This window comes from Coturnix japonica, chromosome 9 (assembly GCF_001577835.2).
Source record: "Coturnix japonica isolate 7356 chromosome 9, Coturnix japonica 2.1, whole genome shotgun sequence".
NCBI lineage: Eukaryota > Metazoa > Chordata > Aves > Galliformes > Phasianidae > Coturnix > Coturnix japonica.
In genome coordinates this window covers 20,716,590-20,827,345 of record NC_029524.1, presented here as the reverse complement: position 1 = coordinate 20,827,345, position 110,756 = coordinate 20,716,590, and the positions used below count along the sequence as shown (strand labels likewise).

The following is a 110,756-nucleotide window of genomic DNA, read 5'->3' as shown; positions in this document are numbered from 1 at the left end:
GTTTTAAGGCAGGTTTCTGGTTTCAGCATCTATCTGTGCATCTGCTTTGATGGTGCTGCTCTCTGGGTGTGCGCCTTGTCTTTCTGTCATTGGATCCTTCATATCTTTGATCTCCTTTTGGGACAGAAGTGTTTGTGTGCTCTGGTAGTTTCCGCAGCACATTCTGCAGGTGCTCCTGACCTACAAGGAGCAGAGTTGGCTCGGTCAAACAGTGAAGGACATGAGTTGTTGTGCAGCACAGCACCATTCTGTCATCCCACAGCCCTCCCACTGCCATCCCTCTGCTGTGCACTGCTCTCCTGCTCCTCAGCCCTTCTCACTGACCCCAGGCGTGTCCTCCCCCACTTGCTGCTTTCAGTTGCAGTGAAAGCGGTTGATCCTCACCTTCCTTTTTTCTGCTTCTCCTTTCTTTCTTCTTCTTTCCCCATTGCCTCCCCAGCACTGTGCCCCATGAGCCCCTGCCTGCTGGGGCCCTGGGCTCTGCCTGTCCCCAGTGCAGAGTGCTGCCTTCACTAAGAAAATAAAGCAAAACAAACAAACACCAACAACCAAACCCCGAAGTAACCAGCAATAATTTACCCAAAGGCAGGTTCCTATAACACTCTTCCGTGCTCAGCACTTACAGAAGCTACTACTCTTTGTAGCATAACTTTAAATATGGAGTGGGAAGTTCCAGCTTACGTTGAAGGAGTCAGATAATCATTAACCCGGGGCCGTGGAGTCATCGCCCCGTGCCTCGTTGTGTCCCGAGCTTGTGAGTGTGAGCTTTGCTGGCTGAGTTCTGCTCCTTATACTCAGGGTGGGGACGTGCTGCCTGCTGCAGCCTGCACTGAGGTGTTCTTGGCAGCACCCCCCCAGCAGCACCAGTACAGGGATATGGGACCAGTGGAACTCAGGCATGCTTCTGGGGGTGCTGGGCTGCCCTCCAACCCAGCAAGGGAGAGTGCAGAAGTGAAAACCACCCACTGGCCACATTTTTCCTTTCCCTGTGATAAATGGTGTCATTGGTCAAATGCACGTATAAGACAAAGACCTTTTACAGACCTCACCCTGCACTGTTCTTCCCTCATGCATTTCCCCTTAAAAGCACCAAACCCAGAGCATCACTTCTGTTGGCATGTTTCTGGCTGTGCTCTGATACCAGAGCTACCCAGACTGTAGCAATTTGATGTAGCATGGATTGCAATTTGCTCTTTAAACAAGTGCAGACAGAAAAGGAGCACAGTGCCCCGCGTGAGGCTGCGCTCAACCACACTGTGCCCCTGGGTGGCTCAGTGCAGCTGAGCTCCTGTCCCTCTGTGCTGCTTTGGGAACCCCCACAGCCCTGCTGAGTGCAGGCAGAGGCAGCCAGGCTGGCTGTTTGCTACCAGGTTTGATAAATGCAGCTCCAGTGGCAGTCAGAGGCTTTGGATGGCACTGGGAGCCCATGGTGTGCATGAGGAGCTCTCTGTGTATGCACACAGTGTGTGTGTGCACGTGCTGCTGTTTGTGCAGGTGCTGTGTGCACACACTGTGTGTGCAGGTGCTGTGCAGCCCCGGCTTCTTTGCCTGCAGCTATTCTGAGTCTGTCCAACAGAAATCCATCACAATCACCAAAGTGCTCCCGTTCCAGCCAGGCCAGAGCAGAAGGCCATAAAAGGAGAGGAATATCATTTCCTTGTTGGCTCGCAGTGCTGAAATGCTAAAACAGGAGCAAACCAACATTTGTTTTCACCAGAGCTGACAGAAGGGTGTGAAACAAACCGCCGGCACAGAGCGGTGTGCGGGGCAGCGTGCAGCCAGACCAGCTGTAAGAAGGGAGAAAGCAGGACTCTGCCTGTCTGCCCGAGGTCCTGCGGGGCACCAGTTCCTGTATGTTACTTTCATTATAAGTGATGATTTCGGTACAGCTGGCTGCTGTGACTCCATGGCCCCCATCTGCTTGTAGTTGGACCCTGCAGGGCTGTTCCTCTCCCCATGGCAGGACAGGCACTGTGCCCCACCTCACGCTGCTGCTGGCCATGTCAGCGCTGCAGCACAGCTTCGTGCTGTCACTGTGAGTTCTCCCACAGCCCTTCTGCTGCTGGTGGTGCTGCACTGACCCGAAGCTTTCAACAGGTATTTGCATTTCAGCAGCAAAGCCAGACAGTGCCGCTCTGACGGGCTCCTGTAAATCCTGTAAATCAGCTGCTGTGTCTGCGGAAGGTCTGGGGAAAAAGGATGGCTGTGCTCTGGCTTGACAGCTGGGATCCCTTAAAACCTCCCATTCCTGAAACCGCTGCGTCCTTTGAGGAGGAGCAGTGGCCATGTACTTCCACTTGAGCAACTTGACAGTTTTGCAACAAAATACTTTTAAAATGTGATCCTTTGGATCACAGCTCTATCAGATGCTCTTGGGAAGCAAATACTCTGACCGAGTGCCAAAATGCCAGAGCTTGCAAACAGGCCGGCGCTCACAGCTTCTGTCAGCACAGCAGCTCACGCTTTGAGCTCAGTATTAAACAACCACTCAGCAATTGGCTGCAGCATCTGCCCGGGCAGCACCTGGCGGCTGGTGGAGGGGATGCACCCTTTGCTCGGAGCTCTGGGCCCAGAACCGTGCCCGCCAATTTCCTGCCCATAGCCCAACTATCGCCCACCCACCACCAATTTTGGGGTGATTTACCCCTGTATTGGAGCTGCTGTATTGGGGTTCTTCTGGACTCAGCCTCCGTTGTTTCAAATACACACGCTGCACTCTTACACTTGCCTTGTCCGAAAGGCAGATGGAAGAGATGAGAAACGAGCCCAGGGGATCATGCTCGGTTTGGTGCATGATGTGCATTTCAGCTATACAGCTCCTAATGGAAAACTGAAAACTGCCCTAAGCAATTAAAGAAGGGACAAGAGAGATTGCTGCTGTCCCAGTTTATTATTATAAACTACACTGGTACTTTCTAAAAACAGACCAGGGGTCCTGCTATCAGTTCCCATATCAGGAAAGAGAACGGTGTTCCCAAGTCTGGATCTGTTAGACAAGATGTATGGCAGGAAGGCAGGGCTGTTATCTGCAAGCACTGCAATTGAACGGACAGCGAGGAGACTTATCTCCCAGCTGGGGGAACACAGATTGTCCACATGTTTCCCATGTTTCCTCCGATTCAGATAACTGCTTCCACATTAATCAGTGTCCTTATTCCTTTCAAACAAAATGCTCCTGGCCCCTGCTGGAATTGCCGCTTTTCTGCACAGAGCTGAAGACCTCAGCAAAGCTCAGAAAGATAATGGAAATAAGAAATGTCAACTCCAATAGGAAGCCATTATGGCTACTGGTGGGTTGAGGATGCAGAACCTTCCACGCAGAAAGAGAAAATAATGCAGGAAAATACCCTTTTCCCCCAGTTCACAGAAGCATGTACACAAGTGAGATCAGTTGTGTTGGTGTTATTATTAACCCAAAAATGAAGTGATGTAGGGTTGTTTGCACACCAGGAGCAATTGAACGCCCCGCTTTCGCCATCAGTTACCTCTACAGCTGTTCCATGGGCACCTGCTGCAGGTCTGCTTCCACACAGTCAGGGCCTTGACCCAAAGCCTGCTGCTATCCCCGTGCATTCTCTGTACTCAACAGGAAAACTGAAGCTTGCCCATGACAGCTCTGTGTCCCTCAGCTCTGCTCCACTCTGCAAAGTGATGTCATCATGCGCTCCTCTAGTCCAGAGGTGCCTCAAATGGCTGCAGTGCCATCTCAGCTGCTTCTCACTGCTTCTTCAAATGAACTACAAACTGAACATCTTGATGCGTTTGCATTTTCAGGCTGGAAAAACCAAGTCACGGACAACTGCCAGCGCGTGGAGTGCAGAGGGCCAAGCATGTGGTGCAGAGCTTGCTGTGTGGTGCTGGCCGTGCAGTGCATGGCTGTGCTGAGCAGCGTGCTGCTGTGCTGTGCATGGCGGTGCTGTGTGTGCACAGGCATCTGTTTGCCACACAGCTGTGCTCATGGCTGCAGGCACAGCCCCCAGCACAACACGCTCAGAGAGAGGTTCACAGCTCTCTCTGAAGAGGGTTAGTAGTTGCTAATTACATTTGTGTAGGGAAAAAAAAACAAAACAACACCAACATTTTGTTCAGTTCATCTGCTGTTTTGCTGCCTGGAATAATATTTCTGTGTTGTGGTGCAGCCATCTCCATCTCCACAGCAACAACTCACAAACAGAGGACTATGACTTCAGCTGAGGAACATGCAGCGAGCATTGATGAGCTGCCAAGCAACGAAGATTTGGTTTCAGGGTGGATGCAGAAGCCAGATAGTGACATTTTTCCTGGGGTTTTGTCTGCCCTCCTTCCGGTGAATTCCCTCCAAAGACAATTTGGGCTCTGAGGGAAGAGAGCCCTTCCCCAGGAACTTGTTATTTCACTAAGGGCTGAGTAAGGCCCATGGAGGTCTTCAGGCTTCAGAGAACCCTTTGGAAGCAATAATAACAGCAAGGAAAAAAGCAGGGTGGAAAGCATGGCCCAAGGCCATCGACCTACCCAGGCAGTCTGCTGCTGGTGGCACTTCAGCTGGATGCAAAACCAGCAGGAAGAATAAGCAAACCACGATTCAAGTACAAGGTGCCAACAAGTTCATCTTTAATTAGCAGTTAATTAGTTGTTTTGCTCATTCATCAGATCACGAATGCTTCCCAGCTGTGTATTTACACAGCATCTCTCAGCATTTCAGCATGGTCTCCCTGTGGTCCCTCCATCACTGAACAGCCTCGCAGTTCCCTCTGTGCCCCCCATGGGTGCAGCCCTGCAGCAATGGGGGCTCTCAGTCGGGGTGATGCTCTGAGGGTGGCTCAGCTCCAGCCCTGCACTGTTCTCCCTGCCCAGGACTGCAGGGCTCTCCCAGTCCTCCAACAAAGGGAAGCAATGTTTTCTCTGAAGTGTCCTTAGGCAGCATACCTGCCTAGTGAAGGATGAATATTCCTAAATGGCTTTGCTGTCTTTTGAAAAACCAGTCATGAAATAATTGAGTCAAGCTTTTATGAAATAGATCTTAATTTTTTTTCTATGGGTGTCATAGATCTGAAATACTCAAATACCGATTAATGTCCACGTGAACACTTGGTTATATCGGAAGCTCACAGCGCTTGCAGTGCAGCCCTGCAGCAGTGTGGTGTTGGCATAAGAACAAATGGGAGGAGAGCATTAAGAGAATGTAAACTAAAGATAACTCTGAAGTAAACCCAAACAATAGCCAGCCAATTACCTTATCATTCCCACTTTGCAGCACTTATTATTGATCAGCAGCTGAATTTGGGCACGAGATTTGGAACATTTGCCACGTTCTGGATCTGCCTTTAATTCTGAGTGCCCCAGCTGGGAAGGTCTGCCTACACCTGAAGGGAGAGCAGAACTTCTTGCTGGAGAAGGTAACTATGTTTGTCCTGATTGAAGCGTGGCAGGAGCCCTGCAGGCTGCACGCTGCCTGCCCAGGCTGCAGCTGCCCCCATCAGCCAGGAGCACAGCCCTGGTGGGATGCAGGCTGGCACAGACAGCACAGCCTGCAGCTGCTCACCCATCACACACCAAAAGGGCCTCACACAGCGCAGTGGGAGCCGTACAACACTTCTTCCTCCCCATGAACTGCCTGGTGCCCAGCCCCGTGTTGGCAGACATCCCTCCTACAGTCTCCACCGCAGGCTGAGCACTGGGTGCTCAACCACAGCAGCCACAGTGCTGGTGGTCACCTCTAGGAGTGGTTCCAACGCCATGGTGGCTGCGGCAGGAGCAGCAGCCGCGTTCCCCTCCTGCAGAGCTGCAGCTGTGCGCCGTGCAGCCCTTATCTGTGTCATGCAGGCCTGGTGCAGGAAGGGAGCGTGGGGCCCGGGCACCACCCACAGCCCTCACCCCAGGCCTGGCCTTGTCACACCGGGTGCAGCTCCCGATTAGCAGCCAGGCCCAGCACTCGCCATTGGGGAGTTTGAAGCACGCGGCCGTGCCCAGCGGGCGGTGTCTGTGTCACCACGGATGAGGCTGCAATGCAAAGCACTTCCCCTAGCGTGGCTTTTTTTTTTTATTAGCTGTCAGTAATTTTGCTTCTGTAAGAAAATACATATGCAAACTGCAGCCTGTCACCGTGGTAACTACTCTGTACCACCTGGAATAGCTAATTCCACGTTCTCAGACCCATAGAGTTCAGAAGGCGCTATCGCTGCATTTGCCCCCAAGGTCAGGAACAGCCTACTGCTGATGGGCAGCATGCAGTGAGCAGCATGCAGTGTGAGCAATCGCACAGTGAGCAGCGGCACCAGTGAGCAGCATGGCAGTGGAGGCAAGCATGCAGTTATTGAGCAATGCGCACATGTGGCAGCATTGCAGTGAGGCAGCTAGGCAGTGAGCAGCGCACAGTTGAGCAGCGCACAGTTGAGCCAGCATTGCAGTGAGCGCCTCAGCGATGACAGGTGAGCAGCGCACAGTGAAGCAGGCAATGCATGTGAGCAGCAATGGGCAGTGAGCAGCATGGCAGTGAGCAGTGCACAGTGGTCGCATGGCTTAGTGTAGAGCAAATGCAGTGAGCAGCATCAGTGAGCAGTGCACAGTGAGCAGCGCACAGTGAGCAGCATGCAGTGAGCAGCATGGACTCAGCTGGAGCAGCCTGCAGTGAAAGCAGCACACAGTGAGCAGCATGGCAGTGAGAGCAGCATGCGTGAGCAGCGCAAGTAGCAGCACACAGTGAGCAGCGCACAGTGAGCAGCATGCAGTGAGCAGCATGCAGTGAGCAGCGCACAGTGAGCAGCATGCAGTGAGCAGCATGCAGTGAGCAGCATGCAGTGAGCAGCGCACAGTGAGCAGCACAGCCCTGTGGGCCAGCAGCAGCACTGAAGCTGTGCGCAGGCGGAAGCCAGGCGGGCATTCAGGCGGGCGGGAGCTGTGCGCTGTCTTGGCTGCACCCTCGCATGCTCACGGCAGGACGATGTGCGGTGCCCTGGGAGGTTAAGGTAAGCTGTTTGGAATGCTGCTTTGTTATACTGTGACTTATTGCATGTACTTTGTCAGATAAGTTGGGAAGACCTAGGGAACGTGGCAAAGAAAGTTGGAAGTTTTACTTGGTGAACTTTATGTAAAGCTCTCTGCTCTCACTGGGCACAGTGAAGGCAACAGCTGTCTCTTGGGGCCAGACCCCAAGTCACAGCCATGCAGACCTCTCCATGTGGGCTCTGTGGGATGTGGCACATGGCAGGGATGGAGGCAGCTCTCCTGGCCCTGCTGGGCAGACATGGTGCCCTCGGAGCCTCTCCAGCTTTTCCTGAGTTCTGTGGATCACTGTTCCGTCGGGCCAGGTCCTTGCTCTGCTAGGAAAGCTGAGGCCGTGTGTCCGCAGCTCCCTGAGCCCACAGGCAGCCGTTCCTCTCGCTGTGGGGGTTGCAGTGAGTGGAAATGGGCCCCCGCTGTTGGTTAAACAGCCGTTAAGTCGCTGTTAGGCAGAATGCACGCTGTATGTTGCAATAGTTCGATGTGAAACTCTCAGTGCCGATTCTGCTCATTTGTGCACCTGAAACTTGTAGAAGTTCTTCTAAAAGCTCCACTGTTTTTCATAAAAGTAGTATCACAACTGGCACAAGGCTTTGAGCTGGAAGCAGCGTGCGGCAGCAGGGCCAGATGTGAAGTGTGCCCGCTGCCTTTCCTGAGACACACGTGTCAGTGTATTGCCACAGCAAAGCCCCTTCTAACACAGCAACACAAATTGGGTGCCGCCATGTTGCTGCAGAGCAGAAGCAGAAGTTCCTCACTGAAGAACTTTTGCTGTGACAAAAGGGATGTGAGAATCACTTTCTTTACTGCCAAGGCTGAAACTTAATGTCAGACCACTTTAGAGAATGTGAGCCTTATCAGTGCTGAACAAAAAGAGCACAAGGAGCTGAAGAGCTTCCTGAGGGCCACAGTCGTGTTGGGTCTACAATTGAAGCTATGTGTGATCTGCCTTCTGTGAAGGCCAGCAAAAAGGTGGAAAAAGGGAGCAAGAAGTTTGTTTTATGACGGCATGAGAGGAGGCACCAGGTGTGCCTTGAGTGTGCAGCACAGCACAGCGGGTTCTGGTTTGCAGCAGGAGAGGTGAGGGCTTGGTGCTACAGCCATGCCCTGAGCACCAGGCCTCAGGTGCAGCAGTAGGCTGCTATGCCAGAGAATGAGCTTCCTGGGCTCATTTCTCATCCAGTAGCACTGCTGGTGTTGGGGAGCTGACGAGCTGATGGGTGAGTGTGTTGCACACACTTGCCCGACATCCTGGGACTTCTTCAGCTGGTTCTGAACTGAACTATGATCCTCACTGCCTTTGCTTCAGTCCCTTCACAAAGGGCTCCCGTTGGGTCCCTGTGCCGTGCCCAGTGCCCAGCCTGGACATCATGTTACTGCAGAGTTTGTACTTCACACCTCAGGCTGAGACCTGAGAGTTTGGTCTGCTGTGCCCTATAAAACCTGTAGTAAATAGCATGAATGCATGATAGAATACAGTGAGAGAACACACTGCCTAGGAATCAGGAATGAAACTAGAGATAAAGCAAACTAGAGTTGTACTTTATCAAGGAGAAGTGTGCTTCCAAGCTCAGTCTCCAGCACAGGGAGGTGATGATGGATTCTGGCAGTAGCAGGTTCCAGCAGTGGCAGGTCCCCATGGTGGCTGGGGCGGGCCAGCTCAGGTGGCCACAGATCCCAGGCAGCCTGGAGCTGAGCCAGCAGCCAAGTCATTGCATCTTCTATGGAAATGGGAAAATGACAGGAGCTGAAGTAAATCTGAAGTGTTAGTACAGCCAAGAGATGGCTTTGGGGCATGGCCCTTCAAATGAGCAGGGTGGAGGAGGCTGCATGGGCTTTGTGGTGGCCATGCCAGCTGCTGGCTGAGAGCACCCCGCTGGCCATGTAGGAATGCACATCTTACACACAGGTTGTTTGCTACGGCCAGCTCTGCGTGTGGAAAATATGTTTTTTACAGACACCCACCTACTGCAGTTAATGAAGAGAAATCTGGGCAACAAAGAGTTCATGCAGAAAACTCTGTGACCGGAACAAGGGCTTTGCAAATGCCCAACGTACTGATGTAAGCACATGGAGCGGAAACAGGCTCACGTACTCCTTTGTGATAGAACAGAAACAGGAAGAGGGACAAACGATCCATTACTGTGCTCATTCCCAGGCACTACCAAGGCATGTGCAATCAGCGCTGGAGTTATCTGCCTGCTGCATCTGTGCCCTCGCTTTATATGGTGACAGGCAGAGGGATGTAAGTCAGGGAAAGGTCCAAATAACACGGGATACCAATTGTCACTGAATTTGTGCTGATCTATACCAAGCTTCTTTGGAACACAAGTGCAAATTTCCTCAAAGGAAAATCATTGTTCCTTTATGTCCTTTCAGCATTCAGTTTTTATGAGAAAAGCTCCAGCAGACACAAAGAAATGCCAGGAGGCCCCGTCAGCCTCCGTCGGCCTCCACTTCCTCAGGTGCCATACGTGGGCAGCTTCCAGCCCGCACTGCTCAGCGCGGCCATCCTTCCCCAAGGGGCTGCAGCGCTGCACTCTGTTGCGTGCTGTGATTGGAGTGCACAAAGAGCAAAGTTAATTATATTAATGCCAGGCTGCACAATAGAACAAAACTAAAAATCTAAGGAAGAAAGCGGCTGGAGTTCGGATCTCTGAGGAGTTGCCATTTGTCCCCCGAAGTGAAGGAATTGTGCGTGAAAGCCACAAAGCACATTATCACCTTTCACAAACCCGACGTTGCTTGTTCAGCTCCAGTGCAGCTGAGAGAAAAGGCAAATTTACCTTCTTGTAGTCACCAAGCCCAACAAATGTCAAAGCAAATAGCAAAGTGGTTTGTATAATTCTGTTACCGATTAAAGGATGGAATTCTGAGCAATCACTTGAAGCTCCAGAACTCGACAGGAGCTCAGTACCTATAAAAGAATAAAACAAAATTCATTTGCACTACTCTTTTTTTTTTTTTTTTCCCATTCATAAAGTAAAAATAAACATCCCAGAACAACTGGGCATAGATAGCAAGTGATGTGCAAAATTACTGACACAAATTACACGACTTAGGGGGAAAAGATAAGCACAAGAGGGGGAGCACAGGCAGTGCTGTCAGACCCACAAACCTCGGTACGTTCAGCGGGAAGAAAAAGGCTGGAAGAAGGGATGTGCTGCTGCAGGGGCTGGGCAAAAGGAAGCCCCGCTCCTGGTGCCTGACAGAAACCAAGCGATGAGGGAGCCAGAGCCCTGCATGGCTTTGGGGTGCTGGTTTCTGCAGCGCATGGTACCCAGAGAGCAGCCAGCTCTGCTGCTGAGCATGGTGCTGTGCTGCTGTCCCCATGGGCCTCAGGCCGGTGTGTAATGGGGAGGGGACCTCAAAATACACCTTTCCATGGCCATCACCAGGCTTTTGGCAGTGTGAAATACGCCGTCACAGAACAGGACTCTTACAGTGAACATTCGCTCATCTGACAAACTAATTTTGCAAAGAGCAGCTCGGTGGAGGTGGGGCTGCGGCCGCCTGCTCTGCTCTCTGTTTCTAAAAGCAGTTGCAACTTCTGTGGAAACTTCCTGCCCAAACCCTGGTTCCTGCTGGGGCTGAGGCCAACCTGGCAGCTGGGTGAGCTGCGCCTGCGCCCAGCACTGAGCAGAATGGGGATGGGAGAGTGGCCCAGCACGGCCATGGCACAGCGTGGGCACAACGTGACATGGCCAGCAGCATGGCATGGCTGGCAGCACAGCACAGCACAGCATGGGGGGCACAGAGAGGGCTGGCTGCCCCACAACTGCGCTATGGGGGGCTGGGAGGTGCAGACACACAGCACCTGCCCTATGGGGACACTTGTCTGGGTGGCTCCCTCTGGGAGAAAACAAGTGTGAGGTTTGAGGGACAAACGCACAATGGAAAGTGGGGTACTGGAAGGTGTGTGTGTGTGTGTGTGTGTGTGTGTGTGTGTGTGTGTGTGTGTGTGTGTACCCAGTCAAGTGCACTCTGTATTATCAGCGTATCCATGTTCCATAGAACATAAAGCCTTAATGCAAACAGCTGGGATTGGTGCAGGTAGTTGTGAGGCTTTGGCATAAATTTGGCTCAGGTGTGATTTGCTGCTTGGAAACCAAAAGACAAAGGGAATTCTGTCACTCATTCAAACAGCAAAATATAAAGTAGGCAACCGAAAAAACACTATTTTCAAAGACGTGAATATTTGATGGGAAAGGACAAGAAATAGAATGGAAGCATCGGAGCTGCGCGGTGACGCTGGGCGCTGCAGGACGCTCGGTGCACGGGGACAGCTCCGAAGGCACAAACCCCGGTGGGGTCGGACCTGGCAGAGGGGCCGCTGCTCACGCTGTCATTGAACTTTGGGGGATCGCTGCTGCCCTTCCAGCCCCGGCTTTGCAAAGCCACCGGCTCCTCCATGGCCGTGCTGGCGGCACCGCGCCGTGTGCTGCGGGGCTCGGGCCGCTCCGTGCTCACGGGCAGCCCCCGTCCTCCAGTTCCCCAGGCTGAGTTTGGCAGGTTGTGGCTGTGGATTACTGGGGTGTGAAAATGAACGTGGTGCCAAGGGACACGGTCACGGTGTTCCTGAGCGATCCGCGGTCCCGCAGCTGGTTCTGGGCAATCTTAGAGCATCACAGAGTCGTTAAGGTTGGGAAGGAGATCACCGGGTCCATCACGGCCACCTGGGCTCAGCTCCGAGCACCGTGTGGGTTCTGTGCGGCCGGAGCCGTGTCCGTAGCAGCTCCGTTCTGCTCCCCGCGGGGCCGAGCACCGCTCCCGGGACGGTGGGCGCGGAGCGGGACAACGATCCTCCCGCGGTGCCGCCCCGCAAGGAGCCGCCGGCCGCTCCGTGCCGTGATGGCGGGACACAGCGCGGGGAGCGGGCGGGCGGCGCGGAGCCGGCCCCGGTTGGGAGCCCGGCGGGCAGCGCGGGGCCCGGCCCGGCTCGAGGCGGGCGCTGCGCGGAGCCGCTTCCACCGCCCCCCCCAACCCCCCGCCTCCTCCTTCCCCTCCCGAAGCCGGAGGCGGCCGCGCGGGGCCGCGCACGTGTGCTCGGCGGCTCCGGCACCGTGACTCATGAGGCACCGGGGCGCGCGGGCCCGACGGGGATGAGGCCGGGCCGCTCCGCAGCCAGCTGCACCGCCGCCTCCAGCCCGGAGAACCGGGACCGCCCCAGGCCTGAGGTGAGCGGGGCGGACGGGGAGCGGAGCGGGAACCGAGCGGGAACCGAGCGGGGAACCGCGGGGCCCGGGAACCCCCTGGGCCGCGCTTCCGGGCGGGCGGGGGCGGCGGCGGAAGCCGGGAGCTGGGGCCGGAGCCGCGCGGGGAGACCGGGGAGACCGGGCCGCCGCCGGCACCATGCAGCGGGCACTCGGCCCAGCCGGGCCGCCGCGGGGACGTGAGAGAGGTGAGCGCTGTGCGGCACCGCGAGGTACCAGGCCTCGCCCGCGGCCTAGTGCGGGGCGGGGGCCGGGAGCACCGCGAGCGGAGGGCGGCGGCGGAGCGCCAGGGCCGGGGAACCGCGCGCAGCCCGAGGCCGCCGGGCCCAGCGCTGCCGGGACACGGAGCCGCGGGACGGCGCGGGCACGGCGGGATCCGAACCGCATCGGGTCAATGCGCGGCTGTCGGGCACGTGGCGGGATCAGCGCGGGGCGCGGTGTCAGCCCGGCCGGAGCTTGGCGGCTGTTTGTTGTCCGTTCGGGGCTGGGGGGGACGTGCTGAGCCCGGAGCTCCGCTCTGTAGCTGGGCTCTGCCCGCGGGCCGCGAGCGGAACGGGACGGAAAGCAGGGATGGGTCTGCGGGGACAGCGCGGGGACACGCGGGGCCGCTGCAACCAGGGACGGTTTGTGATCTGCGGGACACAGGTGTAAATAGAGAAATAGACGAAATGGAACCGTGAGCGGGTTTAACGAGTGGCTGTGATGGGAGAGGGCAATGTAAAGAATAGTAATGCATGAAGTGGCTGCGCTGCTTATTGGTACAGAGGGAAATAAGGTCTCTGCCATCGCACTGCATCCCAGGGCACTGAGCAGGATGTACCCCGTGTAACACGGCACTGCTGGGCCGTTACCAGGGGCCAGGAGCACCCGGCACTGGGCGACCTGTGTCTGCACAAGGTCTGTGTGCCACCAGGTGATGCTGGGCTCCCTGTGTGCCAGGGCCGGGCTGCTGGGCCTCGGGGCTGCCTTGCTGGGCTTAATGCAGACCAAAAGCAGCGGCAGTTTGTAGCATTGTAGACAAGTCGTCTCTAGGCTTGAGAATATTTTGAAAACATACCACCATGTGCATTGTATGGATGGATTTGTGGTAATTGTGACATCTACCTGGCTTACGTGCCAGCTAAAATGCAGGGCTGTGCAACCACTGTTTCCTTGTTAAGGGGGGATGTGCAGGCAATGTGTTTTTTATGTCTGATATATCAGAGAGAGTCGTGGGGTTTATTTATTGTGTTAGTTGCTTAAAGACGTGGTTGGATTAATGGTATTTTGAGGGGCAGGGCGGGGTGTGAGCCCAGGGCTGCTGGCTTGGAGTGAGGCCCTGGGATGGATGGGCAGAGCAGGGCGGTGTGTGAGTGATTCACAGCTCACCTGAGCCACAGGGCAGCGTGGAAGCTGTCCTGTAAGAGCCGCCATCAGCTGCCATGGGTGGAGCTGTGCCCGTATGCCACCCCACAGCATCGTCACTTTGCTGCTGTGCAGCGGTGCTGTCATTTCCTCTGTTTTCCCAGCAGATCCCCCTTTGAGTTCGCTCCCTGCGGTGCTGTGAGGTGCAGCTGGGCCATGTGCTGCCCTGGAAGCCTCCTGCAGGCACAGTGGGGCCGGGCCATGTGCTGCCCTGCTCACACCTCCTGGCGGGCAGCCACGCTGCTCACCCACATGGCAGCAAAGGGCACGGCTGTGGGTGCTGTGAGCCAGCAGGGCCACGGGTAGGATCCCTCTTAGAGCACTAACAGATCACTTCAGGCAGTGGAAGCAGAGACTTGTAGTGTTCATTTTTCTGTTGTACGATTATCTAACTGCTGAAGGAGTCATAGCAGTTACTCAGATCAGGCTGCATGCAAAGGCTCTGTGGGTAAACGCGGCCAAAGGACGTTTCCTTCCTGCGTGGCAGCAGTTAGTGTGCAGTGCTGTGAGCGCCTGTTGGCTGGGCCATGAGACTCAGAGCTGAGCAGAAGGTGTGAGCGGGTGTGCAGTGGGACACGAGGCAGCCAGCATCCCCCTCTGGGCCTGGGATTGCATGGGAAAGGCTTGGGGTCTGCAGCTGATGTTTGTCAGCTGGGAATGCTGTTGGTTCCCTGTGCTTTGGGAGCACCAAACAAGATAGGTAGAAGTAAGTGGGTGTGAACTGAGCTGCTCCAGCTGAAGTTCAGAGTTTCATTTTCAGTTCTGGAGAAAGGTTAGCTCTGTTCTGTGCTGTCCCACCTCTCACATTCTGGCACTCTGACACCTCATTAAGGCTGAGATACTGTTCATCATTTGCTGGTGATGCTCAACAACAATTAAGGAGTTTATCTTCATTCCGCTTCCTATGGAGCGGCCAAGGGTTGAATTAGCTGACACCCTGGTGACAAATATCACACTCTGGCAGGCGTTTGAGGGCAGTGAGTGGTTTTGTTGCCTCCCTTTAAGCCCTGCCCTGTCTGGAGGGCTGTACCTGGGAGCACTGCAGATGTGCTGCCCTGTGCTTCTGAAGCACAGAAGATGATTCTGAGGTCAGTGATGCATTGCAATGCAACGCACTGCAGTCCATCTTGCAAGAGATTTGTAGAGGGCTGATAAACGTCTTGTTCTGTGCCCTCTGTACGGTGTCCAAGCTGCGCTGCTTTGCATCATGGCATCCTCTCTATTTTTGTTTCCCTCAAGGACTCACTTTATTCTGCTTGCTCAGGTTTAATGCAGAGGTAGCAACCGTGCAGGGATGCCTGTGAGAAGGATGATCCCTGGCACCTCCTGCTGCAGTGCTGCATGCACAGCATGTGGTGTTCCCACCGCACCTTGGGAAGCAGTGTCCTCAGATTTTTATTAATAATCTATTGTAAACTTAGTTTCCCAACTAATGCAGCAAAGCAAACAACATTTCCTTCCTACTGGCCCGTAATTATTTACCAAAAGAAAAACATCAGAGTGCTCTTTTATTACTACCCACTCTGCAGTGAGCTGCTGTAATTCCCATCGGTGTCAGTGAGAGCCTGGAGCACTTAGCAGGGCAGGAGAAGGGCACTTAGAAGCTCAGCTCAGCTGTGAGACCTGAGCAGCTCGTGAGATATTGCAGTGCATTGCTGGCACAGTTGGGCTCCCTGCAGCTCCAGCTGTGCTCCATGAGGTTCGGTGTGGGTTCGGTGTGGGCCCAGCCCCAGGGCAGAGCTGCCATCCCTTCAGGTGCTGTTGGTTCTTGCATGTCTGTGTGCTGTCAGCTGCTGTGTACTGAAACTGCGCATGGTTTGAGTTATGTGTGCACGTTGCATTGTTACAAAAGAGTATCTTCATCCAAAATATCTTTATTTATGTAGCATTGAAAACTCTTTTTAATGTACTGTAAAGGCAAAACGTCTGCTGTGGATCTCATCTGTTTCTTCTCACTAGGGCCTAAGCATCCGCTAATGCAGCTTGAATTGCTGCTTGATACCAATTAGAAGTGGGAGCAGCTTATAAGATAAAACCATCCTGATGGCACTGGGATGCTGAGCTCACTCAGAGTGAATTTGCATTGGAATCTGCAGATTGCACAGAAAACGGGCAGCTGGGATGGGGTGACCCTGAGCTTTGTCTGCTTTCCACAGGCACAGACAGCTTAAAATCAGAATTTGATGTCATTTGACATTTAGGAAGTGAGGTTTCACGTAGCACTGCGTCGCCAGCCCAGCTGCATGTGCCTCACCTGTCAGTTCTGTGCCTGCACTTACAGGTGGCAGCTGCAGTCTCAGTATGTGCAGGGTGTTTCTGCTGGAGGTACAACTCGCTGCCTGCCTGGCTGGGGGCTGCTGTTGGAAGGGGGATGTCGCACTTACATACTTGTCGTAATACAACCTTTTTTTCCACTTACACACTTGTTGTCAGTGTTACATTTAGGGTTGGTTCGTACAGAAGGCCTCGCTTGCAGTCACGTGGAAAACATGGGGGAGTGCTCCCTGCATTTCCCCTTATCTCCCTGTGCCACATTTTGTGTATCTCATGGTAAGATGTTTTGTTTCTACAGTTGCGGGCCAGTTGTGTTTCAGAAGATTAATAGACTCAGCCTCCCTGTTTGTTAAGCTCAGTGATGATAACACTGTCATGAGACAGTCGTGGAGCGTCAGGCAAAGCACAACGTGCCTTGGTCTGAATGTAGAGCAGGTACTTCTTGGAAGGAAAAGTGAAATGTAGCAAACGCAACTAACAGTCCCCAGCTCAGGTGGCTTTTTGGGAGTTCACGTTTGCCGGAGGAGCCCAGTGGTGCTCACGGAGCAGGCAGCCCCCGAGCAGCGTGTCTGCAGCTGGGCACAGGGTACAGCACCGCTGCCCACGTGCTGCACTGGGGGAGGGTGCGGGGCCGTGCCGGGTGAGTAAGGGCTCAGGAAGCCAGGCCATGTCTGGGCTCCAGGCCCAGCCAGCTTCCAGAGAACTTAGTGGGAATTCACCCTGCTAAAAAAGGCAGTGCAGGCACAGCGCGCCAGCATGGCCACAGTGCAGTACACGGCCACAGGGTCCTACATGGCCACAGGGTCCTGTGCTCCTGTCCTGGGGCTGGGTGGGCTCAGTGTGCCCAGTGGCACGGGGTCACTGTTGCTGCATGGCCATGCTGCGGAGGAGGGCTCCTCTCTCAGATCCTGGCTGCTGTAGAGGAAGCGAGCTCACTGCGTTGTGGGTCTGGGCATACCCCGGGCTGTGAGCTCCTACATCCCCTTCCCATGGAGGTTTCAGGCTTTGGGAGTTTGATGACCCAGGCAGATCTGTCAGGTTTTCCAAGCAGGCTGCGAGGCTGAAGTATTAGGCCTGGATTCACCACAGAAAAAGGAAGAGCCAACCCCCACCCCCAGTCAGTCCCTTATCTGCACACACTCCAAGGGCTGGTGCCCAGCTCTCGCCTGCTGAGCCCGGCAGCCCCAGCCCTGCGGCTGCAGCATGGAGTGCCAGCTGGTTTCCATGGCAGAGCTGCTGCCAGCCACGCAGGCTGATAAACACAGCACAGCTTCCTTCACACAAGTAAACCATAGTATTTTTTCTGTAACTCTCAGAAACTGGGAAAAAAAAAAAAAAAAAAGCTTCTTCCCATGTTTGGAAGCTTTATTAATGCCTAGACAGCATTCCTGTCTGCGGGTCATTGCCTTTGGTTTGAAGTGAAATCCTGTCTGTAGGGTTTTGTATGGGAGCCCTTCAGTGCCCAGTACGTAGGCAAAAGCTAAGCTGACTATGGGATTCCTTTCCCAGGCAGTGACAGGAGAAGGCAGCAGTGCAGCTGAGCGGGGCCGGGTGCTTCTTTGTGAGCAATGCTCTCCAGGTGTGGGGGCTCTGCTGCCTGCTCTGTGGGGGGGTCCCTGGGAAGCCTCTGTCGTCCCACCGGTGCTTCCTTATCTGCAGATGTGCTCCTTAAACGACTCTTTGCTGGTCTGCTCTTTGTGCAAGCACACACAGTTCTGTTCCTTCTTCCGGTGGTGGTGGTTCACATACAGCGACTTGAACTTCTTTCACTCTTTTTTTGCGTGAATGACAGAATCATTGCTGTGGGTATTTTGTGTTCTCGTTCTCCATGATTTGTAAGCGTTGTTTTTGTCGTGGTAAGTGTCAAAACTACTTAGTTCTCCTTCAAGCTGTGCAGAGCTGTTAGTGAGCTGGTGGTGTCAGTGGTGCCAGAGCAGGAATGTCATCCTTCAGGGTGAGCAAATGTAACAATAATTATGGCAAATTGATTTTAAAAAGGTCTTAAGGGTGTTTCACCTCTTTCCTGGAATAAAGCTTAGCCACACAGTTCTCATTCTTCTTAATGCTGTTGGCCAATAGAGCGTCTGCCTGTTATCCTAAGGCACAGCTATGAGCTGTGTGAGGCCATTCGCTGTTCAGAGGGAGCCACATGAGGGTGTGTGCCCTGAGCACTGTCCGTGGGCATCTCTGTGAAGCCAAGGGAGGCTCCTGTGCCCCTGGCACTGCTGTGTACCCGCACCACTCACTTGCATGGCTTGGGAGAGCTGCCACAGGCACCTCGGGGTGGGGGCAAGCTGTAGGGTTGGATTTTTGTCACAGAATTATTTGAGTTGGATGAGACCTTTATTTTTAGGTATGCAGTGCAAGTATGTCACTTTAGGTTCAGTGTGTTTTCTGACGGTAGAAGTTTTACTACACCAGAAGGATACGCTTGAGATAAATCAAATGTAAGGTCGAGATGTGTTAAAAAATAGAAACTACTCTATTTTGGACATGAGATCCTTTGGGAAAGAGCTGGTTGGCTTTCTGGGCCTGGCAGCGGACATGGGAGCAGCTCTCAGTGCTTTCTCGTGCTTTGGCAGAGGCTTGTGATGGCCGCAGTGTCACCGCTGCTCCCGGCAGCTCCGCACAAGTGGCCGGGCTGTCCAAGGGGGGTTGTGCTGGAAGCAGAAGTGCCCACAGTGTGTTCTTCACCACCTGCCCCGCAGCCCCCACGTCCCACGTGCCTCCTCCAGGCAGAACCATCACCGTTCCTCAGCCTCTCCCCATAAGACGTCTGTCACGTGGCCGTGTTGTTGTGAGCACCCAAACTGCAGCACGCTGGGTGTCCTCGCTGATGGCTGTGCCTGCAACCAGCAGCCGCCTCCAGTGGGTCAGATAACATGTCTGAATGTGCAGAGCCTGGTTGTAAGTGACTTCCTGCCTTCTGGAAGTGCACAGGGTTGCTGATCATTTTTGGTTTTGGAGCAGAGCTTCTGGTTATTACAGCTCCTGGTTACTTCAATCTGAGGTATAGCTCTCAGCATTCAAAGGCAGATCACTAGGTTATTTTTTTTTACTATAAAGCTTGTTTTTGACTTGCTTGGGAAATGCTGCTCGTACTGCATGGTTTAAATGCCCCCATAAATCCCAGGAAAATGCAGAACTTCCTATTTGTAACATACACTGTGTATAAGCTGTGCTGAAGGAATCATCATGTGGGCAGGGTTTTACTACCAGGAATAGTTTTTGCAATTTTAATGTTGGACATGTGAGTGCTTTGTAATACATCAATCGATAGCAATGGATTGGATGCACAGCCGCCCTTCCTGCTGGACAAGAGGCAGCCTGACCTTTCCCTGTTTTCATTTATGACTATGCATCTGTCTAATGCATTCAGATAATGTGAACTATTACCAGTTTTGTAATGGTTGATACATAACAACTGGGTACAAAATAAGAAGAAATGTTCAACAGTTATATTTCTCTTGATGTATTTTATCTAGAGTTGCTCCTTGAGGAAAAGGGAATTTATGGACTTTGCAGTACAGATCTTGGACTGGAAAATGGCATTACTCTAAAGTAAGACCAGACTGGGCTGTGAGCTTTGTATGTTGGTGCAGGAATGTCCCTGACTCGCAGTTTGATGAGGGACAAACATGTTGGAGAACTGACTTCAGAAAATACCTTATTTCTGCACGAGGCAGAAATGGATGCACTCCTGGGAGCACTTACTTTATGATGTTGCCTCTTGGTTATTTATCCAGGCTTCCTGAACCAAGCTGGATGCATTAAGTTCAGGTGCGATGCTGCTTTTAGGTGGTTGTGCTAACACTGTACTCGGGATAGAGGTGTCAGAGGAGGGGCTGCCTGGCAGCCCACTGAACTCTGGGGTCACGCTGCCTTCCCAACCTACTGCCAGAGCTGGACCCTCATGGAAGTAGCCTTTAAAACACCGCTTCCTGCAACCAACAAAATACGTATCTTATGCAAAACATCTGGTTGTCTCAGTGATGCTGGCAGGCAGCTCACAGTCCTGGTGTGGGGCTTGCTGTGCAGTTAGTGGTGGTGTGCCTGCAGCTGACAGGGCTGTAAGTCACTGCCGGGTGAGGGGCTCTGAGATGTATCTCAAGCAGTGGCTCGTGGCTGGTGGGTTCCATTGCTGCAGCTGTAATGGACGTACACAGAAGCACCATGGAGCAGCATCCCTTTTGCTGCCCTGTCTGTATAGAGAGTGGCTCTGTGGATCTGGAGTGCAGTACAGATGTCGCTTGTTCAGCAGCAAAGTTGACTAGAGAGTATTTCTCTTTAACCAGTCCTTTGCTTTTAGGTGGCCAAGACGTTAATTAGCTCATTGTTATGGCTTAATTTGATGATGGCGCTATAATTATATCCCTCAGTTGTGCCATGAAGTAATTGCTGCATCTTGTCCAACTTCTATGCTGAGATACGTTGTTGGTAAACTTTACATTTGGCAGAGGGGTTCTGGAAATGCTCTGAGGCAGTCGGTAATTTTTAGATTTCTTTATTTAAAAGACAGCTATTTGGCAATTTCGAGCTTTGAGATTGTACCGACAGTGTAAATAGGATATTGATTTTATTGCATTTCCTATCTCGTTAGAGTCATTGTCATGAGGATGGCTTTGTGTTGTGTAATTATCTGCTCTCACTGACAGTTCCCGTGTCACTGAGACTCCTTTTGCAGCTTCCACTTTCTGCAGGCATAAAAATAGCACTCGTCACTGCCGTGCTGTTATTGCTGCTCGTTTTGATCATCCAGCTCCGTACATCTTTCTTTAAGAGCCATGTGTGAATTGAGATAGAGAAGGCAGGAGCGTCCAGCCATCCCTTACAGGAAGAGTGCAAACAATGGCTCCTGCAGAGCCACTTCCAGTCCCTGCTGCTGTGTCAGGGACTGTAACGAGGAGGAAGAGCGTATCATTAACCTCAGTGCACAGTGCGTCCTTATGGGAGCCACGGGAAGTCATAAAAGTTGGACACGTTTAAGCAGAACTTGGGCACCGTAACCATGTGGTCCTTTTTCTGTTAGTTTCATTTTCTTGGGCATTTTCAGATCACAATTTCATTGATTTTTTTTGAAGCTGTTTCTTAATAATTTTCATTGACCCAGCCCAACTCAGTCATCTCCATTGCCCCCTTAAGGAATGACAGCTCAGTGTTACTCAGTCTACTTCTGCTTCTGCCTTTTCTGAGAGCCGCCTCTTCATTTGCTGTCTGTGTTTCAGACTTGGTTTGCACCACTTGTATTTATTAGTGTTTCCTTTCCGTTCTCAGCAGTCAGCGAATACAGAGTTACACCGTGACCAAAGCAATGTTGCAGCATGTTGCAGCGAGCAGCAAAACATCTGGGGGGGAAAAAAGAGGCAGCTTCCCCTGGCAGGTGTGGGTGAAGCATCGAGCAGTGAGGACAAAGCACAGGGTGTGCAGTGAGGACACACACCCTTGTGCCCCCTGCATCTGTTGGTGCTTCTTTCACAGCTGAGTGCAGACATCTCCACCGACACCTCGTGTGGCTGCTGCTTCCAGAGGTGACGATAACCTTCGGTGTTTGATGCTCGTGGGGCGACTCCTTTGTTGGCTCGGAACATCACAGGGGAATTTCAGAGCAGCTCGTACAAACCCAAAGCTGTAATTGCGCGTCCCGCAGTTGTTTGGTGTAGAGCTGAGCACACGGCTGTGGCCTGGGGCGGTGTTTGTTCCTGCAGAGGCTGCTCTAAATGCCGCCGTTTCTGTCACTTTGGGGTAGATAAATTCCAACACAGCGGCTTTTCTCCAAGAAGCTACAGACGTTTCTCCTCGTTCGGTTCGTTTCCCTCCGAGGCGGCGCAGCCCTTTGGAACCGCCCTGATGGCAGCGGGAGAGCGAAGGGTGAAACACCCCGTGTGTGCGGCACCACGAGCGGCACGGGGACAGCGGCGGCTCCGGCTCAAAGGGAACGTGCGGCACGGAGCTGCGGGCGGAGCGGCACCGGGGTCAGCGCTGCCGCACGGCGGGGATCGCGTGTCTCAGCTCCGTGATCTGTGCCCTGCCCGGGGTGACCGGCTGCTGCCGGCAGGATGGGAGCAGCGCCGTGTTGTGCCGCCCAGCTCCCGTTGGTTTTGGTGCGTGGAGGGAAGATGCGTTGGACACATTGCGGGTCGGGCAGCTGCGCCGTGCGGGGCTGTGTGTGTCCGTGGGTTGCCGTTCCCGTGTCGCCGTGTCCCGGCCGTTGTTCCCCGCGTTTTGCCGCTCCCGTCGGATCTCGCCGTGCTGAGTCGCTGTTTGTAGGTACCTGAACCCGCGGGTTGTTGCGGACGGGCGCCGTTTAAGCGCCGTTTAAGCGCCGTGTGCGGTGCGGGCGGGGTGACCCATATCCGGTACCGCGGTGCCGTGGTGTCGCTGCCCGGCTCCGTCTGGTCCCGCGCTGCTGTGCCCGGCGCGGCGGCGGCGAGCGTCTGACAGGCGCGACCTTTCATAAGACGGCCCACGCCATTGGCTCGCCGCCCGTAGCGCCGCTGCAACGCCGCGCGCGATTGGCCGTCTGTCCGTCGCGCGGCGGGTCACGTGTGTTAGGCGCACTCACGCTGTCCTCTCTGTCCCGCAGGTCGGCCCTGAGCTCGGTCCCGCCGCCCCGCCCCGCCCGTGACACCGACACCCGCCGCCCGGAACCGCGGGGCGCTGCCCGCCCGGCCGCGCGGCACGGACTAAGTTGGCGGGGCGCGCCGCAGCCCCCGGCCCGGCTCAGCTCAGCTCAGCACATCGCAGCACAGCACAGCACGGCACAGCGCAGCCCGCCGCCCCCGCCCGCTCCGCTCCTCCCGTGCCCCCAGCGGCCGCCCCGCCCGGCCCGGCCCCGCCATGCTGTGCTGAGCCCCCCCTCGTGCCCCGTCCCGTGCCCGCCCGGCCCCATGTGCCCGTAACGCAGCGGGAACCGCCTGCAGCCGCCCCGCCCGGCCCCGCCGCTGCGTTGGACGTTGATCCCGTAGGACCGAACGATGGCCGTCAGCGTCACCCCCATCCGCGACACCAAGTGGCTGACGCTGGAGGTGTGCAGGGAGTTCCAGAGAGGGACGTGCTCGCGGCCGGACACGGAATGTAAATTTGCACACCCGTCCAAGAGCTGCCAGGTGGAGAACGGACGGGTCATCGCCTGCTTCGATTCACTGAAGGTGAGGAGCTGGTACGGTGTTTCGGGGGACGCGGGGTGAAGGAGGAGCGGTCACGGGGGGGTGCAGAGCTGGGAGCCCCAGGCAGCGCCGCTGCCATCAGCACGGCCATCTGCTGCTGCTGCTGTGGTTCTATGGGCCCAGGGAAGGATGGATGGACCGGTGCAGAATGAGCCCTGCAGGGCTGGGGGCAGCCAGTGTGGCTGCAGCCAAGAGTCCTCCAGCCCCAGGTTGCTCTGTGTGTAGATGGAGCAGAGGGCATTTCGTTCAGAAACAGCTAAGTCACTGCAGGGACTCGCTGTTCTTAATAGCTCAGACACGTAAGCAATATGATGATTGGTTCCCACCATGGCTGCGGGCGGGCTGGTGCTGTCCCCAGCAGTGGGATGTGCATCTTAGAGCAGTGCTTTCCCTCCGTGTCCCATGGGTGCCCTGGATGCTGTGCTTATTGCTGCTGCTCGGGCACGCAGTTACCCTTTGTTTCCCACCAAGGCCCAGGTGTGGGGAGGGCTGATGCCCAGCAGCACGTGGTGCCCCTGGGTGCGGGGAGGTGACGATGTGCTGCTGGTGTTTGGGCTGGGCCTGAGCTGGGCTCTGTGCATCTTGGCTTCAGCACTAGGTGCCGAGCACGTGGACTTGCAGCTCCTTCCCTTGGTTTTTTACAACTTCAGTAATCTCAGCACTTAAAGTGCCATTTGCAGGATGGGTATTTTGATTCAGTGTAAACATAAAAGTTGGGAAGCAGGAAGGCTGGTCTCTCCCTGCATCACAATTTTCTTCCCTTCAGCCCCAGCCCCAGGAGCAGTGGGCAGCTGCAGCAGCAGGGCCTGTGCTGGGCTTGTACAGAGTGTCAGATCTGAGCTTCAAACCTGCTCTGGCTCAGGTGGGGAGATGTGGTGAACCTTCAGAATGTCCCCAGGTCTGAAATGCCCGGCCTCACCGCGCCAGCCTGCTCTGTGTGTGGGAACTGAAATGTGTTTGCATTGCTTCTTTAATTGTAAAACAACAGTAATTATGGCACACGCTGGCCTTGCATTATCACAGATGGCAGAAGCCCATGCGGTGTGTTGTGCTTGGTGTGGCCGGTGCACCCAGCTGGGTGCTCTGAGTGGTGCTGCTGCTGCTCTCCTCCCCTCCCGGCAAAGTTCCTCAGTGTCTGTGTCTTAATGAAGGAGATAATTACCATCTCTGTCAGGAGCTGTGAGCGCTGGATAATGGCTGTAGGTGATGTTACAGTGTTGTGTTGCTTCAGGGTGCTCTGTCTAGCAAGACTTCTCTGTTGCTCAGGTGAAGTCGATGTGGTTAATTGGGTTGTAAGCCAGGGAGGATTCCCAGCCAGGTATGTAAGAAATACACTGCTTTGCAGGTGTTCTTACTCATGCTCATGGTAAAGGCTTGTTGCTGGCTTGGGGCTGGGCTGCTGTGATGGCTCTGCATTGTTTGATTCTTTTTATGTAGTTAAGTAGCTTGTTTAATGTGGGAGAGTGTCTTTATCAAAGAGAAAACAGAACATATCTCAGCACTGAACTCCCTGCCCAGTCCCAGCAGTTGCTCCTTGTGGCTGTGTATCAGATTTGTGCAGATTTCTGTGCACGCTGAGCTAAACAAGCTCTGGTCACTGTGTTATGTTTGCTGCAGTATCACAAACATTAGATGTAATTCAAAAACAACTCAGGAAAGTGTTTTGCCAAGTTTGTCTGGCTCTGAAGCTCAGTGAGTAGGTCACAAAAAAGTGTTTTTTCATTTGGGCCATTGTAACTTGTACTGCCTTGGTCATTCAATGTGGATCATGGGCAGCCAACCTGTGGGCCTGCTCTGGACCGCACCAGGGGAAGGGAATGGTCTCCGGCCATATATGAAGTATATAATACAGATCATGGATGTGGGTAACAGAACTTCTTACGTTTACTTATGTTTCTTAATGGAACACAAAAAAAGAGGGCAACAAAAAGATAAAACCTGCACATGAGGTGGCAGCCCAGACAAGGGGTGTGTGTGGGGCCGGCCGGCCCGTGGGAGGCTTTGGGGCCACTTTAAGACAAAAAGGTTGAGGCCAAGCACTCGGGTTGGGCGCTGGAGTGGCTGACTCAGCTCCAGCTCTGGCTCTGCATTGTTCAAATTCCATCGGATTTTCTTCCTAAATTTGGATGCCTCAGAGCCTGTTGAACTGTCCACAACAAAAATATGCTCTTGAGCTCCCAAGTCAGGAAACTGGTTTGCAGCACAAATCTGATTTTAAGCATCATATTACAGCTTTTTTTTCCCCGTATTTTTTCCTGGAAAAATCTGCCTGAGTGGGATTCATTGCTGAAGTTCTGGTCACTGCCCCAGACACCCCAAGGGCTGCACTGGGGATGCTGTGCATAGGGATGGCTGTGTGCTGCAGGACCTGCCCACAGCCAGGTGCCACCTCCTGTGCTGCGTTTCCTGGCCATGCAGTTCTGAAATTGTAAAATCACAGAGGAAGGCAAAGGCAAAAGGAGTGACCTGGATTCGGAGCTTGGTCACAGGGCTGCTGTGCTCAGCACTGCTGTCAGCAGGTGCTTCTCCTCACCCGGTGGCCATTCTGTGCAGTATGAGCTGCTGCCACCCAAAACTCTTTGGTTCTCACTAACCTGAGCCCCACTGGTGTAAGGAATTGGAAAGCACTGCTGGGTTTGGTGTGATGCATCCACTGTTTTGGAGCTGGTGTGCACTGCAGGCACGGCCGCTGTCAGTTACCCTCTGTTCTCCGAAGGTTTTTGCCACTAGGGCTGCTGCTTCGTGTCCATTGGATGTCCCAGTGAAATGTGACAGCTCGGCCCTGCTGTGCCTTCAGCAGAGGACAAGTCTCAAGATTCACGTTCCTCTGCTGTTTTGAAGTTCTCAGCACAGTCCCAGGCTGTCCCGTCGTGGCAGCTCCCTTGCTGTGTCTGGCTGCTGCAGCTCCACGTGTGAGTGTTTGGTCAGGGAACGGCTCACAGCACAGAAGCCAAACTCCTGAACTCTCCAATAGTGACATTTCAATTTTTATAGAGGCCTTAAAAATACCTCACAATATTGTTATTCCAGGTGACACTGTGAGCACCCTATTGCTGCCACCTCAGCTTATTTCATCAGTGATGTGAGAATGGTGGACTGTTGGCTTCAAGAACTTCCAGCAGGCAGGAGTGGAACGGCCTTCTATGCAGTCTGATAGTGACAGGACGAGGGGAATGGCTTTACTCTACAAGAGAAGAAGTTAGGTTGGGTGTTGGGAAGAAATGTTTCACTCAGAGGGTGGTGAGGTGCTGGCACAGCTGCCCAGAGAGCTGTGGGTGCCCCATCCCTGCAGGCACTCAAGGCCAGGTTGGATGGGGCCCTGGGCACTGATCTGGTGTTGGCAGGGCTTGGAACTAGAGGATCTTTGAGGTCCCCTCCAGCCTGAGCCATCCTGTGGTCGGTAGCAGCTCGCCAGGCTTCTGTCCTTTGAGGCTGACCCAAGTCAGAGTTTCTTGGTCCTCCCGAATACAGAAGCCCCATTGCCAGGGCTCACTCCTAAGTTTGCTGGATACAACAAATAAATCACATCTAGGACCAAAGGATCACATCTGGTTTCTGACTTTGGAGCTGTGGTGGGGTATTTGCTGTGAGCCCAGCAGCATCCCATGTGCTTCTTAGAAATCTGGCTGGTGTGGGGCAGGGCTGTGCTGGCAGAACCCAGCACCCGAGCCTTCCTTTGCGATGGCACTGAACAGGAGGGGAGAAGGGCTTTGTAGAACAGGTGCACCTGAGTGCTTGGCTGTTTTGGAGTGGTTACAGGCACAGCTTAACGGAGCCTCCAGGCTCTGGAGTGAGCTCAGCTCTTCAGTGCATAGAAGGCAAGTGTATCTGCCCCGTCCTGCTGGCATTATCAAGGTAATATCAGTGCAGGCTTGGGTGGTAGCTTAAAACATTGCCCGAAGAAACATGTGCTGGCAGTCCCCGGGGGCGCCGTGCCCGCAGCCAGCCCCTGCCTGTCATTGCAGGTTTGGTGCAGCCCTGCTGCCTCCCGGGAAGGCCTTGCTGTGCCTGGCAGTGCCGCTGTCAAAGTAAACATTGGAGGAGTTGTGGCTGCAGGGCGCTGTTCTGGGAGATCTCGGGCTGCTTTGACTTCAGACAAATAAATCCTGCCGGCTGTGTGTGCCACTGGTTGTACCCAGTGAGCTTCATTCAGCAGCTCCAGCAGAACAGCTCCATCCTCACTGCTTTATTGTGTCAGAGCCCCATCGTGTCCCAAGGCCCTTCTGACTGCCTTTGTCTCCTTCCTGCCCATGCACTTCCCACGCTGTTTTGAGCCCCCAGTGCCCACGTTCCCTGCTGTGGGCTCAGTGTTTGCAGGCTGCACCGAGTGCTCTGTGCTGGGTCTGTCTGCACGCACAGCAGTTCCCTGCAGGTCCCTCTGCAGGAGCACTGTGCAGCCGCTGCTGTCCAGGGCTGCTCCTGTGCTTGGAAGCTGTGCTGTGCTGTACAAGTCCCCTGCTGCTCCAAGTAGCCCTGCTGTCCCTGCCTTTGTTCCCCACCTCCCTTCACATTTGCTTACTCACTTCCTTCTCTTAAAGGCTCCTGCCTCCCCTTTCCCTGGTGTTATCAACGTACTGAAGTTACTGGTTCTCTGCTTGCCACCAAAGTTCAAACTACACGGAGACATTCACTGCAGTAGCTTTTAAATCATAAAGTTTACGGTTAAGTCCTTTCACTTCTTGCTGTTGAACCATTTGCTCATTATGTCCTTTTCTTCCCTTGTTTGCCTAGGCCATAAAACACGATTAACTTATCTTGTCTTTGTTTTGGCTTGCTGGGGCTGCTTTCCCTCTCAGTCTATTATTATTTAAACTTGCCTTTCCTTCCTGCTGTGCATGCAGGGCCCTGCAGGCTATGCAGTCAAATACTGAACTGGTTTTTGGCATTACCTCTTTATGAGCATCTGATGCTGCTGTCCCTTCACTGGTGAGCATGCAATGCGGTAGCAGTGCTTTCAGTGCAGAAGATAATCACTGGAGCAATCTGATCCTTGTTTCAACTTTCACCCCGCTTCCGAGGCCTCTGCAAAATGCCATTACAGCATGAGAAGCACGTAGCTCTAGAACCTCCAGCACTGCTCCATATGGCAGCAGGACGCTCTGTGGGCCGGGTGCTGTCCTGTGGTTGTGTGGGATGTGAGGGCTCTGGGGCTGTGTGCAGGCTGCATGCCTTGCACTGCCAGGGCTGCTACAGTGCTGCTGCGGGGCTGCAGGGAGTGCTGGGGTGCTGCTGTGTGGGTGCACCTGCGGCACATACTGCTGAGCTGCTGAGCAGAACTGCTTCTGCCATGAGTGCCCAGGGTGCTGGTGGTTCTCTCTGGGTGTTCCCACACACCTGGCCCCTGTGTGTGAGCTTCAGGTGGCACTAAAGCTGATTTAGGTGGAAAAGCACTTACAGCAGTGATGTAGTTTAGAAGCAGCCCCTGAGCAACAGGTGACCACTGGAGGAACTGCACGAAGGCCTGGGTGCTGTGAGTGCACTCAGGGTGCTGCTCCTTGGGGCAGCTGTGTGCAGTGTGAGGGTGCTGCCACGCTGCTCTGCACTGCACTCAGGAGGGCAGTGAGCCGCCGTGAGCACGCATGTAAAAAAGGCAGCAGGAGCCTTAAAGGAGCATTGGAGGCAATGGTGTGTGACTGCCGGCCCTGCTTGGCTCTGCCTGCTGGGCTCACTGCGTCACCTGGGCTTGGTGACAGCATGGGGCATTCCCCCTGGTGCCGGGCCACGTGCGGTGCTTTGCTGTGTGCTGTGGTGTCTGAGGCATTCCGTGCTGCTGGAGGTCGGCCTGAGTTAGCTGATGTGACACTGATCCCAGGGCTCTGTAAGAGGCAGTGCTGGAACTGCTGGTCTGCAGAGCTGCAAAGGGGAGCGGGTGCTGCGGGGCCGTGACTGCTGCGTGGTGCTTGGAGGCTGTGCTCTGCAGGCAGGACCTCAGCTTGGCTTTCCTTCAGAGAACCTTCTTCTAAAAGTTAAGGGAAATGAAGCTGGTAGATAACAGCAGTGCCCAGCTGGCCAAGAGCAATACAGAGTGTGAAGCAATTCCTCGTATAAAATTGCAGGCCCTGGTGATCTGCAGCACGCAGGCCTGGCTGGGCATGGGCAGGAGCCCACGCTAAGGTCTTGTGGCGATGAGCGATGGCCATAAAGCAAAGCACCTTGCTGGGTGCTGCAGCAGCCAGCTGCCAGTCCGTGGGGTTACTTCAGGTTCTGAGTCAGTCCCTTTGCTCTACAGTGCACTGCAGTTCTGTGCCTTGAGAAATGAGCACGTTTCAGCAGTCATGGCGAGGCATAACGCATGGTAGCTCCAGGTACTGTTTTATTGCTTAGAATTCAATGGCTTTTGCACAGTTTCCTGCATTATTTCTGCATTTTAGAAATGCTTTTACGTGCTTAACTCCTGGAGCGCTCTGAGGTTTTGCATTTCGTAGCACAACTCGTAACTGCTGTTTTTCACTCCCTGCAAAGAGCACCTAAGCTGGGTGCAGCTCAGAGGGCAGCACGGGGCTGGGGCTGGGAAGGGACATCCCCAGGAGCATCGACGGGGCAACCAGCCCAGTCTAGTGGTTGGCAGCCCTGCCCACAGGAGAAGGTTGAAACCAGGTGATCCTTGAGGTCCTTTTTGACCCAGGACAATCTGTGGCCTGACCTGTGGAGATGTGGCATTCAGCGCTGTGCTGTGCTGACCCGGATCTGCCTTCCCAGATACATGGTGTGTATCCTCACTGCTGCTGCCCTGTGCATCAGCTGCATCTTCTGCTCAGGCAGAGCCAGCAGACAAGCCATGAGATCGAGCTGTAGGAGGCTGGGGCTGGGTGCCTGGGCTGCAGAGAGCAGTGCAGGCTGCTGGCAGCTGCTGCAGCAAGAGCACGGTCTGTGTTCTGAGCTGAACTGTGGGATAAAGTCAAACTGCATTGAATTGATTTGTTACCGGATAAAAATGTTTTAGTTTTCTTACTGAACGTAAGGCTTTCTTTTGCCTCGTCATTGCTCCTGCTTGGATTTGTTTCAAAGAGCAACGAGTAAAGGAAAAGAACTGTAATTTGGACGATCTGTTTTTCCAGAAGAGGATTCTCTTCTCCTTTCTAACTTCTTTCTTTTGTTACTGCATTATCTCCTCACTGGTGAAAGCTGAGGCCGCGCTGTCACCCTGCAGGCAGTGCGTGAAGTGCATCTGCACTGTGGGTGCACTGTGGGTGCAGGTGGCCCAGCTGTCCTGGCTCTGTGAGGTGGCTGTGGTGGCCCCAGTGCCACCCGGTGAGCCCCGTGCTGCAAGGTGGCCCCAGTGCTGCTCAGTGTGGGCCAGTTCAGGGTGAGCCTCCTCCAGCTCCACTGTGTGCTGCTGTCATGGGGGAAAATGCATCCTTGTACATGATGTGCGTGCTTAGCTTTACAGCCATTGCTGATTGCCCGGTTTCAAGCAGCAGCAGCATTTTATTAGGGTTGCTCTGCAGAAATGCGTGGTTTAGAAAGGTGAAGCAGGCAGCTGGTAGCAGAGCTGTGAGGTCGCACCAGGGGTCGGCCCCTGGAAGGAGCTGGGGCTGTGTTTGGCTGGGTTGGGCTGATGGGGCTCCCTAGGAGATGTGCCTCTGCCTGCCTAAGCTTCTCGCTTCCTCCTCTTCCTCAGGGGCGATGTTCAAGGGAGAACTGCAAGTACCTTCACCCGCCACCGCACTTAAAAACACAGCTGGAAATCAATGGCCGCAATAACCTGATCCAGCAGAAGAACATGGCCATGCTGGCCCAGCAGATGCAGCTTGCCAATGCCATGATGCCTGGAGCCCCGCTGCAGCCCGTGGTATGTGCTTGGGGCTGGGGCAATGCGTGCTGGAGGGGGATGGTGTGCAGCTCAGCCTGCGGCCTTGGGGCTGGCAGCAGGGGGACAGATGCAGAGAATGGCCCTCTTGCACTCCGTGTCCTGTTTGGTTTGTTTAATACAACTGCTGTTCTCCAACAGAGCTTTATGCCACCTGTTTCAAAAAGAAGTGTGAGTGTCTGGGAAAATCAGAAATGCTGTGGAGGGACCTTCACAGTAACGTGCCTTTGGTTGCAGTTACCACAGTGTAGGAAGACAGGGTGTTCTCTGTGCTCTTTTGAGCGTCCTTCAACACAACTGAACGCATCACCAAAGCGAGGGGTTGAGGTGAGGCAGTGCTGCTGTGCGAGCACCAGTGAGGCCACAGCGTGCTGCTGTGCGTGCATTAACTCCAGAGCTGCCTCCCCATAAGTTTTCAACTGCAAAGTTTTGTTTTTCTTTCCTGACGAGCGCAGTGATGCCGTACTGGTGCCAGCATGTTCTCACTGGGGGCTGTGAAGAAGCTGAGCAGGCAACATGCAGCAGTTGGTGCAAGCCATTGCTTAAAGTATTCTCCTCTGTCATCCTACTAATAGGTTCATTATTGGATAGACGGTAACACAGTAATGAAAAGTAGAGTTAATAGCATGTTTAATATTATTTTGTTTCTTGTAAAATGTACGTATTTCTGTCTCGTTCACATGGATGAAGAAGCAGGTACATTGGAGACAGCCCTCTTGTTTATGCACATACCAGGCTTTCTTTCTCCAATAACCTTTGCATATGTTTTTGTGCAGTGTTTCAGACAGACTTTCTTGTTGCTTGCAAACAATTGGGTCATTTCCTCAGGAACTCAAAGCCATGTGGTGCTCTGTGCTGGCTAGCCTACATAGATAGGAAACAGAGAAAAAGGTTGCATTAACTCCGTTGTTTTTCCTTCTAAAAATTTCTTCGGAAGAAAAATGGAAACGCCTTGAGCAACTGCTTTATTTGGACATGGAGACAAAGAGCTGGGCAGGGTCCGACGGGCCATGCCAGCACCGTGCCCTGCACTCAGTGGGGCGGCAGGTCCCGATCCTCGCTGCAGTGCTTGATCCTGCAGCTTGTCGCGTGCCACAGCCCTTGTGCCGGTTCCTTCCCAGCAGCACCAGACACCTGCACACGCTTTGGCTGTGCCCACGAGTGCCGGGTGGCAGCGTGGCAGGTGCCCATACTTACGCATGTGTCTCTGTTCTGCTTGCAGCCCATGTTCTCCGTCGCGCCCAGCCTAGCCACCAATGCCTCGGCTGCCTTCAACCCTTACCTGGGGCCCGTGTCCCCAGGGCTGGTGCCGGCGGAGATCCTGCCCAGTACGCCTATGCTGGTGGCGGGCAACCCTGGTGTCCCGGTGCCTGCTGCCGCTGCTGCTGCTGCACAGAAGCTGATGAGGACGGACAGGCTGGAGGTAGGAGCCCGATGGCAGCTGCTCCTGCAGTGCCAGTCACTGCGTGTGCTGGGGAGAATGTAGATCTCTGGCAAAAGCAAACTGCGAGCATCACTTCAGCTGGTGGTACCCTGCCTTGGCTGAGGGCAGGGAAAGCGCGCAGCCCCGTGCCGTGCTTGCAGCTCTGCTCCTGGCCCTGCCACCCAAAGGGTAGTGGAGCACAGAGAGTGTCCTAAGGCCGCATTAATGTGTGTGCAGCAGCTGCTAATGGGCACGGGTGCAGGGTCTGCTGCAGCTGCTGGCCAGGAGCCGCTTCCAGCTCTGCCATGTTCTTGCTCTGGGCACATGCTGCTGGCATTGCCCGGCGCCTCTGTGTGCTCCTTCGCTGCGGCCCTGGCAAACGCTGGTCCTCGCTGGCTCCCGCTCCCCCTCGTCCTGAATATCTCTGACTTGAAAGTCTTGGCCGTGTCCTCGGTACCATATTGGCCTTGTGCTCGGGGCCAGCACCATGCCATGCACTCGTGGTGCTGCGTGGTGCAGGGGGGTGACACTCCAGTAGGCGGTGTGACAGTGTGCTGCTGTGTGTGGTGCCCTTGGTGCCAGTGCAGATGTGAAGCAGCACCCAGAAGCTTGCAGGTACCCAGTGACTCCTGGCACCACACGTGTCCAAGGGTGCGGGGTGAGATGATGTTGTGAAGCTAGTCCCTGCGTGTGGTGGGAATCTGTTTTAGAATGCAGCCAGCTGTAATGGTAGTGTCTTTCTACCTGCCTAGGCATCTGCAGTGATAGGGCACATGTCTGCTGATGGGGACCATAAGTGCCTTTTGCTCGGTGGTGTCATGATGGCAAGCAGCAGGCTGTGAGCCTGTCCCAGTGCAGCCACTCTGCAGCTCTGTGCCTCTCCCACACATGCAGTGCCTGCTGTGGGCAGGGGTTGCTCCTCCTCCTTCTTTTTCCCCGCGGCAAATGTGGATTCAGTAGTTTAATATGTAGGGAATGTGGCAGTGCTGTTCTGTGTAGTGGATGTTTAATCTGAGCTATCTAGATTTAGGGTACAAATGACAAATCAGCCCATATCTATTATGAACAGTATATCATTGTTATGTATTTTATTGATTAGAAAACTGCAGAGCAGATTGGGAAGGCTTTACCTCCCAGCAGCTGGCACACTGCAAGCAGCGCGTGGCTTCTGCTCTCTGCACTGCCACCGTGCTGCCATTTGTTCTTCCTGACTGCAGAGCTTTATATGGTTGACTCTCTCTCTCTTGGAATGAGCTGTCCCATGAAAAAAATAACTGCGTGATGTTAGCATCTAATCTTGGAATATGATTTGTTCTGGTTAGAATTTTAAATACTTATTTTCAAGACTGATGTACTCAGTTGTTAATTCAGCTGGCACACGTGTTCCAGGCTACTGAATCACACTGTCCCACAGCGGAGAGCTCTTTGCACACATGCCCAGGGCTCAGAAAGGCGGCAGGGCTCAGTGGCATCCTGGGCAGCTGTGGGTGCTGGTGAGGCTGGGCTGGTGCCTCCTCCTGCAGCACGGCTCCTTCCAAAGCTTTTGGGGCGCACTGCTCGTGTTGATGTCACCATATGTGCAGGTGGTCATCAGCCACTCACTGAAGGCATTGGGCTCAAGATGGAAATTTCCTGGGTTCAGAATTTCCTTCAGCTCCTCTCACATTCCTGCCCAGCCATAGAGATCCTGAACAGAAGTTGTCTCTCCTGGTAAACAAGAGGAGAGGTGGGGAAGGAAGGAGCTGCTCGCTGCCCTGTTTGTTCACGAGCACTTTTCCCTCTAAGCACTATCATTTCTATTCAAGGTGTTTGAGAATCAGAACAGCCACAGTCAAGCTGCTGTTTCCTGTGTGCTTCACAGATGCCATTTTTTTCTGGATAAAAGCAGCTTACAACTTCTCAGAGACTTGCAGATACTCACGACGTGCTGGATGATGGTGCAGCCCCTCTGATGAGTTCAATGCAGGGGAGGAGGCGAAAGCACAGGCTGTTAGGGGTGGGCAGCACTGTGAGTCTGGGTGAGACGTGGTTCCCTTGGCTGGCAGCTGTGGCTCCCTGCCAGCATCTTAGGTTCTGTTTGTGCTTCTTAGCTTACCGAGTGGAAAATGATGATGCTAATTACAGAGTGGCTAATAAACAAACAGATAAACACTCTCCAGATCTGAAAGGCTAGACCACATCTCGTGCTTCCATGCTTCTCTCTGCTCCAGCAGACGAGTGATATATTACTGTTTGCCTATGGCAAGAAGTAACACCATTTTCATTGTTTGCTTGTAAGTAAACAAGGGTTGGAAACACTTGGCCAGCATCACAGTGGCTCAAAAGCCAATGCAGGTCATCCTGTTAGAAAGCGCAGTGGCTTCGTGGCTTGTGTCTGATGCTGTGAGCTGAGGTCAGAGCCAGACATTGTCCTGTTGGCTACCGTGCGATGGCTCTGTGAAAGCTGGCGCTACAAGCCAAGACCTGTGCCCAGCTATTCCAGGCTTCTGGTCTTTTTCCTTTGGTTTTCAACTGGGTTAAATTTCCTTACCTCCATGTGTGTTTTCTTTTTCTTTCTCTCTTTTTCTGTGTATTTTGTGTGTCTTCCTTGGGTTATTTAGTGAGCAGTTCCTGCTTACACGCAGAGATGTTCTGAGACCTTGGTTCTGTGGATTACCAGTGCAGAAGATGAGCAGAGGCAACCAGCTCTTGTTTGTTGCATCTTTTATATTCAGAGCAAAAGGCTTTCCTAGACTTCTAGACTTCTAGCAAATAATCAAATGGAATTATCCACTCCTGTCTACTTAGGAGGCCCGTGTTTGGGTAGAAGACCCTGATTTACAGCCCAGAAGGCATTCGCAGGCAATGGAAGGGAGCTGGGGCCTGGCCAGGAACCAATCGGTACAAAAGTCCTCCAGCAAGCAAGTGGTTGTTTTCTAGCTGAGGAATGTGCCTGGCCTGTTCTATGTGTGCTACAACAACAGCCCTGCGAGCATCGAGCCACAAGCAGTGGGGCGGTGGGGATGGAAGAGGAAGGGAGGTGCCCTGGCTGGCTTGCTTGGGTCAGTGTGTTTGCTGCCAAACATACATCCACAGCCTTTGTCACCGTATGGAAAAAAAGACTATAAATAGGGATGACCGTGAAGAAAGGGTGCTCCCTGCGAGCAGATCCATGTGTGGCGAGGTGCTTGTCCTTGGGGTGTTGTTCCTGAGCTGTGGATGATGGGCAGCTGGGCCTGAAGCAGCACAGCGGCTAGAAAGCAGCCAGTGTGCTGGCAGGGATGGAGAGGCAGTAATCAGCTGAGCCTGGTTTGTTGTGTGGATCGGAGCCAAGGGTCTCGAGGAAGTGCTGCTGACCCAGGCTTATGGCACCCACTTCTAAAAGGAAATCCCACCTACTAAAGTGGTTTTATTCTTTACAGACTTGCTTGCTTTTGTTTCTTTTTGTTTCTTATAACTTCTGAAACCCACGATGACATTTTTTGTTTGTGGTTTCTGAAGAGCTGCCCATGAATAGAACACATGCCGTTTTCTTAAGCAGAATGTTTCCAAGGTGTGTGAGGGGGCCGGCGCTGCTGGCCCTGGGATGCAGTCAGTGGTGGTGCCAGCTGGTACCACGTGCTGGTGGCAGTGTCATGGCTTTTCCCCTGGCGTGGTTCTGCTGCTCTGCTCATGGTGTGGCTGTGTCAGGCTGGTGGCAGCTCTGCTGCTCCCTTCCATGGGCTGAGCCCCTCAGCCCCGTGTGGCGGTGCCGCTCCAGGCTACACTCTGATGGCAGCCGTGGGGAGCCGGCGTTGCTGTGCATGCTTAGCACAGCACAGCGGCCTGCCCAGCACGGCCCTGCTGACTTGTGGATGGCCAGGTGGTGGCAGAGAACCGGCACTGCTGGGCACCGCCATGCTGAGGGGGATCTCTGGGAACAGGTCACAAGCAAACTTCTTCTGAAAGCAACTGCCAGCCCCGAGTGGGGCTCTGTGGGGCCAAAGTAAGGCCTGCTGCGTTTGCGGCTCTTGGCACCGCCGCTCCCAGTGTTCCCTGGCACCGCAGGCGCTGCTGTTGGTGAGCCCGGCGCTGTGCTGGCAGGGTGGGATGGCCGCCGGGCTGAGCTCTCCTCCCGGTGTTGCAGGTGTGTCGGGAGTACCAGCGCGGGAACTGCAACCGGGGCGAGAACGACTGCCGGTTCGCTCACCCTGCCGACAGCGCCATGATCGACACCAACGATAACACCGTTACGGTCTGCATGGATTACATCAAAGGGAGATGCTCACGGGAAAAGTGCAAATACTTCCACCCTCCAGCACATCTGCAAGCCAAGATCAAGGCTGCCCAGTACCAGGTTAACCAGGCTGCAGCTGCCCAGGCAGCAGCGACGGCGGCTGCCATGGTGAGTTTGGAAGCTGCATCCGACGGTATGAGTGTGCCGAGAGGGAGCGAGCAGTGTTAGCTACTGCTGCTGGGATGTGCGCGGGGTCCCGGCTGGTAGGGGGCACAGCGAGCTGCCCCAGCACGTGGTGCCAGACCGGCTCTTGCGGAGTTTCAGGCTGTTACAGTATGTCACTAATTCTGCCTGCTGGTGTATGGAGTACATGTACATATACATGTGCATATGTGTGTGTGTGTGCATACATGTATATAGAGTCTGTTGTGTGTTTGTGTGTGGGTAGGTGCATACCTATGTCGAGGCACAGACAGACCTATGGCGATGAGCTGCCGCCATGCTGTGTGCATGGCAGAGTAGCTGGAGGCCGCAGCCGCTGTGCTCCTGCAGCAGGCAGCATGGGCGGGCTGCTGGAGCCGGCACTCTGCCGGGCCCAGCACAGTGCAGGGCCTGGCTCTGGCAAGTGGACAGTGCGGTGTGGGGTCCCCAGCCACATGCAGACCCCAAGTGGCACTGAGGCCCTGGCCACATGCAGGCCCCAGCCACGGCCATACAGGCCCTGGCAGCATTGAGGCCCTGGCCACCCAGGCCCTGGCCACGCCATCCATACGTGTGAGTGCAGGGAGGGTGCAGGGAGCCGGGGCGTGGTGTGGGGCACGTGGGGGCTGGCTCTGAGAGCCCCCCGTCCCACCACCCCCCGCTGCCCCAGGCCCGATGTGCATGCCTAGTCTTGTTACTGTTGTACACGGCATCCGGTGATTTGTTTTTATTTGTTTTTTCTCACCTACCCAAATGCACTGCTGCCCCCATGATGCACCTCTGCTTGCTGTTTATGTTAATGCGCTTGACCCCACTGGCCATTGCCATCATGTGCTCGCTGCCTGCTAATTAAGACTCAGTCGGCTGTCAAATCACTGAAGCGACCTCTCGAAGCAACTGTAGACCTGGTACTTTGACCTTTCACCTTTTAGCTTTGCATGTAGCTGTATTGTAGAGTCGAGTTGGGGGTTAACGTGCAGAATCCAAAAGCTCCCGGATCCCTCCCTACCCGATGGGCGTGGGGGCGGTGGGACCAGGCCCCATGGCAACCTCAGCCTGTGCAGGCCCTGCCGCCCCCTCCCATCCCATCCCATCCCCATCCCATCCCCATCCCCATCCTCATCCCCATCCCCATCCCCATCCCCATTTCTATCCCATCCTGTCCCTTTCATCCCCTCCCCTCCCATCCCCATCCTATCCTTCCTCTTGCTGTCCCATCCCAGTCCCATTCCTGTCCCATTCCTGGGAGCCGCGAGGGCCGGGCCCGGTGCAGGGCGTGTTGGCATGGCTTGGCGGCGTGGAGGCGGCCGGGGGTGCCGGCATGCGGCGAGCTCTGCATGCCAGGCAGGCGCTGGGGCTGGGAGTGGGGTAGTGCCGGCCGCGCCGCGCTGATTAACATCGCTTCTACGTGTTGATCCTCATGGAGCTCTCAGCGCTGCTTCCCCCGCCCGATAGCCTTGCTCCTCGCCCCAGCCCTGAAGCTTTACCGTAGCCTAATAGTTACTCCAGTTCTTATAACGCGCGGCTCCGACACGTCTCCCTGTACCGCTGCCATGGTAGGCTGAAGTAGTGCTCCCTTGTGAAGCTTTGACCTCGCCTTTTATTTGGTAGTTAAGTCTGCTACGCTGCTTGCTTGCTCATGGATAAACATGGTGCTGCCTGGTTTTTTTTTACCTTCTACTGATTTTTCTTCTTTCTCTCTTCTCTTTTTGTCTCCCTCCCATCTTCCACATCCCACACCCCCACCCTTTTGTTTTGTTTTGTTTTGTTTTACTGGACTTTATTTTTATGCCCATCCACCATTCAGGGAATTCCTCAAGCTGTACTTCCCCCATTACCAAAGAGGCCTGCGCTTGAAAAAAACAATGGTGCCACCACAGTGTTCAATACTGGTATTTTCCAATACCAGCAAGCTCTCGCCAACATGCAGCTGCAGCAGCACACAGCCTTTCTCCCACCAGGTAAGTGCTGCCGCGTGCCTGGCGGGGCGGGAGGTGGGAGCTGTGTGCCAGCAGCAGCCGCCGTGCGGTGCCGCAGTGCGGTGTGGCCGTGCCGAGCGCAGGATGCTGGTGAGGAGGCTGCTTCCCTCCCGGTGCTTCTCGGAGGCTGGGTGGGTGTTTTCCTCTCTAACATAAAAATCAGCACTGTGCTCTGTCCTCCCAAATCAGAACTGGAAATCTTCTCTCTCGTTCCTCCTTCCCTCGATTATCTTTTCTTCATGATACATCTCTTCAGCTCCTGCGTTTGTTTCTGTTTGCTGTGTGACCCCTTAGCCTTCCTGTGCTTAGAGGCAGGTGTGAGTCAAAACTGGAGGGCCAGGATCTGCACCTCTGCTGCCAGAGCCCTGGGGCTGAGTTGAGCTAAGCAGCAGTGAGGTGCGCTTGGTTTTAGTCCCACACAACCACAGTTACTCTCGTCCTAGTGCAACTGTGCGAGCACTGATGCCTGTGCTGCACACATAAGCAGGGATCCCTTTGAAGTAAACAAGGCATAGAGCTTGAGTATAGCTGTGGTTCTGCAAACAGCACGTCATGCAGAAGCATATTATAGCCCACTCAGTGAGCTTCTTCCTGTTTTAATGCAGGCGAGTCAGTGTTTTTCACATGAACCACATGTTAGAGCAGCGCTGTCAGTCTAGGAGGTAAGTGATGGAAAGCTGAGGACAACCAACAGACGTACTCAAAGCTGAAAGGAGCCTGAGGACAGCCCGTTGTAACTCAGGCTAACTGAGGGAGGGGAGAAAAGAGAATGCAACTACTGAGTCTTTACCCAAACATTTTCAGCATGTGCATTCCTGGCAATTTGGTGCAGTGCCTTTTACTGTTCTTTCTTGGTAGAATTTTGGCATATAGTGATTTAAATGGTGCAGAAATTATTTGATGTAGTGGATGGTAGTAACTTACTTGGATTCCAAAAATTCATTGCAACCACTAGTGTGTATTAGGAGCCTCCTGGGGTCAGTGGAAAGGCTTTGACTGAGTGGACATTAGACCAGGTCTGTAGACCATGTTCTAAAGTACAGACCAAATGCGTGAGCAATCACAGCCCATCCTGCAGATGTAAGAAGTCACAAGTTTGTTCTGTATAGAGTGGCTGATGTAGTTGTCTGCAGAGGTTTCCCACTTCCATTAAATCAAGGGGAGTTGGCTGGTTTCTGGAAGTACTGAAACTGCTCTGAATTGTGCCCTTTAAACTTAGAAACTCAGGCTATAATTTATTCCAGACCTCATTGGCACAGCCTACCTTCTTAGCTAACCTGCGATGGAACCTGTAGGAGCTTGCAGAGCAGTTCTTGGTGCTTCATTTGAACTGCGTTGGCCACTCAGGTGTAATGGATGCCCAGGATTAAGGTCAGGGCAGTGAGGGACCGTCAGTGCCAGCACACCCCTGAGGGAGCCGCTGTCACAGGGCCTGCTCCCTGGGGGCTTGGTGTCACAGGGCCTGTTCTCTGGGCTGCTGAGCTCCCCAGCCTGTGGCTGGAGGCACTGCAGCACAGGGAGGAGCCCTGATGGCACTGGCTCTCTGAGGTGAGCTGAGTTGAGTTGGCTGTACAGCCCATCCTGGCTGTGCATGCTCACTGCACACAGGAGGGCTCTTAGAGCAGCAGGGAGGCACCTTTGTGTGGGCTGCTCCCAGGGGCTCAGCTGCTGCACTGCTGCTGCCCTATGGGTGCTGGACACTGCTCTGTGGGGCTCCTAGGGGCCATGGAGGTGCAGAGTTTTCCATGTGTGAGGGAGGAAAGTGCCGGGTGTCTGTAGTCACTTGTCTGGACAGGGGAGCTGGTGCTGTGAAGGAACACATCCCAGTGGGATTTTCTAGACTGGGCTGAATATAATAGGCTGAAAGAAACAACATGAAGGGGAGAAAAGAAGAAACTGCTTAAGCCACAGGTGAATGCCGAGTATTCATCAAGTTAGCTTGATTCCACTGCTGAACCGTCAGTTCCTGGCACCTCCTTGCATTAACACTCTGCCTTGTGCTGAGCAGCTTGGGAATGTCTGCGACTGGGAATCTATTATTCATGTGTTCTCATTAGTCAGAGCTTCTGAAGTCAAGATGGATATTAAGGTCACAGCAAAAATGGTTTTTATTGCTGGTAAGAGGGCCATACAGCACTGTGTCTTTGTATTTGCACATCATTGCACCCTAGTTAGGATTTTCGTCTCTGCCTCAAGTTCATCTGCTGCGATTCATCCAGAACTTGGTGCACTAGTTATAATGCTAATGATGATAACTCAGACTGCAGTTTTGAGCTGAAAAGCTTCACAGCGACGTTGCAGAGAGTCATTACAAAAATCTAACGTGTTTTTAGCATGTAGGCCTAATTATGCACAGAGTGATCTAATGTTCCAGATATAATAAAGCGTGCACTGCCTTATAAATAGGGCTCTTCTTTGGAGAGGCAGGACTCAGAAAGATCTTCTGTAAATCCCCATTAACACCCAGGTGTCAGAAACATAACTGAGGAAGCAGTTCTACTCATGTTTGTACTTCATGGCCAAATGTTGTCCCATTCTTTCATCTATTAAGCAGTCCCATTGACATCAGCAGTGATTCACGCAGGGGGAAGTCAGGAAAGATATCCTTCTATCAACCTTTCTTTGTGTTTTTCATTTTTTCCATTACACAGAAATAGATCCATAATGAGGAAACACAGAACTATTCCCTTTTCTTTGTAGCCCCACAGACACAGTGGTAATAGGGGATCACCTTGTCCCTGGCAGAAGTGCTCTTGACTGACTTTTTTCCTGCTTACTTAAACACTTCTGAAGCCATTTGTGCCCCAGTACAACATGGGGTCCTTTGCAGAGCAGTGCCCTGTGCCCACAGCTCTGCAGAACGCCAAAGCAGTACGGCACCACCGACAGCTCCATCTCCATTGCAGCTCCTGGATTTCAGGACTTACCTTAGTTTCTGCCGCATCAATTAATTGCTGTCACCTGGAGTTTCTGCACAGCCCAAGGAGAGCTGCAGGGCCCCAGGAGCGCTGCCCATCGCGTGCAGCTACTGCGGGCAGGTGCAATTGCAGTTGAGTCTTTGCTGTATCTGAGGAAATCCAGTTAGAGAGCGCTGCAGCACTTGTGTGGACAGGCAGATGTAGGACAGCAGTGAGGGACAAGCAGATGTAGGACAGCAGTGAGGTTCAGCTGCAGGCTGCCCTCGTAGCAGTGCTGGTGCTCCAGTCGCAGAGGTGAGCACAGCCCCACACCCAGCTCAGCCCCATTCCCCAGCTTAGCCCCAGCCCCCAGTTCAGCCCCACACCCGGCTCAGCCCGCTTCTCCCTTCTGAAGGCCAGTTCTGATGGATCACTGTGCTGTGTGTGGTTTGATTGTGCTGACGGTTACGTGCCACTGTTCCCATAATAACAATTTTTCTTCTTTGTTCAAATGAAATTTTCTAATGACACGTGTGATGGGTTGTTTTAATTCTTTTCCCTTTCCAAATCCACCTTCCTGTTGCAATGCATGATGCGCAGGGTCAGTTTTGTGCATGACACCCGCTACAAGTGTTGGTAGGTGCCAGCTTTGTTTCTTGATTATCTTAAACCTGTGGTGCAGCTCACGGACCCTCAAAATCCACTGCTAGATCGTAACTTGTAGCTCCTGTGCCAATCCATCCCCTCAGCCTCCTGCACTAACACCTGTCAATTAAATGCAATCGTTTTATTTAATTGACACAGACACGTAGATGTTGTTGGTCCTGTTTAGCACTTGTTTGAATTGCACATTGTTCCTTGGTGGATTTTGATTGGACTATGAGTTCCAGTGTTTAGAAACTATCTCGTTTTAAATAAAGACTGTATCTTGCTATAGTGACATAGAAGTATACTGTCCTTCAACAAGGTTAATTTCTGTTTTTAGTAAATATTTGGGCTGAAATTTTTAAAGACAAACACATGTAAGTGTAAGGGCATTTTAAAGTTCTTCTGTTGATTTTCGTACTGAAATGATGAAGCTTGTTTGTGTCGATTTCTCAATTTGATGGTAACAAGCATTTCCCCTTTTTTTCTCTTTCATTGCCCTCCCCTCTCTCTCCCCGGCATGTTGTCCTGCTTTGCACTGTGGTTGCATGTCACGCACTGCCAATGACGTCTCGGGCTTTTTGCTGTGATAAATACCATGCTCAATGATCCTACCACATGTCGCTCTGGTTCCCATACTGCTACACTCTTCTGTATGTTTGCTTATATGATTTTCCTTCCGAAAGTTCCCATGGTGCACGGTGCTACGCCAGCCACTGTGTCTGCAGCAACAACTCCTGCCACAAGTGTTCCCTTCGCTGCAACAGCCACAGCCAACCAGGTTTGCTAATTTACAGCTTTGTTCCTTACAGACATCTTGAAATCAGTGCTTTAATGAGCATGGGGGTTTTGATTATGCCTCTTGTTGGCCTACACATTCTCTGTAAGATCTGCAGCACAGCTTAATAAGCTTTTATCCATGCTCCAAAGGTGCTGCAGTTCCATTTCTGATGCTAAAAATAATCGATAATGGAGTTTCTGACTCAGTCTCAACATTTATGGGCCGTGCTGCTTATTTCTGCTCTCAGAGATGCAAAGAGAAAGGGATAATACAAGGAACCCATTACTTATCTCTATTTCTGTGAAGCCCACGGTTCCTCTTTGTGCAGAACTCCTCTCAGATCAGTACAACTTTTGTGCAGGGGGATGGCAGGATCAGGACTGTAGCTCTGAGCTTAGCAGTCTGGCCATGTTCTGATTCTCCTCAGCTCTTCCAAAAGCAAAACAAAGGCATTTGTGGCTGGGCCACGCAGAAGCAGGATTTAAGCTTTTGTTTCTACTTGTGATTCTGCTAGGCAAGGGCCAGTTACTTTCTGCACTTGTCAAACTTTTGTTAATAAAATGCCCAGTAAGATCTGACTTTATTTCCAGGTAGTGACCATAGTTGTTCCCATGTTTAGATGTGTTTGGAGGAAAAAAAAAAAAAAAAAGAACGGTGTTTTAGTGAATGAGCAAAAAAAGAACAGTGTTTTAGTGAATCCTGGTTGCCCCCAGAGAGGGCCCGTGGTGGGGATGAGCATTGCCCATAAGGTCTTGCAGGTGTGGTTCTGTATGGGAGTTGATCCTGGTGGTGGAGGTCAGTTTGTGAGGCAGGCTCCCCGATGCCCTGTAGTGCCCCTACCTGTGCCATGGTGCTGGGGCCACTTAGTGAGGGCTCAGAGGTGCCGTTCCGGAGGTGATACTATTGCAGGATGCACAGGGCTGGCAGCCCAGGCCTTACAAAGGCCTTAGTGTTGTACATCCCCAAACAGAGCTCCTGTGACTCTGCTTGGCAAGGGAAGATGTTTGTCAAGAGGCCATGTCCCAGGTGCAAACCAGTACGAGGACTGCTGGGTGTTGCTCAGGGCCAGCCTAGAGCTACAGCTGCCTCTGCTTATGTGTCACTGAAGCATCTCAGTGCCACAATGGACAGCACTGCACAGTTAATTTAAGGATGTGTCCTTAGGTTCTCCGCTAGAGCAAAGGGAACAAGTCAAACCACAGAGAGTCATCATCAGTTTTAAGATGGTCTTTGTCCAAATTGCCTCACGTTTTCCCAGACAGGTCACAGGGAAGCTTTCCGTTGTAGAAATGGATCATTTCATGCAAATCCTCCCTGGAGCCTCATAACACACTTAGTAAAGTACTGCAGCCAAACCTCCATATATACATATATAGTGGATATATGTATATACCATGTGAGCAATGCTAAATTTATTTACTGCCACACGATGCAATGTGCATGCATGCCAAAGTCTTCAGATCTGGCCCTTCATCTTCACTGACTGGTGTTGGAGGTCCCTGCCATGTCCCGCCAGCACCGCCCCGATGCTCTCCGCAGCTGGGTGCTCCAGCCTGCCTGCAGCAGTAGGAAAATGGTACGAGACAATTCCTTACCCTCCAGGCATTTCTGTGCAAGTTAGCAGTGCGGTGGGGCTGTGTGACGCTGGTAGGGGAGGAGAGGGAAGAGGGGTGGAGGAAACATCACCGAGACCTAGTGCTGGTTTGGTTAAGAGAAGTCCTCTTCATTGTCTTTCCTGCTTGCTTTAATAGACCAGTGTCTGTGCCCATTAGGAAGGAGTCTTTTCAAGTGCAGCAGCTGTCTGTGGCCGTGTGGAGCTGTTCTGTGTGCTGTTCCCAAGCACGTCTTCCTGCACGTGAACAAATCTATTTGCTCCATCCAGCAGGACCTCCTTTTCCTCTGCGTAACCACAGCTCCTCTGGTCCTGCGTGCATTAGTCCTCACTGAGGATGGAGCTGCATGGCTGTGGCCCAGCACTGGAGGCAGGGTGTGCATTCTCACACCCGTACCATTGTAGCCCTCTGGCAACTTCATGTTGTTTTGAAGGAGAGGAAAACGAGTTGATGGGACACTTAAGAAGCCACGTAATGAATTCTGTCTGCAAATAGAGATTTTGAGAAGCGTTCTGCTGCTTGGGGCAGTCCCAGCTCTGGAGCCAGGCCTGCGGCGCCCAGCGGCTGCCAGGGACTCCCAGCTGTGCTCCGTGCTGTGTTCTGCCCCAGCCCCAGCTGGCCCCGGGGACACAGAAGGCAGGAGCACTTCACAAAATCAGAGTGAAACAAGGCCAGGGTGGGATTTGTCATTTTAAATGATACACTGAAAGCACCAAATTTTGTGTAGGCCAACAAAAAGGGCTATTTCAATTACTGCACTGCATGACTTTTGTAGATTATAACTTCTGTTATTTCCTCAACGACCTATAATACTTGTTTGTATTTGTCAGTAGTACTTAACACAATGTTTTCCCATTTTTAGTTGCTATTGTAGCACTTCAGTTGACTTTAACTTGTAGTTACAATGTAAAATCCACCAACTCACAGCTGATGCTCACTTTTCCAGACTGTTATGTTCTATAGCAAAATACTGCGTCTCCGGGTTGGCTCGTGGCACCTGTTACTCATTGTTTACATTTTTTTACCTATAGATACCCATAATATCTGCCGAACATCTGACTAGCCACAAGTATGTTACACAGATGTAGACATTTTGTCATCAAACAGTAAGTTTCCAATGTGTTGTTGCTTGCAGTTTTTCTTACGCGTGCTTTGTCTTTTGCAGGGGGGACAATGTTTCTATTTCCTTTCAAAGAAAACTACTGAGATATGAGGGAGGAGGCTGAGCTCCCACTTCTGCTGTTCTGCGAAGGGAGAGCCCGTAGTTAGTGCCCTGCCAGCCCGTGCGCCGGCCTGGCATCGGGATAAGTGTGTGTGGGAGAGCACTGTGCATGTGGATATACTTTTGAATAGCAAAATCAGAGTCTTTGTGATTAGAGGTTTGCTTCCTGTGTGTAAAGGGTGATGACACCGGCTCTAGGTGAAGGAGTCATGTCAAGCTCTCATTAGAAAGAAGTAATTTTAAATCTCCACCTTTGGAAAGGCAGGGTTAGTCACCAAGTGCAGGGCTGGGTTAGTCACCAAGTGCAGGGTTAGTCTCTGAGCTGCAGCCCGGCTGCTGTCAGGCAGGGCTTGTCAGGCAGCAGGGCACTGTGCAGTGTTGCTCCGGCCAGGTGGTGCAGCAGGGCCGTTGTGCTGGGTGCCCAGTTGCTGCTCATGTTGCATTGCCGGAGCTGTGCCCATGCGCAGTGTGTGGCAGCAGCCTTTCCCCCTGCACAGCCTGAGGTCAGCATGCCTGAGATGGAGAGGTTCTCCCCTGCTGTGTGTTCCTCTGAGCAAATTGTAGTTTTCAAACTGTCAGTAATTTGCATGCTGTGAGTTCAGGCCATCAGCGGCGTGTCGCCTCTGGGCTCCCTGCTGTTTGTGTTATCCTGCTTCCTCCCGTGCTCTGTTTCTGCAGTGTTTGCCACTGAAGGGCCTGGTCCCAACAGGGCAGCTGCTGCCATGCTGTGCTTATGGCCACAAGTGCAGCAGGGGAGCCTGGTGGCAGGCAGAGCGCCCTGCTGTGCTGTGTGCTCGCTGGCTGCTCCCTCATCTGGCCGCGGGGATAACTGCGCTCTTCTCTCCTTTCCAGATCATCACTGAGGAGAAAAGGACAGTGTGTTTGGGTTGAGGAAGGACAAGTTCATTAGCCATAATGTATATACCGTCAAGCCACACTTGGAACCCCCTCAGCAGTAAGACATCCACACATTGCATGTTAAGGAGATGAACGAGAACTTGGAAGTCCACTGCACACTGTTGCCTATATACTTTGTACATTTAATTGATATTTGTGCTGAGGTGATCTTCTTGTCTAAGAACTACAACATCGTCTATCTTTTCTAGCACAGGAGTGTGCATGCGCGCTCAGGTTCGCGTATGCAGTCTGTTTCCTACATGACCATGCACGTCACCTTGAAAAGACAGACTATGATGTAACCATAAATCTATTATGTATTGGTACGTCTGTAGACCAAGATATAATTTTTTAAAGTAAGTTTATTTCTTTCAAGGTTTACAAATAACAAAGGTGCACCTTGTATTTAAAATTGCCATTATAGATGAGAGCGTGCATGCACAGTAATTTTTGTTTAAGAGTAATATTTTTAATGTAATAGATTGTAAGAAGCGGTAAGAGAGGTATCTGACAGAGATGAATGTGCCAAGCAAAACCACAACCGTGTCTGTTTTAAAGCGCGTCAATGGCTTTAAGTACCGCGTTGTTAAGGATTCTCATGAAGTGCCATAGACTGTACGTCAGACCAGAGTGTTATTTTGCAGTGTTATTTTCAGAACCACGTTTTCGCTTACCTTGCTCGTACCGATCAGTCAAAGGGCACCGTTCTGTTTCCAAACCAAAGCCGTCTCAGAAATGGCGCTCGCTGTGCTGCTGCGCGCTGGAAAGGGAAAAGCCATTTCTGAGACGTGGTGACAAATGTCTGAGGAACTTCTTCTGCTTCTCTGTATAGCCTCTGTCAGAAGTCAAAGGACTCTAAACGCTCTGCAGACAGGCTGCGCCTTCCCTTCGCACAGTCGCGCCTTCACTGGTGACTCTAAACGAAGGCGGCAGAAGCACTGGGTCAGATGCACGACAAACCAAAACGTGGCAACACGGAGATATTAATTAGTGTAGGAATCGGGTGGGTTCAATACTCGGGTGAGTTTTATATGTGATTTTTTTTTTGTTGTTCAGATTAACTGCTTATAGCCTTAGAAAGCCTTTACAAAATAATAATAAAAACAAAAAAAGATAGATGTGCATTCAAGTTTTAAGAACGGATTCATCCAAAGGAATTCCCCTTTGTGGTTTGGATGTTGCAGCTCGTAAAGGGTATTTTTGCTCTGTTCAGCAAAGTGCTGACGTGGGGGCCAGGGCACTGGCAGCACAGCGGGTGGAAGAAGCGCGGGTTCGGTTCTAGAACCTTCCATACTTCCGAGTTTACGGCGAGTTTTTATGCTTGAGAGAGATGCTTTATAGTATAAGAGTGACGTGTTGATTTTACTGATTGTACTGTACATCTATTAAAGCCTTAGATTATTACATTACGGGTTACAACCCATACCAATGTAATTTCAATCGTGTTAAGAAAGTATAGGTGACTTCACATGTTATCATAGTTACTCAACATTATAGAACATTACTTCTTTTTTTTCTCGTTAAAGGCGTAGCTCTTATTTCTTACATTTAGTGGGTCGTTTTCGTTTCCTCTTCCCAGCTGAGTCCCCTTTCAGTCCCGGGGTCGTGTTCTGTTGGAGCCGCGCGATGGCTTTTCTGGGGTAGGAGAGAGCCGTTGTCTTCATCACGTAACTCAGTCTTGGGTTTCCGTGTAGCGCCATCTGAGTGTCCGTATTCTTGTTGACAAAGTGATTTCTGTTTTGCCGATTTAATATGACAATGTAAGAATGTCAGTCATCGTTAGTTCTTGTCTAGTTCTCATTTAAAGAACAAAGATCTTTTATATGGATATCTTATAATTATATAATCATTGCTAAGTAAGGAGTTAAGTTGTTGCTATGGCAACGATCCTGGCAGACAATTGAGTAATATTTTGATGATTTATTTTGTTTGTAATTAGTTATTATGAGAAAATCTAGTTCCTAGATATTAGAGTAAAATTTATTTTCTACTGTATCCATTTCAAATGTTTAAAATATTGTTTAAATATTTTTTGAGATCCCTGAATATCAGGCCTTGTTATAAATAAGCTGCATAATCGAGAGATGGAGGGACTTTCTGTTGGTGATCCAAATACTCAAAGTTTACGTAGCGGGAATTAGAGCGTGCGTGTGCAAACTCGTGAGGGTTGATGATGCTGCAGTTGGGCACGTGGGAACGTTCCGGGAGAAGGTTGACTTTTTGCACTTCTGTATATAGTCAAAAAAAAAAAAAAAGAGAGAAACCTGTATAATAGTAAGATCTTATTTTGAATAAAAATGTCTATAATTACAAGGAGTTTTGTTAAGGCTAATAAAATGACAGGCTGAACAAAATTGCTTGCAAAAGTGGCACAGAGTTCGCACTCCATACCCCTTCGAAAAAGTTGCTTTGCTTTATGTGGACAGCTTGTAGTTTGCCAGGATTTTTTCAGCTGGAAAGAGATGCCATCCTTCCGAGATCTCATGACTGACAGAAGCTCCACTGGTTCAGATCTGCCTGAAATCCATGATGAAAAAAGGAAAGAAAAAGAAAAAAAAAAAAAAATAAAAAAAAAATAAAAAAAATTTTAAAAAGCAAAAAAAAAAACCAAAACCCCAAGCAGGTACTTCAGACCATTGAGGTGAACCCATGGATCCAGTACTGCGTACATTACTCAAAAACTACTGCATGTGTCAAGTATCAGAGCTCTATTAAAGGTATACACTGCTCGGACCAGTTCCGGACCACCTCAGTGGTTTCTTGTTCACAACCAAGGTTCTGCAAATCCGATATGACTTCCACAGAGAGTCGAATCATGAACAGGCAAACCGAACAGCGCTCCGTAGCTGTAGTTGTTACGTGATTCTTTTCTATTGCTGTAGCGGCCCTGTTCTTTTAGCAGGTGAAAAAACAAACAAACAAACAAAAAAAACAAACAGCACACAAAGATGCGAAATCTTACAGTTTTAATGGGAAGCACTCGATGAACCTCGGGGTCGTCAATGCCAAAGCTGGAAAGAAAAGGCGGCGGGGCCGTTCCTGACCTCCCTCTGGCGCTCAGGCGCAACGAGGGGAAGGCTGCACTTATTGCAACCCCGCCACTTTCATCTGCTGAAAGGACAGGCGAGCTTGGTTTTACTATTATGTAATCACAGACTTACTTTTGCTTGTAGTTGCTCCAAATTATGTACTCTGTCCTGGGCTGCAATTTGTTTTTATGCTTATTTTATTATTACTGCTATAGTTGACCTTGCTGTATGGAAAAATAAAGTGAAATTGCCCTAATAAAAGTTCTCTTTCTTAATTACGCTTTTTGATACCAGGTTCCACATTTGCACCGTTCTCTTCCACACACAGCTTTGTGTGTTTGTGTGTCTGAGGTGGGACGCATTTTACCTGCGGGGGAAGAAGCCTGAGGTGTCCCCGGGCTTCGCTTTCATTCCCCAGCAGGGAATGCGGAGCTGTGCCAGCCCCGGGCCCTGCAGGCTGCCTGCTCCTCCCGATACGCGCTGCCCGGTAGCCGTGCTTGCTGTGCTGCTGCTCGGTACGGAGCTCTCACACGCTGAACTCTCAGTGCTGGATAAAAACCGGCATCAGCCGCTGAGAGCCGCTGCGTCCCCGAGATCCGAGCTGCGCGCACTGCACCGCGCTGAGCGGGCGCTGCTGCTGCGCTCACTGCGGGGAGCGCCGGGGGAGGCTGCGCTGCAACGGGAGCGCTGTGTGTCTGCAGGGGGGGCTGCTGTGCCGCTCCATTGCCGCATCCCTGCCGCTCTCTGCCCCTGCTTGCAGCACATCCTGCAGCAGAGCGGCCGGGGCTGCGCCGTGCCTGCGCTCACCGTGCTATCCCCGCCTGCCCACCGTGCAGCCCCGGAGCCGAGAGCTGAGCTGGGCCGGGCACTGAGTGCAGCCAACCGCAGGAGCGTTGGCACATCACATACCGAGCAGCTCCGGCTCAGTAATGAAACGTGGGGAGGTTTTGTTTTTGGAGTCCATTCGGTCCATAAGTGCCACCTTTGTGTGCCCATCCCACGGGCTCCAGGCGGGAGATGCTGCTGTCCCACAGCCCCCAGCGCTCCATGCAGACCCCGCTGGGTGCCTGGATGGGGGCGGCCCCAGTCCTGTCTGTTTCTCAAGAAAGTTCTTGGACTTGGCTTTAAGGCTCTGGCTCACCCAGCTTGGAAGGAGGCCACAGTGCGGTGCTGCACTGCTTCGGCAGCGAGTCCGGGCACTGAGTCTGTGCCAACACTGACCGAAGAGACACTTCTTGTCTGTGCCATTTACCTGCCCACTGTGCTGTGCAGCTCCTGGGGCTCTGGGCACAGCTGTGTGGGAGGGGGTTTTAACTGCACCCCCAGCCCTGACTTGTGCTCAGAGATGGGCCCGGGCTTTCCAGGTCCCAGCTCTGCCATTTGCCTGCCCCTCTTGGCAGCAGCTCGCGCTCTCTTGGCCAACCCTTTGATTCTTTGCTCTTCACTTCTTTCCTCAGCTCCCACTTCTGTTCCAGTTTCCCACTCCTTTTCAGCCTCTCCATCTTTTTTTGACCCCTGTTTTTTTTTCCGCCCTCCACTTCTGGGCTATAAGATTTTTGTTCCCCACCCCCTCCCTGGCTCCCTGCTCCCCAGCCCCGGCCCCCCACGCCTCAGCGGCCTCATTTCCACGGAAGAAGCACAATGCACTCTGAGCTGTAAATAAAACCCTTTCACAGTTGCCCCGAAGTTATTTCCTTTGCTTCCATCCCTCCCCCTCTGCTCCCTCTCGTGGTGCTCTTCTGGCAGCTGACCTTTGCACCCAGCACCCAGGACCTGCTTGTTGTCCTTTGGAGGGGCTGCGGCAGAAGGAGCCGGGCGGTTGGCAAACAGGACATTGGCCTCCAGCACTTGGCGATAAACACAGCGGCACTGGTGGTGCCTTAGGGTGGGAGCTCGGCGTGGCAGTGGCACTGCTTTGTCCCGCTCCCGTTGCCCGTACCCACAGCTCTGCTCCCCCTGTGCCTGCCCAAAGCCGGGCACTGACGGGGCCACGTGTGTAGAGCGAGGTGTGGGCCTGGCTGCTGGTCATGGCAGCACTGTGCCTGGAGCAGCGCGTGCCGCTGGGAGCGAGCGTGCGGGTTTGAGCTCCGTGAGTCAGCGGTGGGTGCGTTGGGCAATCTTCTGTTTCCCAATCTGTTTCCCTTCGCAGGAATCCAGCCCTCGCTCTGCCTTCAGCACGGCCAAGCCCAGCCCCGCTGCCGCTCTGTGCACGCACACTTCTCCCTGCCTTCAGACACAGACCTGGCAGTGCCCGGGGCACAGAGGTGAAGGCACAGAACTGCCCGCAGCCCCCACCATCCTGGGGGCACAGCACAGCTCTGTCCTCTCCATCCCATCAGAGCTCTGCAGTGCTGCAGCTCAGGATCCCCTCCGGGTGAATGGCCGCTGTGCTGCGGTTTCTTTGTCAGTCCTCCCCCAGCAGCACGGACACGCACTGCTGTGTGCACCATGCTGAGGTCTCCTGCTTTCCGAGGGGCACCGACTCACAGCGCAGACGGGCAGGACTCAATGAAGAATTTGGCAGCTGTTTCAGGCGTGCTGTGACAGCCCCTCACCAATCAGAGTATTTACTAATTCCCATCCCCAACGTGTTGCCCTTCTGAGGCGAGCGCTCGCTCTGCAGAGAAATCTGTGAAATGAGGCACATGATTTTCCAGCAGCACCACTCGCAGTTTGGTTTGAAATGGGAACAGGAAGAAATGTGTCAACACTTTCATGTCTCTGCATGTTGGAGCAGCGTGCCTGGCCAGGGCTGTGTGCTGCGGGCACACGTGTCACGGGCAGCACCGGGGGCTGCATGTGGGGCCATACTTTGCTGTGCCCACAGCACTGCAGGGGCTCCTCAGCACCTCTGTGTGCAGGTGCTGCCATGTCCCAGCAGGGCAGGCCATGCTCTGACCCTCTGTGTGGGCTGTGTGAACACAACAGTGTGCCCCGAGGTCCCCACACACCACGGGGCTGTGATTAAAAACAGACTGTGTGCAGAGCATGTGGGGCTCTGTGGTAATTACGTGTTGCCTCTTAAGGTGCGTGCTGGGATAGAGAGGCTGCAGGAGTGGGGCTGATGGCAAAGTGAGCTGCTGACCCAATGAGCTGCTCAGCACTGGGGGCCAGGCTGGGGGGCCCTCTCTGGGGTGCCAGGTCCCCACAGCAGCCCCATGGCCAAAGCACAGACCCACCGCCCCACACCGAGCTGCCCTGCTGTGTTCCTCAGCCCCATCCCTGCAGCACCGCTGCTGCCAACAGGGGTCTTTTGTTGAGCCAGGACCATTCTGGAGATGAGGCACACGGTGTGGTACTCAGCTCTGGGTGCTGGGGCTGCCAGGTCCTGCTGGCTTTGCCCGCAGCCTCGGGTCACATCCACGATGGGATATCCATACTTCCTTCCATATGCACGGGAGCATTTTACAGAGAAATGCTGTCTGCATCCTGAGGAGCTGCCACGTTCCGGCATCTCAGTTTTAACACCACGCAGTGTGAAAACACGAACATTTTGACTCCAACTATGGAATGACAAATGTGAGCGCCAGACATCTGCCACTCATTGCAGAATGCCACCGTTCCCCACAGCACAGCAGAGCTGGCTCAGGGCTGCGTGGAGCCCCAGGGCTGTGCTGCTCCTTTGCTCCATCCCTGCCCACAGTGAGGGATCCCAGCAGGAACACGCCATTCATACTGCACAGTGTGTGCCTGGGTCAGGGGCTCAGCTCAGCCAGCAGGCACAGTGCTGTTTGCAGAGCTCTTCATGCACAACAGCTGCTTCTGCTGAGCGGCAAACTGTGTGGGAAAGAACATCGATAAATAAGAAGTTATTAAATGTAAACAAAGGCTGTGCAGGAACAGCTGAAGGTTCAGAAGTTGGGACCATCATGGACTCCTTCCATCATCCCTTGGGAGACAAATGGGACTTCTCAAGAGTGAGAACTGCTTTCCTTCCCTGCAGACCTGCCTGCACTCACTTCCCCCTGGCTGCAGCTGTGTGCAGACTGAGCCGTGCACACCTGGGAGCTGCACAGGGACACCAAGCTGCCTGGAAGCGCCTCCTGCTGCAGTGTTCCTCCATGTAGGGCAGGTGGAGGAGAGCAGCACTGAGTGGTGCAGCAGCACCCAGCACAGCATGCGCTGCTTTCTGCTCCACTCAGTGCTGTTGGTTCCCGCGGGCTGTAGGTAGGATGGGGCCCACCTCGCCCTGCAGTGCTGCAGGAAGGAGCTGGCAGCAGAGGCCCCAGCATGGTTTGCAGGGAGGAAACCAACGCATGTGGCTGCACAGCTCTCAGTGCAGCACGGGGCGACGTGCAGATGCAGCAGGCTAATAGCCATGGCCAGCAGCATGCACTTAGCGCATGGAGGGCTGTCACATTCCTTGCCCCACATCACACTCTGTGTTTGCTCTGCAGCGAAGTGTGGGTGAGAACGCTCAGCCACCCAGTGCAGGTTCATGCAGCACTATTGTATGCCACAGGGGATGCCTCGAGTGCTGCCCCAAGACGAGAGCCCCCAACGCAGCCCCGGTCCCACACAGCCCCCGTGCTCCCACTGCTCACCCCAAACCTGTGTGTGTTCCCCAGTTGGACCGCAGGGTGGAAGAGCCCATCTTTCCAGGCAGCGATGGGAGCAGGGGGGGTGCGGTGGATGCCTGTTGAAGAGCAGCCGGCCCCTCTGCCTCCACTGTGAGCAGCCCTGTGAGTGCAGCACTTTCTGTAGCTGCAGGAGATGGATGCAGTGAGCTTCACGTCCCACTGGCTGCTCGCTGCTTTTTGCAGCTGGCTCTGAGAATTGCCAGTAATTAGGAAAAATCTATAACAAGAAGTACAAACAAGTCACAGTCTGCCATTAGCCAGCAAGTCTGCCCTCCGCCTCAGCTACAGCTTGATTCAATCAGAATAATGAAGCAGAAGCTGTACAGAGGGAAACAGTGCTTGGGGAAGGTCTGAAAACACAGAGGCACAGCTCAGAGAGCAGGTCTTGCAGTGGAACCTGAAGTGACGGGGTGTTGTGGGCTGGTGCTGGGCCAGAACCTCTGTGAGCACACAGCAGCCCATGGTGTGTCCAGGGGGCACTGGGGAAAGGAACCGCACACAGAGTGCAGGGAGCAGAGCCCTTCCCCTGTCCCACTGCACAGCTGCTGTCCCACCCGCACCCCCAGGCCCATGGAAGTGAACGTGCTGCGTTCATGACGAACCAGACCCTGTTCAGTGCCTGCACAGCTCCCCTGGCTGTGCTCATGCAGCACGGGCTGCAAACATGGGGACACGGCGTGGGGATGCTGCAGAGGGCTCATGTGGGGACAGGCAAGGGGTGGCACCACGGCCAGCTGAGGCTCTGCACTCACAGCACAGCTGCACTACCACCAGCACCACCAGCACATCACAGCTGCTCTCCTAAAGCTGTGCATGGGGATGGGGTTGCATTGGGTTGGGGTTGCACTGGGATGGGGCTGCACTGGGATGGGGCTGCGCTGGGAGCGTGACATGAGAAGAAAGCAGTTTGTATTTACTGCTCTGCCACGTCCCAGTCGCTTCCTGTAAACCATGTGGCCACGGGGAACTGACCTCTTGCATTCCTCATGTTTAGCAGGCCTGGAGGCAGTGAAGATGGGTGGCATTGTGCGGTGACACAACTGCTGGGGGTTCCAGTATGGGGAGGGGGCTCTGGGGCTGGGGGAGCCCCTCTGAGCATCCAACATTAATGGATGGGGAGCCCCTGGCCGAGGCAGTGTGTCCCTCCTGCCAGCCGTTCTGTGCTGAGCCAGATCTGCCCCCATTAAGTGCAAGACATTAAAATCAATCATTAATAACTTTAAGAGGTTTGTGTAACAGCAAACGCACCCGCTCATGTTTGAACATTAACAGAGGTAATTTTCCTTCTTTAACTTCTCGCAGATAAAATCTAGAGATTACAAAAGGATTTGATAATTCCAATTGTGTTTTCCAGTGTATTTTCAGAGCAGTCTCTGCACGAGGCTGCTGGGGCTCCAGCCCTGGAAGCAAAGTTTGATCCCCAGGAGTCCCCCAGCCCAAGCAGCTCAGGCTCTGCCTGGCACAGCCCTCACCCCCCATCCCAGCTCTGTAGACCCCAGGCAGTGCCCACCCACATCACAGCAGGGCACTTTGGGTGTGCAAGGCAGCGGGTTCAAGGCTTGGCTCCCTCACTATGCAGTGCCTGCTCTTGTGCCTTCCTGGCTGTTGGGGAAACGTGAGCATCCTCTGAAAGCTGGCTGGGATTGTCCTCCTGTGCCAGTAGCCAAACCAAATGGTTTATCTATGGAGAATGGAAATTCCATTTAGAATGGCAGTATGGGCAGTGCCCTGGGATGAAATGAGAGCAGTTCTCTGGTACTCGCTGGTATCTTTAAACCATGAAATGTGGCTGCTCGGCTGGGACCACGAGGCCGCTTCCTCTGTGCAGCACGGCAGCGGTGTGGAGCGGGAGCCACTCGCGTGCTCTGGAATTCAGAAAGCACTCCAAGCTGCAGTTCAGTTACCCTTTGGTTTATAGTATGAGGAAGTTTTCATCAGAGAGGGAGAAGAAAAGACACAGTTTGTCTGTCTGGGAATGCGTGACAGTCACGCTGGGTACTGTGCAGTGTGGACTATGCACTCCAAGTTCTCATGTTACCCATTGCTGACCATAAAATTGTAATCTATAGATTACGGGGCTGTACTCTATACCCTAATTGCTGCTACCAGCCCCAGCCCACCAATGGCTCGCATTGCCAAGAGCCAAATGTCAGCTCAGGTACAACATGCACATGGCAGCACTGCTCCCACCAGATGGGACAGGGCAGAGCAGTGCACAGGGTGTGCCCTGGGCTGGGGGCACTGACCCCCCCAGGGATAGCCGTACACAGCAGCCAACCCTGGAGACACCACCGGGCTCTGCTCAGCTGCTGCAGTTGGGCAGGCAGCAGCCAAGCTGCTTCCCGGCAGCAGCGCAGACCCGATCTGCTACAGACACCCCACAGCCCTTATCAGCCCCACGCTGACGTCCCTGGCTTCCTGCACACAGGGGCATGTGGTGCAGGGGGGCCCTGATCAGCCCCAGCCCACAGGGTGCAGGCAGGAGGCATAACTCACTCATTGCTCATCCTCAGCTTGGAGCAGCTCTTTGCACACCTTGCACTCACATTTCCCAAAAGCATTGCTCCCAAGTCACGGCCAAGCACGGGTACTCTCAGCAAGAAAAATGATGCTGGCAGATAGTGATAACTGTGATGAGCAGCCATTGCTAACAGGCTGTTGTTAAGCCTTTTTAAACAGCCACGAATAAGCCTTGCACCTCTCGCATGGAGTTTACCCACATCCGTTACACCAGACTTTGCCGAGCCGGCACTTTTCTGCACACACACACACGCCTGTACCCAGAGATGTGCCCACACCTTCACCACCAGCAGCTGTTGTGATGCTCACGCCCAGATCCCAGGCACGAGCTCAGGCCCACTCGTCCCCCTGGCGCCCCAACGTACAGAGCTCTGCACCATTTCCCCCTCAGGCTGTGGCCCCGCAGCCATCCCGGGCCATCCCTGCACACCCACACACGGCTGCGGTGCGATGCTCATCGGCCCGGCTGGGAATTTCTGCGTGCTCTCCAGTGGGTTTTCATTTCTCATTAGGGATGTATCATCCCTTGGAGTTAAATCAGCTGTTAAAAGAACAAAACATTAGGTTTAATGGAAGCCGGCATCACAAAGCCCGGCGTGTGCAGGAGGGGAGCTGGGATGCAGAGCTGCAAAGGGTGGGAAACGGCTCCCAGCAGCATGTGCAGGAGCACGGAGGAAAGGTGCAAGTGGAACATGTTGGATGGTTGCGCTCCAAAATAAGAACAGATCAGTGGCACAAGCAGGAAGACGCTAATTTGCTGCCTGCAGATGAAGTCATGTAACAGCATGGCTGCTAAAAAATATGCCTCGTTCTTCCCTGGCGGAAGCGCCGGGCCTTTAACCGTTGCAGCGCTGCAGCCGGAACGTGCAAACTTTGAAGCGGAGCGTGGGACCACCGGAGGAAGGAGGACTTGAACTGAGTGAAAGGGGCTTAAACTCCGCGTGAAAGGGAACGTCCCGGTGCTCGCAGTGGCAGCTGCTCCGCGTTCCTCCCGGGGCAGCGGGTGAGGCGGGCACGGGGCACTCGAGGGCGCTGCGCCGGCGGCAGCATCGCGATGCCGCGTCCGCCCTACAAATAGCAATAGGGAGATGGAAGCACCGGGAGGCGCGGGGCGGAGACGGACGCCTGGAGAACTCCGCCCGGCACACGGCGGCGGGGTCCTCACGGCGGCACGCGGCCCTCGGGGCCGAAGGCCGATCGGTGCCGGGAACGGATTCGGTCCGGCCGCGCTCCCGCAGTTCTCTTATGTACATCTTCGCATCCGTCCCCGACTGCCCGCGTGGCCCCACCGCAGCGTCACACCGAGGGCCACCTCTCCGCGCTGCCGGGACAACGTGGGGAGCGGGCGGTGCCCGGAGCGCGGCTCGTTGGCCGGCAGCGCTGCTTCGCGTTTCAGTGTCCGTCCTTGCACGAGCCCCGTCTGTCTCCAGGATTGACCCCGGCTGCCCGCGGCTGGACGCGGCTCGCACCGCGCTGTGCCGGGCTCCCGGACCGAGGCTGCGGCCGAGGGCACCGCCCCGCCCCGCCCCGCGCCTCGTCTTTCTCTTCCTTTCATGTTAAAGTTCAGCAAAGCAGCAAACGTGCAGTTACAGAAAAATGGGTGTACGAGCAGGAAAGCGCCCGTTAGGACAGAATTCCAGACGTTGCTTCGAAGTGGCAGCGCCGGGCGGACGCCCCCCCAACCCCCCCCCCTCCCGCACAGCGCCGGGCGGGACCCGGTTCAGCTCGACGGAGCGTTCCTGTAATTGAGCCAGACTCCGAAGTTTGAGGGGTGAATCCATATGCATGAGGCACTAATAACGCTCAGTCTCAGACGCGGCTTTAAGCCCAGAGCCGCTCCGACCGGCTCGCGTCTCGCCCGGCGCGTCTGAATCCGAGGCGAACGAGGAGAGATGGCAACGAGCGGCGGAACGAGCATCGCCACGACGAGCAGCACCGACGCGCGGAGCCGGGCGCGTGGGGGGCTCAGGGGGGGCCGAACCCACCGTGGGGAGCAGCGGAGCTGGCGGGGCGGGCACGCGGCGGGGCCGGGGGCCGCGGGCGGGGCGGCGCGGGGCCGGGAGCGCCTCCCGACGGGGCGGTGCGGGGCGGTGCGGGGCGGCGCCCCCCTGGGCCGAGCGCTGCCCGGGGCCGCCCCCAGCGCCGCTCCCCGCCCGGCTCGGGCGCTGCCTCCCTCCCGCGGCGCGGGGCCGTGAGGCGGCGGATGGAGTCGCGGCCCCGCCATGGGCACGGCTGCGGGCGGGACGCCTCCTCGCGTCGCCGGGGAGCGGAGAGGAGAGCGCGGAGCGGAGCGCGGCGAGGGAGGCAGGTGGGGCGGCGCGGGGCCGGGGGGGGGAGAGAAGAGCTCGGCGCGGGCGGAGCTGCCACCCGCCGCCGGGTGCCCCGCACCGCTCCCACCCCGCGCTGCTCTCCGCGGAGGGCGGCGGGTCGTTGCGCGGTGTGCCGGGCTGCGCGGCTCCGCTCGCCTTCCCGCCCGACTCCCCTGCTTTATTCTCCCTTTCCAGATGCGTTGCTATTCCCGTAGAGCCTTCGCCGCTTCGCCCCAGGCCGATGTGAGCGCGCCGGGAGGATCATGACCGAAGCCCTCATCTCTGCTGCTCTGAACGGGACGCAGCCCGAGCTGCTGGCCGGCGGCTGGGCCGCGGGAAACGCCACCACCAAGTGCTCCCTGACCAAAACGGGCTTCCAGTTCTACTACCTGCCCACCGTCTACATCCTCGTCTTCATCACCGGGTTCTTGGGCAACAGCGTGGCCATCTGGATGTTCGTCTTCCACATGCGGCCGTGGAGCGGCATCTCGGTGTACATGTTCAACCTGGCGCTGGCCGACTTCCTGTATGTCCTCACGCTGCCCGCCCTCATCTTCTACTACTTCAACAAAACCGACTGGATCTTCGGGGATGTCATGTGCAAGCTGCAGAGGTTCATTTTCCACGTGAACCTCTATGGCAGCATTCTGTTCCTCACGTGCATAAGCGTGCACAGGTACACGGGCGTCGTGCACCCGCTGAAGTCGCTGGGGAGGCTGAAGAAGAAGACCGCCGTGTATGTCAGCTCGCTGGTGTGGGCCCTGGTGGTGGCCGTCATCGCGCCCATCCTCTTCTACTCAGGGACGGGGGTGAGGAGGAACAAAACCATCACGTGCTACGACACCACGGCCGACGAGTACCTGCGGAGCTACTTCGTGTACAGCATGTGCACCACGGTGTTCATGTTCTGCATCCCCTTCATCGTCATCCTCGGCTGCTACGGCATGATCGTGAAAGCTCTGATCTACAAGGACCTGGACAACTCTCCTCTGCGGAGGAAGTCCATCTACCTGGTCATCATCGTCTTGACGGTCTTCGCCGTCTCCTACCTCCCCTTCCACGTGATGAAGACCCTGAACCTGAGGGCCAGGCTGGATTTCCAGACCCCACAGATGTGTGCCTTCAACGACAAGGTGTACGCCACCTACCAGGTGACGCGGGGGCTGGCCAGCCTCAACAGCTGCGTCGACCCCATCCTCTACTTCCTGGCCGGGGACACCTTCCGCCGTCGGCTCTCCAGGGCCACCCGTAAGTCATCCCGGAGGAGCGAGCCCAACGTGCAGTCCAAGAGCGAGGAGATGACACTCAATATTTTGGCAGAGTACAAGCAGAACGGGGACACCAGTTTGTGAATGGATGCAAAAGGTGTGGGGACGGTTTGCAGTAGCCCTGCACCCTGGCAGAGCCGGACAGCACCGCACGCGTGTGTCGGGATGATCTGCCCGGCCCCTTTCATTTTAGATAAAGGCTCTTTTTCTAAGATTAGAAAAACCTTAACACAGTATGTGAAAGAATTTTAATCTTAGCAGAGAATAACATGTCAGAATTCAGCTTTGCTGCTCCTTACAGTGTTCTCATTTCTTTCTGACTTGTGTCAGATAAAGTAAAATGAAGCAAATCCCCTAAAGGAAGAAAGCAATCAAAGTGCTTCTGTTTTAATGGCTCAGGCTCCCACACTCCGAAAGGATCTTCGCCGGCCTCCCTTGCAAACAGGAAATGCAGACGAGGAGCTCAGCGCGGCCCCCGGAGCTGCCCGTTTGGTAGCAGCGCACGGCGTGCCGGCTCTGCAGGCTGAGCGCTGCTGCTCCTTCCCGGCCTCGGCGATCGCCCGGCGCTTTGGCAGCGCTGGCACCGAACTCCGGCGTCGCCGCGCCGTGCCGACCGCCGCGCACACAGGACGCTGCGGGGGGCGGCCGGGACAGCGGGCAGCGGGCACGGGTCGCTCTGCGGGCGGGGCGGCACCGCCTGGCACACGCGGGTGCAGCCGTCGGCGCCGTGCGGGGCCGGGCCGCGCTGCCGGGGGCTTCCTGCGGTTCTCACGGTGCAGCGCCGGGAGCGCGTGCTGGAAACGGCTCCTCCCAGACGAGCGGGGCTGCGTTACTTGAGCTGCCCGCGTCCTGCTGCTGCAGGAGCACCGCCGTGCCGCGGCCCTTCGGCAGCACGAGTGGCTTCCCAAGAAAATCGCCATCCAAATGAGAACAGAGACACGGCTGGTGTGCTACATCTGAGTATTGGGAGGGAACCGATCTCTTGTTTTGTGACAAATCGCTGCATTAGCGAGATGTTGTGAGACAGCACAGGCTAAACCCACTGCTCGGGGTGCACCTTCTCCCAACACAGAATAGGTCATCTAAAATTAGTTTAATGTTGCGTAACACGAGAGCGGTCGGAGCGCGGCTGAACTCCTCCATGGGTGGCCTGAACATTTCCTCATGTTTTTAAGAACCGTGTTTGAAAATATTGTGCTAAAACATTATGAAAGCATGCTTTACGTTATAGATTCAGTGTGCAGAATTGGGTTCTGTGTGGTGCTGGGGGTGACTGCAGCACATCCTCGTTCCTTTGCTCTTCATGGTAAGAGTGATGTGGCTCCACACTGCTCACAGACTCGAGCGGTGGGTAAGGAGCAGGAGCAGGATCAGGAGCAGCCCTGCTTACTGCCTGGCAGCCGCGCAGCAGCTTCTGCTCGGACACACAGCTCAGCCTGCAGAACCCCTATTTATTGAACTTATTTATTAGGAGACTAAGTGTCGAGTTTGTAAAGTGTGGTTCTGTGTTCATATCAGAATTGGGCGTTAGTGGGAAATTTGGCAGCATGTTCAAGTCACTGTAATACCGTGTCTTCTGACAGAGCATCTTTATAATAAACTCAATTCCACCCTGACTTCTCACTCTTATATGTAACCCAGACATAACTTCAGCTCATGGATTGCCCATTGATAAATTAAATGCTGCTCAGGAAGCAGAGCTTATTGAAGCGGCTTTACAAGCTCATTTAGCACCATAAGGTGAAGAACACAGAGAGGAAAAAGACCCCAACCAGGGGTCAATTGCTAATGAATCCCTACTGACAAACAGTGCTGAACAGCACAGCCTGCTCATACCAACAGAGAACAACTGTGGTTCATGAGGAGCAAGTGCTGCAGTGTGAGGCTGGGCAAGCACTGATGGCAGTGGGCAGCGCTGCCTCCACCCCTCATCTCACTGCAATGCCAGCTGAGAGCTCATCTCCCCTCACTGTGCTGCGCCCACCTTTGGCTACAAATGGGGTTCCATGCATCAGGATTCCAGGTCACACCTCTGTATGGGAACTGCTGAGTCCCAGCTTGAACCACTGATGGAGCACCTGGGGAAATGACCCTGGCAGCACTGGCAGCACAGGTGAAGGCAATTCAGTGGTGTGGCTGGAAGGGGTGGAGCCTGGCTGCAACTCTCTTAAACCCCATTGAGGGGCTGCCTGGCACTGGGGAAGGTTGTCTGGTTGGAGATCCCTCCTTGGTGGAGCTTTTCCTGTAAACTCAGGTCTGCAGAGATTGGTGAGTGCTTTCCTTTTTAATTTGTACTACCTTTCTAAAGTGCTTGTCCCTCTGTCATTACACCTCCTGTATTGTGTTGGCCCTTCTGATTGTTACACCCTTCTAGCCTCTTTCTCCTCTATTTGAGAATCTTTTAATGAATGCAGTCACTCCCAGAGGATGCCAATAGCAGCCAGAGGTAAGAAGCTCTTTGTAAGCCCAAGGCTGCCACTGCTGAGCGTGCAGGGATCCATGCAGGAAGGGGTCACTGTCAGTGGCCGCACTGCATTGCTGCTGCTCGTGGGCTGCTTTTCTTCTCATTTACACCCATTAACTCTCACTTGTGGTAATCTTTAATACAAAAGTCAGGATGAAACACACGCAGGCTCTGCTGTCAGCACGGGCACCTTCATAGCACAATGCTGAGGATCAGCAGGTCCCTTCCAGCTGAACCACCCTATTTTTCATTCTGAACCCACCCCATAGAACACAAAGGTGATGAGATGTTGGCCAAGAGCTGTGAGCGGAGCTCACTGAGCACCTCAGGCCCTGCACTGCAGCAATGGCTGGAGCCCCACCCTGTGCCATCAGAGCCCATTGCTGACCAGCACATCTGCCCAACCACATCACCACACCTCCCAATACTTTGCTGCCATACAACTTGCAGATTAAAGCTGCTGTTGTTTTGTGACTGGGAAATGCAGTGCACTTCAAGGGTATTTGTGAGAGTGTTTGTTTTTTCTGCTGCTCTGTGATTTAATGCTGTTGAGTTCCATTTTTGTGGGGCTACATTGAGATCTGGCTTTGCAGCACCCATGGAGACGTCATTACCTCTCAGTACTCGAGCTTTGAAGTTTCTCAGCTTACTCGACTGCTTTCATTAAACAGTAGTGAATAAATCCCGATTTGCATAATTGTAGTGACCAGGAGCTGTTCCTCCAGCCCAGCCCGGCCATGCTCCGCGCCAGGCACAGCTCTGCAGCCGGGACTATTTTTAGTGGCCCAGCACTGCAGCGCGCAGCTCTGCACCTAGCAACCTGCATGGGAAGGGCTCAGCAGCAGCGCTCCTCCTGCCTTTGTGCTCCTGCCATTAGCTCACCCTCCTGGGCAAATCCTCAGACAGCAATTCGTGCTTAAAAATAGATAATAAAAGGTTTGCAAAATATGTATGCAGTGAGATGCTCTGAGGAGACCGATGGACCTCTCCCAACTCCAGCACACAGCCCAGGCAGCTCCCGCACCAGCTCCCTTCCTGCACACTCACTGCTGCTCCCTCTTAGTGCTAATTGCTCTAATGAGGACCAGGTGAGTGCGGCCCTCCCCTTTCTCTCATATCGCTGGCCTTTTGCTATGGGAGACTCACTGAATGGCCTTGGCCTTATGAGATGTGGCTTTGCTCCTTCTAAGCCTCCTGACAGCCATCCTGGGAGCACTTGTGGTTGGTGCTGTGGTGGCCACAAACGCCTTGTGCAGGGCCACTCTGCTATCAGTGCTCCAACATGAGCATCCCAACCATGCTGTGCAGTGTGGGCTCTGAGAGCCCAGAGCTCATTCCTGCCCTACTGAAGAGAACCTAGAGCTCCTTTCTGCCCCACGGCTGTGTGCACCACATGGCACAGTGTGGCTTTGTGCAGGTAGGCAGTGCTGGTGGTGCAGCAGATAGCCATGGTTTGGGCCACTCACAACATAGAGAAATGCTTCTTGTGCTCTAAGAAGAGCCTCACTAGTGCCAGGGACCCCTTCTGGAACAGTATGGCTCTCAAAACTGTGAATTAATTCAAAGCGAAGCAATGCAGGTTTTGTCACAGCCCGGGAACAGCCCAGGACACCCAACAGCACCCCTGGCAGCAGGAAATGCTGTGGTTTTGTTCCTGCTCTGAGTTGGTGACCCTGCCTTTGTGCTGCCAAGGACCCGCAGTGTGCCACAGGAAGCCAGCACTGGCAGAGACTGAAACGTCCCAGCAGAAATAATCAACCACTTTGCTAGTAGGAGACTGCCCTAACGCGCTTCATCTGGCAGAGTTAAACAGGAATGTCAAATCCCCTTCAGACACCCTGTGTGTGAGCCCTGCAGGTGCTGGGATCACGGGGTGCTGGGGACAGTGGGAGCCCACTGCGAGGTCCTGGGATGCACCGGAAAGGAGCACAGCAGCACTGTGTGTGCATGCATGTAGATGCTCCCTTTCTGTTGCTTTCTGTTATACTAATTTCATTGCAGCAGTGCTTACCTCCATGGGGCTGCTCAGGATGGCAGCACGGTGCAGGGATGACTCCCATTTCCACCCTCACCTCATCCTCACTGCTGCTCCATGCAGGACGCAGCTCTGCCAGGCACAGGATTGGCTTCACCTCTCCCTGGCACACCCAGGACAAGCTCTGTTACCAGGGGATGAAGCTCTGCAGTTGTGCAAATACCTGAACAAAAGCCTGTGAGGATCCTGTGCCATCCCCTGTGAGCAGCAGCCACCAGGCAGACAGCAGCACAGCACGGCTCTGCCTGGCTCTGTCTGTGCTCCCTCCCAGCTGCAGCTCCCCTCCACCCCAGATGTGCTGGGGCACGTTGGGCACAGGGAGAAGCAAGTTGTCTGATATTCTGCATGTCCCAGGGCTGTGGTGTAGATGCTTCCTGCAGAAAATGCCCACGAGTGTGTGTGCTGTTACAGGACTCTGTGACACCAGCACTGGGCAGGGAAAGCAGCCCTGTTCCCCCTGCATGCAGCCGGCTGCCCATTAACATCCTGCTCACGCTCTCACACAAGGACTAATTTTGGCAGGGGCCACTCTTGCCCTACATTTCTGGAGGCTGCTTGCTTTAAACAAAATCACTTTGGGGAGGCGAGAGCCCAGGGAGCTGCCCCCAGGCCTGCACCAGGGCCCCTCCATGGCACAGTGGGAGCTGGGGGTGTCAGTTCCCATCAGAGCTCAGCGTGAGCTGGGACTCAGCAGTGGGAATGAGAGTGATCCAACGCTGCTGCTGACATTTACACACTAAAAATAAAGCTGCCGGTGTTAAACGCTTTCAGAAAACGATGCCAATATTCATATATTACTTAGGGGACTCAATTCAGAGCAGAAGCTCCTGTTCCGTGAGCCTGCTCCTGCTGCAGGCAGAGAAACACCAAAACGACCTTCTGAGTGCTCTTTTGCTGGGCAAAAAGCAACTGGCAGCAGCACTGAGTCCTGTGAGGAGCAGAGGAAGGGACCTGGGCTGCCCGGAGCAGCACGATGGGGATAAGCACAGAGTGGGGAGCAGCACAGCACAGCCCTCACTGCGAGCAGATGGGAGAGGCTGACGGAGCGCTTGGATGGCATTCAATGAACATGTTCTGCAGCCTCCCATTCTGCACAGGGAATGAATCTGCAAAGAAGAGCACTTCTCGGTGAGGTTGGGCCGGTATCGTCCCACTGATATCTGCATTGCTCGGCCAGCAGCATGTGCGTTCCTGAGTGAGCACCCAGGCAGGTTCCTCTGGCTGCTGCAGGCTCCTCAGCCACTGCCCAGGGCTGAAGGATGCAAAATGCCACTTGGCCACCACACCCAGGCGGTGCTGTGTCAGCAGCTGCATTAGTGCACACATGGGGAGGCACAAATGAAGGGCTGGTCAGCAGCACCCCAGCTGCAATGCCCCAACTGCAATTCTGGTCACACTGCCCCAGCCCACAGCCCTGCACCAGGGTCGGGCTGCCCAGAGCTTTGCTGCTTGGAGCAATTCTACAGCCCATGCTGGAGGGATGATTCAGCCCCAAGTATAGTGCCCTGCACCCAAAATAGAGTGTAGGGCAAGCACCAGCAGCAAGCTGAGGTGTGCAGGGGAAGGTGGTGAGAGCTGGTTCCAAACACCCACTGCTGGCCCAGGCTGCAGGAGTGTGCCTGCTGCAACAAGTCCTGCCACGTGCACCCTGCTGCAACGAGTCCTGCTGTGTGCGTCCTGCTGCAACGAGTCCTGCTGTGTGCGTCCTGCTGCAATGAGTCCTGCTGCTCTTCTGGACCAGTACAGCTCTTTGTGGAGCTACTGGGACTGAAGACTTCAGCTGTTATTTTTCTCAATCAGTTTGTGCTAACCAGAGAGCTTACGGGTGGGATCAGTTTGCATTGTACCTAAAAATATACCATGAGCTGCATGCACACGGACACGCATATATCCATGCGAATAAATCTGCGTGTGCATATATACAGAGCGCCAGGAGACAGTGATGATTTACATCCCCTTTCCACTTTCAGTGCCCCATTGGTCACTGCTCACTGTGACGCGGGGAGCGACACTGTGCACTTTTGGTCTCAGCTCCCATCGCAGCTGCTTAGAAATGGTCAAAGTGACAACACCAACACTGCAGTGTGGCCACGAGCACTGAACCCAGCACAGAGCCGCAGTGCTGTCCCAGGCAGCCCTCTGCTCTTGCACTGCCCTGCAGCCACTGCTGTGAGTGCTGTGGGTCTTCTCTGCTGGAGACTGCCGCCTTGCTGCAGCTCAGTGCGGGGGGAGCAGACAGCGAGGTGCCAAGCAGAGTGCAGGTGGGATCCTGCTGTGCTCCAGCTGCAGCACCAGGGCCAGGAGCCACATCCATCCCAGCATCACAGTGATCCAGCAGCCACACTTGCCCTCCAGTATGAATTGTTGAGGACGCCAGGTCATATTCTGCCCCTCACAGTAAGATAAAACAATTACATCTAACTACATCTGGACAGGGTCTGCAGCACCACGTCACAGCACCACGTCACAGCACCATGTCACAGCACCATGTCACAGCACCACGTCACAACACCACATTACCACACCATGTCACAACACCATATCACAGTGCCATACTGCAGCACTGTGCCCAGGGTTCCCACCCAGGGGCAGGCATGGAGCTGGTGCATCTTTGCCCGCCCCAACCTGTGAGCTTCCAGGGCCAGAAATATGCACATGAGACCACTCCAAGTGAGTCACCCGTCAGTGTCATCTAATTATTAGCTATATTACATGATATTTGCCAGCTCATGTTGTAAACAGAGCTGCTCTATGGAGCATATGGGGAAGGGTGTTGGGCTGCTAGGGGTTTTCACAGCCTCTGCGTTGGAAGTGGTTTGCATGTGACGCTGTGTTCATAGGCTCCAAACCTGGGAAGCTGTTACTGTGCCTCATCCCTCCACCAAGTGTGGCAAAGAAAATGGTGTGGAATGCCTTTGCTGGCACTGCTGGGATTTGAGGAAATGTCAGTTGCAGCAAAAGAAAAGCAAAATGGTTCCATGCACCGCTGTTCCCTGCTGCACAGCAACCGCACGTCAGGGCTGGCACCACTTCCTTCCCTCATATATACCTTCACTGTCAGATTGCAAGCTATCAGCTGATCTCTAGCCTGCTGCTTTCCTCACAGGCTGCAATTTGCCATTTGCAGATGTTAATGCAAAAAGAAGTAGACGCAGCCCTTTGATAAGCGGCTCTGGTGCAGGAAGGGCCAAGTCTGCAGCAGCAGGCGGGTGGCTGCAGGACAGGGCATGGCTGGGAGCCGCCTGCCTTGCACCACGTGCTCACACGCAGAGCAGAGGGGCACTCCCAGCAAAGCAAAGCTGCTGAGCTCTGGGAGAGGCCACCAGGCCTGGGTTGGCAATCAGCACAGCAGCAGGCTCAGTGCAGGGACGTGGCCCTGGGGTTGGCAATGCTTGCAGGGTTTATCCATGCCCCCAGAGCAAAAAGACGCCCTGTTCCAAGGGGAGCAGTGTGTGGGAAGCAGTCCTGTCCCTTTCACACCCATCTTGGCACTGGCTGTGGTTCTCTCCTCCCAGACCAGCCATGGGGTCAGTGCTGCTGCAGTGACATCAGTTGTGTGGTTGTGGCACTCAGCCTGGTGTCCCGCTGCTGGGGGCAGGAGGTGGAGCAAGCAGCAGACAGAGCTTCCAGCCTTACTGCCCCCACAGCCCCACTTGCAGCCATACAGGGAGCTGTGGGGTGGCCCATGGCCACAGAGAGCCCCAGCACGTGGCTGGACTCTCCATCTGAGTCCATCCACCTCAGCAGCATGCACAAACCAAGCACTGCACCCACAGTGTGTGGCACCCACAGCGTGCAGCACCCTCCAAGCGCACAGAGAACTCAGCACACGCAGTGAGCCGCAGCCGGTGACACCCCTGGGCAGCAATGGTGCAGATGGACCGACACCATCAGCCACACCTGGGTGGTAACTCACTGCTGAGAAGTGCCTGGAGCACTTCCAGCATTGAGCACGGCCCTGCTGCTCCCTCACACACAAACAAAGCATTCCCACCAGCCCCGGTGGCATCCCCAGGCAGTGTGTGCCCTGCGCCCTGCACTGCCCAAACAGTCGTGGCTTAGCAGTAATCAGAGCTAAAACTGAGGGTATTTCTTTAGCAAGGCCTTCCATGAAGGTGATGAAGTGCAGCCCACCACATTTCCAACAACTTAATTAGAAGCGGGACACGGTAGGAAATTATCATACCACATCATTTCAACAGAAAGCTATTCAACACAAAGATTAAACAACTCCACAGCACACAAAGGTAGGAGCAGGTTGTAATTACCACTGACCTCACCTCATCAGCAGCATTTAATTGATGTCAGGGTCTTTGTCTGCCTGTTCAAATTAATCAGCATCTTCGTCCCCTAAACACCACGTCGCACACCCCCTCGGGAAGCAGAAAGCTTTGTGTTATTTTCTCTCTCTCTCCACCAGTCCCACCCACATTGCTGCCGGTGTGGGCACACACTGCTGTGCTGTGAGCCCAGCACGGACAGAGCACTGGGCACCGCCTGCTGCTGGGCTCCGCGGCTGTTGGCTGCTTGCTGGAAATGCGATTTCACACCTGGAGGAGCAGGCCAGCCATTGTGGGCTTCAGTATACCCTGTTGGTCCCCACGCAGCCCACAGACCTGCACTGTGCTGAAGGCACCAGGGAGCTGATGGCGCCGGGACTGAACTGAGCAGGGTTTGAGGAAGCTGTGGAGCTGACCGTGCAGCTGGGCACAGTGTGAGTGGTACGGGCACCCGTGGGGCACAGGGCAGGAACGGGGCTCCCTGCATCACACCACGCCACACTGTGCCTGTCATTGTGCTAAGCTGATTAGTGCCATTAAAACTGAAAGAGGTTTAATTCTATACTGTAGCAAATCTTCTCTACCAAATGCATTCAGGAGTAAAATGCCTCTTCTCAGCAGCCTGGAATCATTAGGAGAGATTTGCTGCCGGGGTCCACTCTCTGCCCACTCCATACGGTCTCCCAGTGCGCTGGGCTTTGTTCAGACTCCATTTGTTAACTGCACAGGGAAATATGTCACGCCAGCACTGGGCTGAAGTTGGAGCATGTCACAGACAGACACACTGTGTGTCACCTCTGTGAGCACAGCACAGTGTCACTGGAGCTCCTGAGTCCATCTCTGAGCACTGCTCTGCACCACAGCACTCTGCTGGAGCTGGCCCCGCGTCCTGCAGCAGTGCCAGAGGGCAGCTGTGCCATCCCTGAGCCTGCAGAGCATGGTGAACAGTGCCCACGTGCAGCGTGCAGCCAGCACACCAGCAGCCCTGCGCCACAGCACAGGGAGCAAAGCCCTGCTCCAGAGCACCCTTCCTGTGTGCGCAATTGTGTGAGCTGTGCTTTCAGCCCAAAGCTGGAAACAATGAAAGGAACCACTGCAGGAGAGTGATTGCTGTCACTCAGGCTACGAGCAGCTCCCATTGCCCAGTGCTCCCACCCCAGCTGGCTCCTGCACACCACCCCAAGCCCCTGCTCTGCCACGGCCTGGCCAGTGCTTGGTGTGTTCACCGAGCACAGCGCCCACACTCTGGGCTCAGCCTGCACTTCAGATAACATTTAGTATTGCACAGCAGACAGGAACAGAAATGTTATACAAGGGATACCACGCACCCACGTTTGCTTTTTCCTGCAATAGCACAGCATTTTGGGCTCCGCCAGCCCACGCACTTCTGCAGCCTCAGCTCCGTCCCCCCACCAGTGCCTGCAGAAGGAACCAGGGAGGAACAAAATCTAAACTGCTGTTGTGGAGGGGAACAAACGTTAAACTGCTTCTGTAGGGAGAACAACACTGCAGCTGTGTGTGCTCTCTTTGGCTGCAAGGAGATGCAGCAGGGGCCTGGCTGCTCACACCGCACAGCACTGAGCACAGCACCCGGCCCACAGGCTGCAGGACAGACCCTCTGGCTCTGGCGGAGTGGGGGCAATGCTGGCAGCACCGGGCCCAATGTCAGTGCAGAGCAGCGATGCTCTGCTGCCTGTGCGTGATGCGGGCAGGGGGAGCGGTTCCATTTCATATGTTGTTTACAGCAGGCTGAGCAATTCAGAAGGCTTCTAAATGTAAATGAGGGGGAAAACTGCTGCTGATTTAGAAAGTCATTTTGTGCTTGGAACCAGCAAGCAGCTGTTTGCTGCCCATCACCCTTCCAGCAGAAGCCTGCCCTCTTTTTCAGCACCCCGTGCCTTGGAGGTGTTCCAAGGAGCCAGGTGCATCTCTGTGTGCCCAGGTCCTGCAGCAAGCAGCCCTGGCCCTGCCAGCACGGCACTGAGCACAGCGTGTGGTGCCACAGCAGCGAGGAAGGCAGGAAGGGGCCCAGAGCAGAGCCGCGGTGTTTTGGTGAATCACAAAGTGTTCCAGCAGCGTGCTCAGAAAACAGCGACCTGAGTATGGAGGGTGGAAACAAGGCAAAGGATGTCTGCTCACCCTGGCAGCTTACAGAGTGCTCCGGCACTGAGGACTGTTCAGATGGGTCAGTAACAGGAGGCTGCAATGAAATCAGGAAGGGTTCTGTTTCTGGAGAGGTGATATATTGCTTTGGAGCTCCATAGTGTCCCAACCCCACTAAAAGAAAGACGAGGTTCTAATGTGAGCTCCTAAATAATGTATCATGGGTCAATTTAGAAGTGTGCCAGACTGTTGAGAACTGAAGGTTCTCTATTCCCCTTAGGTATGGTAATGCACTTGTTGGATCCCAGCATATCAGTGTATCAGAGCCTCTTCCTATCACACACGCGCTGCTTGGCATGGGTCAGGGTTGGTGCTTTCTAATGGGCCTCTTTCCATATTGCAAAGCTTCAGGATCTGCCTTCAGATGGTGGCAGTGCAGGCAGGGGCACTGCCAGCCCCAGCAACACCCTCAGCTGGCTGGGGGGCTGCAGGGAGACGCACTGCCACACTCCATCCACACACAGCCATGTGCATGGCATGGCTCCCTCTGCAAAGTTCCCAGCTCCAGCACAGCCACATCCTGCAGGGATCCCACACCAGTTTGCTGCTGCACAGAAAGCATGAAGAGGAGGCAGAACACAGTGATGGCCTCCTCCCAGTGAGAGGAACCACAGCTGGGCACTGCAGATCGTACAGCAGAGGTGACAACGACAGTGGTCATCTCTGCTGGTGTGGATTTTGACAAGCGTGGCATACGGCTCTTACTCATCAACGGGTGAAAATGCACAGCTAATGGTGGTGACTGTGTTGAAAAATAGTGTTTTGTAGCTGAGAACGTGCTCTCTCAAATGTAGCCAGAGCTAAAACAACAGAATGGGGATGAGCTGGTGTATGGCACCACTGCAACTTGGAGCGCAGTGCACGGAGCGGAGGCGGAGGGCCGTCTGCTTCCCTTCGTTCCGCACACAGCGGGTCCTGCTGCTCTGCCCACAGCCCCGGGAGGGACAGAGCGCACGTCGGGCCGAGCGGCCCCGAGCAGCAGCGCGAGGGTCACGGTGCGCTTCGCACCGGCACCAGGACGGAGCTGCGGCATTGACGGGGCCCAGGGCAGCGGTCACGGCCGCACGCTGCCGGAGCTCGGGGAGCGCTGCGACACCGCGCGGATTCGCTTCGGGCGGTCCCTGTGGGTCCCTTCCAGCCCGGGACGCTCCGCGGTTCTGCGACCTGCGGCTTGAAGGAGTTAAAGGACCGCAGCCTTGCGGTAACTGCTGTAACTGAGGGGATCCATCGCCACCCGCCCGGTCAGGGCCGCCCCGCGCTGCGGAGCACCCGCAGGGTCCGAGAGCGGAGCTGTCCCGCTATAACCGTTCGCATCCCGCTGCGCTGCGTGTCCGATGCACCAGGGGGCGGACGTGGGGCTGCGGTACGGCCCGGAGGAGGGAAAAAGGAGGAGAAGGGAAAGGAAAAAGGAGACGGTAAGGGAAGGGGAAAGGGAAAGAAGTGCAGGCAGGTGGGTGCCCATGGCTGATCCGACGTCAGCACCCAGTGCTCCCTGCCTAGGGGAGACCCCAGCCCACCTGCAGGATGTCCCAGCTCCTTCCCATTCTCCAGACACGCTGCTTCTCCCCAGGCAGGGCAGGGCCCCTGCTGGCCAGGAACGCAATTTACTGTGTTTGGACAAAGCAGTTGTGCTTGGAGCCACCTGCAAGGTGGTCAGTGCTTAATCTCTCCTTGTAGCATTCAGAAGCTGTAACCAAATCACAGTAATTCTCTGTTGGACCAGAGAGCTCTTAGTGCTGAGCGCTGCTTGGAACTGAACCTTCAGTTTCAATCCATATCTGAGTGAGGGGCAGAGGCTGTTTTGGGGGGTTCTGTTGTCTTCATTCTTAAATCAGAGTGACCAAACTGCAGTGATTAGAAGACAGAAGGGTATAACAGCCCCAGGTGTGCTCGTGGTGCACCCTGTGGGCTCAGGACATGCTGCCTGCTGAGCATCGCAGGCTGTGCTGCGTTGCCTTGGAGACATTTGTCATGCAGCACGTGCAGGGCTCCAATCCTACAGCTCCTTGGCACAGTGCTGGGTTGGGGTGCTGGGGGCTGCCACAGGACAGGTGGTGGCTGCTGCTCCTTCTGTGCCCTGCAGAAAAAGTGCAGCTGCACACCTGGCCCTTGCAGGGGCACAACAGGAGGGAGGTGCTGCCCACGGGTGAGCACCAGCTGACCACGGGCTGCCTGGTGTGGCTGCTTTGTCTCCAGCTGAGGGCTGCTCAGTGCTCTCTGCTCTCATCCCAGCTCCCAGCCCTCTGTGTGCACACAAGCCCTGCAGCTCACACCCCGGGCCAGGATCATGCTGTGCAGTGGCTGTGGCTGTGGCTGACTGCCAGAGCTGCTGGAGAGACTCTGACCCTGGGGCAGCCACAGGTGTGAGCACCAGGAAGAGAGCTGAGCACTGAGCTTTGGGTCTGGGACTGCTGCCTACCTGGTGCTGCCTACCTCCTGCAAACCAGCACAAGACGTAGCAGCAAGGTGGCACCAGGCCACAGTCCTTATAAATTCCCCAGGACTCAGTTTATACACTGGGGCAGCTCAGTGGAAGCCAGTGGAAGTGCAGCAGCCTCCCCCCACTGCTCAATAGATCCATGAATTCTTTGTGCACTCTCATCGCTGGGCTGTTCCTGGCCTGGCCAAGCAGGTGGCTCCTGCTGACCCTTGTCTCCCACAGCACAGCCCAGGGCACTCACGGTGTGATGGAGCTGTGTGTCCTTCAGTGCAGCACACAGCCATCACTGTGCCTCTGTGGCTGCACAGTTCCATGTAGCTGCTCTAAATGCACAGCCTGCTTGAGCAAGTGGTTCTCATAGAATCATAGAATACTGAAGGTTAGCACAGAGCTCCAGAATCACCACCATGCTCCTGGATACTCACTGTCTGAACATCAAACATCTCCTTTGTGTGTGGCAACTCACACACCCACCAGAATTTTATTTGGTTGGGCACATTCTGCCCAGCTCAGAGTAGCTTTACGTGGCTTTACGTGATGCAGGAACATCCCTCGCCCTGAACCATTACACAGCTTTGATGTCATCTGGTTGAGGTGTCCCCCTGCTCCCTCACCCCACCCCAGGGGCTCTCCATTTCCACCAGACCTTGGCAGCTCCAGATGGTGCTGAGCACAGCAGGACTCCACAGAGCTCTCAGCACAAACCCCACCATGTGCTGGGGCTGGGGGCCCTGCAGAGCAGGGCACTCCTCCTCTGCACAGGGTTTCAGTGATGTTATGTGACCCAGCAATGAGAACATGAGCAAGAACTGATGACTTAGTGGCAATGCTTATCAGTCTGGCAGTGCTTATCTGTCTGTGTCCTTCTGCCTCCTGCACTGAGATCTGCAGGAGCAAACCAGCGTGCTTCCCAAAGCCCTGAAGCAAACAGAGCTCAGTGCCGTGTATCAGGTTACAGGATATGGGCCCTGAACTGGTTCTGAACCAATGACCTAATCCCATTCCCAACCCTGTGAGTCATTCAGGTCCACCAGGAGCTGGTCAAGTATTTTGTGTTTCATGAAACTCATTGGGAATACCCAGCATTTTGGAACTCCCTGGCCGTGCTGTGGGTGCAAAGCGCTCTCACAGGCCCCAGGCAGCTCTTGTTCACAGCAAGGACATCACAGGAGCACGAGCAGCTCAGCCCTGGTCCTCTGCAGACTGAGCCCTGAGCAAGCTGTCCCCAGGCAGAACCCTGCCAAGTTCCATTTATCTGTTCAGGTCCATGAAACAGCAGAGCTACCCCACACAGCTTCTGTGTATCTTCTAAAGCAAGCAAAAAACAGGAAGGCAAGAGAGAAAGCACACCAGGAACTAACTAGTGCCATCAATCATGGGCTCCAATCTTACAGCTCTGGGTGAAGATTTTGGCCAAAATGATGAACGAGGACAGCCCAGGCTGTTACTCCGTGTCTGGATGACTCCATTTCAGAAAATATTGGACAAGGGTTTTTTCTTTGAAGATGCTGGTACTCACCACACTAAGCTGCACCCTGCAGCCTCCCTGTGCAGCAGTGCTACCTCTCCTCCCATCACAGGCCCCACTCACACATCCCTCCAGGCCCTGTGCCTCCATCCCAGGCCATCCTCATACCACTGTGCCAGAGCTGTGCTCAGTTCCTGCTCTGCCATTGGGCTGGAAGTGGACACTGTGACTCTGTGCTCCATGCAGAGCCGAGCGGACAGCACGCCCTGTGTTCTGAAATGGTTCCTTTGTCATTAATCGAATTCTAATGTACGCCTCAGCTGCTCCCTTAGATTCTAATCCACAAACTACGGAGCAGCAGTGGTTATCTGCCGAATTAAGTAGTCTGAGTAGAAGAATCACATATATTGTTCCCAGGCAGTGGACACCATGAATGGAGCTTATGTAAAATTACTGGGAATGCATGAGCCATTTTGCAAAATGTTATGGAATTTCTTATCCCAGAGTCCATGTGAAGCATAAGTTACATTCAGATACTGACAGCTGAATCGTACTCAGCATTTATACAGCACTTCATAGATCCCAACTGCCACAAAACTTTCATTAAGGAAGACATCTCCTAATTCTGAGAAAGTGCACTTAAGGAGGCTCTGTGTGCTGAGCAGTTGGTGCCTGTGGGCTGTGCATGGTGAGGACCAGCACCGAGCTGCCCCTCCACGTCCACACGTCCAGGCAGGGCAGTGCAGGAGGACTGAGCCCAGCTCAGTGAGTCTCTGATTCTACCTCAGTGTTACCAATTTGTTCTTCCCACTGATCAGAAAACTGTGAGACTCAGCTGTAGGCAGTCCAGGTCAGCTCGGCACCTTTCCCACCAGCCGTGGGCCTGGCAGACTACAAGAAAGCTCAATGCACATTTATTATACACCAAGGACCACACTCCCCAGGTCCCCCAGTGCTGTCACCAGGCCCTGCTGCTCAGCCCTTGCTGTGGTGGGATGCTTTGATTTGCCCTTACACAAAAAGGATCTTCTCACAGGGTGCAGCAGTCTGCTGGCTTCACCAGTCGGGTGATGCCAAAGCAAGAAAGTGGAGGATGGTTGAAAAGCGAACATCTCTGGCCATCGTTACATTAGTTATGCTTGCAGGATAGCACCTCATCTGCTCCACTCATCCTGAGAGATCCTCAGAGTTCACCTCTTCCTGAGCAATCAGAACCAGCCCATATGAGCAGAAGCATGAGTAAACCTGCTTGGGGCAGATCCTGGGACCAGATATTGTGTTTGCTGTTTATGAGTGGAACAAACAAGCAGAACTCGGTTCTATCCTGGAGAATAGATATTTACATCCTGTAAATAAAGTAACTCGTGTACATTTCCTGTTTACTACAGATCAGCTCCTGACAGGTCACTGCACTTTTACCCACACACATTTCTCAGGTAAGCCTCGTGCTCTTTCCCATGTGGCCAGTCTGTGTTTTACTGGCACACACTGAGCAGCAGAATCTTTGTAATGATCCTGCTGATGTCAAAGCATACAGAAATATAAACATGTCCTGATTCAGTGAGCAGTGATACTTTGTACGGATTGCTGCAGTTACAGTCGGTAGCACAGGGTGGTCTGCAGCACCAGGAGCACAGAGCAGTGGGCTCAGGGCAGTCAGGGGCCTGTGGGGTGGGGGGCCTTGCAGGGGCAACCGGTGTGCTGGCAGTGTGCGAGCATCACCACTTCCACATGCATTCTCTAAGGCTTGTGGTCACATCAGCATTCCTGGCTGTCTGAACTGACAGCACTGAGCACAGCTTACAGATCAAGCAGAATCAACATCACTTCATCTTATCTGTACATTCTCATGAGGTCACCTGTCAGTAGAGCAGAGGTTGTTGATGCACTGCGACTCAGCCTGGAGTCAGGCTGGGTGGGGTTATCTGCAGAGGCCAGGTGTTGCAAGACTTGGTTTGCTCCCACATTTGTGGTAATCTGGCCCAGCAGCCACAGGTCTGGGAATATGAAAGTGCTTGGTGAGGGCACTGATGGCACAGCCAGCAGTCAGCCTCCAGCAGCCCTCCAACCCTGACCAGACAGAAGTAAGCCTAGCATAAGCTATAAGCAGCAGGCCTCTTACAACACGCAGAAAAGGATATGTTTGTTAATGTGGAGGACTTGGAGAGATTTGAAGTCTATTGAGACTGAAATAGATGCCTGAGCCTGCCGTGTACCTTGGTTTCCTTAAAAAAAAAGCTACACTGTTGATGTGCTTACCCAAGATGTGCTTGGAAATACTCAAATACAACGTACACGTGTAAATAATAGCAACCAACATCTACATTTAAATGTTATCAATTACCTGACTGTAAGGTGGAATGAAACAAAGATGGTAACAGATATTCAAAAGGTTGCCTCAGCTGATTAATCAGAGGTTCAGGCTGTGATTACCAATTTCCCATACACTGACATAGCAAAGAGCTTTGCTGATTACAGGGGATGTATACTTTATAAAGAATAGTGTTGCTTTCCATGCTGAAATGAACGCTGTCCTTCCTAAGATCTTGCCTTATGTATTCTTCTAGGGTGACTGAAGAGTGAAATTATGCAACTGGCACTGAAATGGTTCTCACTGACCTGCCATGTGGCCGTTAGAAAGGCTGACAAATCTGGCACAGTTGTTTCATAAACTGCCATTGCCCATATGGCCACATAGCTTGCAGAGATTTGCTGAGCCTGCGGTCTGACTGTGCATTGCAAAATAAAGTTCAATGGAGCAGGCGGGTCCCCTTGTCTGGCTTAATTTCTTTCCTCTTTAGTCTGAAGGTCTCAGAGTAAGGCTGAGGGATCCAGGGCTTCCTGGCTTCATGGGAGCTCGAGGTGCTCAGTTCCACAAAGGGCCATGCTGTAAAGCTGCAAATATTTTACATGTTTGCACCAAGTGCCTTAAGATGGGGGCAGTTTCTTGTGAGCTTCCCTAAGTCTAGAAATGTCACCCTTGACAAAACTGTGTGCAGCCAGACTCAGGGAGAAGAACATGCTGTGTGTCAGCGTTCCACCCTGCACAGCTCTTACCATTGAATCTCTCAGCCAGGAGTAACAAATAAAAATAGATTTGCTTTTAAAAGAAAAGAAAAAGCAGACAACTGTGCTCTGTGCATTCCTCTGGTGTTAAAGCTTTGACAGCTCACTGTCTATTGTACAATGCTTGTTAAACCTGGAGAGACAAACTGCAGCCCGTCTTTAGCAGCCATCAGAGAAATGCTATTTTAAGCCATTTTCAGCGCTATCTGATTTGGCTCGGGAGCCTAAAGGTTGGGTCTGCTACCGCAGGATGGCGAACAATGAGTCAGTCTGCAGAGCCGCATTGATCTACCAGCTCACCTGCAGAGTTATGTCAGTGTTCCTGCAGGTAGAATATGTGAAATTCTTTCTTAGCCCCATTCAGTTTGTCACAATCACTGTTCCCAACTCAGTGTTTTCCTCTTGTAACCATCAGTAAACAATAAAGACCCTAAAAATGAAAACCTTTCTGTGTGCTTTTGCTACAGCTCCATCCACAGATACACCCTCATTTTTTCAAATGAGAACATGCTCTTCCCACTGGTACCTAGGTGAGAAATCCCCAGACTTCAGCAGCTCCCAGTAATTCCAGCCATAATTTCACATCACAGACTGGGGCAGAAGATGAGCTGTGGCAGAATCCCATAGCCCAGCGAAGTGCACAGCCTGCATCTGCCTCCTCGGGACTGCTGGAAATACCCACCTCTCTTACCAGACAGGATAAGATCGCAGCTGAAAGCACTGGTGCCTCACTGCCATGTGACCAGAAGTGTCTGACAGGGGCAGCTCCTTGTTCCTGGTCAGGTGATGGAAGAAGCAACAAATTCAACTAATGAAAGAGGGAAAACTCTCCGCGCTTCAACTTGCTGCTGCTTACTGCCAGCAGAGTTCATAGTGCACCAGGCCAGGGGTCAAGGAGGAAAAGGCATTTTTTTGACAAAAAGGGCAGTTGCTGCAGACAGGAAGTTTATTTTTGAAATTAGTCATCAGTTTCGGTTCATGACGATGATACCATTTCCATTAACATACAATAGCTCTGTTTCCACACAAGTGCTATCAAGATTACATTTATGGTTCCACAAGCCCTTTCAGCACTCCTGCCTGCTGCACGCACTGACAGATAAGCCTTCTCTCTTGGTTTCACATGCTAAAACCCCAACCCTCACCACTTTGTATTTAAGCTGCTTCCGAGGTAAATGTGAGGGGATTGATACTTGGTGACGAGCTGTAGAAGTAGATCTGAACTTGGATGTATTATGCTTGTTTTTACTAGAAACACTGTATCTGTGAGTGGGATACAAACAAGGCACTGAACACAGAGAAGTAAGCCGGCATCATTACACCGGTTCTAATGAGACTCTGTGCAGTGAGCTGTGGCAGCATGGGCTGTATTTACAGCAGGGACCGAGTGAGCTGGGAGAAAGCAGCTGACACTGCTGCAGCACCTCACACTGCAGCACTAGGCAGCGCCTTTGCCCTGAGTCACTGTGCAACCCGTCTTATCAGTTTCTTTCTGATTATCTGGGTGGAACAGATGGAACGGTTTCACTTACAATAAAACGGCTCTGCCCGTGGAATTACCCTAATTGACTTCTGCATTTAGCGCCATATGTAGGCATCTTGATTTAGAATAAGAATAGTTTATGCCACAGGCTGAAGATAAACAGAAATTAGGCAGCCTTGTTTTAGATATCTTTTCACACTCAGAATTACCAGGAGTAGCTCAAGGTGTAGACAGGATAATTACTGCTGGATTTAAAGTCTCTTGAAATGCCAGATTATTTTTTGTGAAGAATTTGAAGGTTCTTTCCTGTTCTTTTCTATCTTAAATATGAACCTCCTGTAGGAAAACAAGTGCAACGTCACTGACAATCCCATAGCTGAGACACCGGAGTGTCCACTGTGCGCACATTTTGGGGGGGAGAGCACAAGAGTAGCATAGTTCATTACAGCAACCTGCTGCACTGCTGTCTGATCAGCACTCTGACTTCCTGTTATTGGAAAGAGGAAGGATGGAGCCGGAGAAGCAGAGATGGGATGAAAGAGATCTTCAGTCACCCGCTGCCAGGATGTGGTCACGCGTTCAGAAGCAGTCAGCAGCTTCCACTGCTATTCCTAAAACACGTTCACACCCACTGCATAGAACTTTCTTGCTGACTTCTGGTTAAATTTGGCAGCAGGTTTTGAGGGCTGAGTGTCCCTGTTGCACAATGCTGAGTGCAGTGCTGCTGTTCAAGGGGAGCAATCTGGTTTCAATGAGGAACGAGGATGCTGTTTCAGAGCAAAAGAGACACATTGAATGTCAGTATTAACATTATTAGATATTACTGTGGCAGAATGAACTGAATATCAACCAGGGCCACTCACAGCTAATGAAGGGGCAAGGGGAGGCATTTCTGGCCATGTGAGCACGCAAAATCTTAAGAATTGTACTTTTTCCCAAATCATTATTAAAAATGGCAGATCCTTTAAACTGTGAATACTCACATATTTGTGCTCAGCAGCTCATCTCCCTCCTCAGCTCCCTAAGCAATGTGCAGTCAAGCAGCTGGTGAATCCACAACGAAGACTTCTGTGTGCTGCTGAGTTGAAAATGAGTTCAGGCCCACAGATCATTCACATTCATGTATTCCAAATGAATAAACATGGAACATTTTCTCCAGATTTGTCCAATGCCAGAACACATTTGGTGTAACTCAGTACTATGAACTCATGGAGATTAATTCATCTTCTAGCTCCCCTCAGTCAGTATTCTCCCTTTACTTACAGTACCCTGATAATACCCATGTTATGTACTGGTGCTACAGGAGCAGGAGAATAGCAGCTCTTTCCAAACGATTCCAAATCCTCTCAGTGTAACTGTTCTACATTGGATGATGAGCCTTCTAAGTCACAACCTAAGTGAAAAGAAGCAGATCTCTGACCCAGGGCACAGGTCAGCTGTGAGGCAGTGAGACAGCGCTGTGCACAGTACTATGCAACCATAACTGCCCATCAGGGTTTCTTAGCAGCAGTGCTGAATTAAGACATCCTCAACCCCAGTGGGGCTGCTAAAAACACATCAATTCCCTGTTCAGTTCTTAGTATGTGGCCCCAGTGGCCCACAAGCATTTAATCAAAACCCACAACAGAAGGATCTATTCCTGCCACGGATCAGTTGATGGTTGTTGTAGGGCCTGGTTACACCACGGGTCTAAAAACAACTGCTGTATAACTGAGGGCAAAAAGAAAAAAAAAGGGTGTGAGGCCATTTAGTCACATTGCCAAGGAGGAAAGGAGGAAGAAGGTGTATGGAGCTGCATCTTGCATTGAAAATTGTTACATAAAAACATGCTAAACATTGTTACTATAATCATTACTGTTTCATTAAGTTAAAACTAATATATTTAGTATTGTTTGTAGCTTTAAAGTCCAATCGTCACCACACCTACCCTGCCGGTGGCAGAGCACCTAGATCTTGGATGAACTCATTCAGTCAGAAGCATTTCCCATGTATTAATAAACATGATTTAAATGAACAGCCACTGTCAGAAGCCAGAGGAAACCTAAATGAAGGTTCTTGTCTCCTTCCACTTGAACTTGAAGGAGTTTCAGACACAACCACATCTACACACACCGAATTGTGAGCGTATTTTCACAGGGGCTGTTTTAACCAAAGCAATGCATTTCCTGCAGGCTCTGGCTCTGGTTCCTTTGCAGAGCTCAGGCCTTCTGAAGTCTGGAAGCACACAAACTCCAGCTAAGCAGAACACATCTCACAGCTCAGCCCACCACCCTTCTGTCTTTCTATTATTCCACAAACACAGCACAGGTTTTCTATCAAATACTCATCTCAAACAAGCTCAGCTGGACTTAATTAGCACTCAGGTTATGTACCCCTTAGTTAACACTGACTCTGGTGGGGGGTAACACTGTGTGTGTAAGCAGTTTGGCTGCATCTGCTCCAAGAGGAGCAGCAGAGGAGCTGGCTGGATGGTTGTACCAGAACACCTCCACCTGTGCTCTGGGTGTCACATCTTGATGTCATCAGACACTGATGGACATTCATGGTACTGGGATTTACAGTTCCATATGTGCTGCTGATTTAGCCTTTACCTGTAGTTATTTAGATATATTCAGGGGGAAATCAAAACAGAGCAACCAACGCTGCTTTGGAGCTGCGTGATGCTCATACTCATCTGGACAAATGGAAAAGGCCAATGGCTCCATCTTCTACGTCACACAGGGAAATAAGTGTTACCTGTCTGCTGGTTTCCTGAATGAGCAGGGTTACCCCACACAGCAGAAGCTGGTTGCAAGTGTAAATACTGTATGGCAAACTGTCTACCAACCACGTCTGTGCTTTTTATGCTGATTTGTACATGACATTTCTGAGATGTCAGCAGCATAACCAGCACGTTTTGCTCTGAACACAGTACATTTTCTTCTTCAGAAGTAACAACAAGCACTCCCATTGTGTGGCATGAAAAACCAGACACTGACATCTTATTGTCACTAAGAACAAACAAACAGAAAGAAAATAACAACAACAAAACCCAGCTCAACAGCAAATTTGGATTTAATGGGCCGATTCAATCCAGAACCATCATTATCTGATCTTTGTAAAAGCTGCTCCTGCCATGTTAGAAAATGCAGTGTAAGTCACTTTCGTGTGAGTTTGCTATGGAGGAGACAGAGGCAAACAAACATGTTTGTCCCCAAAACCTTGGAGCACTGTAAGTGAAACAAGTCAGTCGGCAGAAAATTGTTTTGTCTCCAGTACTGCAGCCTGCAGACACCATGCAGACACCATGCAGACACCATGCAGACACCATGCAGACTGGGCGGGCTGGGAAACCTGACGGAGCTGCATGTGTCCCCATGTTGCAGGGGAGCTGGGCTGACGGCCCTCAGAGGTCCCTTCCAACTCAAACCATTCTGTGATTCTATGACTCTTAAAGTATCCCGTCCATCTCCAGGTTGGTCCGTACAGCTCTGCAGGCGTTACCTGCGAGGAACCTGCAGCCAAAGTTTGCAGATGTGAGTGCAGCTGGGGAAGCAGGCGGCAGCCTGGCGGAGCTGGGGGATCCCAGCAGGCAGACCCACACATACAGACCGAGCAGGAGAGCGCTGGGTTTCAGGTGTGTGATCTGAAGAAGGCTGCAGCCCAACACTTTGATTCTATCCTGGGTGAATGCAACATCCCTTACCTGCAGCCGCAGCACAGCACTGGGCGCTGCTGGCACTAGGAACAATTTGAGCAGCCACCGGTGGCACAGCAGGGCTGGGGGAATGCGGCTCTGTGCTCGTCGTTGGCAACAACATGACCAGCAACACAGGGGTTTTGTGTGAGCTCCTGGCTAGAGGTGCGGCTCTCACCCACAGATGGACGCAGCTCTCAGTAACAACAGTGTGCAGCTGATGGTTTATTTGGGGTACTTTACCTTTGCCTACCAATGCCCGTGTCACCCACGGGTGTGCCCCAGTGACACCTATCAGCCTGTAGTCAGCAGGACGCACGTGTTGCAAACACTTGAATAAAGGTTGGGAACCGTAAGGAACCGGGTGAGATGTAAACGCAAAACCTTATGGTGCCGAAATAACCGGCGACACGTCCTGGAAAGGAACGTCCTCTGGACAGAAAGTGCAAGGAAGCTCCGTAAGAACAGAGGCGAGCAGGCAGTGCCCGCACCTCAATGCGCCCGGCCGGAGAGCTGGCAGCGGGCAGATCCGCTCCGGCCTTGGTGGATCCTGCGCAGCGCTGCCCGACGGCGCTCCGGCATCAGGGAGAGGCTGCCGCTGCCCAGCGCCGCTCGGGGCTTGGGCGGATCTAACGGGGCTCGGGGCACCGCGACCCGCCCTAAGGAGCGACAGTGCCCGAGGAGCGGCCCGCGGCGCTGCGCAGGGCCGATAGCAGCAGCGGGCCGATATCTGGGCAGTGCCGCCCATAAGGGGCGGGCGGGCAGGAGCCGCCATTCCCCGCAACTCTGAGCGGAGCGGGGCGGTGCTGCGCTGCTGTGCCGGCAGTGTCTTAGTGCCGCCCCTTCCCCTCCTGTTCCCCTCCTCCCCGCGCAGGCCCCGCTGCCCGCCCCTCCTCTCCCCTCCCCTCCCCGGGGCGCGGCGCTGCCCGGCGGGGCTCGCCCGGCGCGGCTCCGCGAGGCGCGGCCGCCCCTTCTCCGCCCCGGCGCCGGAGCGCGGCCGGCGGCAGCAGCGCCCCTCCTTCCCCTCCTTCCCCTCCTTCCCCTTCTTTCCCTTCTTTCCCTCCTTCCCCTCCTTCCCTCCGCGAGGGCGGGCGGAGAGCGGCGGCGCCGCGCGGGAGGCGCTCCGGAGCCATGCGGGAGTACAAGGTGGTGGTGCTGGGCTCGGGCGGCGTGGGGAAGTCCGCCCTCACGGTGCAGTTCGTCACCGGCTCGTTCATCGAGAAGTACGACCCCACCATCGAGGACTTCTACCGCAAGGAGATCGAGGTGGACTCCTCGCCGTCCGTGCTGGAGATCCTGGACACGGCGGGCACCGAGCAGTTCGCCTCCATGCGGGACCTCTACATCAAGAACGGGCAGGGCTTCATCCTGGTCTACAGCCTGGTCAACCAGCAGAGCTTCCAGGACATCAAGCCCATGCGGGACCAGATCATCCGCGTGAAGCGGTACGAGCGGGTGCCCATGATCCTGGTGGGCAACAAGGTGGACCTGGAGGGCGAGCGGGAGGTGTCCTTCGGGGAGGGCAAGGCGCTGGCCGAGGAGTGGAGCTGCCCGTTCATGGAGACCTCGGCCAAGCACAAAGCCTCGGTGGACGAGCTGTTCGCCGAGATCGTCCGCCAGATGAACTACGCCGCGCAGCCCGGCGGGGACGAGCCCTGCTGCGCCTCCTGCGCCATCCTCTGAGCGCCCGCGGGGACGGACCCGGCTCCGCACCGCCCGGGCCGGGCACACGGGGCGCCGCCTCCCGCCCGCCCCATCGCGCTGCTCCGCTCCGCGTCGCGGCCGTAGCGGGGCCGGGCGCCCCGACACGCTATGCAAGGTGGAGAGCGGCGCCGTCCACCCGGACCGGGACCGGACGGAGCGCGGGGCGGAGCGGGGCGACCGCCTGTGAAAGGATTCTCTATTTTGTTTACCTGCTGTATCACAGGGAGTCTGCAGGAGAGTGGCAGGGCGTTCTTTTTTAATGGTTCTTTTTTTGCGATCAGCTGTGAAAACGTTACAAGTCTGCACAATGTTTAGGTGTGCGTGCGTGTGTGATTTCGTTATTTCCCCCCAACCCCCCGGCGGGTGAGAGGGCCGCTCCTTCCCGGGGCTCTCTCTGGGTCGGCGCTGCCCCGCAGTGCCCCCCCCCCCTCCCCCCGCAGCCCCGTGCCCGCAGTGCCTTCCCCGCACCCCGTGCCGGCCCGTGCCAACCTGTGAGCGCCGCAGAATCCCCTTCTCTGCCACTCGGAACCCACGCACAGTTCCCTCTCAGTAATCGTGCCCAACAGGCCGGGACAAAAGGGCCCATTGTTGGTGGGATTTATTTCTTATTTCCATCCGAGCCTTTTAGCTGTAATTTCCACGTCTTGCAAGTTTGGCCTTCATTTACTTCAAATTTGCAAGAATTCAGCCTTTTGGGACTTTGAGCGGTGGGCTTGGTTTTTGTTTCTTTTTTCTTTCTGCCTCCTTTGTGTTTCATTACTATCATTATAGTGGGGTTACTTACCACCAGCCGGCAGAGGAGGAGATCTCAACATTGTGACGTGCCCAGAAGATCCCCCCAGCTGTCCTTTTGGTTCCAGACCTGCAGTTAAGAGATATCTCTCCATTTTAAGAGTTTTAATACAAGTGCTGTTTTTTAGAAACCAACTTTGTGCTCTTTTATGTATTACATGGAATGCTTTGACATAGGCCGTTAATCCTGGTTCACAGCAGAGTTGCAGTAAGGATGGGCACGAGGGGCTTTGTTAAGCTAAGGGTGCTGTTTAAAAACAAGAAGGAAAGAAGCCCAAATGCTGAAGCCCAAGGTGCTAAACAGCAGTAGAATAGTGATGCAGTTTTTCCTTTGTGTTTAGGTCCTGATGCTGTGCAAGGCAGCAGGCACAGAGTGCTGTGCTCAGTAGGCAGCTGTAGGAAGGTGGCGTGTTGTAATGCAGCAATGTCTCCTAAGGTTGGGACCCTGTGGTTTGCTAGAGCAAAAGTCTGAAAGTCATTTATGGCATCTCAGCTTTTCATCCCTTTGCATTTTAATGCCTTGAAATTGCGGTTTCCTGATTTGAAGAGGGAGCTGGGTGGGAGGAGTCTGTACCTTCAGTGAGCTGGGATGCCTGGGCTTTGGTGGTCGCCATTACCTTTCTCTCTCCGCTCCTCTTCAACGACTGGCACACAAAAAGTGTGTCTTTTTCCCTGTGCCAAGCAAACTTGAAATTGTCTTACTGCATGAAAGCAGCAATTGAGCAATGCTGCGCGAAGGGCTTTTAGTTAGGCCAGCTGCAATCAAACTGCCTCTATGCCCAGCGTAAATCGGATGGTTTCTCCTTTTAGGTAGGTAAGCTTTCTGCTTCAACACCAGAAGAAGTGGCTTTAGTTAAATTCCATACAGTGAAACCCCAGTGATGGACATTACAATTATAATAGTGTATTTTAGTTGAAGATTGGGTATTGATTTTAGCAACATCCAATACTTGCTGAAAATTTGGATGCTGAGTAATAGGGGCTTCTTTTGACAAAAACGATGTGTTGGAAAGAAAGCCTGACTGCAGGCACATCTTGCACTAAGTTTACAGAAGAAAATTTGCCATAAATTCACATCTCAGCTATTGTGATGGTCAGCGTTTGCCTTAAACTCAGTGGGATTGTGTGGTGTTCGACACCTAACCGGCCTCGTGCCAGATCAATGTATTGAAAGCAAGTCGTTCAGCTTGGTAGAAGCAGTTCTCTGCAACAGACTGCAGATTTGTCATGTTTTGTAGTGCCTCCTGTTTTTCTATTGCCTGTGTTGTGATTGAGGAATGATGCACAAATGGATGTAAGTGGCGCACGGTGGGACACAAAGTCCCGTGTTCCTCAGCCCAGCCGAGCAGCTGAAGGCAACTGAGGAAATTCTGGACTGCGCTGGTTTTTTTTTGTAGCTATACTCTTAATTCTTGCCAAAAAGGTGCGTTCGTCAAACGGCGAAGGATTAAAGACAACATGGCGTGGGTCTAATCAGAGTTCGGAATGTATGTAAGTGTTCAGTGTTCTCTATGACTTGGTGAGGACAGTACAAAAGTAGAACTCTGTGTTTGATCTTCCAAATCCTCTGAAGTGTTCTGGTGCTTGTTAAACATAGGCCTTGTCTATCAAGTAGAAACAAAATCACACTGCTTTAACTTGACTGGATAATGAAAGCTATATTTGCTTCTACACTAGAAAAAAAAATGTTGTATCAATGTAAAGGTACTCTTTTATTCCTTTTCCCTGTGGGAATATGTTATACCAGTGTCAATACAAAGGTGGTATATAGCTCTTTTCACAGTGAGAATTGCATAAATGTAGTTGATTTGGAAGAAAAATGACATTCCCAGCCAGAATACTTCCTGACAGTGCAGAAATTGTATAAACAAGGCCTTGGTTTAAGGCTGGTCTTATGACCACGTATTTTGCTGTACATAATGATGGTATTTTTAAAAATCCAAGCTTGTTCTATCGCCAGAAAGCATGCCTCTGAAATCCCAGTCTGTGATTGTAACTATGCCGTGTTCCGGACCTCGTTGCAAATACAAGTGTGGTTCTTCCCAACCCCGTGCTCAGGCTCTGTTGATGCGTGCAGTTCTGAGGGCCATGTTCAGTGCTGTGGCTGTGGGATTCCTGGAGGTTCTGCTGCTCTCAAAAGAATGTATGGCAGGTTTTTCTCAAAGAGCATTTCTTTTCAGTAAAGGGCAGCTGGCTCTTTATGACTTCATCTGGATCCTCCTCGCGTGCAGGTGTTGCTGAGTATCGCGTTTCCTCAAGGAGTGACAAAATGCAAGAAATTCCATTTTCTCCAAGAGCTTTGTGTGAAAAGGAGCGGCACGTGTGTCCCTGGATCCTCTGCCATTCAGAGTAATGGGCAGCTCCCTCGGGCGGCCATGGGAAGCATTTGGAGCAGCAGGCCATTAGGAGCTCTGTGACTCACACATGAGTAGGGCAGGCAGCCCAGGAGCCTTTGTGGCAGAGCTTCGCTGTATCCTGGAGGACTGCTGCCATGAGTGCCCATTCGTGGGCTGAAGAGAGTCTGCTGTGGAAACGATATATGTGTGAGCTCTGTCAAAGGCGGGGTAGTCTTCAGTAGTGGTCTTCACGGTGCAGAGCCTCCTCCTGCAACATTTATAGCTTTGTGCAAAACGTGTCAAAAAGGTTCCCCTTCTGTCACACCGTGGTAACATCATGGTCTGAAATCTCATTTTTTAGGAGTTCAACATCTGCCTGACTCCTCAAATCTTATTTGGAAGTGAGGAACTTTGACAAACATATGCTTACATATGCCTATGGGAGTGATTAAATAGCAGCATGGCTCAGATGGTTAAAGGTCCCTGAGTGAGCTGAGTGCAGACACCTGGAGCACAGGACTGGGCCGTCTTGGTTTGGCTTTAACTGCACCTCACACTGTGCCAGTCTGTAATGGGGAAGCTCTCTGTGTTTCCCTGGGTAAGAGTGGTTGTGTATGTTTGTGTGTTTCTTCTGACATGGCTGGAGTCAAAACTCATCCTGAGCAGTGACCTCAGCCTCTGTGGTCTCCGTGCTGCATGCAGTCACTATTGCACAGAGAAAACACGCAGTGAAACCTGAACTGGTCGGGAGATACTGACATTAAAATTTCTCTGTAGCAGTCTTATTTTCTGGGGGGCCATGAGTGCTCGAATGCACATCGGGTGCTGACTTAATATTGTTGATGCCAAGCGTGGTGGTTCAAGTAGATGACGTACTGTGCAAAACAACCAAGCTCTACAGATAAATACTTAATCTGCAAAATCTAACAACGTGTCTTAGATCCTATCTAAAATGCTGTGAAATTAGAAGTGAATTAACCAGAACTTGTAAGCTGTTTAAACAAGTCTTAAAAGATTGGAAGCAGCTGCTGTGCAGTAACTTTAACATCTCAACAGCATCTGGGTCTTTGGGATTTTTGGGCCCAGACAAGGCAAAGTGGTTCAGAGTCCAAGGCTTTGTTTTGATAATCTGGGCAGAAGATTTTTAGAGGTAGTGTCAGATGCGTAACTTCAGCTTTAGTGCTTTAAGAAAACATTTTACTTGTACGAAATTATTTGGTTTTAAGGGAACCTCACAAAAAGTGCCTAATTAATAGATGTAAAGTCTAGGTAACAGATTCCAGATGTGTTTGCTGCAAGAAATCCTGTAGCAAACAGTCTGATCAGTGATGCTGTGCTTCTGGTGGGTTGTTGCCTTTTTGTGCTGTGACAGTAGGATGCAGTAGGATGTTTGAGGTTAGTCGTGAGGATGGTTGTAAATCAGCTTCGAGGTAAAAACTAACCCACCAAAGAAGTGTTTTTCCTTTGACTGAGGAATTTGAAAAGGTGCAGACCAGCATTTGTATCAGTATTACTTTGCCAGTTTCTCGCTGGTTTATCAGTGTAGGTTTTGTTTCTACCATGCTACTGTTAAACCAGTTAAATAATTATTGTGAATGCCTACTGACGTTATTTTGTTAGAGTTCCAAGTAAGAGCACAAGCACTGAGCTGCAGGTGTCTGCCTGTGTTTGACCTGCTGTTATTAATGGCAGGGTTAGCAGGTACAGACCCCAGTGTGGGTGCTTGCAAAGAAGTCTCAGTTTTGCCATTAAAAGTTATCCACCTGCAGATGTTCCTGATGAACACGGATGTCCATGGCCTGTGTGCCAATTTGTGTTCTGCAGGGTGAGAGCAGACAGCAGAAGAAGGTGCATATCCTGGGCCAGGGGGCCTGGCGCATCCCTGCTCACAGCGAGCTCTTCCATTCCTTGTCTTCTTGCTGCCTCCTGATAGCTTACAGCACCTGTACCGAGTCAGCAGTGACAGGGATGGGCAAGGCCTGACCTGCTGGCTGTCAGGTGCCCCCTGGTACTGTAGTGTGCCATGCCTGCTTCTGGCTCCCTGCTTCAGCGTGGGACTGCTGTGTGCTTGTAGTGTGTCTGTTCTGCTTTCCACAGCTCCACTTTTGCACTGCGTGTTTTGTCAAAGTACCACTTTTGGGGCAGGTGCACTGATTTCTCCCAAGGTTTTCAGTCTGGAATTGCAGTACCAAATGAAATAAAGGAAGATGGAGAGAGTGTGAGGGCACTGCAGAAATGTTTCTTGCAAGAGGATGTGACCTTTTCCATTAAGACAGAGGTAAACATTGGAAGCCAATTTTTCAATGAATGTCTAGCAGAAATCTTGGTTTCATCAAGCCTTATGCGTAAATCAGAAGAAACACTTAAGACTCCTTTGAGTTGGAGGTAGAGCACTTGGATGATTTCAGAGAATTATCTTCACACTTTCATCACCTGGTATGAGTGCTTTGTATTCGCTCTTGCACATCCAGAAAGCTGGCATGCAAGAGAGGTGCTGAAAGTGCTTTCTGTATGTGCATTCTATGGATGGATTCTAGGGGTGAAAGCAGAATCTTTGTGGGCTTTTTATGTTGTTTTTAAGAAACTCGTATGACTTCTGTTTAAATTCCTTGCTGGGTTGTGGTTCCTGCCCCTGCACGTTGTGCACGGTGTACTGAGAAGGTCTGCTTCTTTAGAAATCACAAGGGTGATCAGAAATAGCATATATGCTGTTTTCAGAGAGTAACAAAAGTAAGTCTGAGGGTTACTGTATGTGTGTCCCTGATGCCCTGTGCACTGGTCAGTCTCCTGCTGTGTGTTTTTGTGGAGTGGGTGTACACGACCAAGGGCTAGCAACGATGGGCCAGTGAAACACTGCCTGGGTAGGACAGGAGTCTGAGGTAGAGGAGGACTGAATCTCGGGTTTGTGGTGTGAGACTGGAGGTGGGAAGCACGTCTGCTGAGACAGGGGTGTTCTGGGAGATAACTGGTTTAATTCTTCTATTTCACCTGTAAAGTAACACCCTTCTGTTTGTGTATGTCATGGACAGAGTAGCTCTGAACATTTGGATTTACTTCTCTTTCCTCCCTGCCTTCCTGAGTGAGTCTGTACTTCCCTGTCCTGGGCTGCACACAGCCGTACCAGCACAGCTTGGACTGACTTTGCTTGTTTTGTGTCTTGTAACTTATTAGGTACAAAACACGCATTTGTAAAGGCTGAAATTTTGGGTTAAATGTGAGTGATCTTTGGAAGGCAATCTGTTGCCCCTGCGTATTGTTACCAAACAGTACTAGTGCCTGTTGTACTATACAAGTTTCTGAAAGCATCAATTTTATGTGAGTAGTTGTCAAATTGGTGATGTACTAAATAGTTCTTTTTCTAAATCATACTTTTTTTTCCAGCCCAGATCTCATAAAGGTACTGAGGGACTCCTGGGCTGTTTTAATGAGCTGGTATATACGTCGTGCAGTTCCTAACATCTTGTAAACGGCTGCTGTGGGTTTTATTGGTGCTAAGTGGATTCAAAACTGCACAGGGAGTTTGTGCAGTCAGTGTTACGCACCAGGGATGATGATGTGCTGTGTCTTCCTAGCTTCTGTACGCTATAGCTCACCTAAGTCTCTGCTCACCTGTGTACGACTTGACAATGATGACGGTTACAGTGTGACTCAGTTGGAAGCCGTATGTATTTAAGGACTATAGTAGTGATAGTTTTATTCTGTGAATGAGCTATGGTGATATCACATACCTCAATTCAGTATTGGGAGTTTCCTGCCAAGTTTACTTGATTATTAACAGAGTTAAGATGAAAGCATGCTAATGAGGTACTTGAGTAATTAAGTTTCTAATACTTGAGATCTTGATTTCCAGTCTCTTTTGAATAGTCTCCTGCGTTCCAGATTGGCTGTTTTTCTGCTGGGTTTCTTGTTTCAAATACTGTGTTTCCTTTAGTGTGGGTTTTGCTTTCTCTTTGGCTGTTGGATCTTTTGCTTTCTCCTTAAACCAGAGGAAAAAACAGAGAGGAGATTCACGTTTGATTACTGTAAAGCACATGCTGCCTGGATTCCAGCAATACCTGCCCTGTACTGCACGTGTTTTTGCAATTAAAACAAGGAGAATACTGTATATTTAAGGTAATTCCAAGGCTGGGACGTTCAGCAGAGAAACAGCTTGAAAAAATTGATTTAGCAAAGAACTAGGTCAGTTTGGTGGAGCGAGCTAGAGTGCTCATAGGTGCTTCGGTATTTGTTTACTTACAGAACTACTGTACTAAAACCCTTGAGCAAAAGCCACAGATTTCTAAGCAGAAATATTTATGTCTGCATACAAAGTTGGATCTGGTATCCACAATTTGGGAAATGTCCATGTTTTTCTACTCTGGGCATAGAGAACCATGAATAAGGTGCCTACAGGCACTGAATGTTAGACTAGTAGCACAGGAATATAGACATGTATTTATACAGTCAATTAGGAGAAAGAAAAATGAGTCGTCTTGTTCCTTTTCAATCATTTTTGGCCTGGCACAAAATAATTTTCAGCATCCCTAAACCAGAAAATCACAGCGGTTGTTCAGTGTGTGCAGCCTTGCACCAGCTGCAGGGGCAGCAACCAGTTAAACTAGTTGGAAGTGTCTGTGGTCAGTGCTGTCTGTGGATGAACCTTCTAGCTCATGTCTCGCTTCTGTATTGCTCGTGATAAGTAAACTGAAACCAAACCTGCCTTGACCAAAACACTGGGAGTTTGAGGATGGGCATTCTTGGATTCCTTGGAGACTTTATGATTAATTGGAATTGCTCAATGTGCGACTGGTCATAGCTTGTTTCAGGCGTTGGTGAGATGCTGACTTCCTGTATCAGTCACTCGGGGGTTTTCAGCGCTTCTTTAACAGAAATTAATTGATGGGTAACTGGAGTTCGTTTGGCAAGTGTGTTGTGCATGTGGGTACGAAGACATAAACTGTATTATTCCAGCATGTAAACAGACCCAACCGACGTGTTCGGTGCCTGCCTGCCTGCAGTACAACTTTTAATGTTACTTCAGTCATGAAGTTAAATGATGTGTACACCATTAGGAATCTTAACTAATTCTGTAGTGTTTTGAAGACCAAGTTGTTCTAAATTGTGCAGTCAGTTTGAGAAAGAGACTGTAAAAGATCTACACACATACTTTTAAAATAATACTGTAAGCAGTGACCTTCTAACAGGTTTTTGGTTCTTACTGCACATAAGGTCCCTCTGTCAGTAAATGAGCTAAACGTTTTCAACATGCAGGTTTCAGCAGAGATCTCTGGCAGAGCAGTGGTGCAGGGGCACACACTGCCCACAGTGCTGGGCTGCCTGTGCCTGGATGCACTCAGAAAGACAAGGATTGGCGCTGAGGGATGTGGGCAGAGGCATGCTGGGCTGGGGCTGGGTGTTTTCCTGTTGTAATTACGCTGTGATTCCTTGATCTGACCCAGGTTCTTCAGCCCCAGGAGCGGTGCTCACCTGCTCAGCAAGGACATTGGCAGTTCATTCAGCTGCACCACAGAGAGCGGGGAGGACACGGTTGTGCCTCCTCCTGCCTGCACAGCCCCCACACAAATGAGTCCGTTTCTTTTTTGTCTCACTGCTCCTGGAAATCTGCTTCAAAGATGATTTCTTTATTGCTTCCCTTTACTCTTGGGAAGGAAGAAGGGAGTGAAAAGAGCCTTGTGTGGGGCGCGGGGAGCTCATAGTAAGCATTACTACGAGCATTAAATGCATTATTGAGGAGGCTTAATTGAATGCCTTCCCCTGTGACTTTAGCTGGATTTTAAGATGTCTGAAATGCAGCTTTTTATAAACCTTGGTGGGTTTTTCTCATCTCGAAGTCATACCGGGTTAGTGTAAATTGTGAAATGCCAACTTAAAGTGGCAAAAGGTTGATAGAAAGTAAATTTTACACAGTTGTTTCTTTCCATTCTGTTGGAATTTACAATACATTGTTCAGCAAGGTTTGTTCGTGCCCATTATTCACATCTGTTAGGCAACCTTTTATCCTTGCAGTGTTATCTCATCCAATGTGCTGTGCAGGGGTGCTGCAGGCTGGGCAGCTGGGCTGTGTGCAGGGTGAGGCCTCTCATCAGACCTGGTTGTTCGTTGCAAAACTTCAAGACATCAGTTCCGAATAGGATTCTGACTACCAAATCCAGCATCTTTTTGGTATGTTTAACAGCATTTTTCTTGTGAAAAGACAAAAGAACCCTTTACCCTGTAAGGCCCAAAGGATGTTGAGGTAAGCTTACAAGCACAAAGGTTTATTTTCAGAGTCCACAACTGATGTCATACGTCAACTATAGCAATAGAAATTGCTTTTGCTGAAACCTTCTTTAAAAAAGAGGCAGAGATAAGAGGGAAACCTTGCACTAGCGGTCAGCCAGGAGGAGAAGCTCTTGGGCCTTTGCAGACAGGGATCCTGCTGGGGGTTTGCCCTCCAGTGCAAACAGCAGCCTCCCACAGTGCTGTTTCTGCAGTGTCTGTGGTTTTCCAGGACCTGCTCAGACTCCCTGCAGGCTGCTCCTGTCCCTGGCACTCACAGTGCTGCTCAGGACATGCCTGGGTCAGATGCAGGTGTTGCATGCTGGCTGTGCATTGAGCTTCATGCATGCTTGTTGCTCAGCACCGTGCATTGCCTACGTGAAGGATAATGATCTGCCAGGTGAGTTCTGTATGGTAGTTCATCAGATTGAAATCCACAGCAGTTCTGAACTAATACAGAAACTAATCTTTATCCCAGCAGTGCAGTCCATGATGCCTGCTGCAATTGCAGCAGCCGGCAGCCAAGAGAGCAGCGACGCCTGATGGCTCTGAAGCCCGGAGCCTGCTGTGCTGTGACTGCTATGCTGTGCCCTGAGCACACTCCTCCACAGCTGCTCTGAGCTCTAAGCCAAAGAGCAAAGTTAGGCAAAGCTGTTGCTTTCTTTTTTTTTCTTTAGAGACCGATGCCAGGAACTACATAAACCCCTGAACTATGTCAGCATTGGAGGGAGAACAAAGGTGCCCTCAACTTTCTTTTTCCTCCTACCCTTTTGCCTTTTCTGCATTTAGAATCAGATGAACTTGGGAAGTGTTGGAGTCTGTGGGTCACTGCAGAGGCGTATGGTCCGAGTGTATGAAAACATATATATTCTAAACTAAAAAGCCTTGCTGTTCTGCACTTCAGGAAGCAAGACTTCTGGTGTAAGTACTGTGCTGTGCTGGAGAATTTTGGGGAAGGGAATCATTTGTTCCTTTGACTGCCTCCCTCACCCTGGGCTCTTTGAAGAAAGCTGGAGATGTTTGTGTCTGCAATCCAGGGGCTGGGTGTGAAAGGTGCTGTGCAAGGGTGTGCAGATGGAATTCATTTGTAAATGTTACAGTTTGTGTTTGTTCAAAATTGGGTCAATTTCCAATCAATCCCTTTGAAGGATAAAGCGTGCTTGCTTCAGAAGGGCTTTTGTGATGACAAAGAGTATTGAGAAAAAGTTTTGAGAGTTGTAGTTGGAAGCAAGGTCAACCTCGGCAGCAGCTGCGGCTTTCTGTCAAGAGTTGGCATTAATTTTGAAGTTTAATGATTACCCTTAAGGAAGAGGAAGAAGTCGTTTACCACTCTTGAGAAAGGTTCAGTCAGGAAAGTGATGACTGCAGGACTCTGGATGGGGTATGGTCGTTTCTATTCTGCACTGGTAATTGGAAGGGGATGCGTATCTCTGAGCTTCACCGTCTTGTGGAAACTTTTAACATGGAGAGTGGCATTTGGATCGCACTGTGCTCAGTCTGATCTCTGTGGGCTCTGTCTGGAAGGCAGCACCTGCTGCCTTGTTCTGCGGCCTTGGGCTCGTGGCACTGCACAGCGTGGTGTGTGGAGCTGAGGGCAGCCCTGCAGGGGTCCATCCTGCTGCACAGCCCTGATGCACATGGGGAGCAGGCACAGCTTGCTGCAGCCAGAAATACAGCAGCAGTTACTTCTGCAGTTGTGGTACCTCCTCTCTTCCCTGTGACAGTTGTCCATCCCTGCAACCAGGCAGCACGGCAGGGTGAGGAGCAGTGGACTGCTGCAGTGTAGGGTGGCTTGTGAGGGGTTGGACCTGTACTGCTGGGGGGCACAGCTGGTTACATACAACTGATTTATTCCTCTTTACCTGAAAATACCCCAACTTGTGCAGCCTGTCTGTGGGAGCTGGGTCACCTCGAGTGCTGAGGGCTGAGTGTGCTCCAGCAGCTGCTGGTGGTCAGCAGGGCCTCCTGTGGGCTGGGGCCAGAGGGAGGTTGGAGGTGACCTGATTACCTGGTACCTTTCCTGTCTGCTTGGAAGAAGGGCTGCAGAACAGTGTGGCCATCCAGGCTGGTCATGGAGAGCATGGTGTGCAACCCCATGCAGAAGCCAAGCAGTTGGAGCTCAGCATGGATCTGATGGCTCTTCTTCCTTCCAAAGCGGTGCAGGTAGGTGAACATGTGAACAGTGTGCACATGTGCGAGGAGGAATCCCCATCATGTGAGGCCTTCAGGGCTGGGTGACTTTTCAGGAGATGCCCTGCAGCAGCAGTGGTGCTCTGGCTCCATCCTTGGATTTTGTTTCTTTGTAGGAGTGTATCTCCAGAAGGGGTATCTCGTGGCACCTCCAGGATCTGTGTTTGCTTCAGGTCCTCACAGGGTGTGTGCACACCTTGATACCACAGTGCTCCTTGTACAGCTTTGTGAACTGATAGTGGCAGGAGCTGCTGGCTGTCAGTAGTTGTCTATGGGAGCTGTAATAAGAAGCACAACCGTGCTCTGAGCAAGTTGAGCGAGACTGTGATGCAGGAAGTGTGGAGCCAACACCTCGTTCCTCTCACCTACGCACTCAGCTCACCTGGTGCTTCACAAAACACAGACCTAGTGGGAGGGGTGGGAGCTGTGCAGCCTGGCTGCGTGGTGTCTGGAGGGACGGGCAGGCTTTGGCTCCTGCTCTGAGCTGTGGCTGTGAGTTCTGGCCGAGCACCTGTGCTGGTGCATGTAGGAGGGCACAGCAGAGCACGGTGTGCACGTGGCACTGCTGCTGTCAGAGGCCTGCAGCTGCTTAATTCGCACTTGGAAACCAGGGCAATTTACTGCGTAAAGGAAAACTGTTGTGTGTATTATACCCTTTTCCGTAGCCATACTAATTCCCTAATATGTGTTAGGAGTTAACATTCATGTTTCTCCATAACTGGATAAAACAAAAATGGCTGGCATTTCAAAGCCTATTAGCATGGAAAGTTGGGAATAAACACCCACTTTGAACAGTTTCCCTTCAGCCTTGCAGCACTGCCTGCTCTGAGCACCGTTGGAACTGACAGTCTCTGGGTCAGACTCCTGGAACACGCTGCATGAGGTGCCTGAATGCCTCCTGTCAGTGAATCCCCATCCGAGTTCTGAGGCAGTGCTGGCAGCAGAGCAAGGGAGAGCGCTCCAGAGGAGGCTGCATGAGGCTTCCTCAGCTGAGAAGTGCCGGCCAGGCATTTATTTGATGCTGGTTAGCAAGGCCTGGTTTTCTGCCAGTGCTCACCTCCTTCATCCACCCTTCTCTTCTGGGAGTACCCAAAATAGGCAGAGCCAGTTACCCTCTGCATAAAGGAAGTGGCAGTCAGGGTTCCTGATTGTTTTCAGCATCACACAGATCTGAAGGGACTGACATTTCTGTGAGGATGAGGCTTCGTGCCACTGTTGACAGGGGTGGTGGGCATGCAGTCAGGTGCCTTCTGCATAGAGCATACAGTTAGATAATTACAACATACTGTAAGTTCATGAAGTTTTAGTGTTCCTTGTGCTATCATTATGAGTGCAGCTGATACTTGCTGTTGGATGTCAGCTAATCCACACATAGATGTTTCAGTAGCAGTCATACTTATCTGAAGGAAAAGTATCTTTCCTTTGCTTCAGTTTTCCTCTGGTCTTTTCCATGGTGTCCGTTCACAGGCGTACATATGAATTTATTTTTCTGATTCTTTTTTTTTTAATGTATATTTAATTTGCATTTTATGGAGAACATACAAGAATTGCTGATTAATGCTTTCCCTGACTGCTGCTGACAGATGTGGTTTCCAGCTGTGCTGGCACAGCCTGCCCTGTCTGCCTTGCTGGCTGGGGGCAGTGGGGGAGGGCAGTTTGCAATGGGAAATTAGGTGTGGCATCAGAAATGGTGCGGTGTGAGACGTGGGAATGATTTCTTTTCACTTAGCTTCCTTGTAGCCTAGTGGGGAATGCTGTGCGCTCAGGAAGTATCTGGACAGTGCTGTTGGATTTCATGCCATATAAGCAGGAATAGCGCGTGTGTTGCTCCACTGCTATTCCAGCTATTAGAGAAAATACACACAGATGTATTCATCTGAAATCATTGTTTTCTATGCCAAATAAGTTTATTTCAGAGTGTTTTCTCCCATGTCCAATCACAGTGCAGACGTTCTGCACAGAGCAGCAGTGCTACCCGCTGTGCCCTGCTGCAGCTGGGCCACGGTGTGCCTGCCATGGGGCAGCCCCACACTGCCCACAGAGGGGCTGTGTTCATGGGCCCCAGCTGTTTTCTTTACTGGTACCAAACTGGCTCTTTCAGTAGGAAAATGAGGCTGCAGAGCCCTTCCCTATCCACTTGTAAAACCACTTTTATGGGCTTCAAGGTAGATCATGAAAGCTTTCTGTGCAGCACTTGGATGCTGACTGCAAAGTGCTACGAATAAAATGCCCATCCTGAGGTCTTACGTTGATTTTTGATGGAACTGTTAACCTGCTGACTGCCCTGTGAGGAACCAGTGCAGGGACTCACGGTATGGATGATTCAAGCTCTGAAAGAAGTTCCTATTTACAGCATCCTGTTGGTGTTTATGCTGATTGTATGTATTCGACCATAACTTACTTTTGTCAAACATATTTGTTCTGGGATTAATGCCAGGACAAAAACTGAAGGAAATGAAGAAACCAGCAGAAACCAGCCCTTTCTGCTCCACTCCAACTGTTCTCTTTATTTTTAGGGCGTTTATTTAATTAAAGAGATTGGCAGAATCTCAGGCCCATGTTCTTTGTGAAGTTAAAGAAAGCACAAGCTTCAGCGCAGGAATTTCAACATGTCTCCAGGGCACCTTTTGCTGGCTTCAGATTCTTTACCAACATTTTCTGTCCTGTGTTTCCTTCTCTTAACAGTGATAAGAATCTCATATCAGCAGAATTTTGATGTCCTTTTAAAGCTTCCCTATCAAGTGTTGTACTACGAGGTTTTCCTTTGCCATTTACTTACTGCTCGGAGCAGCTCTCCTATGAAATGTGAAAACTGCTCCCAGTGCAGCATGGCGAGGGGCAGCGTCCTCTTTTCTGGCTGCATGGAGCTTTGTTTCCTGTGCTGTGGTAGATGATGAGTATTTTCCAGGCACCATCTTCCAGAAAGCATAAAGCAGAAGTCTGAGTTCCTGTAGCACTTTCTACTTTCAGAGGACCCACATAATCCCGGCTGCAGCCCTCTGAGCTGTGCTGAGTGCTCAGTACCTTCCCACGTGCACACCAGGTCCCCCAGCTGCACGTGGCAGCCGTGCTGTAACCCCCATGTTGTTCTCTCTGCAGAGTTTTCAGGTGTCAGAATTTCAGATATTTACAGGTATCTTTTATTGCAGCTTCTGTGTACGAATGTTGTGAAATGAGGCTTTGTGGTGTAATCCTGTAGGGGTAGTTAGTATTGTTTTGTACAGGCACTTGTCCTTCCCTGCATTATGGCCAGCTGCACGCCCCATGTTTCTGCAGCACTCTGCTGTGCTGGGCTGCACGCTGGTCCTGCTGCTCTGTGCAGTGCTTGCTGCTTCCAAAACGGATGGCTCCTTTTGCACGCGGCTGGGCAGGCAATTTATGTGCTGATCACCATAGAAACCTGCAGATCCATCGCTTGGTCAAACCGTTCCATATTGTATCAGCGAGCTGGCATCAGGAAATGCAAATGAGGGAGGTGAGAGGGGGCTGGTGAGCATGGAGATCCTCTCCTTGATCGTACTGGTGCTAAGAGCATTCCAAGCCACCCCTGCCCCTTCCAGCCCCAGCTCAGGCTCTTCCCACAGCAGCATTCTCCTCTTGGGGTGGCTGTGCATGGCCGGGCCCTGTGGCTGCCAGAGGCTTCAGTGGGGCTGCATTGCTCCAGCACCACCATCCCCAGGTGTGGGGGCTGCTGTGCACCCAGCTCTCATTGTCAGAAGGAATGCTCATCTCCTTGCAGAGCAGAGCTGTAGCTGTGTGAGGTGGGGGCCCGGGCTGCTGTGCTGTGCAGCCCTGCAGGTCCCTGGTGGGTCAGTGCAGGTCCCGAGCGGTTTGGCTGCCCTATGGCCCTGCTGTCCTTGCTGAGGGCACCTGTTTGCCACCATCTTGCCTGTCACCATCTCACTGCTGCATTTTGAGGATTTTCCCCTAATTAGAAAGGTGATGCTTGGAGCTGTAAGGGACTGAAACAAGGTGTCAGAAGGAAATGAGTTTACTGGAGCAGGGTGATTGCTGTGCAAGTGGGCTGGTGTGCCAGGTGAGAGGACTTGTCTGGGTGAGGGCCTTGCGTTCTGACATGGCATGGCTGCCCAGGGGCTTCATAACCTGCTGTGCAGTCATATGGGCAGCTGTCAGTACTGCTGTCCCATCCCATATAGGGTCCCAGCCGTTGTGGTGCCCAGCAGCCTCATTCAAAACCAAAACCTTGTGCAGCACACAGGTGAGTGATGCTGGGGTCACTGGGATGTGATGGGCTGGGCTTGGGGCAGCAGGAGGATGTGGTATGAGGGGTTCTCCTTTGGACTTCTCTTTCAAAGCAGCAGTTGGACAGGGCCTACCCTGTAGAGCTGAGCACAGTGTGTGGTGTGCGTGGGGCGGGGGAAGCAATGGGAAGCGTTCTGTTTCGTATTTTCCAAACTAGGCTTCATTTGGGAACTGCTAAAAACAGATATGCTTTTTTGCTTGAAGACATCTTACTTTCAGTTTAAGAATTGGTCTAAATTGGATCTGGATGTGCTGGAACAAAAAACAAAACATTTCTTGTGTTTTTTTTCTAATAGAGTTTCTTTATTTGCTGAACGACTTTAGATTGGAACAGATTCTGCCTCAATGTAGCTTGAATTTTTGATGCTATTTCTCGAATTAGATACCAGTAGGGAAGCAGGATCGTAATCCAACAGAACAGTGTCATTGTTTCAGGATGTCTGAGTCCTTTCCCATCAGCTCAGCAGTAGCGAAGGTTGTAACTGCTCATGTGGTTATTGCAAACCCAGAATCCCAGTCTGGTGGCACCCATCAGATGCTGTTGTTGGGTCCTCAGCTCTTCCTTCCACTGTGGGATTCATTTCTTCAGGAGTAGTTTGCCCTTCTGTACATCTGATTCTGGGAAATCCATTTGCATGGTGTCTGAATGTTTGACACGATAAGTCACTTTTTCCACTACAAGATACAAACTGAAATCAGGATCACACTTACTGCACCTTATCAAACTCTTGCTTTTTGTTGCTTTTGAAGTGTTAAAACCAGCTTTCGATAGTATGATTTTAATTGGCCAGGATTTGACTTTGGAAGTGGCTCAAGAGTTTGTGTGGTGAAGGAAGTCTTCTCTGCGGCCATTGCAGCCTGCAGTGGTTTCCTCGGCACGAGGCAGCAATGTGATTTATTGTTTCTGCTGCTGCTGTCTTCCTTGAGTAGAAAAAAGGAAGGGGGCTGATTTTTAGAAGGCACGCTGCGTGGATGAATAAGGTTTGCATAATGTGAATGTTTGTAGGCTCTTTGTTCAGATTGCACCCATATAATATATACTGTGTTTCTGGTGGCTTGGCAGCCATCTAGGAGCTCTGCATAATAAATCAGAAATCACTGCTCCATGTGCATAACCAGATAGATGCACGTTCTCTCTAGTTTGAGTGCCATGCAGCAGAAATTTAACTGGTGTGTATCCACTGTCACACAGTGCCAGGTGATCCAGAACGTGGTAACCAATGAATTAATTAAAACCAGTGTAGCATTTTTGTCTCTCTGTTTTGCATTTGAGTGTTTATTGGTGCATCTTTTAAACCTTTTCCTTGCTGCTCGTTTCACGGTGTTCCTTTTTGGTTGCTAAACACATTTTGGACAGAACAACCTCAAGCGAAAGGTGGGAGGTTGACTTTGGAACGCACCGCTCTGTTGTACCCATAGGTGCACGCGGCCCTGGGGCTGGGCCTGCCTCTTAGCACACAGATGGGTTTCTGCTGTGATAGTGCTGAAGTTGGCTCAAGGTTTTGCTTCTCAAACTTACTCCAGAGATCTGTGCCTCTGTCACAGCATTTGTGCAGTTTGCGTATGGGAAAGATGAGGCAAAGCTAGCAGTTCCTGGCAGTGCTTTTTGCTTCTTTGTTTGCAGAGGGGTGCGTGGCCACTGCAATTTGTTCCAAAGCAGAGCACTCCCATTAATGAGTTTCACGTGTCTTCCAAGCCTTGACTGATCAAAATATTACGAGATACATATTTTTGTCATTACCAGCCCTCTCCTCCTTGTTTTTCTATTCGACTTGAAGCCTAAACTTGTAGGAATCTCAATCTCAGTCCTCCTGTATATTTTAGAGACAGCTGCTGATGCCTCTCAGAGAGCTGTATGCAATTGTTTGCAATGTTTTTAATCACACCGGCAGTTTACTAAGGCTAAATTATTTAAACCAGTGTTCTTTTCTTTAAGAATAAATGAGACAGAACAGAAACACAAACTGCGTGTGCCAAAATAGCTTTTGATTTTAATGCAGTATCTGTAGTCAGGGATTCTGTGTCACTATCCTGGAGTCCTGCAGGGTGTGTTTGGGTGACCACATCGCTTTTGTTCTCCTCAGGAAAACCAGTGGTGACACTGGGACATGGACACGGGCTCCTGTGAGGACCCAGCACCTCCTTCTCAGTTGGCCCCATGCAGGAATGCACACTCCTCTGCCCCTCTGGAAGGGCGCTGTGCTTCCCTGCAGTGCTGGATCCACATGCTGAGCTCTCCCTCTCTGGACAGAGCATCTGCTTCAATACTTCCTCCTTCTCCTGGGATGGATGTCACTGCTGGTTATAAACTTTGACCCCTTCCCATCTCCCATCCTTCAGAAGCTTTTTTTCTGTGCTAGTGTTTTTCTTTCTTTAAAGCTGCAGGTAGATGTGACTGTCTGTATCTTTCTTAGCACTACTTTCTGGAGGATCTTGGCTGTGGCACTGAGTCAGTTTCTTGAAGGCTGTCAAACGTCTGCAAGTGGCAGCTCAGAGATGTGCTTTCTGCATTAGGTAGCGGATCAGCCTGGAGAAAGCTGTTAGAGGAAAAAGATGTGGCTTCCCAGCCTGCCTGTAAATACTGACAGCAGCAGAGAACGCGGCCAAGAAACACACACACCCTCACAGCCTGTTTTCTCCTGCCTGCGATGCTCCTGCTGAGCTACAGAATTTCAAATCAGCCTTTATAGACCTGCATCGGCTCATCAGGGATTCGAACAAAAATAGGTCCATAACAATACCGGTGTACAGCAGTGAGCAGTTATAAGGAGAGGGGATGACAGCCCTGGCAGGTCACAGTGCCCACAGAGCTGGGAGCAGTGCACTGTGCTGCAGTGGGTGTGGGCTCAGCTGCTGGCACGGGGAGGCAGCGCATCCTGGGCACAGTGTGCCAGAGCTTTGTGCTGTTGGGGGTGGGAGGGGATGGAGCAGCGAGTACAGTGCTGGGGGCTGATGGGCTGAGCGGGGCTGTGTTGGGTGCGTGGGCACTTGACCACTACAGCAGTTCTGTATTGTCTGGGCTCTGTACAGCCCAGGGTGCAGCAGTCTGAAAGGAACCTGGGTGGTTCCAAGTAGTTAGCTCAGCTCTCTGTTAAATTTGTGTATCTTCTCTTTCAGACCTGCTCTCAGGAGCACCGGTTATTGTCAGCCCCTGTTAATTGCTCCTGTTTCATAGCTCTAAGTTTATTGGCTTTCCCCCAGGTTTGCTTAACTAACAACGCTGATCAGAACAGTATGTAAAGCTATGGATGTGTACTCAAGCATTTTCAGATCTCAATTAATTTCTGAGGCTTAACAGGGTCAGTCAGGCCAAGTCATTTTCACCAAGATGAGCGACAATTGCTGAGGAAATAGAGAAGGGCTCATTAGAGCAGCAAATTCAGAATTATGCATAAAGAAGTAATAACTGATCCCACTAAATTCCCTCAGCACTTTGACACCGAATAGCTCTCTTAATTGAATATTGGAAGGGAACATTGTTTTGCTTGTCTTTCCAAGCAGAAAATGATCCAATATCCACACACCAGCACTGGGCAGTTGTTGTCCAGGCCCCACTGCCACCTAATGCAGAAGCGCTCCTAAATATTACAGCAGAGCACACATTCCTCCTGCAAGCTCCCCCAGGCCTGGGCTGCAGAGCACCTATTTGTATTTTTCTCATCTTCCCGAGCAAAGGTTTAGAAAGGCTGTTACTGAAACAGAGGGTTTATGGTTATGTTCCTGACTCTTGGAATCCATCAACAGCCATGGACATCTCCAAGACAAAAGCTGTGCTGCACCATTCCAGCCTCATTGCATGAGAAATGGATTCTGCCTATTTGCTTCCCCTCCTTATCTTCTGGGGCTTTGGTTAAGCAGTAGGAAATCTGCACGTAGAAGTGAAAGGGGGATTTCAGTTCAAGCTGAGATCTGTTTTGCAGAAGTTCCCGTGTAAATATACTGGGCAGCACGGCTGCTGCTGTGCTTGCTGACCTGAGCTGTTCTCTGTTCAGAGAGAGCTGCGGTTACTATGATGTGTGCTGGAGTTCTTCACAATTTTTGAATCATTTGGCACCCATCTCTATTGCAACAAATTGACAGCACAAAAATTCTTGCCAATGAGAGTTTTTCCTTTCTGTTCTGAGAAGGAAACTTTTCTACTATGGAACGGAATGTTGTGGGCGCTCCATCCTGGTGCTTCGGGCCGGGCTGGGCAGGCACTGGGCAGGATGCAGTTGGGAAACAGGTAATTAGAAACACTGCTTCATGTTTATTCATTGGAGGAGTTCTCAAAGAATAAGGATCAGGGTTTATCATCACTCCCATTCAGAAACAAAAGCAGGCATAGTGTGTTCAAGAGCAGAGTAAGATGTTTAGCATCTCCTATTATTCTACAGACTGCTTTAACCAGGCTAGCAAGGAGGGAAAGAGAAGAGATGGATGGTTTGGTGTTCTGTGTGAAGGTGTGGAGTGGCTGGTGGTGCCCAGCCTGCCCAGCACAAGGTCAGCAGGGCTCACGTGTGCTGCTGTGCAGGGCCGGCACAGCAAAGGCAGGTTGCTGCTGCCCAGTTCTGGTGATGGCACACGGCCTGTAATTACCAGGCAATGCAAGCAGTGAGCACTGAAAGGCAATAATGAATGGTGTAGTTTGGAGACTCAATTAGACTGCAGCTCTGACAGCACTGAGCCCCTCAGTGCCAGCTGCTTGCTTCTCAGCCCCTCAGCTCTGTGCCTTAAAAGGGACTCCTCCTCACTCAGAGCTGGGACCTGGCTTTCTGACCTGTTCTGTGTGGGCAGAGATCTGTAAACTAAACAGGAAGGTAGAGACAAATCCCCAAAGAAACTCATTTGCTGCATTGTCTGGTGCTGTTGAGCAGCTCCAAACTGCTGTGTAATGTGTGCCTCCCTAGTAGTGCGAGTGCTCTGCAGGCTGGGTGTCCTCTCAAGAAGCCTGTCCCAGCTCTGGATGTCTGTAGAGGCGAGGCCATGGGCTGGATGCTGGTGTGCAGATCTGCCTGCCAGCCCTGTACAGGAGCCAGCACAGTCCGGTCATTTTTAGAGGCCCAATTCTTGTGCTCCTTTACTGCTCACACTTTGTGTCTCACACCCTGGCAGCTGAGCGCTCCACTCCTGCAGCAGCCCTCACTGGGGGTGGTGGGGGTGGAATGGAGCTGCCTTGCACAGAAGGAATTTGTTGTTTCTAAAACATAGCAAATGCATTTTTATGCATCTAATTCAAATTTTTCCCCATTTTTAACAGTCGTTTGCTTAGCTTTAGCACTTCTAATTTTTCATCAGTTTCAACAAATTAGAACAGGAAGCACACCATCTGTCACCTCCTTTGCATTAGACTTGTGCTGTATTTTGGCTGAAAACTCCCTCCAAGCTCCATTTGTCAGCTTCTATCCCAACTGGAGGTGTGCCTATGGGGGATGCCATGCCCAGGGCTGTCGGTGAGGTCTTTTCTATCACTTCAACTGTACTTTGTTGGTTCCAAGAACAACAGATCAAAATTATTTGCCGTGATGTCATTGGCTGAAAAGAGAAGGGTGGGAGCTGTAGATTAAACAGCTGAACAGGAGAAATAGCCCTGGTAGAAGCACCACCAGCTGTGATGCAGTTACTTTATAGCACAGACCCTTGCCTGAACCGTTTGTTTGTTGCATGAGAAGGAATGAGCGATGCATCTTTGTAACTCTTAAACTTGCTCTGAAACAAATTGACTTCGCATGCGAGTCCTATCTTTTCTTCCAGGCAGTTCTTTTGTTCTCATAGCGCTGCTAAAATCTGTCTCCCACAAGCTCACAGCCACACAGACTGTCTGAAACGCTGCCGCTTTTTCATTTGGGGAGAAAGCTGCTAATTAGTTTGAATGTGCTTGTCCCAGCTATAAATATGTGCTTGCTGATACACACTGTCAATGGAAAGTCATTTAGGTGACATAAATTGGTTTCATGTCATTGCACATCATGCAGTGTGGCACCTGAAGTGCTAGGATGCCAGCTGCTCTCTGGAGATAGAAAGGACATGAGTGTTCCTCTTTTTTCCCCCTCATTTCTTCTTTTTTCACTGTAGAAAGCAGGTAGAAAAGCTTTACAATTCAATACAATTTTCCTCTTTGTTCCAGCATTGCAGGGCAGCATTGCTGAATTTTCTTTTTTGTTTTTGTTGAAGGGAGTATTGGAAGCCAAATGACTGCTTGCTAATTAGAGACCCTGTTTGGCGGCGTGCTTTGTTTTATTAGGCTGTTTGGAGAATGTAATTAGCCATCAAGCCAGGATAAGGCTGTGTATCTCAAGCCGTACTGAATCAGAAATGTGACTTGGTTGTTGTTTGGTTTTGAGGTTTAATATGAGGTGGTCTGCATTTAGCAGTTTGGGTATCTGCAGGAATTCCCTTTTTAAATGCCCTGATCTTTTTGCAGTTACACTGAGGATGTTCCATGGGCAATGGCGGTGACGGAAGCAGCTGGGCTGCGCCCTCAGGCAGGACAAAGGTGCTGCTTTCAGCAGGTGGAGGAGTTCCAGGCTTCTTCTCTAAGTTCATGGAAGCATATTTGGGGAAATCTGTGTCCTTTGACAACTTCTTTCTTCTGTTTACAGCTGCATGAATTCAGAATCTCACAAAGTAGGCAAGGTTGGAAAAGTACTATAAGAAGCAACAACGTGCAGTGATTGTGTTTATGGATTATATCAAATCAAGGCAGAGGCTTGTGTTTGCAGTGCAATTCCAGAGGCACAAGTGGAGGAGAGATGCAACAAATGCTGTTTTCTATTGCATTTCATGGCTCATTCCTCCTTTAGCTGTAGTTATAGTGGGGGGCAACAAACCAGGGCAACGTTGCTTACAGGCATTTGCTTATAGTAAGTGTTTGCTTATTCGTTTTGTCTTACTTTTTTTGTTTAAATAACCGGTGTGTTCATGATCAGGGTTCAGGCTGCTTTTTTCCTACATTTCCATAGATGTCTTTTGTTTGGCTGCACCTGTGGTTCCCAAGGTTTCATTACAGCACCTTCATGCATTCCTCTGGCACATATGAGTTCTTCTATCACTTGTTTTCTAGGTGCATTTTTAATCCCCTCATTTTCTCCCTTGTGAGTTCTGTCAAAGCTCATTTCACACATATATAACTTTGATGAAGTATCTTCTCATGACTAATGCATGTCCCAAAGCTTCTACCTTTAGTTGGCTATGTTTTCTCCTCCATCTATAGAGCTATATTCCACCGGGACCTCAGTAAATGTGGTGAGTTCTCCCCATCATCTTCTGTTTTTACATTGAAAAGAAAATGCCCAACAAACTCAGCTTTGTTTGCTGCTAACTCCTTCCTCAGCCCCTCCAGTCCCCGCCCCCTGCCCAGCTTCTCCCACCCCCTCCAGCTCCACGTTCCCCTCCAGCTCCACGGCCCCTGCTTTGTTTGGACCCCCCTAACCACCCAGCCCTGTGCTGCTCTGCAAGATGAGCTCCAGCAGAGCCATGGTGCTGTTCACTGCCACCAAGCAACCTGCAACGAATGCAGTTCCAATCAAATTCACTCGCTGGCATCTCTCTGTTGTGGTTGCAGATTGCTCCATCGGATCAAGTTCTTGTCAGCTCCACTGTTGTGACAGTGTCAGAAGCTCCACAAGCCAGTGCTCAAGCACATGGCTGCTGCAGGAGCAGACTTGCAGGAGCAGAGCACAGGCTCTGGTGCATGTGGGTTTTCTCCAGCCCGGCTTCTCTGCTGTGCATGCCCTAGACAATTGTTCTGTACATGAATGGTGATGTTTCCGGTGGGCTTCAGACACAAACAGGAAAACCTTCCTTCCTGAAGCGGTAAATACATTACCTCATCTCCAACAGTGCTCATTACAATGGTGTTTCCCTCCAATAGGTGGCTGGCCACAGTGCAGCGAGACGAAGGGACCCACAGCAAGAGCTGCAGGATGGGCAGCATGGCTGCCTGTGGGTGGTGAACAGCTGGGAGCTGCAAGGATGATGTGCTGGGCCTCACAGGGAGAGGTGATCCCTTCTGAAGCAGTGACAGGAGAGGATTAATGCTTTCCACTACATGGATCTGTGGGATAGACCTCATTATCTGACTTGGAATATGTCTGGGTTTTGGCAGCTTTAATACCTTAATTTTCTTAGTTCATATAAGGAGATTGCTAGGTGACTTGTCGTCATGTAAATGAAAAAAAAATTGTTTCTTTTTCATAGGCAACAAATCAGCATATCATACATATCATGACCGGATGGATTCCCACAGCTTGTGCCTTGCAGTGAGGGCTGCTGGGCCTGGAGCTGATGTTCTGCTGTGCCAGGGCTGTGGCTGCCCAGCCAGCTCCAGGCTGGCTCAAATCATCCCAGAGCACCACCAGTGAAGAAGGAAGTTTTGCATCGAGATGTTCTTCAGGGCCAAATCACCGTCACGTAGCACTTTGTACTGATGAGCCCTGATGACTGTCACAGCTAATGCTGTACTGAATCTCACTCTCAGGTTTGGGTCTGAACTGAAAAAATACAGTTTAGATTTTGCTTTTGTTGCACATTTCCATGTGCAGACACAGCTGAAGTGCTCAGGAGGACATGGGTAAGCATGCTCCCTACATCTGCGCCCATTGCAGGTCTCTCTAGGCAGTCTGTTCAGTGGCACAAGTGGGTCACAGCGTGCTGCTACAGATCAACCGCATCCATGCCTGGAACATAACCTCAAACCACTGAAGAAACAAGTGAGGTAAAGGCAGCCATCAGCAAGCATGGGCTCCTCTGTGCTGTTTTAGTTTCAATTATTGCTTAAAGCAAAACTCACAGTCTTGAAATTGAGACCTCAGTGGTCATGCAGCTGAATGGAATAAAAAGGTTTCATTTTAAGAAAGGCAAGCTTAATTGTTTCGACAGTGCTTTAAAGATTATAAAGGTCTCTAGACAATAATACTATTCCAAAGTGCACTGTGAATGCCAAAAGAAGCTCATTGAGGTTGGTTTATTATGCTTAAAGCTTTACGGAAAAAATCACTTTAATAGAAACTAAGCACATTGTAAAAGAAATAAACTATGTTCTACAAAAGCAAAGCACAGAAGGCAGAGGGCTGCCTGAGTTCACTGATACTGCAGCCCAGTGCGTAATGAGACACATCTTCCTTTGCTCCCAGCCCTGCTTCAGTGTGATGGGTCCGATGGAGGAGGATACGAGGGAATAAAACACGCAAAGCATTATTCTGTATTACAGAGAACAGCTTATAGAAGGTTGGTGGAGTTTTTCTATTAAGATTAGAACTCTTTGTGGAATTTCTTCTTCAACTCAAAATGTATTGTTGTCAAAGAGCATCTAAATAAAGATTTGAGCTGTTTGGGACTAACAGGATCCCACACTGCAGTGTTTCTAAGGGGCTACTTCCGAACAAGACTTTTTCCATTGAGCTTAGACATTCCAAGGGAGAAAGTTAGTGTTCTTGATTCCCGTAGAGTTGAAAGGTCTCTTCTTTTAAGGATGCCAAATTATAACTTCCATAAAATGGTCCTGACTTGTTTGTCTTAAATGTCATTTAGTATAAATGATGTGGGGTTCTTCTAATATTCTGCTTTGTTATGTCTCTTTAACAGGAATGTCAGTAATCCTCAGATACCTGTGCAGGAGGGTCAGGTATTATATATATTTATTGGTTCAGACCCGAATCAACCTGTTGTCTTTGTTTCATAGATAGGTTCTGTCCTGCAGCACTTACGGCTGCACTATGGAATAACAAATGCTGTTGGCAAACCATGGAGTAATG

The 110,756-nt window shown here is 52.2% G+C and overlaps 3 protein-coding genes across 9 annotated transcripts; all 3 read left to right on the top strand.

The window, feature by feature from the left end:
* Positions 1 to 12,007: 12,007 nt before the first annotated feature.
* MBNL1 (muscleblind like splicing regulator 1) lies at positions 12,008 to 51,567 on the top strand. 6 transcript variants are annotated; one of them, XM_015872176.2, is made up of 10 exons: positions 22,687 to 23,017; positions 30,657 to 30,827; positions 32,068 to 32,268; positions 36,374 to 36,631; positions 37,519 to 37,572; positions 38,472 to 38,625; positions 42,141 to 42,176; positions 42,872 to 42,966; positions 45,611 to 45,685; positions 46,654 to 50,002. In XM_015872176.2, exons 1-9 carry the CDS (start codon positions 22,844 to 22,846, stop codon positions 45,665 to 45,667), a joined length of 1,200 nt encoding a protein of 399 aa, XP_015727662.1. In that variant the 5' UTR covers positions 22,687 to 22,843; the 3' UTR covers positions 45,668 to 45,685; positions 46,654 to 50,002. The 6 variants fall into 6 exon arrangements, with proteins under 6 accessions (XP_015727659.1, XP_015727662.1, XP_015727661.1 ...); XM_015872173.2 differs by lacking the exons at positions 22,687 to 23,017; positions 37,519 to 37,572; positions 42,141 to 42,176 and adding an exon at positions 12,008 to 12,155; XM_015872172.2 differs by lacking the exons at positions 37,519 to 37,572; positions 42,141 to 42,176 and having other exon boundaries at positions 22,691 to 23,017.
* A 7,365-nt stretch (positions 51,568 to 58,932) lies between these two features.
* On the top strand, positions 58,933 to 62,020 carry P2RY1 (purinergic receptor P2Y1). Of its 2 annotated transcripts, none has more exons than XM_015872223.1 (2): positions 58,933 to 59,135; positions 59,332 to 62,020. In XM_015872223.1, the coding sequence occupies exon 2, from the start codon at positions 59,400 to 59,402 to the stop codon at positions 60,486 to 60,488; it is 1,089 nt and encodes a 362-aa protein (XP_015727709.1). In that variant the 5' UTR covers positions 58,933 to 59,135; positions 59,332 to 59,399; the 3' UTR covers positions 60,489 to 62,020. The 2 variants fall into 2 exon arrangements, with proteins under 2 accessions (XP_015727709.1, XP_015727710.1); XM_015872224.2 differs by having other exon boundaries at positions 58,964 to 59,131.
* A 22,417-nt stretch (positions 62,021 to 84,437) lies between these two features.
* Positions 84,438 to 88,021, top strand: RAP2B (RAP2B, member of RAS oncogene family). Its single transcript, XM_015872193.2, has one exon. It carries the CDS (start codon positions 84,611 to 84,613, stop codon positions 85,160 to 85,162), a length of 552 nt encoding a protein of 183 aa, XP_015727679.1. The 5' UTR covers positions 84,438 to 84,610; the 3' UTR covers positions 85,163 to 88,021.
* Positions 88,022 to 110,756: the final 22,735 nt, after the last annotated feature.

Coding starts and splice junctions, on each gene's coding strand:
- MBNL1 (XM_032446482.1), top strand. CDS start 50,152: ATGCGGAGCTGTGCCAGCCCCGGGCCCTGCAGGCTGCCTGCTCCTCCC.
- P2RY1 (XM_015872223.1), top strand. CDS start 59,400: ATGACCGAAGCCCTCATCTCTGCTGCTCTGAACGGGACGCAGCCCGAG.
- RAP2B (XM_015872193.2), top strand. CDS start 84,611: ATGCGGGAGTACAAGGTGGTGGTGCTGGGCTCGGGCGGCGTGGGGAAG.